This window comes from Pagrus major, chromosome 9 (genome assembly GCF_040436345.1).
Source record: "Pagrus major chromosome 9, Pma_NU_1.0".
Classification (NCBI taxonomy): Eukaryota; Metazoa; Chordata; class Actinopteri; order Spariformes; family Sparidae; genus Pagrus; species Pagrus major.
In genome coordinates, this window is record NC_133223.1 from 14,274,901 (window position 1) to 14,383,677 (window position 108,777).

Genomic DNA, 108,777 nt, shown 5'->3' on the forward strand with positions numbered 1-108,777 from the left:
AACCACCAACAGAATTAAATAACATTGATCATCTCGTTACAATGCAATGTTCTGCTGGGAAACTTTGTGTCTTGGCATTCATGTGAATGCCACTTGACACACGCCATCCATCCGAGTCATACACCACAGGACACCCTCATAGGTTTTGTGTCCATGTATGTATAGCAGGTGGATTTCTCCGGTGCCTCAGTTGGCCACATGTGGGGATAACATGAGGTGACATTGCTTCAGGGAAAGACAGAAAGATGGGGTCTGTAGTGCTAGGTATCAGACTTCGATACTTGTATGGCACCGACTGAACTGCCTCAACAGAGTATCAAAAAACGTCTCGTCATTCAATACCAAATTGGAGAAAACCTTATCATTCTTCCTCTTCAGTTACATTTCTGGCAGACTAGACGCAGAGAACGTCATATTCTGATATATGCTGTATGATAAATGCTTGGGGGCATGTAATCTAATCAGAGTGATTTAAATTGGATTGATGTAATATTGTTCATGTAACCACAGCTAATGAGAAGCAAACCAACTGCACCCTTGATAATATCACAACCTCTTCGTATGAAGGATGACAATAGCAAAGGAAAATCATATCATACCGACAATTATCCTCTTAGAATAACACAGAACTCTGACACAAATGAGAATAATCATCCATTTGTTCTCTCTGTGTTGCCATTATGTTTCTATTTGCACTGCAGAAAAAAATCCTCATAATTCAAATCCAGTTCTGAATGCCCGTCTCCTGTAGCTTTCCTCCTTTTCTCCTCCTCCTTCAGTTTCCAACACACCCCACGATAAATCAGCTTGTTTGCTTCTTAATGCGATTAATTACAAGAGAAGAGCTCCTGTGTGGCAGTTGGCGGAGATGTCAATGACAAGCGGCGACCCTTGATCCCTCTGACCTCTGTATAATCAGCTCTTCCCATGTCTGCAGTGTGAAAACAGGCTAATTTGTTCAGCCAAAACTGGAAAACAGCAGATTTCAAGCCACAGTCTGCCGTCTATTCCACAGATCTGGCACTGTTTAGGCTCACGATAGAAACTGTGAGATGGTTCAAGTGCGGGCGGTCTGGTTGTTGGATAAACACGCACATATTCAGTGCAGAAAACTGAAATCTCTCGCTGTAGGGAATCAAATTAATAGAACACACTCCCCCTGAAGAAAAGACAAAGACGCAGGACGCAGAAATTTACGGAGATAATCAACAGATAAAACATAAGATGATACAAGACAGATTATGTGTGTCGTTGATCTTTCACGACATGCACCTTTCAGGAAAACTTCCCACAGCAGAGCCCTTTGGTTTCAGATGTGTTGGAGATTTCCGTGCAGTTATGAGCATTAAAGAAGAAGACATGAGAGGTTTTCAGATCGAGGCTGGATCTCATTAACCCAGTTTCGGTCTTGGCCCCTGCTGCCGCTGCTTCTTCTTCTTCACAGAGAGACATTCGGGTTATAAACAGCTCGCTCTCCTTTCGCTAACATGGCTGAATATTTCATAGCACATAGCATTCCTGTTTAACTGCTGCTAGCTGCCACATGTTACTGCACTTTGTCTTCTTCACTGGCGGATAATGGAGAGGAGGGAATCATCTGGAATTGCTTGTGTGTGTTTGGAGCGGTGTTACCATTAATCAGAGTGTAACAACTGAACATCATGTGCAACTTGAAGCTGAGTGGATGCTGATGTATTCTGATCATTTTCGAAGATTGGCTTCGTGTAATTTCTGTTTGATTACACCGTGTGCTGGTACATCAGCCTCACGGGAACACGGATGAGACAGACAGCACAATGAAATTCAGTGTTTGGAGGACAGAGAGGTGTCTGGGCTCAGACTGGCAGAGCCACAAGGACAGATCGATTCAGAAATATCTCACAGCAAAGAAAAGAACAACTGCTGTTTTAGACAGGTGAACTCCTGGAATACTGTTTGAAAGGTGTCTGTCTACAGTATCAGGTGAAAAAAGCATGTGGAGGCATCCACGTGTCAAGCTTTTACCACACTGATTAGGAGCCAGGCTTTTGATCTCGAGGGAGTTTTATTGGCTGAGTTTCAGGGTGATGAGGGGATTTTAGGTGGTTATGATAATCATTCAAATACAGAGAAGTAAAACTCTAAAAAACAAAATGTTCAATTGTACGGGCGGCCACTCAGCATCCCACACTTTGGCTTTTAGCCAAAACAACTGAATCGGTAAAATAAACAGCACACAGCCACCAGTATTTGGAGGACACAACATTTTGACAGAAAGGGCATCCTGATCTGTGTTTCAGCACAGCCAGACACAATTAATGAATCCTCACGTAGGGCAAAGTGTCTGTTTAAAGTTCACAGACGCTCCAGAAACTTGGACTCTGCAATTAGCTGCTTCCTCTGTACCACTCTCTAATAAGGCACCGTTTATAAAGCTGTAACAAGGCTGATGGAAATTTTGAATACATTTTGATTTGCTGATTGCAATTCACCAACGCTACAGTAATAAATCCAAAGGAGAACACTCACTCAAAACCATAAATGTCAACCTCCATATAGCGCTAGAGGTGAAGCTAAGAGATCAACACAATCGGGCCGATTTATCATCTGGCTCTCAAACATGAATGTCTGTAGCTACAAAACATGATGGCAATCCATCAAGTAGTTGTAGATGTTTTAGTCTGGACTAATCAACATACTAACATCTGGAGCGTCAGGCCACGAGCTTGGCTAAATCATTTTTGGTAAAACATTAATAAATACTTTTAGTTTCCTGCTTTCTAAAAAGGCATCCTGTTAGCTGGTAAAGAAGATAGTCAGTCAGTAAGTAATGGTAACATGTTGTGGCTGTGTTGTGATACACAATACTGTATATATCTTTATATTTTTAAATCTTCTTAAAAGCACTTCATAAATGCCAGGGCTGGGTGACAAAACTAAATATCATGTTCATAAAATACATTAATGTCAATATTGCAGCAATATTGTATGACTATTGGTACTTTCACAAAGTATTAACACAATAAAATGTTTGATCAACAATCATCAGTAATGTGGGTAAAGGCCACTATTAGAACAAGTAGACACACTACAGACACACTACAACAATGTGTCCAACAATCATTTGAGGGGTTTTTCCTGGTGAACCGGAGAGCTAACAGACAAAGCAAGTGTGATACTAGAGAATCATCAAAGGTATTTTTCACAACCTAGCAACCCAAATGTTGTTCGTATTAACAAGACACACAGAACAAGTCAAAGACTAAAGGAACATAAAACTGACATTTCAATATGGACTTTACACGTTACAACAAATATGGGTGAGGTCGACAGAAGGTCCAACTGAAACTAATGACTAATGCTCGAGATTATGTGAACTACATTTCTTCTACTGTGTATTTATAAGAGCGATCGCTTTGACCTGATTGAGAAAACATTGTCTAATCAAACAGAAGATTAACTTGGAGGTCAGGAGCAGGCATCATGCACTTAAAGTAAGAGTTTGACATTTTATGGTAAATCCAGTCGAATACCTCGATCGAAGTTTTGACTTTGCATCGATAGTTCTACACCATCAGTCATTAAATCTATGTATCGATCCAGAGCAATCCATTTTTACACCCCTAACGACCACCACTTGTTCTCTTTGCATTGGTTTTTGAACAGATTAAAGAAAATGAGTAAAATAATCAGTTTGTCTAATAATCAATACAAAAATATGTAAAAGCATTTTCACTGTCAATTTTCATTCTGTTTTTTTCTTTATACATATCATTTTAATACTATATTACTACAAATATCCGTGTCTTTTTGCAAGTATTTTAATAAACAATAAACTAAATATTTTAGGCCCACTTACTACAGTAGCTTTTTCCATACCTTTCGACTGCATGTCATGGATGACAGCTCTGGAACGAGACAGTAACCATGAGTTTAGATTATTTCTTCAAGCTACTATTCCCAATATTGAGAATAAACTTTGACAATGAAATCCAATTAATTTCCATAATAATCTTAAATTCAAGTCGAATGTTTAAAATACATTATGATTATTATCACCGATCAACCCAATCAGTGCTATCAATGCAAAAACATTTAACTGAAAACTGAATCATTTTCTCTTCCAGGCTCTTTGTGTTGTATGTTTATGATTGCATAACACCGAGGCTGTGACTCCCGTTTAAACTGGTTCCTTAAACTCAGTGATGTCATTACAGCTGGCCTTAATCTGCTCAAATATATTTATTGATTAAACACATTGATGTGCACGACCTGCTGACAATGAATCTAACGAATGAGTGTGTTTGATGTACACTCGGCTGTGTTGACTTTTCCACGCAGCACACCCTGGTCAAGACGCTTGTACTGGAAAATAATATCCACACCTTTGCCTGACTTGCAGGTTCAAGTGTCCCATCATCCCATCACTGCCCACAGTCCCCCTCACAAGTTCATGTCATCAACACAGCGCCCACAGAGGCATGTGTCCATACGCATTACATGGTTTAGGGAGGCTGACACAGAGGCATCACTCCCTGACCAGCAATCTATTACCCAACTGAGTCATTCCTCTCAGTGCTGCCTCCAAATTACATTTCTGCTTTTTTTTCCTCTCCTCCTACATCTGCAGTGTTGGTGCCTGAACGGGTTTCCACTGATTGCCTCGCCGCGCCCCTGATTGAACGGGGACGGTGTATCTCTGAGGCCGCAGGGGGCTATACGCTGCATACCAAGCGTGCACGCAGCACGCTCCAGAGAGACATGGATAGGAGAGGCATCAGTGAGCGGGAGGGAGGGAAATCCCGCACAACACGGCACTACAGAGATCAGACGTTATCCGATGCAGCAGCACAGGCGAGCTCGTTACAGCAGCTCAGGTCGCCAGCAGTTAATCTGGTTATAGTCATGCAGATGGTCTTGGTAGTAATAGAAGGGTTGAAGTTAATATTTAATGTGGCTTACATTTTAAAGGTGGACTGTAAGTGCATCTTCATAACACAAGAGACAGAGGATGTGCCAATTACTGCCAGAAATCTGCACAACAGATATAAATGCTGTAATGATGTCATTCTATGTCTTTTTTGGCAAATTATTTTGCCATAGAGGTTATGTAATACTTGAAAAAGTAAAAAATTGCAGTACGTATCAACGAAATGTGTTCCTTTAGCTTTATACAGAGACAAAGTCCTGCCCCTTTCTTTGTGCCTCATGGGACCTTATTTCAGAAAAAGATTTTGAGCAGTAGTGAACGGAGAGAGACGAAATGTGTGTGAATTACACATATGATGCCGATCTTTCAACTTGAGAAAGTCGCAATTTGTCTTACGACTGTTGAAGCACAAGACTTGTGGCTACAGTGGCGTAAGAGATCAAAAAAATCATGTGTCTTGCTACTAACAACCGTACATATTATTTTCTAAAATAAGGTCCTTTGAGGGAAACCGAAATGGGAGGGACTTTCCTTTCCATTGTTTACTTTAGTAACCTACATTTGTTTGTATTAAATGTAGGCTAACTCTGTTTTGCTATATGTGTCCATACCATTTATAATGAAATCAATGTAATAGATTAATCTCCTATTTAGCACATTTAAAGATCTTATTTAGGTAGCTAACCACATCAAATTGCAAGAATTTGCCAGAGTCAAAATTTCAGATGGCAGTAACTGCTACTTTGCTAAGCTCGCTAACGTTAGCAGGAGTTTAACTCCCTCATGGTGGGACTTACCCACTCATTCTGAGCACCAAAGCACAACCTGGCACGAACATTGAAACGACAGTCCGAGCTAAATGTAGCAGCTGTGGGTCATTTGCCCAAAATACAAAATTCAACACACATGCTTAGATACAGACCGCAGAAGTTATTTGTTTTTGAAGTTAGCTTAGAGATATTGGTCGGTTAACTTTACATTGGACAAGCAGACATGCTGTATTTGGTTGTGCTGTAGGTTAATGTTACAGATAAGACGGTAAAACTTTTTGGTAAACATATAATGCTACTGGTGAATATTGTAACGCTACAAATGACCCGTTTATTAATTCAAGATAAAGAAAGAGCATGCTTTTCTTTTAAAAGCCATGTTTTTATTTTAGTTTAGAGCGTCACATTAGATTTACAAACATTACCCAGATGTTGGTTTATTAAAAAGCACGTTTTACAATTAGCCTTCAGGTAATGGCTAGAGGAAAATGACAAAGCGAGTTTCGTTTTAGCTTTAGCTAACGCTAGCCATGACAAATAAATCCAGTTAGCTTCCACTTAATATAGCATTGTAGCAAGGTTTTAGCTGTCTAGTTAGCTGTGACAAAGTGCGGTTAGCCCTAGTTTTTAGCTTTCTTGTAGTTACTGCATGCTGTTTCATGAAAATGACAGATTTCTATGGTATACTCATTTTTGTGAGGTAAAACAGGTGTCAAAAACTCAATTAACTTAACTCTTTTAATTAAGTTTCGATCAAATATCTACAGTGCTTGGTTTTGTAGGGCAGAGTCCATCAGTCTGGCACCATGAGCTGCAGCCTGTCACAGAAATGCCTGCCATAATACTGCAGAGATGTGTGAATGTATGTGTCTGCAATGCACACACACACACACACACACACACACACACACACACACACACACACACACACACACACACACTTCTCTTCTGTCATCCCAGATCTTGCAGACACAGACCTCTAATGCTGTGTGACTGCACTCCCCTGGGCTTCTTTCTGCTCCGCTGGATGAGCTCCTGCGTGTGGAGAAATCAGGGAATCCCTCCATTCCTTGGCTTCTCTCCTCCCTTATTCACCCATTTATTCCTCCTCCAGCCTTGAGTATGAGAGCGGCATAAAACCTTGGTTAGCATTAGGGAGGCATTCTCCCTGTGACAATGATAAAACAGCCTCAGCATACTGCATCTACTGCTTATAGGAGCCAAATGAACCAATTTAGGGAAGCGTCACTGTGACAAATTATAGTAAGGCAGGGTATCTTACACAGCAAAAGGCTTATTGTTCATGGAAAAAACGAGCAACGAAAAATTTATCAGGGGTGTTAAAATCTTTCTCTTTTTGACTCTCGTTGACATCAGAAAGAAATCTCATACCGTACCCAAACCTTCAGGAGACTTCTTATTGTAATATAACATCCCCTTACAGGGCTTCATTATAAAACTAATGATGATATATGAACTCATGGGTGTTGTATTTACTCATTAGTGCTGCTGCTTTGTTTTCATTCACAGCTGTTCCAGTCTCACACACACAGACCTAATGTTTGCCAGCCAGGCTCAGGACTGATGTCTGATGAAAAACACTGGGTGGATAATGTCGCTTTGGCCAGCAGCCACCCTGTCTGACAGCCCTGATAGCCACTTTGGTATGTTAAAGTAGACTTCTGTATTCTCAGATACACAGGCTGTTAAACTGGATAAGGAAAATGTAACACTTGATACCAAATAACTACAGTAGAAAAACACTAAACCATGAATCAGTGCCTGTATTCTGACCTACGGGGTAAATCCTTTTCATGTTATCAATCTGAGATTCAAAACACCAGAACACCGAACTGTCAGCGACAAAGCAAGTACGCGTGTTTCCCAAAATGAAATATTTTAACTTTAAGGAGACCTATTGTGCTTTTCCTTGTTTCCCTTTCCTTCAGTGTGTTATATGGGTTCTTGTGCATGTAAAAGATCTTGAAAGTTTAAAATGTCTGCACCAACAGAAGCTCCTCCCTCCCACAGAAAACACTGCTCCTGAAACGCCTCGTCAGCAGCCCCGCCTTTACTTCCGTGACTTCTTGACATCACACTGCGTCACCATGACACAAATTTGCATAATTTATGCCCATATTTATGGCAGAGGTGAAGCTAACTGGAGACTGAAAACACATCCATTTTAAGTCTTAAATTCCACATTTTTTTTTAGATTAATGGTTGAAAGGATTAGTAGATTAATCAAATTTGCCAATCACTGCTAAATTATTCAGCAACTATATTGAGAATCCATGAATCCTTAAGTTGTTTGTCAAACATGTCCTTGGTCCTCTGATAATTAGCTTCTCAATCAAGGATTTACTGCTTACGTCCGTCTTATTTGATAGTAAACTGAGTATTTTTCAGTTTCAGTCTGTCAGTCAGACAAAATGGCATCTTGACATAGTTTTTTAGGCTTTAGGCTCACTGTTTACTGACATTTTATAGACCAAATGATTACTCAATGTCTAAACAAATCACTAGAGGCATTGATAATAAGTCATAATCACTAGTTACAGCTTTAAATTGGTGCAACCAAACACACTAATGAACCCCACAACTGTCTCAAATATTCCAGGCTCCAAGAATCAAACCTTCCTATCAGGACTTCTGGTTCCTGAATTAAAATGCTTCAAACCTTGCTGCTGACAACCATCATCCAGAGCACGCTTCCTTTTTATTTTATCTATATCTGCATCTCACATCAGTATTGTCCCCATACTGAGCGAGCAGCAGCATCATCACAAGCCTAACGCCGACTACTCTGAGGCACAAATCCACCTCTGAATTGTTCTGAGCTCAGCATGTTGTTTCATCAGAGCAGCAGAGCAGCACTTCACACCTCTCCGGTCCTGGTACCGAACACTGAGCCGGATAATCAAGCTATCACTGGGTGTCTGTCACCTCTTCAGTATAACAGCAGGCTGCCCTGAGGTGTCCTGGTCACGCCACAGGAAACCATCACACACAAGGTCACAGGCACAGACAGGTTACAGGTCTGTCAGAGTGATTTCTCTTCAGTCATTGCTTTGAAAGGTGAAGTCACATCAAACACAGGTGATCAGCTGATCTGAACCAGTCTACCTTGACTAATCTATACCATTACATAGGTTGCTGGCTCTTACATCAATGAATGCAACATCCTGTCAACAGATTATTAAATTCACCTGAGTTGACTGCAGGTGAATCAACCGTCGATGCCAGCGGAAGCAACTAAAACAAGAAAAGGAGCTGTTTGCTGCATTGCACCTGCCCAAACGCGCCTAACTTTCTCCTGGAAGTGGAGCTGTCTGGTCACCCTGCTGTGTGACTAATCCACCTCAGGTCGTGGTCGTGATGGTGCACACACAGCCGACCCACACACACCCACCCCCCCTCCAACTAAAAGCAAAAAGAAAACACACAAATGAGACGTTAATGAGCGGGAGACGAGCGGCAGACTGTGCCATATGCCGGGGGGACACGGTGGTTTGGTGTCCCGGGCTGCTGCCGTCTGACCCGCACAGCGGCGGTGTCTTACCTGCAGGCTGCACCGCGGTGAGGAGCCGGCGGGGAGCGCGACGGGCTGGGAGTCCGTCCGGAGACCAGGGACCGGAGGTGAGCGCGTCGGTGCGTCTAGGCACCGTCTGAAGGCACACATCCAAAGCCAGGGTGTTCCCGACAGGAGGGGGCGTGGTGTGTGCGTGTGTGTGTGCGTGTGTGTGTGTGTGTGTGTGTGTGTGTGTGTGTGTGTGTGTGTGTGAGAGAGAGAGGCATGCATGCCAATCCTCACAAATAGGTTTATTTTTCACAATGCGACACTTGTTTCCGCACAGTCCCAGCCCCCTGTTGTTTTTGGTGAAACACACACATTAAATTGGGTCATTAAGTGTGTTTCGCTGCAGTGCCCAGGCTCTAAACAGGTTCAGGGAAACTCCTCATTGTCGCTGCTGGTACATTATGCATTATGGATTTCCCTGCTCGGATCCTCTGGGAGTCTGTGATCTGAGGTTATGGCCGGAGGAGCAGCCAGCTCTCCTGCAGGGTGACACATTATTTAATAGGAGAGCGTGTAGTAAAATGAATGAATGGGCTGGTCATCCTCTGTGAGAGGAGCTGGTGATGTGAGAGGGACATAATATGACAATGGGAGGATGTTGTTCCAGATCAATACAGCTTGTTCAGACAATAACCTGCTCATCTGTGGTGCTGTCAGTCTCTGTCTTGCTTTCACCATTCATGCTTTTTATTTTATGTCTGTTGCTGCCAGATTTGTATGCATCCGTGTTGCATGTTAAAGGAACAGTTCACACAAAAAATGGAAATGCAGTCATCATCTCCTCCAGTGGAAAGTCAGGTGAAGTTTCTTTGTCTGCAAAACATTTCTGGAGCTTCACAGTAAAACGGCGTTGCAGCGTTCTCCTAAACAACTGAAGTAGATGGGGACTTGTTTTAAAATGTAGAAACATCCAAAGGTAACCACACAATGGCTCCATACAGCTCGTCCGGCATGATCCAAATCTCCAGAAGCCCTGAGATCTCAAGTTGAGTGTGGTTGAGCTTTCAGACGAGATGTATGCTAACAGTTTTAGCTTAGCAACAGTGAAGATTTCGGCTTAAAATAAAGGGCGTAAATAATGTCTTTTAAAATCAACTTGGGATCTCGGGGCTTCTGGACACTTGGATTGCGGTGGACAAGGTGTATGGAGCCATTTTATGTTTTTCTTCAGTTGTTTTTTTACATTTTCAAACAAAGTCCCCAGCTACTTCTGTTGTTTGGGAGAACGCTGCAACACTGTTTTGCTGTGAAACTCCAGAAATGTTTTGTGGATTTCCAAAATTCACCTGACTTTCCATCTGCATGAGTGTGAGTGGATAATGACTGAATTTTCATTTTTGGATGAACTGTTCCTTTAACTATGTGGTAATGTGGTATAATGATGTCCTGCATGACACATCTAATCTTTGCAAACAGTTTTTCTTATTCTGCTTGCCTATTTTATTCTATATTCTCATGGGGTGACTATGAAATGTCTGTCCAGAGATACAGCCAACTCTAGTGCAGTTACAGCTGTTATTAAAGTGTGCTGTCCTTGTTTAAAAAAATCTAAATAATAATAATAAAACAAAACAATGAAATAAATACACTTGGTTATGGCACATTTCATTATGTCATAACAGGAACTCAACCTTTACACAGAAGCACATGTGACATAGGTTTTTTTTTTTTTTTCAGACATTTAATATCGTACATGAATTCACAGGCCTATAGACACATGAGGTTGAGTTTACAGGTCCATTTATCAAGAATGAATTAAAACTGTAAAACACACGTGTTTATTACCTATAAACTGCACATGTAAAATACAATTTTCAACATGAATTTAACATGTGCTTTTTTGTGTGGGTATAAAAGAATATAAGGACTGAATGAATGACTTGCTCTGCATTGACAATATTACCAATTTAATCATCTTTAAAAAAGAAGAAGAAGAAGAAGAAGAAGAAGAAGAAGATGAATACAGCATTGAAAATAGTCCGTTTATATGTGCTATTGTCAGTCTCTTTCTTGCTTTAATGATTCATTTAATGATAAAACATTTTATATTTGCAAACATTATTCCCCTTTATCTTATTGTGCATGCCTATTTTATTCTCTTTTCTCTGTTAGGGGGTTTTCTAGGCAGAAACTAAAACAGCTGTTATTGAAGTGCACTGTCCAGGTTAAATAATTCAAGAATACCAATGAAACAAAAGAATTAAAATCAATAAATTATGTCCATCACCGGACATTACATCATAACAGGAAGTCAGCCTTTCCACACGCATGAAGTATATTTCACATTTGAAATAAAATCATGTGAAAACAGCAATTTGACATATAATGTAAAAGTTATAACACATGTCATGACATATAACATAAATTAACCTGAGCACACGAGGTTTAACTCACAGGCAAAAGAAATGAAACAGTATTTCACTCAAATAAATATATTAATGTGTGTCTTTTTATAGCCCATTAAACTTGACACACAATTTTTCAACATGAATTTATCATGTGCTTTTTTATATATGGCTATCCGTCCCAAGTAAATGTAAGGACTGAATCACTGAATTGCTTTGTGTTGACAATATTAATAATTTTACACTATTAGGAACATAATTTTTAATCATATGATTATAGAAGAAGTTTGAGCCCAGTCCATAACTGAAGAGTTGAATTGTTTGCTTCTTAACCTCAAATAAAGACAGACACTGACAGTATTTTTGAGACGCCCTCAGTCACATGAGTGAGACGCCCTCTAACGTTGGTCCTGCTCGGCTCCTGTAGTGTCTGCGCTGCACCACGGTGAGGCAGTGTGACGTCACAGGGAGCGGGCTGCGGCTCGGTTCCGTCCTGTCTGCGCTCGTTGACTGTGAGCAGCCGGAAGTGAACAGCAGACCGACACCGGCGATAACAAAGACAACACACAGCTGTATCATTCGGGGACGATGGAGGAATATAACTCTGGAGATGAGGTAAAGTTAATTTGAATGACATTTAACTCAGCTATCAGAGAGCCCCGCTGTTAGCTCCTCAGAAAGCTAGCTAATGTTAGCTTCATCAGCTAGCTTAGCTCAGTCAGCTAGCTGAGGCTAACGGTGTTTCCATCGGGGTGTGGTCACAATCATCACAATCATCACAATTACATGGATTAATTCAATATCAGACACAGCAAGTGACACTGACAATTATATATATATATAAATCTCACATGTTTGTCTTTTATTAGACTAAGTGAAATGTCTTTTAAATAAAGGCTTTATGTGTTTTGCAGTGGTGGAGCAATTATCTAAATCCCTCACTTAAAAGTAAGAGTGCAGAAGAAATCTGTCTCCACTGACAGTGACTGTGTTTTTATTATTAACTAATGCATTCATTGAAAAGCAGCATTTTGCTGTTGTAGCCTATCTGGTTGAGGTGAAGCTAATTCGTAATCTGTCTTTGTCTATTTGATTTAATCATGATGGATTAATCTGCTGATTGTTCTCTCCATTAATTGATTGATTGTTTGGTTTGTTAGAAATTATTAATATAATGAGAAATTACGCCTGAAGTACCCCAAAGTAAAAGTGACACCATCATATTGCTTATTTCATCCAAGACATAGTTCAAACCTGTAAATCATTTAAAATACGTTTAAAATGTTAAAATAATTAAAGGGATAAGCAGCTAATTTTCACAGTTGTGAAGCTGGAACCGATTATCATAAATAAAAATATGTTTTGTGTACTCAGATATAGATTTCTAAAGTCACATCCTTATAATGGAAATAAACAATTAAACATATATTTCCTATTCCCTACTTAATGTTGTGCCCTAGCATTGTTGTAATTTGTGCTTTCGTTCCTCCTACAACCATGATGCCAAAAAAGTTGCGATGCTGTGTAAAACATAAATAAAACAATTCTTATTGACATCTACTCAATAGAAAACAAAGGCAATATAATCTTAAACTCACCAACTTCATAGATTTTTGTTGATATTTCCTTATTCTGAAATTGATGGTCAAGATGCTCTTTGAACACCTCTTGGCATTTAGCTCAGTCTTTTCAAACACATCACACTACATTCTGCAGATGCGTCTGTCCAAAGTGACTTAAAATAAGTGCATAAATCTCCATATTGCCTCAACAAAATGTCCAGTGTGCATGTTAATGTTTTAAAGCAACCATTGTTATACATGTGTACTTGTGTACATTTACTCTGTCTATTATATATTTTTGAAAATGTAAATAAAACCACACAGATGCCACAAACTAACCGTGTTTTCCTGTTTCTGTTTTCCTGCAGGTGGCCTTCAGTGCTGATGAGGCCAGTATCTCAGTTAAAGAGGTACCTTTTCATTGTTGAAAAACATCAATGAACTGTATTTTATTATAAATCCACTCTTGATGTGATGACAGTGTACATGACTCTCTCTCTCTGTGGTTTTGTCTCAGTGTATTGAAGGTGTCATTGGTGGAACAGATTATAACCAGAGTAAAGTGAACCAGTGGACGGCCAGTATCGTGGAGCATGCTCTGACTCACCTGGTGAAACAGGGACGGCCGTTCAAATACATAGGTGAACTAACTGTACATCATATACTATAACATGAGACCTCAGGACATAATGTTGACATGTGGAGCATTTATGTGACACTGCTGTCGGATGTTTCACAGTGAACTGCACCATCATGCAGAAGAGCGGCGCAGGTCTCCACACAGCTAACTCCTGCTACTGGGACACTGCCACTGATGGTGAGAGATTTATTATTACAGTTTCGGTACCAATCCCAAAACAATACCTTTTACAATTAAACAATCATATTTATGATTTGAAAAATGTTTTATCATTTAATAAGAGAAGACCAAACAGAGACATTTCTGTTTTTACCAAAAAAGTGTTGAAATCTGATAATTAGTTCTTCTTTTATCTGGTGCAGACTGATAAATAGTCCAGGCCAGTTTTTGCCTTTTAATCAAAGATATTGTTTGGCTCTGAACCAAGAGGGTAGGCTGAAGTGTGTTTGACCTACTTGGCTTGGCTGATGTGTCTGTAAAGAGAGAACAAAGCTTGCCAAAGTTTCAAACCGCCAAACACGCTTTCATCTGTAAATCCACTTGGCTTTCAAACCCCAAAGAGAGTTCAGCATTAACAGTTATTTGATAGAGGAGTCCAACGTGTGGATCAAGAACACACATTTTAACTACTGACTAAATCTCACAAAAGATAAAACCATAGCTTTTGAAGGTGAGAAACGGACAGTCTTGCTTAACACACTACTCTGGTCAAGTGGAAAATAACTGGACTGTATTCAGTTTGGCTAACATGAATCTTAATAATAGTTGTGGTGGACGGCAGGAATAGGAGTCTATGCTTATTCTGGTGAAAATGTCAATACTAAAAAGGACAGAAAGAAGGTTTATAAATGCTAGTATTTTAAATTTGTATTCTTAAAAAATGTATATATTGTGTGTGCAATATATAAACTACATCTAAACACAAGTTTATGACATTATCCAAAACCAGTGATTATTTTAAGTTTTGTTTCTTCTGTGAATTTGGTTTTTTCAGTTACCCAGAGCCTAAAGCCATGAAAAGTGACAATTTAAATGCTAATTTTTGTATTTGGTCTTGGTAAATAACATAAACAGTTATTGTTAATATAGTATATAGAGGCAATATATAATATTTGTTGATCGTTTTGTCGATCAATGATTTCAGCTTCACTAGCTGGGTTTGAGTAGCTTTGTTGCGTTCAAATTATTCAAAAAACTGTATAGAAATATGTGTTACATATAATTAACATCACTAGAGCTTTTCACCAGAAACAGATAAAAGTTTGATGTAGATGTCCGACGGTAATTTCATGTGCTTGTTTGTGTGTTTCAGGAAGCTGCACGGTGAGGTGGGAGAATCGCACCATGTACTGTGTGGTCAGTGTGTTTGCTGTTGCTGTGGCTCTGTGACATCAGCACACAGCTGCGCCCTGCTCGCTCTCCGAACAACCTCTGATGATCCTCTGATGATCCCCTCTGGTAGAAGTTAATGTACAAGTAGCTCGTTTCTCCCCACAGGCTTGAACTACATGACTTCAGAATAAGAGTTTGTGACCTGACTGGCCTGCGTTGGTGTGTATACGTGACTGAGAAAATGTTGCTTTGTGGGGACTAAGGTCAGGGTCAGAATGCAACAAACACACATGAGAAAAGGGATGCTTCCATTTTAAAAATTGGGACCAATACTGATGTTTTGTTGTTATTCATTCCTCCTTCTGTGCCAGGGAAACAAAGGAATCTTCATTTAAAAAATAAGTGCTTTAAAGTCATTCAGCCCTTCATAACACTTTCTTTAAAAGAACACAAATTCAATCATACAAATTCATGAAACAACCTTTAATATAACCCTCTTTCACAAAAAGACAAGTAACTGCTTTAAAAGCCTTTCTAGCCGCTATACAACTACCTACTCAATGATAAGAATTTTTAAAGGGATGTCACAAGCCAGTACCTCATGAGTGTGCCACTGTGAAAATCGATGTGACACAGCAGATAGATATCGTCCTCTGCCATCGGTGCATGTCCTTATTTGCTCATAGGCCGAAGGCAGTCAACAAGGTGAATATCCACAGATACCGATATTTGTCTGATAAATCAGTACATCCCTAGTGAGAAATGAAAACTGAATATTTTCTCTCCATATGTCACAAATGTTGAAATCTGTGCATTATGTAGCCACACTGCTGGCTCTGGGTTACTTCAGTGTCGGCCTGTTAGTCGGTCAGTCCACCACTGAAATATCTCAACAACTTTTGAGTGGATTGCCCTGAAGTTTGCAACACACATTCAGGCCCCCACTTCCAGATAAAGTGAGGTGATCCTTTGACCTTTCATGTCACACAACCATCAGGTCAAGATTCCCAATGTGTCCAATACTTTGTATTATCATCAAATACCTGCAGAATTAACGACGTTCCCATCAGCCTCAGCTGTACTTTGTGTTTAACTTTAACTATAAAATGTTAGCATGCTAACACTTAGCTGGTGAACATTATACTTGCTTAAACATCAGCATGTTAGCATTTGGCACTAGCACGGCTGTAAACTCTCTCGTCTCCTTCAGAACATTCCCAAATAAAACTGACTGAACCGTTGCTGCTGTAAAAAGTTTGAAGTTTAATGAAACCTAAGTGTTGTGTGTAGTAAGTACCTGACTACTTGCATAAAACGTCTCTCCTTGTCTGCATTAATACTTTGACGGTTTACATTGGTCTGTATCTGTGCACATGAGTGTTTTTCCAGGATGGAGATGTTTAATGGTGAGTCCCGATGACAAATGCACTTTTTCTAGACCCGTTATGTAGAAATCCTGGGATTCTTCTGTAAAAATGTGTGTTGAGTTCCTTTTGTTTGAAACTTGTCCAGTGTTGTCATTAAATGTATTTAACAAAAGTTTTTTAAGTCTGAGTGAGTTTTGATTTGTACAAACCAGAAAGTGAGAAATTTTGTGAAGGAGAAAGAAATATCAGTGCTTTGCAGTCTGGTTGATTGTCCACTAGAGGGCAGCACAGGACACTCAGCTAAAAATAAAAACATCCCGACAGTTTTCACATATAAATATAAATTTATTAAGATTTTTTAGTAGGTTTTTATCTCTAAATGCCTTTTATCTTGCTTCTGTATGAGAATGTTTGATGTGTACAATAGACTTCATGTTTTTTTGGCTTCAAAAGGATATTTGTACAAACGTTAGGAGCATACCAGGGTTGTCATCCCTCTGCAGATACGTTGCAAAAAGGAGTTAGTGCAAACACAAACAACACTAACATTCCCTCTCACACACATTAATACACGTAAAGGTTTAAAATAAGCAAAATGACTTGATACTACTCCAAACATTTTTAGATATTCATCAATTTTTGTGCGCACTTGTGTGTAAATATTCTACCTAATGAGACATACAGACGCAGAGCTGACAGACGTAACAAGCGTGAATTAGAAAAATACATCCACACAAAGCGTTTCACATCACTACAGCTGCTGCTGCTGAACCAAAGCCACTTAAATCCATTTTGTAAACGTGCAAATACATGACGCCTGGAGATGCTCGTGCTTTATAGTAACGTGTTTGGTGACCGAACAGGCTCTTGGACCATGTGTGGAGATTCACATCTCATCGTCAAGCACAAATATACCACAGAAGCAGCGCGTATTAATGATAAAGCTCTTATCAAGGAGTAAAAAAGCTGATTGCTTGCAGCCATAAAACTAGGGGGGTTCAGAAGTAACCCTGTACAAAACACTCGCCGCTCCCCCCCCCCAGATAGTAACACCTGGTCTGAGGCTCCACACATGCACACCTCCATGCCAAAAAAGACACTAAATACAATCAATTCAAATGCATGGCTCCGTGTGATCAGTAATGCAGCATATAAGTGGACACAGTCTCCCAAACTAAAGATGTGATGGGGCTGTCCATGAGTTTGTGTTAAAGGCTGCAGATTGTCCAGGATGTCGGCTCATGAGACAGGTGGGCACCACCTCTGCACACCGTTAGAACAGGTGAACACGATGCAGCCAGAATACATCTCCAGTTAAGGACACATTTGCTTCATGTAGGAGGAGACAGTGGTAGAAAACAGAGTCGAGACGGATATATGAATACTGAGATTCAAAACGGGATTTAAAAGGGACAGGTCACCCCCCAAATGGAAAATGCAGATTTTTCCTCTTACCTGTAGAACCATTTAACCATCTAGATTGTTTTGACGTGAGCTGCTGAGTTTTGGAGATATCGGTCAAAGTGCAAAAAAATACATTTGAAAAATTCCACAGCAATGTCTCTTTACAGAAATTCAGTATAATCTACAGACCTTGCTGTGGCCAGTTTTCATGGAGGAACCATGTTCCTTCTTGAAACTGCTCACAACAAGGTCTGTGGAGTACCTGGGTCTTGATTTCTTGAAAGAGACATTGCTGTTGAGTTTTTCAAATGTATTTTTTTTTGTGTGCTTTAAGCGCCACAAGTCGAGTGCCATCTAGTTTCATTATATTCAAGAGAAGACAGACATCTCAAAATCTCCAAAACTCGGCGACTCACACCAAAACAATCTAGATGGATAAATAGCACTGCAGCTAAGAGGTGAAATATGTGGTTTTGATTTAGGGGTGACATGTCCCCTTAAAGTGTAAAGTCATCTCACAGGGGGATTCATGTGGCACTTAAAAGGTTACAGAGGGTATGATAGAGTCAGAGTCGATCCTCTGAATGGCACGTCAAACAATGTTTAAGCATTGCAGGATATACTGTGGTTAATGTCTCCATTGATTCCACCGCATATATTATTGCCCACTTCATTAGAAGTGTCATAGATTGTATCATTGAGCATGTCATATGTGGTGTCGTTAGGCATGTCCTCTGCGCTGTCACTAGCTGAGTCGTGGGCTCTGTCAGTGGGCGGCTCTTTGTCTGTGGTGGGGCTCGCTGGCTCCAGGACAGACTTTCCCATCGGCCTGTTCTGTGGAGTATCAGGGCTGCACATGAGACAGAGCAGGGAGGAGCAGTCCCACAGGCCCTGGCTCATGCTGGAGGAGAAGAGCCTCCGACATGGATGACAGAACTGGTAGAAGACCAGCATGAAGAAGATGGCGATGGCGTAGGCCACCAGCAGCTGCAGCACCAGCAGCGGCGCGCAGATGAACTTGTAGAAGTCTGTTTTATAGATGTACCACAGCAGGAGCAGTGAGGCGTTCTCCATGAAGCGCACCATGTAGTACACGGCCATGCGATACCAGTTCTGGGACTTATTGATGAGGTCCGGGTCATTCAGTTTCACCTGCACTGCCGACCAGCAGAACATGTTGATGCCGGCGTAGAGGAAGGTGAGCAGGCAGAGCACGATGGTGGTTCCCACCCTGGTCAGAGTCTTCTCGATGTTTTCAGGGAATGGCGAGTGGCTCTGCCAAAACAGGATCCAGGGGTAGAGGAAGAAAACCAGGAAGTTGAGAAGAACCACCGGCAGGACCCAGAGCTGCAGCACAGAGCTGAACAGAACCAGAACCACCACACGAGTGGCGATCTCGAAGCTTCTCCACAGGAAAATGCACAGGTAAGCCATGGGCCGGACGTCAACCTCATAGTCGTCATATTTGATCTTAATGGCCAGGATGTTGCAGCGCAGCGCTCCGTACACGATAGACAGGAGGGAGATCACCATCAGTGTGCCTGAGAGAGAAAGACATCATTAAGTATGTTTTCTATCCTGGAGTTTAGGCTGATTTTAGTTCATTTTGGCTGACATATCCAGATCATAGAAGGTACAATCTTTTTAAAGAAAAGTCAAATGTGTGACAAACAGCATTATGATTAAGTACTACAGTGCTGCACTGGCCTACAAATCTTGTTCTTCAGATGTAAGAGAACATGTTTGTTTGGTACAGACAACAACACATGAAGCATCTCCATTATTTCAATCGTTTTTTCAGCCAAAATGAAAATTGCTAATTAAAAATCTAATCATTTTGTGCAGCCCTATTAACTTGTATAAACACAACATTAGTCATCATTCCTACTGTTCACACCGGCTATTAAAAATGGTCCCAAATGCCAAATTGAGCCCCACTACCGGTCGCATGTTAGACCAAAACAAACCGGCGTGTCAGCCACACTTCGCCTCCCCCTTTGCCCCCACGTGCCCTGCCCTCTCTACCTCCACGCTCTCAACAGCACAGAGGAAGGAATAAAGTTTCCCTTTTGTGGACCATGTCAAGCGACATGATGTACATACTGGGTGTTATTTGCTTCAGTAAGCGAGCCAACGGTTCAGAGGGGAGGGGACTTGCATGCACCAACATGCACACCCTGCCAGACCGGCTCCAAAACAAAAAACGGAAAGGCTCAATCGCAATAGTAACAATGTGTGATGTCACTCTGCTCAGGTCGTCTTTACTCCACTATATCTTTACATTGCAAATAGTTGTTTTCTGACATCTAGTGAAGCTTAATGTTGCAGAATGGACCTTTAAAGGATTTATTCCTAATATGCTTCCACTCCAAGTGATGGAGGACAAATTCCACCTTTGTGCCAAAAAATATTCACAAGATTTTCTGATGTTAATGAACTCCAGTTGGAGTTAATCAAATCAATCCATCTCAGTACAAAATTCACTTTTTATGTTCCCCTGGACAGAGAGGGAGTTTTAGGGTAAAAAGACTTTCGAGGATAACTACTTGATTTGATTAACTCAGACTGATGAAGCTTTATTACTTTTTTGTTGAGAAGTCACTTAAAGTGGAAACACACAATGAAGGGATCTTTTCATTGCCAGTACAAACAAAAGGAATGTTTACAGCAAGCAACTACAATTCCCACCTCACGGTCCGTACACCAGTGAAGTGATAGTTTACATCTTTGTCTGTCCAGACTCATACTGTATAGTATATGTAGTGAAAACTTTGAAGGAAATTTAATAAAACATACATGATTCCAGTGAATAATATCCAATGAGAGACATGCTGTCTTCACCGAGAGACTATTTACACGGCGGAGAACAGAGGACTGATGGAGAGCTTCATCACATGGTCTAACGACAAACACATGAAGCCCATTATCAGTAAAACTACTGAGCTTGTGGATGACTCCCGCTGTATGTCTGTTAGTGTTTAAGTGAGAGAAACAAAAAATAGTCACTTTTTTTTTATGTTTTCACATGCTCGCTCCGCCAATAAAGCTGATTCACAGAAAACGCAAAGTTTTATGTTTGCTGCTGCAAAAAGGCTTCAAATTCTAAACCTGTAAGCTTCATGTTCAACCCCTCGACACAGAAGATCTCTACAATCACCTGGGTGGATTGAGATTAGTGTCACTGATTCAGTGTCTGATCCCTTCTGTTCCCGAGTAATGTTGGAAACTGTGTTTGTTCAGAAGATTATGATGTCACACTGAAGTTGACCTTTGACCTTCTGAACATAAAATGTCCTCCCTTCATTATCTCCTATGCGACATTTGTGTGAAATAATGTCATCATTAGCGTACAAATTCTGAAGTCATGGACTTTAACGTGTTTTGTGAGGTCACGGTGACCTTTGACCTTTGAACAACAAACTCCAATAAGTTCATCCTTGAGTCCAAGTGGACGTTTGTCTGACGGAGACTGCTCATGTGACTGCTCTCTCAACGTCACTACTTTGGTGCATTAAATAATTTGGATATTGGAGCCCTGCAGTGTGTGAGCCGCCTTTTTTCAAGTTTTGCTTACATTCGACTCAGCACCTGTTCTTTCTGGCTTGGACGAGTGGGCACACTCCTATTTTTGCACAGGTTGACGTGTGTGCCAAACATGAATAAATTCCCTCAGACATTCCTGAGATATCACAATCACGAGAATGGGAAGGACAAAGGGACGTACTGTATGTACTGGTGGATGGACAGACAATCCAAAAACACAACGTCGCCAGCGCAGAGTCATAAAAATGTGAACAGTTCCTTTAAAGCTTTGAAGCTTCTGTTCATCACACTCCGGCTGTTAAATCGGCGAGCGTGAAATAGAAGTGTCAGACAGCCGGAAGCTGAGGAAACAAGATTTATGTATTTATAACATCTTTTATTGAGTCCTTATTCGACGACCAGATGTCCTCGTTTGACTTTGTGTGAACATTTATGAAATCTCGCTCAGGAACAGAAAAACTGTCTCCCACACACACACACACACACACACACACACACACACACACACACACACACACACACACACACACACACACACACACACACACACACACACACACACACACACAACACACACACAAAGCGTTGGACAGCCTGACCCCAGATCTGCACCAACTGGCAGAGAGAATACATCCTTGATATGAGCGAGGCGGTTATATAACACCACTTTGACTCATGAAAACACCATCCTCTTATTTCAAATATGGCACTTAGCTGATCAGCCCACATCACAGTGGGGCTGTTGACTGGTGATGGAGGCGTGGACAGATTGCTCTTTCAGTGGAGTGGGATGGTTGAATCAAAACAGTCCACGCACACTTAAAAGTCCTCCTCACCTCGCCCGATGGACACCCCCTGCTGCAGGACGCAGATGTAGAGCTGCAGGGTGAGCTGGGGGGCCGATCCCAGGAAGGCCTGAATGACAGAGGTGCGGGCGAAGGCTGCTCGGTGTGTAAACAGTTTGCCCTCCGCCTGCCCCACCTGCCGCTCCACCTCCTCAGACTGACCCCCGCGTGGCATCTGCTTCTTCCTGGTGATGCTGACATAAGGCTCCTCCACGCGGCCCACGCTGCCATAGATACAGAACGCCTCCAGACACCTGCAGCACACCAACACACACTGTTAGAATGAAAGCTGGCAATTACTCTCTATTATCAATTCATTTCCACATGCTGTTTTCATTCTGATTTAATTTATTCAGCTCTCCATTAGCATAATCAAAAGAGAGGCTGTTCTTCCTGGAGCCCACACACACACCACATTAACAGATCGCCCAAAATCACTTTACAGCAATTTCTTTCATTGATAGCCGGCTGCAATTTACAATCAATTATTGGTTAACCATTAAACATTTATGAAATGTGTGCAATGTTTTTACATTAGAAAACAGTTTTAACCACTGACTCGATCTATGTTCAATGTAAAGATGCCGTCAGGGACCAGAATCGGTCGGTTTTCAGCATCTCCGGCACCAGCCAGGCAGTGTTAGATATATCCTATTGTGTGTCGGACACATTTAGATATAAAGATATCTGTGTATGCTGTTATTTATAGTTATTAGAAAGAAAGCAAATCAGACTCAGCCGTGTCAGACTCCGAATCGGCCGATAAAAATTACAATCGGTGCATCTCTAGGAGGACAACACAACTTTGTTTTACTTTGTTTATATGTGGCGGACCAGAACAGCTTGTTTATTCAGTTATTGAAAAAATGTATATTTCAGAGTTTGTATTATTACCTCATTAATATTGTACATTTTCTTCTCCAAAACTAAACACTGCCCCTTTAAATAACACAAAGTAATGACTTAATTTTAAATGTGGAGCTCCTGTTTGTTGCTATTCAACAACTGTTTCAATAAAATCCAACCCGGGTTGAGACACTAAATGTCTAAAATGTAATAATATCAGTTTGTATAGAATGTCTGTTTGTATTTGTAACGAGATACTTTATGATGTATTTCAGTGTTTCCTCTGTGATTGTCTAGCAGCAGTGGTGGCAGCGGTTAACTCTCCCTGTTGGTCTTAGTTTTGGTTTGAGTGCTATAAGTGGTTTGCAGCACAAACACTGATCATGATTAAAGGGCTAATTCAAAGGCCTTGTGCTTGAGGGTGTTTTTTTTGTTTATGTTTTGTTATCTAGATTATGATGTTCAATTTCCCATTTCATGTAGTTGTGGTGGTGATTGTGGAAGTCCACCACTCCTGAATGAATGGGATCTAATTGTCCATTAATGCCTTTTAATTTGGTAAAATGTTTAACTGACAATCCTAATCACATTCCAACACAGTAACAGCAACTCACAGCAAACAAAATCAGACAAACTGAAAGAAACAAGACTTCACAGCATGTTTCCCATCATGTCAGCACAGTGCGATACTTCTGATACTGCTGACGGAACTCTTAATACACAGATTAGATGTTTTGCATCATTTCCTGCATGTCAGAGACACCGACCACACTGAGCCTTTCTCAAAGACAGATTACTGCTTACAGCGGTGAAGAAATGCTGTTACTTAAGGTTCTGACAACATCTGAAAGTACCGTTATTGCAGCTTTGTCATGAACCTTCCGCTTTAAAAGGGATTCATTTGATGCTTTTAATACAATTTGAACTTTGGACATCTGTGGCATTGTGTCGAGTAATAAAACTGCACTAAGTGGCCTTTTATTGGGACCAGTCCAAAGCACACCTGTACGCTAATCATGTTGTTTAATCAGATCAGATAAGATGGATTATCTTGTCAAAGGAGAGGTGCTCACACAGATTTATGCTCACAGATTTATGTGTACAGAAAAAGTTTGAGATTTTTGACTATATTTTTGTGAAAATGGGAGCAAAACAACATTTTGGGTTTATATTTTTGTTGGGTATAATTCTCACTCTATCAGACAGCACTTTAAGAAATTGGCAGGTTTACTGGGCAGGGTGTGTGCGGGGTGTGTGTGTGCTTTCATGTTTGTGTGTTTATTTTCGGTGCTTGCATTAAACTATATCAGTTATGAGTTCTTGTGAGTTTTACTGTGAATACTGCTTTTACTTTTCAGAAAATTTAAAGGAGATCTATTATGCTTTTAAATTTTTTTTCCCTTTCTTCAGTGTGTTACAGTATATAGGGTTTTGTGCATGTAAAAGATCTTGAAAGTTAAAAAAGGTCACAGTCTGTGGCAACAGAAGCTCTTCTTTCCCACAGAAAACACTACTCCTGAAGCGCCTCGTCAGTAGCCCCCACTTTATTCTGTGACTCTGTGACATCACTATGTCAAACTTTCACATATTTTATGCCCCGCAGCTAGTTTGGCACATAAGAATTGATTTAGCACAGCTGCTCTGTTGTTGTTAGCGGTGCTGGCTCGGGCATGTGTGAGCTGACCAATCAGAGCAGACTGGGTATTCAGGAGGAGGGGTCTTAAAGAGACAGGAGCTAAAACAGAGCGTCTCAGACAGGGGGTGAATACAGTGCTGCAGCACTGGACAGTATGAGAAAACTGATGTGTTTTTGAGCATTAAAACATGTAAACCTATTCTAGTTTACAATAACAAATAAAGTAGCAAATAGTAAAAGTTGAGAAGCCTGAGAACACGCTTGATAAATTATTTAAAATATTACCTGATAAGAAAAACCGCTGCTGATTAATTTTCTCTCCATCAAATTTCAGTTCTCAGCACTATCCAGCTGAACTAACTGAACTTTGAACACTGACAGAGCTTCAATAAAAAGGTCCACATTAGGACCGCTGGACTGTTTCAGCACCAACTCAGTGTGATCAAAAATGAAATGCACTAATTGTGAGCAGCTGTAGAAGAGGTGATTTTTAAACATTTAATACTCATCATCAATATCGATTAGCACATGTCCACCAGCATTTAGCTCTCCGTCATTATGAATGTCTGTAACAGTCACTGTCAGTCATCTGCCAGTGAGATACTAAACCCGCTGAAGTGCTGAGTGTGGCCAAAAGACCAGAGGTTGGGGCGGTGCTGCGCTGATAAAGCAGCACTGGTACACATTGCCAATAAAACAGCAAGGCAAGGGGATTTAAGCCACAGGGGTGCCGAGGGACAGACTGTTTATCAGCCTAAACGACACAGTCACGCACAGTGAACGCCTCACTGACCTGATTAAAAAAATATAAATAAATAAAAGTGTAAAGGTTGAGTCTGTGAGCAGCTTGTCAGATGCTCATTGAAGGATGACGTGATAAAGATCACTCCCACACAGTACGTGGAGTCTGCAGAAAAATGATCTTAAATTAAAGCAGCTATAATCAATATCTTTAAATTAACGAATGGATCAGATGACATCAGCATGTGAAATGTGTCGCATGTAATGATGAACCCACAGAAAATTATCACCAACTCTGAAGTTCCCTCAGCCTCTACACAGCTTTATATCCTCTTTCAGCTGTTTGGTTTCTGGCCTGAAACTTCACTGTTTTCTTGGTTCAGTCTAATCGCTCTCAGAGTGTTGTTTCTCAGCAGCAGCAGGCATTTGATCTCAGTGAAAGAGCTGTAAAAACTCCACTGTGCACTACCTGCTCACAGCCAGAGAGCAGATGGACACAGCTAGCGACTAGCTGGTGAACATATTGGAGCATTTAGCAGCTAGAGAGCCAGATGTTTCTCACAGGAGTTGATGTAGGCCAAAAATAGAGCTAAAGAGAGTGAACATTGAACAATATTGTGTTCCCAGCTTGTTTGTGATGCCCCCAAGTAGCCAATTTTATTTATTTTTTTTAAATCAGCTAGTCCAGGTTTAAAGATGTTTTAAGACAAAAATACTAAAAGCCTCAGTATTAAAACAATCTGTGAATTACATCCACTCCCTCTCAATTATTGACAAATCCATAATCAATGAACACTCAGCCCGGCTGATTATCGGGATCAACATTTAGCATTTTTCAGATTGTCTGTATTGATGTTTCTTTTGTCCAATAATTTGTTAATTCTCTGTAGTCACACTCAATGCCCCGCCCACAACTCTGACCGGCTACATGTCACAACTAATAGCCTATCAACACTCAGGGCTCCGGGGTGCGACTTGATGTTTTCATTGGTTGCACCGTTGCGCCTGAAATTGAGTTATTCATTTAGTTTGTTTTTTAAACAATTGAGGTTACCACAATTTCTTGTTGCTGAGCGTGGGCTCACTAGCTAACAGCAGCTACAGTTAGCAGCAGTTAGCGGCTGTGTTTGGATTTGTTTTGAGTATGAATTTGACAGGTGGTCAATTCTTACGTATTGCACCTTTACTCCTCGTCTCCTTGACTACTATTAATCGGTATCTGCTCCGAAAGAGCCACATCTGTCAGTCCCTAAAGGATACATACACCTTGAGGTCAGATTATTTTGTCAAACGTCTGCTCCCCAGGCCCACACTGTACTTTAACAGCCGGATTAATTAAACCTCAGTAGTGAAGGACGAGATGATCACACATGCCTGTGTACACTCAGGAGGAATTAGAATGATGTTGTTATTAGATAAGAAGCTGGAGTGAAGAAATAAAGTGCTGGATGAGATTAGTGTCGTTGCTGCGATGACACAGGATGATGATCACTCTGTTTTAGATATGAGAAGTGTTGTTGTTTTGGGCTGATGAGACAGCTCTGAGAAGAGGAAGTGCCGCCTCGCTGTCGGCGGTGGAGACGGATATTCTCCTCCTCCTGTGTTTTCAGAGATAAGGAGGCAGCAGTGACATGTGCTATTCTTAGATCTGCTCTTCACGGAGGACAGATGTAGAGGCCTGAACAGTAATCATCTGAACGCAACACTGCAGGGGAAATAGGCAGGGTCAGACCCACAGAGGCCACCACGCAGGGGAAACAACAAGCTGTGAGCGGCGTCTGTTCGGTTGAGACCAAAGTAAAAGTAAAACATGGAAGTGAAACATGAGCATCTCTATCAGCTGCCAAATTTACTGTTTATATTCAGACGGTTTACTGTAACGAGCCGGAAGTTTGGTTATAAGTGCACCTAACAGCTATGTTAGTGAAAAATGATGAAAAGTTTGTAGCACGCACATTTAAAAACAGTTAAATACTATATAAATGCTCCTGTGAACGTTTATTACCCCCACATGTGACGTTTTCGGGCCCAGGCCCTTCTTCAGAGATAAAACAAGGCGCAGAGAAACAGCATACAAATACCCGTATGGAGGGGTCACCTCACAGGTCATGTGAAAAATGCAAATCCAGAGCCCAGAGTGACGTCTGTATATTGCTTTTTTTTGTCCAAACAACAGTCCAAGGTCCACAGATATTGAATTTATGATGACGTAAACCGAGAAAAGCAGCATACTTTACACATTTGAGGCGCTGGATGAGGTGAATATTTGACATTTTACTTTAGTTGACTGTTGAATCTCATTCCCGGGTCGTTAATACTGGTGCTTTGGGTCGGTATTTGGGCTGAAACTGAACCTAAAGCTAGCCCATCTGACACAAAACAATGACCTTCCCTACCTTTAACTGACCTAAATGATCAATCAGCTATCAGAACTGCTGGTTCATTTTCTGCTGATCAGCTAATCAATGGTTCTTCTACTCAAATTGTGTGACGTAGAGAAAAATCAACTTATCTAATTGTTAATAAAACATCTAAAATAGTACAATTTGCTACAGCCTAAACTATATTTAAACTGCACGTGTGTCCAGATAGTCAGCAAATATTCACATTTAAAAAGCTTCAACCTACGAATAACTGAACTTGCTATAAAAGTCACTTTAAAACAGATAAAAGACAGGTTTTGACAGGTCCATGCTCAGTAGATTTAAAGATAAACTGGAAAACAGGATTTCCTGTTGAGACCTTTCTTTGGGCAGACTTTGTCAAAAAAAAAAAATGCCTGTTTAGATTTTAATAATAGCTCAGAAACTTTAGTAAATATTGCCTGTTTTCTTAACTTATAAAGGAAAGTGTCCACACTGAGTTAAGATACATTTTGTACATATTTTGTGGGATGTCTGTGACGGTTTTGAGGGTTTTTCCCAGGCACTGATGATTCACTTTGTCCTGACGACAATTTTGCTTTTCTTTTCGTTTCATTTTGATGTTGATCGGTGCTCTCACCTTTGTCTTTATCTACTCTGTGTTCTCATTGTTTCTCCTGCAACAGTGAAATTACAAACTGCCATGTAAGCGACTTTACTTTAAAATCAATAAAACCTTAAAAGGCCAATGATTGTTTTAGATTGATCTTCTGTCAAGCTGCTGTTCAATGACTGACTCATCCTTTCAGCTCTTATGATGGCTTTCCATTCAGGCTGCAACTAACAATTACTTAGTTTCATTATTAATTAATCAGCCTTTTAATTTTCTCCATCGATCATTCATGTCCATCACCTGTTCGTGTTGTCTGAGATGATCATTTCATATTCTCACATTTGAGCAGCTAAAGTTTATTCAGATGTTTGTTATTCTTTTCTTGAAAAATGACTAATCGATTACCACAATAGTTGCAGATCAGTCTGGAGCTGCAACTATTAAATAAATTGGCAACTATTTTGATTTTCTTTTAAGAAAAAAGTCAAGATTCTCAGATTCAGGCTTCTTAAATGTTATTATTTCCTGGTTTCCTTTCTCCTCTATGGCAGTAAACTGAATATCTTTGAGTTGTGGACGAAACAAGAAATTTGAGGACGTCTTTTGGGCTTTGAGCGACATTTTTTTTCTTGTTTTTTTACATTTAATAGAACAAAACAACAACTCACAAACAAAAATAATCATTTCTTGCAGCCCTAGGTTAATTTCCTGTTGATCCACCAATCTATAAACCAACCAATCACCTCAGCTGTAGCTCAGTTTCCCATGACTGCAGCTGAGTGTGTTTTCATGTTTACCACAATCAGATCTCCTGCTGTTTGTACAGATAACATTATCACGCTGCCTGCCAGTCTGTGTGTACAGTACTGAGGTCCTCTACATGCAGGATTAGGCTCAGATTCCTTCAGCGGTGGCAGATGGTCCAGACAGGTCAGGTCGAGGCTTACACAGGGAAAGAGCAGGCCTATTATGATTTAAGGCACATGTGCACAGATGTTTTCAAGGTTCATCCTCCTGCATCAAAGTGTGTCAGCGCCCTCACATAGGTTGATTTAACGTCCTCTCAGATGGAGGGGTCATGAATAAATCAGACAGAAGATGAAGGAGGTGATGAAACTGTGAGAGGGAGGAGGTCATGTGGAAAGTGTACACAGCAGCTGTGTGTGTGTGTGTGTGTGTGTGTATGGCACATATATATCGATAAGCATATTGATCAGCCCTTTTATGTCCACACTGAGGGGCACAGGCATACATACATTGACTGCAGCGGCATGTGAGCAGGCAGCCTCCAGACAAAAGGCCGGAGAAAATGAAAACAACAGCATGTGCGCAATGCATTCATCAAAACCATCCGGTAAGCAGCTTATGTGTCGACAGGCCGGGACGTGCTTTAACGAGAGAAATCAGTGGTGGACACGACACCTGTGGGTAATAACAGACGCTTCGTGGCGTGAGGAGCACAATGGTATCCAGGGCCACACAGCGATAAACAAGCCAGCACTGACCTGACGATGGGTCCGAGCTGCAGGATGTGCAGCAGCAGAACCAGCGGTCTGTCCCTGCTCAGGTCCCGGTGGATGAAGGTGAGGGTGAGCTGCACCAGCACGGACGGTACGAGCGTGAAGAGGAGCGTGAGCCCCTGCCAGATCTGGTCTCCGGCGGAGCGGTACGTGGAGCTGAGGTACAGCGCTGCCGTGGTCTCGGCCGTGAACAGAGACACCGACACAAAGATGGAACTGGGGAGTCGCATCCTCGCTCAGCAGACTCCGCCATCAGGGGGACTGCGGGGCGCTGCTTCGCTGGGGGTCCGCACGTCCATAACGTTTCCACCGAGCGGTCAGACAGTCAGTCAGTCAGGCAGACAGACAGATAGAGAGACAGACAGACAGACAGACGACCCGCCAGAGAGGAGAGAGGAGAGGGGGGACGGACGGCGCTCTGTCAGACTCCCGCCGCCGCCGCAGCTCGTCTGAGATCAGGAGGCAGGCGGGATGTTTTTACAGCCAGGTGTGGTTCCTGACACAGACTGCAGGGGGCGCAGGAGGAGCTGCCAGGGAGAAGAAACGCCCTGCAGGCGCAACACATCAACTTCACTTAGGAGTCACATTATTATTCACATATTTCTGTTGAGCTTTCGGGACATAAATCAGACTTGTTAACACCAGCCTGCATCTGCACCACACAGAAGAACCAGGGGACATGACATACTGGACTAAAAGGCATAAAGATAATATTAATATCCAGGAAAATCAAGTTATTGTAAGTGTATTGATTTTTGTGGTAGGTAAACTTTATATTAAAGGATTAGTTCATCCAAAAATAAAAATTCAGTCATTATCCACTCACCCTCGTGCTGATGGAGTTTCACAGTAAAACAGCATTGCAGTGATCTCCTGAACAACTGAGGTAGATCAGGACTTGTTTTAAAACACAATACCTCCATAGAGAGCCAAAGACACGCCCCTTCCGGTTTCCCCTCAGAGGAAATACTTTGTATGTTAGTGAACGGATTGTGTCATGAATCACATGTGATGTTTGTCAATTAAAAAGAGAATTTTTCAACTTGAGAAAGTCTCAGTTTGTCATAAAACAAATGAAATATGACGTTGTCTCGTTGAACACTAGAGCTGCTCCTGTATATTAGCTGCTCACAGAACTGACAAACTCTCCTTTCACATAGCTGCAATTGTCAATATAACCAAATTTATTGTGATTTTCACCTTTTGTTAGTAGTTTTTTGTGTTGAGGCGGCAGCCATGTTGGTGTTGGTGACATATGTTGAGAGAGACGATGTAGTTCACTGAGCGGTTTCACACAAAACTAGATGGTATTTTACTTTATTTACAACAAACTGCGACTTTCTTTGCCGTTACTAAAAACTGTATTTTCATTTTTGGGTGAACTGTTCCTTTTGAGATACAGTTTGAACCATAAAGGCCTAATAACAAGAGAGATCTAAGTAAGATAATAATGCACTTTGACATTTTTTTTTTTTTTTACCTTTTATTACATTTGTATGTTTGAATCTAGTATTTAATGTGTATTATTCAACAAGTTTTTTTTGTTGGTATTGCTGTTGTACTTTATTTAAAAGGCTGCCTACACTGTTTTATTACAACATTTACTCCACGTGTTTCATGGTCTTGTGCTGCTTCCATGTTTTTGTCAATTTTCCACTCTGGAGGAAAAAATGGTTTTATTCTATTTCGTTCTATTGTAAAGTATTTACTTTCATTCTTCATCATTATAATAAAGCAACAGATATCTTGGTTATGTTACCCTTTCTACATAATACATGTTTCATTAATGCTCATTTTCACTTTCTCCTTTCTTTTCTTCTCTTAGACCCATGGTTTCTGAGGGATGTGCCTACTGTGCACATTTTTTCTTTACCCAAAATAACTGTTTCACATGTTCTGTATGTTTTGGATCATTGATTGCATTTATAAGATGATGTTTTCTTTTTCTTCTGTTATGTCAAATTGCCAGTAAAACCATACTAGAAATACAAGAAAACATTTAAATCACAATAATACGGTGATGTAGTGAAAGGCGATCAGTAATTCTGCAGCCTCCAAAAGGTGATCATCATCATCATCATCATCATCATCATCAATTATCTGGAAGTATTGTCACTGATCTATATTTTAAATGTAGTCTAATGTTTTCATATCAATCACATGTGATTCGTCTGTCGTGTCAGGCTGTGAAGGCAGTCAAACATGATTATATTACAGAAGAACAACACTTGATTTTTATTTTCATCTGGACACTTTATTAATAACAACAACCCTGTAGACTTTTTTGTGGACAGCTTGGATCGCAAAATGCACACACATACACAAGTTATAAATATTCCACAACAGGCACAGTTAGCATTGGGAACCTTCTTTGGTTTGCTATTTTTCACCTTTTTACCAACTTCAGCCCCATGTCCAAAACGCTGCCCAAAGCATTTTCACCTTCCAATATTTTTGCTTGTTTCTACTTTGGATCATATCCAAATGCAACAACTTTGTTTTTAAGGCCTCATTATCACGTTTATTGAAAGAAATCTGTAATTGACATAACCGAGTCTCATCTTGAACAGAGTGCAGACTTGGAAAGAAAATCAAATTCTCACACTGACGATACTTTTTAAACTTTTGTTCTCGGTCTCCATCACAAACCCTAACATACTCATTTTTTTTCTTTACAGGGTAAAAGTCACAACAGATCACAACACAACATTTCACATATCCCCACAATTTAAACATCAAAATACACAAACAGCGGTCACTCTGCTACACACGGTAAAACCTCGTTTCACACAGGTGAGTCAGCAATATTGCACAGTGCAAACAAAGTGAGACTATTAAGAGGACAATAATCTACAGTTACTTCTCTTAGCATCTGTCTCCACTCAATTTTGATTATTTTGCAAGTTCTGTATCAAAATCCATCAATCATATTAATCAACAAAGGTCGTAATAGCAATAATTTGAGAAATTACGAACCCTAAAGACATGAACTCAAAGCTCTGCGATTACGTGACGCTCAGCTGGTGGAGTGATAGAAAACTTTTAAAGGCATTATGTGACACTTGTTTTTTTCTTTTGGTGACTTGGGTGTGATAGCTGTTTCTTTAAGCTGTCAATGGTATCGTGCAATTGTGTCATTCTGACCTGAGAGCAGCATCTTTGAACAAAATGCCGCAATTTCAATCAACATACTCAGTAACAAAGCTCTGCTTTAGTGATGGGCTATGTTACAGTAAGAGGAATGAATCTGGTAAAGCCTAGAAGCTGAACATCCACCTCAGTACAGACACAAAATCTAGACCATTTTTCTACTGCAACTGGACTCAAATATGATTTTCTAATTCCCAAACAAATACCATCCATCCCTCCACGTTCTCAATGACTGTGCTTTCAAAAATCCAGGTCTCGAAGGGTTTCAGAGGGAAGGATTGATGTTTGTTCAGGTCAGTGAACAACAGTTACCCGGATCCATTCACACAAAGACACTAAACAGAGGGAACTCTGACTGGTCCGGCTGCAGGATGTCGACCAGGAAACAAATCGTCCCCGACAGGCCTTCAAACAGACTGCAGACGCTGGTCACTGAGTGGGAGCCAGTCTTAAACTCCTCGGTGAAGAGGAACTCTGCAAACCTTGTGGGGGCGAAAGAAGAGCAGAGAGACATGAATGGAAAGTGACATTTTAAATGAATAGATTACAGCTGATGGGGCAGCAGGGCTGTGGCTGCTGCACCACTGAGCGCGCTGAGGTCATGTCCTCAGGGGTTTGAGGAGAATTTTACATGATGGGGTGTTTGAGTTTTATATTCTTTTTCATTGCTTCAGCATTTATTTGATGATAAACTAAAGTATTGGACAAATTTTAAATTATGACCTGATGGCACCAAAAGATGCATTTCCACCGCTGGAACTTTCCCCAGGAACCTTTGGAGGAACTCAGTGCCTTTCTCCCTCGGGAAATTCACCCTCCTCAAAGTCACTGCTCAGGGGACTTGCAGTGCTGAAGATTTCTGATTGGTTGAGCACTTGCAAGCATTCTATTTCAGCCACTATAAAAATATGCCGCCGCAAACCAGTTTGTTTTTTGTCCATTGTGCTTTGACAGATGAACGTAAGAAAGCATGGCAGATGGGAGGGCAGTGGAAATGTAGACAACAATGGGCAGAAGGAACCACTTGAAAAGCAGCTCCTAGGACTTTGGGTCAAGACATTCAGTCAAAACTGAAAATGTGAAACTCATGGCTGTGATAGAGGAAAGTCAGGAGATCAACAAAGTCAGTTCATGCATGAATATTTGACCAAAATGTATTGACAATCCATCAGACAGTAGTGGAGATATTTCAGCCTGGACTAAAATGATGGATCGAGAGCCTAAAAGTTCCCTCTCTACAAACATGCAGCTAGTGTGGCTAAATATTAATGTGTTGGCCAGTCATGCATTTCAACTTGGGGGAGGTTTCAATGGAAAAGTTTGAACCTCAATCTCAACCCAATCACCAGAATAAATTGGATTTAATGTTGGCCATGTGCATTTCTGCAAACCTGAAACTGTTCTGTTAAATGTATACGTTTAATAGCTTTCATATCAACATTTCTACAATATGTATCACACAGACGTGTTGAAAGTTTTTTATGTTTCTTTTTGTTTCAATTTAAATTTTGCTCCGGTAAAGGTCTGGTTGGGTTTGGGTACAAAAACTACTTTGTTAGGTTTAAGAAAAGATCTTGTTTTGACTTGAGTGACACAAAGACGGTTTGAAAATGTTGCACAAACACTGTCTCAAACAGTGGTCTCTCGCTTGGCAGCCCTCTTGCCCAGCGGTCACGTCACCACCGTCAGTCCATCCTCCAAACATAAAAAGTCAGCTCACATACAGTACATGTAATTTACAATTGTAGAAATGTTGATATGAGACATGTGAAACGTACAAGTTTAACATATCCATGGCTTGCAGAAACATACAATGCCAAATGTTATTTTGGTGACTGGGCTGTTAAAACTACAGCTCTGTAGGAAAAAGCAGAAAGGATTTCTTGCCTCTGAGCGCGGTAGATGTATTTTGAGTTGCCTGTGAGCCGATACAGCAGTAGGAAGACGTAAGCGCTGCCTGCAACTCCATGACAAATCCCAGGTCCCTTCTTCAGCAGACCTTTCTGCCACACGAGCTCCCCGCTGCGGATACACGTGTCCAGATACTGGGGCTTCTTATTGATCAGGTAGGCTTTAGCGAACAGATATGCCACACCTGAGTGAGAGGATATAGAATTTAGTAGTAGAAACAACAACTAAGATGATGTACAGACACCTGTGTACCTTCATGGTGATACTGAGTGTACCTGGGGCTCCGTGGCACCAGTGCACCAGTTCGTTCTCTCTCTCTATAATGGCACCCAGCTCTGCAGGCCAGTTGCAGTTCTGCTCCTGGTTCATGAGGAAATCAACGCTCTGCCACACCAGGTCCTTCTCTACCCCGCTGAGCACGTCCTGGTAGCTCAGCAGCATCTGCAGCACTGACGAGAGGCCGTGGGCTGCACCTGACGGGAGGAGGGGGTGCCAGGGGATCACACATGCACCCACCAGAGCAGGCATGCAAGGAAGCACCATGCCAGGCACACAAACGGACACAACCCGAATCATACAAGCACAAACATTCACAAAGTAAAACTGGAAGGACTAGTCTTTTCGTTTCTTTTTGGTTCTTCTAAACTGGAGCCCACTATACATACTTTACAGTTTTGACAGTAAATGTTTTGTCTTCCAGCAATGAGGAAGTAAATACATGTAAAAGGTGAGCAGACTATAATTAAGGATTCCCAGAACAGTTGAGATCCTGTCAGGTACATTAGCAGCTGCACAATCGCTGTCCCACCGAGGAACCCAAGACCATGTGGTGCACCAAATGTAAGAACTTGGTTACAATTTTCTTACTGATATATTTAGCTCATTTTCCTCACATTTGAGACATAGTAAATTAATTTAAAACGACTTACATGTAATTGTTAAAAATATGTCTATATGTATAAAAATAATAATAATAAAAATAAGTTAAATGTTCAATCTAAATATTAAATCTAAATTTTATTTTTTTAGGTTAAGTTTTTACTTCTAAATAAATGAATTAACATTTAGATTTTACACGTTAACTTATATTATTGTTTACATATAAACATATTTTTAACAAATATTTTTCTTTAAATGAGATGTAGAGGGTTAAAGCTTCAATGTAATAATAGTCCAAATGGCTTTAGTGCAGTAAGCCTGAGGATTCAGACAACAAAATATACCTGCAGAGTAAAGCTGAGAAAAAAAGACTAGCTCTTTGTATTCTTACAATCTGAGCCCCAGAAAAGAAAGTCAACATTAAACAATTCTGCAAAATGACGGATTACGTTCAAAGTGGACATTTCTTACGTCCAATGCCAGCGTTTATAAAAATTCTCGCTTTCTACGATATCTGTGAATTGCAACTACTGAAAGGTAATGATCAGGGAACGATCATGTTTATAGCAAGTAAATTACTGTTCAGTTAAAGCAGCTACAAGTAACTTTTATTTTTGTTGATTCTGGTGGCCCCTGTGGACAAAAGCAGTATGACAGCCACCTCCTCTTGTGGTGTAGATCTTGATCTGGCTAGCCTAGCGTATTTGTTTTGAGAGAGAAAATACTAACATTAAAAAAATTAATGTTTTCTTCTTTAGACACAGCTGTCTGGCTGAGTCATAGCAATGTGGTCTCTGTTTTATGGCTATCAATCTATCCTGAGCTGGCACTGAACGCTGGGATTGGATGTAAATCGTGAGGTGCAGAATCCTCAAATATGGACACAATTCATTGAGACACTGAGTCTTCCTACATAATGCTGGATACATGCTGGGAAAACACGGCTGTTTGAGGCAGGACAGCCAGTGTCTGTGAAATCCCTTTTTATTTATACTTTGTTGATGTCGAGTAAATCAAACGAGTAACCTCTCCGTAAGCACATTTTTCAGGACAAGCAACGCATGCAGCACCTTTAACCAGGTGTGTTTACAGATATTTCTCGTCTACAAAGTGTACTTATTTCACCTCCTCATCATTCTTCAAAGTTCTTATTGTTTCCATGCAGAAGTAGCCAGCGAGGCTATGCTTACTATGAACTCTGTGTGGGTGTGAAAGTTACTGAGGATCTCCGACCCTCACGGTTCTCTTCATCCGATGCAATCAAGGAAAGGAAAGTTAGCTTTACACATGTTAACACACCAGCCCTACATCTAGAATCATCTCTAAAGTCCTCTTGTGTCAGCATATGGACACTGTGTGATAACAGAAACCCTCCTATAGTCAGAGGACAGTGGCCCTGTGAGGGAGATCTAGACTACAATCTTAATTTCTACCTGGTAATGAAAACTTGATCTGACAAAGTCTACCAGACATTAAAGACTTAAAGGAGGCTCCAGTTCTTACCAAGATACTCTGTCCCATAGTACGAGTACATGAGGGGGAAAGGCTTCCTCTTCCTCCGGGCGTACTGTCGTCCTGACTCAATGATGGCCTGACAAATAGATTTGATTTGGTCCTTGCTCAGAATCTGCAGAGTAAATACAAGAGTTTAAGATATAGACATGAAGTAAATGGCCACCCACAAAGTAATTTTCATCATGATTATCATAAGTATACACACACACACACACACACACATATATATATATAGAAAAAGGGACTTTACTCGGGAGGTGACTTGCCTCTTAATGGACTGATTTTTTATTTTTTTTGTTTTCATCACTGAATAAACAAACTGACCTTAAAGGACAACACAAATACATTTACATTTTCCTCTGAGAACAGCTTGTTTATCAGTTATAGAAAAAGACAAAAAAGATAAATTCATTAATATTATAAATATTAAAATTCTGAGTTTGAATTTCTTCTCCAACATTACACAGTGTCCCTTGAACCTCAGACAACAGACTGTGTTGTGCTCACCTCTATGCCCAGCTTCTGCCTGAGGACCAGGGCAGCACACAGATATCCGGCCCGCCCCACAAACAGCTCATCCGAGCCGCACTCCAGGAAGCTGATGGGCGCACACACCTCCCACAGGTTACGAAATTTGGTCAGCGGCTTAACGAAGTCAGCCAAGCCCAGGGATTTGTATATCATAGCGGCCACAGCGTAGACGCCCGCCCCGCCGAGCAGGAAGGCGGCTCTCATGTTCTTGTCCGGCTCCGCGTCCACGTATCTGACCGACACGTCGATGATCTGCTTGGCCGTCTTCAGGTACGCGTCCCGCTGCTCGGAGAACAGCGGACACTCGCTGACGTGATACAGCATGTAAGCCACCCCGGCCGGGCCATCGTACAGCCCTCCGTCGCAGTCTCTAATGTCGACGGGAAGCTTTTTCAGGACTTGATCGACGGTGGCGACGACGGCGGGCACGATGTGCGGGACGCCGTGACCCGGGAGCAGAGCACCTTTATAGTCGGAGAAGCGGTTTGCAAAGCAGCGGGTGTTTTCCATCACAGAGAGGAGGCCTCAGAGATAACTCAGCTGTGTCTGATGCTTCAAGGTACCCGAGGATGAGAGAGAGGAAACACTTTGATTGCTCATCCAGTTCCCATCAGCTCTCAGCTGATTGGATGTCAACAGGGATGGTTCAGCCTCGTGTTGGCTGATAGGACCTGCCTACAGACACCTGCACACATTAACCTCTGCTGTCTGCTCATGAGGAGAGACGGAAGATCATCCTCATCCATCATCCTACCATCAATATTAATGCATTCACATGTCATCTACCTGGATAAACATCTGGGAAATTTCAGCATCCACACCCAGTGTTGTAAAAAGTTCCCAAAAATCATACTTGAGTAAAAGTAAAGATATAATGTTAAAATATTAGGCTACTTTGATAAAAGGTTAGTAGCCTATCTGAGTAGAAGTCTTCAAGTATCTGATATTTTAAGTTTGAAAAGTAACTTTCAGTCAAAACAAGTATCGAAAGTACAAGTGAAAATAAGTTAGGCCTACATATATTTAGTCTCCATGTACTATATATTACGGGTTGGCTGATCATCGACCTGGCTGGTTATTGGATGTTTTTCTGATTATGGGAATGTGTTTGTTTTCTTTAAATATTGTGAAGTAGCCAAAGGTACAATATTTGTCTCCAAAAGGTAGTGTAGTCAAAGTATAAAATGGAAATACTCAAGTAGAGTACAAATACCTTATCTACTATTTAACTATGTCACTTTTTCAGCCCATCCTCAACAGAAAAATGGTCAGCAATAAAAGGAGCTTATAATGACCCATATTGACATTTGTTGTGTGTTGAACTGTTTTTAGTACAATGTTGGTATATAGTCCTATATTCTTGCACTACAGGACTTCTATAGGCGATGCATTTGTTCTTCTCATCCCATCATAACTCAAAATATATTGTTAACCAATACAAATGTAAACATATGACTTTAAAGTACATCTAAAGCACATGTTAGCGCTTGTAAAGAGCTATGTCACGGATTAAGAGACTGGTCTCTTTCTGTTTATGGGCCTGGAAAAAAGTTGCATAGTGTACCTTTAAAACGTTACAGTTTGAGAAAATGTACCTCGTTCCATCACTGTCTGCCCCCTGAACCCAAGCAGCTCCAGAAAACCCCAAGTTCACTGACTGGGCTCAGCAGGTTTGTGGTTATTTCATTATTTGTGTTTGGGAATATGCACCGTAGAGTGCTTTATTTATAACCATATTAACTCGGCTCTTTTTTTTATAGAGCATTTGAGATGTAGCCTACATAAAAGATCCCTGTCAGTGTTTGCTTTGACGCAGATGGAGGTCAGACTGAACTGGGACAGCAGTGGTTGCTACTAGCAACAGATAGTTCAACCGAAACCAACTTCTGGTGGCAGGACTGTAAAATTCCTACAAACACGAGCGTCTCCATCAACTACTGTTTATTTCACCATCAGTGCTGTTTTTGTGCTGTTTGCCTGTTGACCTCGTGCTGAAAATTTATCGTGCCACCACAACAACTATTAGTTTCTCGAGGAAATCAATTGCCATCATGGATAAAAGACAGATCATTTAATTTTGTCCAGCTTCAGTACAGCATCTTCATCACCAGGTGGCGATAGACGCTCACAGGCTCAGCCGGCTGCTGTCCATGGTGCTGAAGGCTGCTGCTGTTCGCTGTAGATGTATTCACTATGGGGAATATATACTTAAGAATGAAGTTAAGGTAGTTGTATTTAACTTAAGTAGATCCCTTTCCAGCCCATTTATACTTGTGTTCCACTAGATTTCACAGGGAAATGTTGGACTTGTAACGCCACTTCATTTGTCTGACAGCTGTAGTTACTAAAGTTGCTAAAATGATGCACCTGTGTTAACAAGCTTACAATATCATATATAATAATATACAGTCTAATACTTCCGTTACTGTCCACTTGGCCTTTCATTGGTGACATTGTTTTTTAATTTTCTGGCTCCAAAACTATAAAACAGACTCCCTCAGAGGGTCAGATCAGCAAACTGTGTTGGGTGTTTTTAAAATGTATCTCAAAACTTTGTTATTCTTGTTTTTTTAATGCTTCCTTGCCTGATTGGTTCTTATGACTGTGAATCAATGAGTTATTTTTGTTTTGAAAAGTGATGTATAGGCTAAATAAAGCTGTCCTCACTTACTATTGGCAGTGAAGGCTAAAAGACAGTGAGAGATACTGTATTAAACAATAATTTTAATCAAATCTACCCCAGAAAACAATCTTAACTAGCCTAGACTTGAGATATTTTACTGGATTTTCTTTAAGACTTTCTACTTTTAGGCCGCTGCATTCACCTGACCTGACATCTGATATTTGAGCTTTTACAACCAAAACACACAATAATCTCATAGAATAAAACAGGCCTGAACCATTAATTGAGATATTATTGAAATCTCCAAATGATCCAAATTGCAGGACCATGCCTACAAATAATACTCTCTAAATATATGGGAACATATTTGTTTGCAAAAAACGTACCAGTCCTAGTAAAACTGTGACTTGTATCACAACCGCATTATCTGTCAAAATAATTGAATACGATTTCTTTGTCATTTAGCCCTGAAGAGTAAATCCTGATCCATCAGTCTATATTTAACCACCAAACACATGAAATATCCAGACTTGTCACAGGAAACAGGTGTCACCCATGTCAAGTGTATCTTTTAGATTCATTCTTTTACGTGTTTACATCAATTGTGTAAGTTTATTTCTGTTTGCACACTCACTTGCCTTGAATTTCTCCTCGAGGAACAAAAGTATTTTTGACTTGAATTGAACTGAATAACAGTTTTATGTGACTGTCTGCCAGTTCCAAGATGAATCAAGTGGTTATCTGAGACAAGATGGTGCGAAAGAAGCTTTGAATCACATTTTAATTTCATTTTTTTTGCCTCGTGTATAAAGAGATAGATAAAAGAAGATGAATGCCACGGAGATAATGTTGAAGCAAAGGTCACCCCAGAGCACAGAACTAATTAAAATTTTCTTCAAAAAATGAAGCAAGGAAAAAACGAAAATTGAACAAAGACTTTTCTGTGTATTTATTCTGAAATGAAAGACACAAAGGGCTAAGGATAATGGAGAGCAGCAGGGAGATGGCGGGGAGGTCGAGGAGACATTAAGGGAGAACAGAAGTGGATGAAGTCACTCTCGGAGCTCTGAAAAACATGATTTGTTTCCCTGTGGTCCATCTAGTTATTATTTGAAGAGGCAGGCAGAGGAGTCAGGATCAGCTTTTGTTGTGAGTTCCTGTTTGCGAGCTCAGATAAAAGCCTGGTCCAAGTCCAAGCTGCCCTTTTACTTTGAAGGCCCTTTTTTCCCCCTGTCAGCCTCATACAAATTTCAAATTATACACATTTGGGGGTGAAAATGCTTTGGAGAAACTCTGCATCTGTTTTTCTGCTTTGAAAACATATTAAACAATTCTGACAGTTCTCAAATGTGGACAACAGAAGAGAGTGGAAAATTAAATGGTTCAAGTCATGCTCGATGAAGCCTGTGCCTTATCTACTCACTTGATTCGAGAAAAAATCATTTGCATTTAAATTAGAAGATGATTTGCCCAGTTGCCTCCATCTGATGAACCAGCACATGATAGCCAGCAATATGTCTGCATGTGAGATGTGGACTGAAGGCAGTTTGAACATAACGGTGAGAAAGGTTTGACCTCGACTTCCACACTTCATTTTCTTTCATATAAAGTGACAGAAGCTCTTGTCCTTCAACTGTTGGCAGTCTATATGTTACTGTAGGCTCTGCTGTAAAGTCATGTTGATTGACACTGTTGTGACAGAGTGCAGTTCACTGTTGTTATGAAAGAAGTAGAAGACCTTTGTTCTGATGAGGCTTCTGCAGTAATTACAGCTGAACTGGAAACCAGGAGTGTCAAAGCCAGAAAGGCTCTAAAAGCCGATTGATTATATGTCTTGTCACAGTCTAACAGTCAGGAACAGTACATGAACACTAGACGTTGCACACAAAACTTTACTGAGATTTTAAACATCAAAACTCAAATATGCCAGCACAAGTGTGGCAGACAAAACTGTGTAGTGATAGCAAGGCGCACACACTGATTGTTTCCCTTTTGCTGCTGAGCCACATTGAATTTCTCCCCCGGAAGATCGATGAAGGTACATCTTATCTTATCTTAATAGGGAACCTGTGTTTCTTGCACACGCTTCGTACACTGGGGAGACAAAACAACCTCTCCATAAATGAATGGCACAACACAGGAGGGCCAACTCCTCAGGTCAAGACTCTGCAGTCCACTTACATCTGAAGGAGAAAAATCATTCCTTTGAGGAAAACAATTTTCACATCTTGGCCAGAGAAGACAGATGGTTTGAAAGAAAAGTAAAAGAATCGATCTATCGTCTTTGAACAGAGGAGGTGGCCTAAGACACAACTTATCACCCACCTACAATGTACTGAGTTCTCTCCCCAGGCAGCTTAACAACCATTCACACCTTGGCTCACCTAGCCTTAGCGACCCACATGAAGGCCGGTTAAGTCAAAGACCCACAAGTGGCCCTGAAGACTCTGAAACTCAGAGTTCACGCATGTCCTTAACGACTCTGTAAGGACACTCCAACACAGTTTTTTAAAGCCTGCAACTCCCCTCCAGTAAGTTAGAACTGAAGAAGCCTCTTGGATGAGAGGTGAGACGTCTTCAATAAACTGAAACACGTCCAGCTGACTACGATACAGCACTTAGTATTACCATGACCTGGATGACTGAGAACCTTCATCAACAATATGACAATTAGTTGAAATAGGCGACATTTCGTACAATTAACCGTTCAAACTGAGGTTACAGGTTCTGTCATATACATTCTATGTTTCCATATTTTGACACTTGTGCAGAGAAAGCATTTGAAATCATCTTTCTGCAGGTTCTGCACCACAATATAAAACACTGGGAAAGTGTGTCCTCTCAAAGATTAACTACAATTGTTAAGTATTTGTACTTTACTTTATCCCCGCCACAGTCTGTTCACCCTGCAGCCATCTGGCAGAACACACAGAAGTATCCACCGCTGTGCCACCAGACTACAGATCAGACTGTGAGGCTCATTTCATCTCATCTTTTTTCTTCTGTAGCATGAAGGGAGTAAAACTCTGTCTGGTATTGTAAAATGACTAATAAATTAACCTTTACGTTTTCATTGAGTAAATATTGTACTTTTTACTCCACAATATTTATTTGACAACTTTAGTTATATAATCAACAAATAAATGATGATGTAATGTAACAAGCTGTCTGAGGGTCAGGGATGAAATGAAGAAGAAAGAGAAAGTGGTGACTCATTTATGGTGAAACATTTTTTTCCTTAGCAATCTGCCACCACAGAGGGCAGTTTAAACATGTTTTATCTATCGTCGGGCCATCCAAGAGGGCACTTCTGCAGCTTTCTTGTCAAATTACTCTTCCCAACGTCATATTTCTTTAGTGAGTACTGTATCACAAATACTGACACTGTAAATCGGGCATGATCTAAAGTGATGTTTCTTTTGCATTAGCTGCTGATGAACACTGAAGAAGAGGTGATAACTCCATTTTGAATCAGATCCAGTTAAGGTGCATTCACTTTGTGTATTCTTGGACATCTGCATTCTACATTCTTAATAGCCTGAGGAGAGTTTAAAGGGGCACTGTGTCATTTTGGAGAAGAAATTAGGAAAGAAGGAAAATAAGGTTCCCAGAACACAGTTTGAAGCTAGAAAGGTGGCAGGGTCCGCCACATATAAACAAAGTAGAACAGTATGAAGTTGTGTTGTCCTTTAAGGTCAGTTTGTTTATCCAGTTTATTCATCATGAAAACAAAAAGAGTTTGTTTATTTAGTTTGTTTAGGCATAAAAAAACTCTTCTGATTAAAATGTCTTCCCCAAACTACATACTGCACCTTTAATCCCAATAAGATTGAGGTTTTAACAATCTTGTTTTTTGGTTGTTGTTTTTTTATTATAATAATTTTTTCGCCTTTGCTCTTTATCTTAAGAGTGAGCAGCTGGAGAGCGACAGGAAATGTAAGAGAGAGAGGTCTTGGCAGCATGTGGTCTTCAGTGCGTAAAATGACGCACGCACAATGATAGGGCACTGAGTGAGGCACAAGGAGACACAGACCCCTCTGTTGCACACCTCTTCCTTTAGGCTGCTATGTCTCTGGAGGACCCAGTCATTATAGACCCAGAGGACAGCAGTGGGAATCTGGTTCTGAACGTCTCCAGCGGAGAGCAGCACCACTACAACATCTGGCTCCCTGGTGTCGGGATCGCTGCGGTGTACGGAGTCATCATCATCGTGGGTCTGGTGGGAAATGTGACTCTGATGAAGACGTGTCTGTCGGTGAAGTCCATGCGGACGGTGCCCAACTTGTTCCTGTCCAGTCTGGCCCTGGGGGACGTGCTGCTGCTGCTTACCTGCGCCCCGGTGGACGCCAGCCGCTACCTGGTGGACGAGTGGCTGTTCGGCCGCGTCGGCTGCAAACTGATCCCGTTCATCCAGCTCACCTCTGTGGGAGTGTCCGTGTTCACGCTCACTGCTCTGTCTGCTGACCGGTAACTCTCACACATGCTTTTAAAAATGTTAATTACACCTTAATGATTCCCGAAATACTTTTAGACTAAATAAAACTGCACACAGTGTGAAACTGTTGTTCCAGTCCTCCACTGATGAGACATGATGCTGTGAGGACTCATGTTTTGTTTTTTGTTTTTTTTATGCACTGCTGCAGCTAATAACCATATTTTTAGAAGTTTGGCCTTATTTCCCCCCAAATCCCCAGAACAGGCACCAAAAAGAAAGTCAGAGTAACTTGATTTAAATTAAATAACTGTGGAAATCAATAACTGTTTGTGAAAAATAACAATCTAAATGTGTAAATAAATTCTTGATTTCAGAAGATTCAGACTAAAAACAGGTCAAACCATCTGCCAGTGGAGTGGCAAAAAATCTTAAAATAAGTTGGTTCAGTCCAGAAATAAGTCGGTTCTGATAAATGTTCAAAGGTCTGACATAAGTAGAAAATGCTGGCTTTTAGATCTAACTTGATACAGCACATTAAAGGGGCTCTGTGTAGTTTTAAAGAAGAAATTCAAACTCAGAATTTTAATATTTACAATATTAATGAGGTGATGATACAAACTCAGAGATATTTATTTTTTCCATAACTGAATAAACAAGCTGTTCTCAGAGGAAAATAAGGACCCAGAACACTGTTTGAAGCTAGAAAGGTGGCAGGGTCCGCCACGTATCAACAAAGTAAAACAGTATGAAATTGTGTTGTCCTTTAAGGTCAGTTTGTTTATTCAGTTAATTCAGTTATGAAAACAAAGAGAGTTTGTTTATTTAGTTTGTTTAGGCATACAAAATTTTAAAAAATCAGTCAATAAAGATCTTTCTCATCTGATTAAAATTTCTTCTACAAAACTATGTAGTGCACCTTTAATATGTAAAATACACTGAATATTATCAAATAATTCTGAACTGAAGTACTAAAAAAACTTGTTAAAACAGACTCAGCGTGAGTCCAATTATCTGGGATTTGAACCCCAAACCTTTGAGGAGAAGAAGAAATTAATTGACTGTTGTTTGAACTGAACTGTTTTTGTCCTGAAATTCTGGTGCTGTTGCATTGAAGCGTTTGTTCAGCATGTCCTTTATATTAAAAATAACTCAGAAGTGACAGAAGTGCTTCTCAGAGACAAGGTGAGTGACATTTACTTGGATTAAATCAGAGGATCTTCCTTTGAAAGCAGTAGATAATCCATTTATACTTAGAAGAACAAGAGCAACTAGATATCTATGAGATTATTACACTTGGTTAGAGCTTCAGTTTTTGCAGAGTCACTGTCTCAGAATTATGTCTGCTTCCCTTCAATTAGAAGCTACCAGACTGGAGTTATGTTACAGAAACTTATTAGGGATTATTAAGAAGTTACAGACCTGTAAAATTAAGCTTCAACGAAAGGTCTAATGCTTTTTCAAAGGATGCACCATGCTGTCAGGACTAAAAAGAAAAAGTATGAATATATTTTGTCATTTTATAAAGTAAAGTAGATGGTTGTCCTCAGCTTCTTCAGTTGTTTAGAAGAATGCCGCAACACTTTACCTGACTTTCCATCAGCATGACTGAATTTTTCATTTTTGGGTGAACTGTTTCTTCAAGTTAGGCTGATCTAACACAATGTTTCACAACCTGAAGGTTCACAAGATGATTAACAAAATAGAAAAGCAGAAATTGCCAAATCAAATTATGAGACTTTCCTCTAATCTGTTCTTCTTTTCTGGAGGATTAGAGGATGGCTTTACCTGTGAAAACATTCATATAATACAAGGAAACAAATCTCTCTGTGGTTATACTTGACAGATGCAACCGGTGATGAGGGATTGCAACTATAATCCATCAAAAGGTTGGACATAACACCAAGAGATGATTTGACTGAAGTGCAGAACTCCAGTGATTAAACACGTTCTGGGGCTGATCCGGTACAGGATAATATCTGGCCTATGACAGATAAAGACGAATGCAGACTCAACTTTTACTGGAGAAAAGATGTCCAAGAAAATGTGTCTGACCTTTGTAAATGTCTTAACTTTCAGGAACAAAAGAACATTTAATACCAGCTCTGATAAATGCACCGTCTCTGTTAATCTGCAGGCTAAGTTATCTCATTCAGCAGGAGCTAATATTATCTTCTGTGGCTGTTTAGCCTCATCTAATTCAAAGGCTAATTAAATTCTCTCTGCTGTGTAATCTACACTGAGATACACTCTCGAAGCTCATTTTCTCCCTCAGTCAGAGGTGGTGAAGTGAAGCTATAAGATGAAATAACACGTTTCTGCAGTTGTGATTGATTAGAAGAAGAAGCTGAAATGAGGTAGTTCATCTGGCTCTGCCTCTCCACATACAACTGAAGCGATGCTCCACAAATGTCTCTTATCTGTTCAGGTACAGAGCTATCGTCAGACCTCTGGACAGGTCCAATGCCAAAGTCAGTGTGTGTGTCCGAGCGGGGACCATCTGGCTTCTCTCTGTGACTCTGGCCGTTCCTGAAGCCGTCTTCTCTGACCTGCACACCTTCACCACCAGCTTCACCAACGAGACCTTTGTCACCTGCGCCCCTTACCCTCACGCCGGGGAGCTGCACCCCAAAATTCACTCCACCGCCTTCTTCCTCATCTTCTACATCATCCCGCTCTTCATCATATCCGTCTACTACTGCTTCATCGCTCGCAGCCTGGTCAGGAGCTCTGTGGACATCCCCGCTGAAGGACACCTGCACCTCCAGAGACAGGTCTCTGCTCTCTTATCTTATTTACCAACTGATGTCGATATGAATGCTTTTTCTGTAAAAGAAAACATTTAACAAAACCATCAAGTTTGACATATTGGGGAAAAAGTCGCTTCCTTGTGGCGAGTTGATTTAGAAAAGATCAATATCTGCACTGTGATTACGAAATTAGAGTCAGCAGCTCGCTTTTAAGACAACACAATAATTTAACTAAAACCAGATTATACTGATAATCAATAATCTTTAGTTGCAACCTCATAAACAGAAGTCTCACCTCAAGGTATATTAAGTAGCTGCTTTGGAGCTTTTGATCGTAACACATTTTTTTCACCTGAGATCTTTGTATTGGCTTAAAAGTTGAGGTGACAACTGGGCCATCTCTATCCGCTGATTGAGATTATGTGATATAATCAAAAGCTCCAGAACAGCTACTGAATGGACCTCGAGGTGAGACTGCTGATTATAAGGCTGCAATTTAAGATTATTTTCAGCATTAATCTGGTGTTAGTGGTTGGATTTTGTTATATTTGGACCTGGCTGCTGACTATAGCTTCGTATATACAGTACCAACATTGATCCTCTCGACCAACTCGGCACAGAAAACAAACAAACAATAGTGCTTCATGAAATGATGCTGATTTCTTTCACGACTTCCTTGATAATTGCCGACTACTGGACTGTATCTCTAAAAATGATTCAAATTAAACATGAAAAACAATGTCTTGGGTTGAACTGGCACTTCATTTGAACAATACTTTATTTTTAAGTGGATAGGCAGCTTCTCTTATACTGTTGCCCAGTTCTACACGTTTGCTGAAGAAAACCGAGACCCAGTCCCACCCCTTCCTTCTGTCACACTTGATCATCATCTGATTAATCACATTAATCTGACATCAATTCATAATTCAAAAGACAAATTTACAGCAGAGCCTAAATGAACAAACTGTTTCAGTATATCTTGCCGATGATGCAGCACTTTTAAATATTTTATCATCTTAGTTTAGCGTGTTAGAATGCTAACTTGCCAATCAGCACTAAAAGCACAAAGCACAGCTGAGGCTGCTGGGAATGTTATTTGTTTTGGTCGTAAACCAAAGTACTGGACAAATTGAATTTTTGGCCTGTTGAGGGAGCGAGGGGAAAGAAAATCACAGAAAGTAATTTGGATTTATTTGCAGGGGGAATGTTTGTGCTAAATCTAATAGCAATTCATCTGATAGTTGATGAGAAAAAAAAAATTGAGAAAAGTCTTTAGGATTCATCCTCTGGGAATGACAAATGTTTGTAAAATTTTGCAGCAATTCATCCTATAGTTGTTCACACATTTTGTTCGAGTTTGTTTGTAGAAACTGATGTCTCTTCTCTCGACTCTCCTGTCAGATCAAGTCCAGAAAGCGTCTGGCCAAAACGGTGCTGGTGTTTGTGGGCCTGTTTGCCGTCTGCTGGCTGCCCAGTCATGTCATCTACCTGTACCGCTCCTACCACTATGACCAGGTGGACACCTCGCTGGGCCACTTCATCGCCAGTGTGTGTGCTCGCATTCTGGCCTTCGCCAACTCCTGTGTGAACCCTTTCGCCCTCTACCTGATGAGCAAAAGCTTCAGCAAACACTTCAGGAAGCAGCTCCTGTGCTGCACTTCTCCAAGACGACTGGACAGTCAGAGCAGTGGGAGCACAAATATAACCACCGTCTGAAGACATGTGTGTTTTCAGACACTTATCATATCAATTTACTTATTTTAACACAAACATTTATTTATTCTATTCTTCTAGTGACTATTCTCTTTTCTCCTCCTTCATGACATGGTCAAAGACAGCCACTTGATTTTGTTGCACATTGTGTTATGACAATAAAGGCATTCATTCATTCGGAGTAACAGGGTATAGGCTATGAAAATACTATTACACGTGCAATTTGCAGAAGTTGAGTGTAAATGTGTTGTTTTGTATCATCTTCACCATGTATAGCCTCTATGTTGACAATATTTTGATGTTTATGTACAGTTAAACTCTATTTAAAATGTGTGACGCCCTCTGGTCGTCATTTTTATGAGGAAGTTTTGCGATTGTGAACTTTGAGGTGTTAAAAGTCAACGTGAATAAAAATATGAAACTTTGAGCTGAATTGATTTGTGTCACAGAGGAGAACAGAGTGAAAGACTCTGCTGCACATCTGACCTTTTCCTGTAGACTGCGTAGAGCAACACGACTGAATGGAGGCATAAATGTAATTATATTCTTGGAATTATTAATTTTATCGTGGGGATCTTCTTTTTGTGTGTAACCTGGACCCTCGGTGTGAACCCACTGAGAACCCTTTGTGTACAACACCTTCAAAAGTAGGGGGACCACAGTGGCCATTTTGTTCTAAATGGAATAATTTGGCATAGGTACAGCAGGCACCCTCTGTATCTGGGCATGAGCAGCATGAAATCCATCAACATGCATGCATGCACGCATGCACGCGTGAACGCACGCACACACACACCCTCTTTCAGAGCCTCTGCTGAAGGCTGCTGCTTTTCTCTGCTGTTTGGAAAAAGAAACGTCAAGTTACATCAGTTCAAACAAGACTTTCCGGGTCTCTGAGGTGACCTTTGTGGGTGGCATTTTAATGTGGGTATCTAATTCCCCTTGAGCTACAACTTACAACCCGCTGGTCCTCCGATTCTTTTATCTTACTGCGGTTTTATCCCATGTATTTTGTGTGTGTGTGTGTTTTATTTGCCTTGTCCATTAATCCTTGACTATATCCTGTGTGCCTTGATAACGTGACAGAAGCTGGGCACCTTCCTTTTTTTAATGTTTATTTATGGACCTTTTATGGCTTTATTCCACAAGACTGCCAAGAGATGACAGGAACTGGGATGAAAGAGAGAGGGGAGATGACATGCAGCAAAGCGCTACAGGGCAGGAGTGAGCGCTCTACCAACTGACCTACTGGGATGCCCCAAAGCTGGCCATATTCCTTGTTTGTCTCTAAAAGTACATTAAATTACAAAACCCGCCCCGACATGTGGCTATCTTGCCGACTCCCAACGTTGGGTTCCTAAGGAAATGTAACTGGTTTGGCTTTATCACAGATATGGATGATTGAAGGCAGGAAAGAGGAACCAGTGGATTTTATTGTACAAATTGCAGTGGACAGACATTTATGTTAAAAGTGTGTAGTTTTGGGAAAGAATTTTAATCAGAAGAGAAAGATATTCACTTACTGATTTTTTATGCCAAAACACATTAAATAAACAAACTCTCTTTGTTTTCATGACTGAATAAAAAAGCTGACCTTAAATACAACACAATTTCATACTGTTTTAGTTTGTTTTTATGTGGACCCCTGTCAACTTTCTAGCTTCAAACAGTGTTCTGGGACCTTATTGTCCTCTGAGAACAGCTTGTTTATTCAGTTATGGAAAATATAATATTTCTGAATTTGTATAATTACCTCATTAATATTGTTTTAATTTCTTCTCCAAAACTACAAAGTGTATTTTGCTTATCAGACTTCTTATTATTGCTTATTAGACTTCAGCAAATGACTGCAAATTAGTCTACATTGAAGTTCACAAATCACAATACAAATATCAAAGGCTTACAACTGTAGTATTAAAAGAAGACAAAGCAACCAGGTGGTGACCTCTACAACACTTAGAGAACTAGGAATAAATTAAGGCTGAATAGTAAAACAATGCTCCTCTGCTCTGTATGCAGTCAGTGCAGAAGCTGACAGTCATGTTGACACTACTCAGTAACAAGGCAATGCAGTTTGTTGTATGTATAAATCACCAAAAACACTTAGAATGCAAAGAAATGGTATCATTATTGTGAAATACTTTTTACAAAATGCGGATACAGATATTTACATTTCCATAAACATTTTTGTGAGCTCCTGCAGAACAACAGTGTCATCTTAAACGAGTACAACACAGTGTTTTAATAAAAAGTATGAAAATTGATGCAGCCGAACCAGATATAGCATCACTTTAATTCTACACATTGTACTTCCTTGTCAGAAACTGGCACCTACATTACCCACAATGCAACTTTACTACCAACAGATCTGTCGGAGATTCAGGTGTATTATGCTAGTAGCGGCTAATGTGGCCTTGAGCTGCTAGACTTAATCAGACACGAGGAGTCGGTGACAGAAGTCTGGTAAACTTCTTCCTTCCAACACACACGCAGACTCTTTTTTCTTTTCCAGACTTAAAGTCTTCAGATCAGAGATGTACGCAACTTTGCACGTGTGCAGCCAAAGAATCTAAGTTGAGTAATGTGTAAATAGAAAAGTATTATAATCAGACCAACTGGCTGACAAAAAGTAGTCCCATTCTCTGAATGTGGATGTTTTTTTCACTTGTCAAGGCACAAATGTGAAGGACAGTCATTATACGTGGGCCACAGAAGCAGGGCGTCTCATTGGTAGAGGAGGAAGTCCGTGATACTGTGAGGAAGGAAAAGGCTGGAGGCTCTGTGGAGACGACTCCTTCCCAGACTTCGACGGATACACAAGCGACAGAGCTGAGACAGAGAGCAGGGACCTGGGCAGGCAGGGGTGGAGATAATGGATGAAGTTGTAATGCTTTCTTTTGTTTTTGTAACATGCACATGTGAATCAGAGTGTCTGTAACATACCTCTTTTCTGCAGTGCAGTTCTCACTGCGCTGTTTGGTGGCGACAGATCCAGAGGAGTCTGTCCCTCTGCGTTCCTACAACACCCATCAGCTCCGAAGTCCAGCAGCAGATCCACCACGTTGGCTCCTCCACCTCGAACACCAGCATGTAAAGGACTGTCCTGCCCGCACCCTCTCTGAACATCTGCTCCTACATGTGCAAGAAACAAAAATACAGAAAAGGTTGAACACCACAAGATTAGAGACCGCTTGTATGCGGTGAAGAAATAGATGTCTGAAAACTTCCTGCTTCTAAATTCGGATAAAACTGAGATGTTGGTCATTGGCCCGCTTGATCAGGTGACGGTAACTCTTGACAACCGTGTTATTTCTCAACTTAGTTCAACTGTCAAGAATCTTGGTGTCACATTTTGATGTGCTGACATTTCGATCAGCACATCAAAGAAATTACCAAGATCACTTTTAACATCTGTTCCACCAGCATAGCTAAAATTATCAGCCAGGCTCCCTCCTGATGGACCACAGGCCCCTGGGAACATCTCTCTCTCCTGGCTCACATATTGACGGATCTGGATCGTCAAACCCCTGGCTCCGCTGGATCATTGCTGTCCTCGGTTTTACCATCTGTATTTCTGTAAAATTCGGTGCCTCTTCATTCTGATGTTTTCTTTTTTTACTGCTCATTATCTTGTGTGACCTGCCCTCTTCCAGGTCACCACGGTGGAGAGGAGGTCATGTGGCTTGGGTGGGCACTACTTGACGATGCCTCGGCTGGCCCAGTCTTCCTCCTGGATCCTCACACTTTTCATATATTATATGATTTGTATCAGATATTCTCAATGCCAATTGAAACCTCTATTTTGTTGGTCTGTTCTGTAAATGCGACATCTATTGCACATCTGTCAGTTCTGAAAGCGGGATCCTGCTCTGTGGCTCTTCCTGAGGTTTCTTCCATCTCCCCCTTGTTAAAAGGTTTTTTTTCCCTTAATATATAAGTTTTTCCTCACTCGAATCGAGGCTCTAAGGACAGAGGGTGTCGTCACTGTACAGATGTTAAAGCTCACTGAGGCAATGTGATTGGGCTATATAAATAACAGTGATTTGATTTGAACACCAAAACCATCCTGGTGTCCTCACAGACTGTTCTTTCCAGCACTCTGTGCAAATTGGTGATTAATCAGAGAGTAAAAAAAGGCACTTAGAGCAGAGCTATGAATCATTTTAAATTATGTTCAGCTGTGTGAAAGACTGTTTTCCTGTTTCCATGGAAAATGAAAGTGATGGCAAGACAGGTGGTGGACTGAAAACAGCTGAAAATTACTATCGGAGCAACAGAAAACAAAGGCAGTAATCAGCTATATATGATTATTATATACTGTGGCTAGTGATTACTTTCTTATTATTAATAATTAAAAAAGACTTTTCAATCAGCCTAGGGTGACTTTTAAAATTATAATTTTTGTGCAAGCAACAGTCCAAAACCCAGAGACATTCAATAATATTACTGTCATTCATGACGGATAAAAGCATAGAATCCTCACATTTGAGTAGCCGGAACCAGTAAATGTCCTAAAATGGTAAAAATCATCAATCGCTTATCAAAATAGTTGCCATTGAAAAAAGGCTCTGTGGATCTTCTGTGTTGTGCTGGAAGCCGGTCTTCAGTTTATGTTAGTGGACCCCATTTCTGAACTAACGTAAGCTACTGTTGCTCTCTGTTAGCAGAGCGGAGAGAGGGAAGCTGAGACGAGACACTCGAGGACATTCATCAAGCCACATCCTTTGTAAAATCTGAAATCTGAGTCCTTCGCAAAGAAATTCACAGTCCAGCGGCATTAAACAACTTAAACAAATTGCCGCAGGCTTGTATAGGCAACTGAGAGAGATGGGGAAGGTCTCCATGTCACAGTACAATCCACTCACATATGGCCAATAAATATGTATGTATTGATATGATTTGGTTGATTTTGTTTGTTTGTTCAATACGTGGAATATGCAATGGAACAGGAATTAGAAGTAATTGAAAACTAATACAGTAGTATGAGGAGAGGATAATGTATTTCCTTTAAGATGATGAGAAGGGTTCTTGTTGCTGATGGGGTGTCCACTTTTTTAATGTTTGGCTTCATGCCCTGCACTGACTTTGGTGTGTCTTAAGTTCTCCAGAATACTTTCTTCAACTTGTGTAAAAACTTAAAAGGCGATCCAGAAATACAATGTGTCATTATTGTCAGAAATCAGGAGTGAAACAAACCAAAAGCAACTCTTAAAAGAAGTTGAGGGTCTTAGATGTTCAACTTTTTCACTCTGCACTTCTTCCTGTTGGGGGGTTTGCAGATGACTCTACCTGAGTGTAGCAGCAGCCCTACACAGGCTGCAGCCCGGGCCATGCAGGCAGAATACAGCGGCGTCCCCACCACTGGCAGCTCCATGTCGATATGAGCTCCGTACGACAGCAGCAGCTCCAGACACTCTCTGTGACCTGATGGGGAAAAACAGCACAGCATGTGAATCTGTGCACCGGCTGATAACGCAGTTACACTCCTCCGTACATGTTTGCGTGCACACACCTTTCTTAGAAGCTTCGTGGATGGGTGATGCCAGCTGGTAGGGGGTGTGGAGGGAGGCGCTGTGCTGCAGAATGAGCCTGACACACACAGCGCTCCCGCTGCTGCAGGAGTTGAAAAGAGGTGTGGCGCCATCTGTTGATACTGCCTCCACCTATGGGGGGGATACGGCAGGAATTATAATGGTGTTAAGGACAAAAGAGCTGCATGTTAAAGGAAAATGTAAATAACGTAATCCGGGGGGGGAATGGACACTATGGAGCAATTTTATGGTTTGTTTTTTATTTTCTTTACATTTCAGAAGAAGTCCCGAGCTATTTCAGTTGTTTAGGAGAATTCTACAACACTGCGAAGCTCCAGAAATGTTTTGTGGACTACAAAACTTCTCCTGACTTTCCATCAGCATGAGGGTGCATGGATAATGACTGAATTTTCATTTTTGGGTGAATTGTTCCTTTAATAGAAAGACCAAGTGCCCGTAGATTAGTTAAGAAGTGATACTTCACAAGTGCTGGTATCAAAACACAGGTGCTTCAATTGGATCCAAGTCTAACCTCTGTCTCCACTTTTGGTCTTAGATCTGCACATTTCTTAAGTTAGGCTACTTTATTCATTTATTTATTTATTATCAGGGACAGCTCACAAACACATCAAGCAAATACGACTTCACACCAAGAGATTATTTTTTTCGACCTTGAAGTTTGTGCAGCTCCCTCTGGAGCCACGAAGGACAACTTCTTACACATGTGCACTGGTACTCTCTAAAACAGACTTCAATGTGTAAAATGTATAATCAGTGAAGTTCCTCCATAAATCTCTCAAATAAAATGGATGTATGTTCCAGCATAATGTGATGCTCAGACATAAAATGGCCTTCAGGGCAATTCCAACAGTTTTACACATTAAAGTGTGTTTACAGGTCTTGGGGAGTACTACTGCATATCTGAAAAAAGTAGAATAAAGCCTTTCGTGCTCCAGAGGAAGCAGCAAATAATCTGATAAATTGTCTCCAGTGATGTCACTCAATGGACAAGCTGCATTGTGGGTAAAGTAAGTGCCAGGATTTGAGAAGGAAGAAGAATGTGTGGACTAAAAAAGATGAAATCTGGTTTTGCTGTATGCTACGGAAGCCCTAAAGGGCCATGCATTCATACATTTTATTTCCTCCGTTTTCCCGTGATAACGAGTTAATTTCATTTGTTTTCTCGAGATCTCGAGTTATTATCTCGAAATAACAACTGCCGTTTTCCCGAGATAACGGGATAATTATCTCGACATCTCGAGTTATTATCTCGAGATAACAACTGCCGTTTTCCCGAGATAACGGGATAATTTTCTTGAGATCTCGAGATAACGAAACTTTGTTTTCCCGAGATAACGATATAATTAATTCGAGATCTCGAGATAATGACTGTGATATGATAGGCCTGAGATTATGGAGACGCCCGGGACCTCGTAGCTGGTCAGCTATGTAGTTAACGACGACATCAGGCTCACTTAGATTGCGCCGCCGATATAGCTGAAGCATTGCTAACCGTCTTTTTAGATTACGCACACTAATGTGTATATTATCTGTAATAGCAAGGCATAATGCTGTTTCAGCCTGTGTCAGGCCTTGATTGAAAAGATATGTGATGTGGTGATCGATATGCTCCTGCTCCTCTGACATTGCTACGCTGAATGATGTTTCCTGCAATGATTTAATATACTACACTATCGTTTTGTTTTCTCAAGATCTCGAATTAATTATATTGTTATCTCTGGAAAACAAAGTTTCGTTATCTCGAGATCTCGAGAAAATTATCCAGTTATCTTGGGAAAATGGCAGTTGTTATTTCGAGATAATAACTCGAGATCTCGAGAAAACAAATGAAATTAACTCGTTATCACGGGAAAACGGAGGAAATAAAATGTATGGATGCATGGTCCTTTAGGGCTTCCGTAGTATCCATCTAGATCCTTTGTTTTAAAACTGTTCATAACGAGTCCAGCAGTGTTATTGCAGTGTAATGCAGACCAGTGGACTCATCACTAGATGCAATTTATCAGATTACATGCAGCTTCCTCTGGAGCCACAAAAGGCTTTATACTATTTTTTTCACATATGCAGTAGTACTCTCCAAGACCTGTAAACACACTTTAATGTGTCAAATGGGTGGAGTTACCCTTTAACTTTTCCGTACTGGTGTGTTGCAGTCACATTGACGAACATATGCCTGCTTGTAGTTTTCTTCTCAAATTCAGTCAAAGCAGACTGAATAACATCATTAAGTATTTGAAAAAATAATATGTTATCTGCATATTTTACCAAACTGTCCCATCTTTAAAGTTCATAGCTTAATAAAAGCTTACAGTTATGGAAATGAAATCTAGTGATCTAGTAAATCTAGTAATCTTTGTCTACTTCATGAGTCAAAATGTTTCTGTTTTACATGAAAAACACTGGCCAAGTTAAATTTTGCTCTACTGACCACTTTCTGTACTTTTTTTTCTTGTTAAGCTGTGAATTTCTATAACCATGATCACAAATCCCACAGCACCCTAAAGTAACCTGCTGTATTTAAAACTGAATGTTCTTACATTTGCACCGGCGTCCAGCAGGAACTTGGCACAAGCATAATGGCCTCCAAGGCAAGCTTCATGTAGAGGAGAGATTCTGTCCAAGGTGAGTGTGTCTACATGGAAGCCCTGCAGGGAAGATCAGCGAGGAGAACACTGTCAGATACAACAATGTACGTGATGTGCATTGTGTGTACTTGACGTGTACATGAAGACGGGCTGTGTTAGCTTTACCTGAGTGATGAGGCCTCTCAGGTGCAGCAGTCTGCCCTGGTAGGCGGCTTCATGGAGAGGAGTTCTGTCTGACCAGGAGTCTGGGGCACAGAGAGTAAGATCAGGACTCCACTTTTGGAAAACACACAGATACGCTCAGGGCCAACTGATCCTGCTCTCTGTCTATTGTAATGTTAAGATGACCTCATTTGAATACATCTTTATCTGGTTTTTCAGGGTCATCCCAACCCTAAACACCAAACTTCCTGATACTCCGGCTCTTGTTGGCTACAGCAGTAAACAATCTTTATATGCAAAGTTTAAATCAAAAACTATCAGTGGATTTGTTGCTTCATGCAAAGACTTACTGAAAAGTTTGTACATTTGCTCAAGAAATAAATTGTTTGACTTGATCCTTCCCTCATAAAACAATAAAATGAGCTGAATGTGTCAAAGAGACAAAGAAAATAACTTACCAGCCATCAGTGAGTTGCATGCCAACCCCCCGTAGATGTACAAGGGCCTCTGCCAAGGTTGTGAGCACAGGGAAACCTCTGTTTCAACAGCAGTCATGATGAAAGTGAAACAACAGCAGACTCCTCCGCGACTGTCCAGGACTCGAGCTCACCCGGTCGGATACACAAACTTGAAGTCGGCCCCCCTCTTATCTGGGTCCTTGGCCACTTCCCCCATGCCGCCACCTCCCGCCCACCCTTGTCCCAGTCCATGGATGGAGTCTACAGTATGTATGTGATTGTAAGGATGGGCCTGTGCTGATGATACACCTTGAACAAAGTGCTTGTGCATGCAAACACAACACAGGCTTTAGACAAGTTTCACACTGAAGATATTTGGGTGATAAAGTATTGCATTTCATCTTGCCAAATCTTTTAAGTGTGAACTATCTTTTCTTACAGCAGCATATTTTCAGCTAAAGGGACAGAAGAAGTTGCAATCAAATGTCATTCATTCTGCAGGATCCAGATGTAGTGTTACTTATAATAAAATACACTAAAACACACCTACTTCGTCCAAATGTACCCGATAGAGATGCTCTTTGTATCTCCTATATTTGCACTATTAGCTCTCTCTACATGAACTCCTTCAGTAGAACAAGATTTTTTGTTGCAGGCATGATATAATGTTCAACCTCCAACCACAACTCTATGCAAATCCCCATTGTTTGCCCTGAAAAGCCATGCCGTCCCATCCCTATCACCTCCTGTTTCACAGCTACTCTCTGTTTTGTCTGGCGCTCCACATTCCTCAGAGCTGTTTTGCTAATTTAACTGTAAGAAAGTCGTCGTCTGAAGTCCTTCTAAGCGTGCTGCCTCATATAAGGGACACAAGAAGATAAAACTGTGACAATGCTGTTGACAGCCTAAATTAAATGACATGAAAACACATGAAATATTAAAAAGGAGGCTTTATTTTTCAGGGAGTCATGTGAGCATCTGAAAAAACTCCCTGGTTTAATATAAATATGGCAAATCTAAAATTATTTAACAAAATAGTGGCAACAAAAGGAAAAACTTGCACTGATATACAGCTTTGAATTTTACCAAGAAAACCATTGTTCTATATGAGGTATGTAATTCATCAAACTGAAAACAGGTTACTGCCATTGATTCTCCCAGTAAGCGTGAAGATAACCAGCCCTTATCCTCCCTCTGTTCAGTGTACACAACAAATCAAAAAGTAGCTTTTAAAGCTGCACTAAGTGCCATAAATTTCCATTTTAATCATTAAATATAAAACCTCTGCTTCCAAGTCTTGGTTAAAATGCTTCACACGAGGTCCCTTAAGACAGGCAATGTAAACAATGTTTGGGGTTTCTATGAACACATTCAGCATAGCGAGGTAAATCGTCACGTCTCATAATGCCGTGTGAGCAGCTAGAAGTGATGCAGAGGTGTCGTTGTTACGATGAAATATCCTGTTCTGCTGCTTGCTTCGTGCCACTGACTTTACTGCTTGGCCCCGGCCTCCACAGTCCATGAGGGCCGGTGGCGTCCACAGCGACGTCCATGACCCGGTCTGGCACTAACCACTGCAGAAGAAGCAGCAGGAGGAAGTCTAAAACAGCAAATAGGGCAAAGATGGAGCCGGCGACCGGGCCGCAGTAAGCCCTCAGCCTCCGTAACCGTCTGTCCAGGGGAAGCACCTCCTCTCCAGACACTCGGTCGTACACCTGAGTGGGAAAACACGAGGACCAGAGACGACAAACAGTTAACCTTCTGTTATTCAGGTTGAATAATGCCTCAGAACGATCAGTCGGTTTACTGGCACAAAAGAAAACAGAAAACATGTTTACTTGTAGTAACCTGGTTACTGTATCTATATACATTCATCAGACCAGTAATCAGATTGCTCCACTTCCCCACTTATCCTATTTGTTGTTGTAACTGTGTTAGTGAAACCAGATGCTGCTGCCGGATTTATTTAACTTGTGTGTGTGCTGGAGGGCGGATGATCTGTAGTGAGAACAGTTTAATATAGCATAACACTCAACTGTTCATCTGTGGAAGCTGACTTTATCCATTTATTGTCATATAATGTACACAAACATGCATGTTTAACATGTACACATTGCAGCTTGGCTGGTAAATTGGTCGATCTATAGGCCCATGTTAGCTTATTATTGCTGCCAAGGAGGTTACTTTTCAGCTGTGTTGGTTGGTTTGTCAGCAGGATTACATAAAAAATATTTAGGTAGCTGGTATCTACGTGTGAGTACAAAAGGGGCCTGTTGGGTCTTGGCAGAGGTATGTGGTCGACTAAGTGACATTCTAGTTGTGGATATATTGGTATCTGTATGTATGTCGGCCGTTAAGTAAAAAGAAACTGCAGCAGAGAGATGCCAAACTATGTTTGACATAATTCAAAAAGTGTCACTGTTGCATAGTTTGTCCACCAGAGAGTGCTGATACTTTGATTTTACTCTCATGTCCTGCTCAGTTTGTGTTTATCACAGGGATACATATCAAGATTCTGTTTGTAATGTCTTTTATTGAATAGTGATGAGAGCAGTTAATACTACTGCTACCCACTTGAGTGAATGCTCCTCAGTAATGAGTAGGAGCAGGTTATGGTAACTATATTCTACTGTTCATGTGTGACTGGTGAATGTAGGGTGGTGGAGACATAAATCTGGGATACATTTGAAGTGGATATCCCCATTTAAATGTTTTCTGTCAGCTCTCCATGCTAACTAGTTAATCTCTGACTTCTAACTACATGCCGCTCGCTCTCTCCACCTACACCAGACCGTGCTTAATTATACATGAGGCTGATATACTGTATTGTTATCCCCCCCCCCAAATACTGACATCAGTATCAGCCTCAGAAATCCAGCATTGGTCGGTCCATAGTAAACATGGCCATGGTGAAATATGGTTTCTCTTACAAGACATGTAAGAAATAAGACTTAAGATGAATGTAAAATGGTTACTTTGTGCGTGTAAATATACATAGCATAAGCTTTGAGTGCTAAAAGAATACAAGTGAATAAAATATTTTGTTTTTTTGGTGGTGAACCTACCTTTTCAGTCCTCTCTGCCACGTTTCTCCAGGTGTATAGGGTCTGCACACGAGCATGGACAGAGGCGGGGGAGGGGACAGACCCTGAGCGGTGCTGGGCAATGACCGTCTCCAGACCAGCACACAATGACCGCACAGTGGGCTCACACAGGGTGATCAAGTCGTTAGGTAACACCTCAGGAATGCCGCCCACACGAGTGCTTACCACCTTAGAAACCAACGGAAACACGTACATAAGTCAGCCACACAATGTGAGGGTTACACAACATCTGTTTGAGCATCAATTTCCAGAAACAAACTGCTTTCCCCACCACATTAAAAGCAAATGGCTGTGCTTTAGCATGACTAAAGAGTAGATTAGCAGCTGAAAAGCCCTGATATCTTATGGCTAATAGTTTCAAGTCTGTTTCACCTCTGACCAGTGATGTCAGGGTGTACTGACCACACCCAGAGTACACTGTAGGTCAACAAATACAAAATGTAAATGTTGTTGCTGGTAACTCCCTAATGAGACATCAGCCTCTATGTTTCTAATATTCCAACCAGAACCTTATTTTTTGTTTGTTAATTTTTCAATGCTTTAAACTAAAATTCTTACATTTTGCACCTTTATTGATCAATTTCGTCTTCTCTCTCTCTTTGACCTATATGACACATGATCTCTCCCGTCCTTGAACTACTGTATGAATGGCAACAAACCTGCAGTCCACAGCTGGCTCCTTCCACAATGGCCATGCAGAAGGCTTCAGTCAGAGATGTGTTGAGGAAGATGTGACCCTGCACCAGAACTCCACGAACATCTTTATGCTCCAAAGCCCCCAGCAGACGCACCCTGCAGTCACCCAGTTCAGAGAGGTAAGACACATGTTAAAACCCTGTGTTTGACTCCTGGACATTCACCACACAGGTAATGCAGCAACTCACTGTATTTTAACAAGCATCCCTGCTTAGACACAATCATTTCTAGACAGTGTATAAATATAATGTATCCAACAACAGTGCTGTCAACTTCCTTTTCATGGAATGTTGAACGTGAGGAAATATGAGCATCCAGCAGTACCTGTCGTGTAGCTGGTATTTTTCTCTCACTTCCTCCAACACAATTCTCTTCGGCCCCTCTCCACCAATCAGGAAATGCAGATCTGGATGTTTGAGGCAGAGCTCTGGGATTATTCCACCAAGAAGATCAATTCCTTTAACAGAGGAAGAGATTGTGAACAGTTGTCATTTCGATTGTTGTTATTGTGGTTATATAAATGTAATTTATTGACTTTACAACACTCTGTTGAGTTGACTGGAGCTACTGGAAAGGTTTGGAACAAATGAGTCAGAGACAAACCCTCAAACCCACCACTGGAATCTAATTCTACAATTCGTACAATATTAATAAAATGAGTTTTGCCAATTTTTTATCTGCAACTGAGCAGAAATAACAGGTTGAATATGATTTTTTTTTGTCTCCAACTGACCTTTCCTTTACAGAAATATATTATAATATTAACCTAGGCTTTTCCTGTGAAAAAAAAGGTAATCCTATATTTCATAGACTGACCAGAGAGTAAAGTTCAGACAGATATTAAAAATGTTACTAAATCATAACAGAGGACATGGAAGCAAAAGTGTCTTTTTTCAGAGAAATATATTAGTCATTGAACATGAACAACAAAAGTAGCTTGGCCACAACCATTATCTGTTGGCCATGAGGAAAAAACTATGTGGGTTTCTTTGATGAATCAATGCTGCTGAATGTGATGGCGTAATCAAATTCACTATGGTGTCCCTGAATGCCCAAACAAGACAAGCAAAACCCACTGAAAAACTGAGAAACTAGAGCATGTAAAAAGGATTAGTGGTTCAAAAATGATTAAACATTTCAAAACATTATTTATTTTTTTGCCATCAAATATATACAGTATGTACATACAGACACATCAGCTGACATTTACGCCAATATAGATGTATCTGCAAAAAGCTGAAACAAGCTAATATATCAAATTTCATCATAACAATGACCCATTGTAAAACTATTTAGGACTCTTGCTTACATGAAGGCGTGAAATCTGGTCCCTCAGAAAAGGGCAGCTTCCTGAACATTAAACAAGTCTGCTGCCTGTAATTACTGCCTTCATTGACCACCACAAATAGGAACAAATAAGCAAAAAAGTAAACATAACAGCTTCTTTGTACCTTTGCGGTAGACAAGACGACTGATGACAACAATAGTGATCCTGTCATCTTGGCGCTGGGAGGGGTCGGGGGTGAAATCTGTAGGGTCGACAGCGTTGGGGATAACAGACACTATCTCTGGGTCGAGTGCTGCCCGGAGCACTGTGTTCTCCTTACTGGTGTATGACACGCACACAATGTGGTTTGTGTCACACAGTGACACGGTCAGAAGCTTGTTGGTAAGCACAGAGCTCACATCAGCAAAGCCGAAGAGCGAGTGGTCGGTGAACACCTGTAAGTGATAATACACAGTGGATTATGTGAAGCATACTGATATAAACAAACTGTATGATGTAGAGAGCTGGCTCATAATAAGTTATATACCGTCTTGAGGCCCATGGTCTTAGCATGGAACAATGCATCATGGGCCATGGCAGAGAAGGAGCTGTGTGCGTGCACCACAGTGATGCATTCCCTTACGAACACGCAGCGCAGCAGTGGGAGACTGTGGAAGCAGGTGGTAGCTGTGGACTGGTTGTACATCACCTGCAGGGGGAGGTAGTACACCTTCAGTCCATTGGTCAGGTACCTGACACCCTTCCTCTTGCCATAGGCGTGGGTGACAATCACCACCTTGTGTCCCTTTTCAATCAAGCACTGGGATAGCTGGTAAATGTGACTTTCCACTCCTCCCATATTCGGATAGAAGAAGTCAGACACCATGCAGATGATGTGTTTCCTGCTGGAGACCGTGGCAACATCTGCAGGAGCTCCAGAGACTCCCCGAGATGAGGGGTTAGTCACAGCTCTCCTTCGTTGGCCCATTGTAGATTCCTTGTGTGGCTGTGGACCTCACTAGTGCTGAAAAAATTATTAAATTCATCAATTAGGTGAGCAACAGAAAATGAATTGATGACAAATGCATTTTAATAATGAACACCAAGGGCTCCAGGTTGTGTGACACTTTTTCACTTTCTCAACCGCAATTTACTATCAAAAAATGCAAAACATTTCCCATTTACAAATTCTTTAATGTGGTAATTTACTTTTATACAATTTAATGTGACTTTAAATTGATTATAATTTTGTTTTGTTATTGATTGTTCAGTCCACATGCCAGAAAATAATTAAGTTTTCTCAGAGCCCAAGGTGACATCTTCAGTTTCCTCATGTTATTCAAACCAACTGGACAAATTAAAACACATTTAGATTATAGTTAAATAAATCAATGTGAGAAATGTTAAACACTGACCAGCTAAATGTTTTGCCTTTTTTGCCTGATAAGTGATTAACTTTCAGTCCATCAATACAATCAATCATCTCAACACTAATTACATCTAAATGAATATTACTTGAATTAGTCCAAAAATGCATTTTCTGAATACAATGTCACAATAGCATACTTGCCAGACAATAAATGGTCTCACATCATACAAAAACTTCCCTCAGCACTAACTATAAAGCCAATTGTGATGATGTAGGGTTTTGAGTTGCCTTTAACTTTCCCCATAAACCTTATAAAACAACATTTGGTACTGCCATAGTGTAACACCTATCTTCTTTCACTACTGAATGTAGGCCAGCAGCTTCTCTCTTAGCTTTGGCAGTGTTTGAGGGTGAATTGTCCCTTTAACTTGCATTTGCTCCCCGTTTAACCGTAGTGGGATAGTCAAGACTGAAGTATATACAAACACCTCGGAGACTATCTGGTATAAGGTGACTATGAGCTAACTCTTCTAAGCTACATTAACATGGTTTATGCCTTATCTATCTCAGTACACATTAGCATCAAGCTAACAAACTTTGTTCATATTTAACCACTTGACTGACATTGAAGCAGGTATTTCTCCCAGTCCGAATCGCCTTACCATGGACAAAATGTCAGTCTTGTTCCAGTCTGTGAAAATACACAGAACTACTTTCCAGATGTAGATTCATTTTTACTCGCTAGCCTTGAGCTAGCAATGTAGCCGCCCGTATCACTTCCTGGTGTTTCCCGACGTCACACGCAATGAATGACGTACCGTACCGTGCTGTTGCTGCCCTCTGCTGACTGTAATGAGGCTAAAATCTAGATTTGAATTTAACATTAACTTGTTCGTCTTTTATTGTAAATGTCATACTGTTACAGCCTTCTGTGGCTCCAGAGGAAGCTGATTCCACTCAGTGGTTAAATTACATTCTTGGTAAATGTAGTCACAAGGTTTTGAAAAGCACTGTGCTCCTACAACATTGTTGGATTCATTATGGACAGTTTATTTGACTTTTTCCAGAAACCAGAAATATCACATTTACTATTCCATGCATTCGTCTTCCTTATCAAAAGCTCGTACCTACATTACCCACAATACAATTTAATGACTGGGTGACATCACTGGAAGCTATTTGTCCGATTACATGCAGCTTCCTCTGGAGCTACTGTTGGCTTTATACTACTTTTTTTACATATGCAGCAATATAGTGCAGTAGCAGACATATGTCTGTATTGTTTGTTGATATGGTTCATTAAAGAGAAATTAGGGAAATGAAACATTTTTAAAGGGAAATGAGAGCACAGCTGGCTGCCCTTGTTCTTCTTAATGAAACTTTATCACTGCTGAATTCTGTGTCATGAGCTAATATTGAAAATTTGACAAACATGCAAATACACTGTGAATTGTCTGTGAATTGTCTGAGCTGATTTTAGGTGGATAATGCAGAGGACCACAATAAACAAATGTCTTTGATATGTATTTATTTTGATAGCTCCTGTCATCTCTAGCTCACACACATACACAGTGCTGAATGTTGGCAGTTTTCCCTCCAGCAAGACAAAGAAGAAGTCTGAATTTGTACCCTGCCTCAGCGCCAGGTCTCAACAAGTTGGAAACCTATTCATTACCAGTGGTGCCCTGTGGCCAAGAATGTGGTATGCCACCTTCACTTTCACTGTTTAATGCAAATTAGCACATGTCAAAACAGTCTCCAGAAAGAATGTAAGAGTGACAATGATGAAAGGATACAAAATGACACCATGAATTTGCAACACAAAAACAAAAGACAATGGTACAAATTAATTCATTGGGTATGTTGGTTAAAGGATTGTTCAGTTTTGTTCCCATTGTGAATGCAGTTTCAGGTTTGAACCCTTTGTTGACCTTGAAAAAGTACACTTATTCATGCTGTCACATATTACTGCGACTCTCTCTCTCTGAGCGTGCCTCAGATCTGGTGTGCTCTGCTGTCTCAGCTACAGAATCTAGGCTGCTGACCAAACATATGAATATGGGTGTGGTGTACTGGCTATCTGGACTAGCAGCATGTTTCTCCCAGTTCAACAACATCTTTTCATCCAAGAAAAATAAAGTCTCTGACTGTCTAGTTTTCCAAGTAGGGATCATTCACAGGTGTTACCTTTTGGTGTCATATGTTTTGAATGTTACAAAGCGGTCACAGGGTTCCCTCCAAACCTTGATGTGTTATATATTCCATACAATGACCTAAATATGTTTATTTACAAAAGTGAAACAAAGCAACAACATTCAGTGTAACCAGTATACCACAAAGACAGTTACAGAAGAACAGGTTACATATTAACACACCCTTATGTAAAAAAGATGAAGATTGTCCAAGGCCTTTATAGGACCCACAGTAAATTGTCAGTCTGAGGTGCGTACACATGTTACACCTTCCATTACTATCTGCATTACATGGATTACATTTAAATGGATAAAACAGTGCATAGTACTGGTATTGTGCTATATACATTTCACATTTCTGGTAATAAAGGGACAATGATTACAGCTCATACATTGATTGCATATCCACGCCAAGTTAATATTTTTCACAATTGTTGCAAAGTGTTGCGATATCAGTTAAAGGTACAGTTTCCTAAAATGGCTGTGGTAAATATCTCATATCTTTCTCACATTTAAATCACGGCCCTTACAGTATTACCATCAAGGTACATTCAATCATAAAATGGCTCAGTTTATGGTGTGTTTGTGTAATGAAAGACATTTTGAACTTTGAACTTGTTGTGCTTTCAGTAAATTGTCTTAATTGACTGGATTTTTACAGTTTATGAAATAGAACACACATCCAGCAATCTAGTTCTGTTGCGTCATATCTATATTTTTGTTTTATGTATCACTTCATCTTCTTATTGTTGCGGAGCAGTCTCTGGGGCAATCTGTTACAGTCCTTGAATTTGAATGAAAGAATATAAACACTTGCCTGCGATCATCCATAAAAGATCACAAAATGGAAAAAACAACACATTCCATCTGTGGACTGAAAACAGGATGCAACCTGCCCATAAACAGTTTCAGCATGATGCCGCATCCATGACTAACCACCTTTTGTTGAGGAAGTACTTTCACAGTTTCTACATTGCCACATTGTCACGTTCGTCTTGTGTGTTTGGCATAAAAAGTTGTCTGTCGCCACTTCTCTTATCTTTGGTATCCTGTATCAAAAACAAAAGATATGGAAGACAAATTCCACTGAGAAACAAGGAACAGTGACAAATGTCAACTCAGAAGAGCAAAACTGGCAGCGGCTTAATTCTTTTCAACTGTAATAGTGTTGTGCAACTCCAGTTAAACCAGCTTCAGCGTGGCATTCAACACTCATTTAATACAGACAATCTGGCATCATGTTCAACGGTTGTGTAACTTACTGCGAGAATTCCCACGGCGCCACAAGACCAGGGAAAACCCAATCACCAACATAATGGGAATGATTTTTAGGTACCGGTATCTCATGGGATCTTCTGGTCGTTGGTCTTCTATGATGGGTTCTGGGGAAAATAAAGAAAATTGCAAACATGCAACGCTTAATGATGTTATTCCTGATGATTTGATGTCACATCCTGAACAAGACTTTACTTAATAAGCAGTTTTATGATATTTTGTATTGTGACTGTATTATTGCTGTGTTTGCAGGTAACTTTTAATGTGCAGCAGTAATGTGAAATAACTAAAAACAGTCACCTGGCGCTTTCATGCAATGGCTTATGACAGTTGATAATCCTTTGGCCTTGACATCACATGTAGGTTTTGAAGTCCCGCTGAGTTTAGTGATGAGTCGGCTGGTGAATTGGTAGAGGCCAGTCTGAGTATCCAGGGTGTTGTTGTGCGTGATGTGAGTTGTGAATGAATTTGTAAGAACCTGCCCATCCAACTTCCACTGAATCTCAGCCTCCCCATAGCGTCCATTTGCCTTGCAGTGGAAAATCTTTCCACTTATATCACCATGTGGGTTGTGTGTCGAGTCACTCTGACAGACGTTGTAGTTCGCTGGTAAGAGACGACTCGAGTTACAACTGTGCAATCATGCAGTAAATTCATGGGAGAATGAATAACTGATTGAATTCTGTTTGCATAATGAATGAAAGACTCACCAGAGATGTTTAGATTTACAAAGGATTTCATGTATGTCCCTTTATTGTAAAATTTGCATCTGTATTTCCCCAGGTCATCCACTGTGATGTTGGTCAGGAGAATAGAGCAGTTATTGCTGTTCTCATGCAGAAATAGTTTGGCTCTGTCCTTGTATCTGGCATTGAAGTTTGAAGTGTCCTTGTCGTGTTTAAGCAACAGAAACTTTCTCGGTTCTTCCATCTGCCACAGAAACTCCTTGTCCACATTTCTCTCTGGGCAGGTGCATGGCAGGAGGACACTGTCCTCTAAGGCGCCTGTGATTGTCATCTCCTCATCACCTACAGTAGCAAATGTAAACAGGGATTAATCAAGTTACTCAGATGCTCTTTAATATTTTTGTTTTTAGTCGACACACACACTGGAATACTTTTGATTTTAAAACTTCTTTTCTGTGCTGCATGGAAAGAAAAGGTGAGTTAAAACTGAACTGAACTTGAACTGAAAATTAAACATGAGGCAGTTGAGAGGAATAAAAACCACTGAGGAGTAAGACTGCAGCATACAAAGTACAACGCACTTACATAAAAATGATCTATAAGAGATCAATCTCACAAACACAGACTAAAAGACTAGAAAATGAAGACACACAAGGCAAGCATGTGTGACTATGTATAGGAGGTCTGGTTGCTAATTAACCAGGTTTTAAGATAATATGCAACGGAATGCACGGTGGATCCAGGAGTGGGGCCACAGCGTTATTGACAACTGATGTGGCCCTGTTGGACTCACTTTTGTTGCTGAATAGTGAAAGTGGGCAAACATCATAGTTCACTTAATTATACCCTGAAAATCCACTTGAAACACTGGCTACCTTGAAACCACTGCATCCTTACCTTTTAAACATAAGGTTAATTACTAGTGAGCCAGCTAACATTAGCTCACTAGAGCTGGCTCAAACCCCCTGCATAATATGAACACTGGTAAATGGGGGAAGTGCTCTTTCATCAATCATTTTGAACAATAAACACCTTTTTAGTCAAATATACAAATGTTACAATTAGACTTAAATTTCATTTTCGGTTTAAAGAAGAGCATATTTTGAATTTATCATAAAGGCTTTACTGCTGACTTTGGACCTGTTGAAGCAACTTTATAACAAAGTCAGTAAAAGATTTCACATGAAGCTGCACTCAGTCACTTTTTTAGATTAGGGTTAACCCTAATCTTAAATAAACAACCCAAGTACTGTCGGGTACAATTTTAAGGGACTTGCACTTTATGTTAGTATTTCAATTTTGCTACTTTATACTTCTATTCCACTATAGTAAATGTAGTTAAGTATTGTACTTTTTACTACATTTGTTTAACAGCAGTAGTCACACATTATTTTAGATTTCAACCTTTTTACCTTGTGACCTCTTATTAAAAACCAGCACTGAGTTGGGGCCCCTTGTCATCTTTCAGATTTCTCTGAGTTATCAGTTCCACCAAGGAGACATTTCCCTTCTAAACCTCTCACATACTTTCATTTAAATTATAGTCTGAGGACCAAATAGGTGAAATTATCCAATATTTCACAAAAAAAGCAAATATTAGAGAAAAGTCCAAACAAAGAAAACATTAGAAGTTTGTTTTCTTTGTTTCTCTCCCATTAATCATCTTATGACCCCTCAGATTAGTCACGTTACCCTTCGAAGGGGGCCCAACCTCTGGTTTTGGACAAAGCTGACTGACTTTGTATACTGTAATAACTTAGTTAAAAATAGCTCCACTTCAAGCAAGTACAAGTAGCTGATGACACTTCTATACTTTTACTTATTTTAAAACCAGGACATTCACATGAGTTTTTACACATTGTGGATCTGGTTTTACTTAAATGGTTGATCTTGTTTCTAAATCTGATGAGTTGAGTGAGCTCTCAGTTGTTTATTCATTCAACTCATCATTTCAAGTCAAAAGCCATCAAGTCTGAGGTCATAGTTCTGTAGTGCTCTGATAATGAAAACCAGACATTTAAATCGAACTGAACTATGAACTATGAACTAAACTTGGTTAATGATAAAAGATGAATTGATTCCTTTTACAGTGTACTATTGGGTCTCTCACTGTAAAGCCCATGACACACCATTTAAACATTCTCAAACAAGAGGGAATAATCTAATGTTGGCACTTGTAAAACTGAAATGGATACTGTAATTTAGGATATTCATGGTACTGTTAAAAGTGGCCAGATGTCTTCAAACACACAAGAAATGTTGGAAATATCTTGGAAAATCTGGAACACGGAGTGGTTATCAAAAAGACAACACAAAGGAGTTTTTCATTTTAGTTGTGAGCTTGAAAATAAAGGCAGATCTGTTTTTGTACTCTTCTCTCAGAGCAGTACTACAGGCTGTTGTAAAAGGTTACACCACTTACAGAATAAGGTGTCTAAATACTAATCACAGGGACGGTGAGAACCAATTAGGCTAGCTTAATCAGGTTTTTACAATTACATTGATACATATTAGAATAGTGATATGATTCACGATTAGTGGGAAGGATCATTTCTGCATCATAATTTTCATTTTTCAATGAAAGAATGGTTGAAAATCATGATGATGAGACATTTGTTGGGGTCTGTAGCAAACAAATGTTTATTTATATCTGGAGAACAAGTTTTGTAGGCCAGGCCATCTCTGCAGCACTACAGTACTTCATTACAATGCTGTTTGTCACACAATTTACCATTATCAAAAAATAAATAAATAAATTCAGCTTCTGTGACTTTAATACTGCACTTGGCCATGTTGCGATTTAGATAATATATCAATTAATTCGGCAGCCCTTGTCAGGTCGCAGTTAAAATACAAAACACATCGGCACGTAGGAAATGGGAATGAGTTTAAATACTGGGCATGTGTGAGCTGTGTTGCTATGGATAATCATAATATGCCTGTTGTGTGTTTAATCAGCCGTTTGAAAGCAAAGGGAAACTTACCAAACTTGATCAAACATGGGTTGAAACTTGTCTTATCTGCTTAAACCTCAACAAACATCTCCAAACAAGGACATAAAGGGATTAAGAATGAGCGGAAAAAAAAAAAAGAAAAAAAAGAATGAGTGGTGCCCTCATGAGTGTCCGTTTCTGAACTCTGAGCTGTGACAGAAAAGTCTTGACTTGTTCTTAAGTTTTATCCACTCATGATAATGTCACATAAGTCACATAATGTGAGTCATCCTCACATTTTTAGTGATATCATTCATCAAGTGAAGTAATGTTTTTGCATGTTCATTCTCTGTCCTGCCCTGATTCTTTGACTGGAATCATATCTATATCTGCTGCCTCAAAAAACATCAAAAGCCCACAGGAGATGTTGGAGGATGGGGCGGTTGGTAGGTTGGTGTGTTAGCGGGTTGGTTGGTTGGTTGGTTGGAGAGATGGTTGGAGGGTGGGGTGGTGTGTTGGTTGGTTGGTTGGTTGGTTGTTTGGTTGGTTGATTGGTTGGTAGGTAAGTGTGTTGGTAGGTTGGTTGGTAGGTTGGTGTGTTGGTTGGTTGGTTGGTTGTTTGGTTGGTTGATTGGTTGGTTGGTAGGTAAGTGTGTTGGTTGGTTAGTTAGTTGGAGGGTGGGGTGGGGTGTTGGTTGGTTGGTAGATTGGTGTGTTGGTTGGTGTGTTGGTTGGTAGGCTGATTGGTTGGTTGGTTGGTTGGTTGGAGAGTTGGTTGGTTGGAGGGTGGGGTGGTTTGTTTGTTGGTGGGTTAGTTGGAGGGTGGGTTGGTGTGTTGGTTGCTTGGTTGGTTTGTCAGCAGAATTACACAAAATCTACTGAACGGATTGCCACAAAACTTGGATGGAGGATGGGTCTCAGGCCCAGAATAGACCCCATTCACTTTTGGAGCAGATCTGGAAAGACGGATGGATCCATGAATTTTTTCTCACTTTCCTTGACATTGAGAAATAGGGCGTTTAATGACGTTTTTGTTAATCTCTCAAGGAGTAGAGTGAGTACAATTTGATGTGGATCCAAAAAAAAATCCAGATCTAGTGGATTTAAATGTTTTTATTTGATGTTAGATTGGCTTGGTTGAGTTAAAGGGGACTGTTGGGCCTTGGCAGAGGAATGCATTCTACTGAGGGCCATTCTAGTTTATTTATCAAGTTACTTTCACTCATTTTATAACCTCACGTGGCCTCGGCTGTTAATATGTCTCGTTCACCTTTATGCATTTGTTGTAACTGCCAATGCGGCCAATGTTTACGTAATCAAATCATATGAAGCCACATTATAAACTAATAAACCAATCCGTCCATTCTGATTATTATTATACAGATAGTTATTGACCAGGCCCAATTTGATAACTGTGGCTGGTTTTCTTGGGCTTTGTTGGTCAACCACAGCTGCACAGCCACTCCTAGTCGCCAAAGACTTTCACTGTGTTTACATTCTCATCAAGTGCATGATGAAAGAAACCCTTGGCCTACATATTGCTCAAGTCCCACTCCAACAAAAAAAATGTTTGGTTTAAACTAAATAATGGCAAACGTGACATCTTTCTCTTTAGGCCTTATCCAGTCCAATAGTGTTGTAGAAAACTCTGACATTTATAGGGTGTAGCAGATTTAGTTAAAAGTAGATTTAAAACAAATAAAATAATTATGTAATTATGATGTAATAATAAAACTTCAATAATGATTGAGCTTATATATATAACATTGTTTTTTTACATCACAAATAATCCATTTCACCTGTGGAACATCTGTACAGTAAAATCCTATCTCCTTAATCTTTGCACGAGGTTTAACCCTTGCATAACATAGATGCAAGATGCAGATTTTTTTTGGAAAACATGCTGTTAAATTGAGTTTTTCAAACATGGTCAAAGAAGTCAAAGGATCACTATGTATTTTTTGGGGAAGACATTCTAATCAGAAGAGAAAGAGTTTCATTAATTTCCTTTTTTAAAAACGTCTAAACAAACTCAATAAACAAACTCTCTTTGTTTTCACGACTGAATAAACTGAATTCACAAACTGACCTTAAAGGAAAACACAATTTCATGCTGCTTTACTTTGTTTATAGTTGGCGGACCCTGCCACCTATCTAGCTTCAAACAATGTTCTGGTACCATATTTTCCTCTGAGAACAGCTTGTCCATAACTAAATAATTATGGAAAAAAATCAATACAGGTAAACCCTACCTGACCTCTATTTTTTGAAGGGTGATTTGCAGGATTGATGCTTAAAGGAAACAAAATGTCTACAGAAAAAATATTAAGTGTTGAATAACTAGTGTGACGTTAATGTTTAACTATGATTAATACCTCTGAACTTCTGTAGCCACAAAGCACTTTTAAGCCCAACCAGGCATTCACAAACGCTGTCCACTCCCTCAGTGTTCACAGTATGAAATCTATTTAGTCTTTACTTTATCATTGAATATCTCGCAGTGAATATCCTTTGAGATCTGTAACTGAGACAGGAAACATTTTTGTGCCGTGTGTCTTCATTTGGAGGGACCTCGATTGCGCAACTAAGACAATAAGTCTGTATTAAACTTCCCTACAAGTCTCAGCATAGAAACAAATGATCAATTGGACAGGAATGCAGTGAAACAGAAATGCAACAAGTCGATCAAGTAATGTTAACGCTCAAATGCTCCACTCAGTGCTAAGTGTATGCGATCACTCAGCAGTATACAAGTATAGACAGACAGACTCAATTTGTGGTTTCGATATGACGGATTACCTGTGACAATTAGCACCATAAACAATCCCAGGAAAATCCTCATGTTGCGCTCTGCTGGTGGAAAAAGATTGATGATCTGAGGTGTCTCGGGCAATATACTTCTCAGTTGCTCAAATAACTTCTAGAAAGTTTTTAAAAAAATCTAATCTGAACCGACTCGTGTTGTTTAAATGTAGGCTACTGATCCGTCACATATGGGGTAAAATCTCAGCCTGTGAGCACGTCCGTCGTCAGTGAGCCTTCTGAGGGGAAGTGAAGACAAGCAAAAGTCCAACAGCAGCAGATGTTGGTTTCCGGAATTAAGTCATAAATTTGTATCAGGAAATTATAGAGACAGCCTCCCGCTGTGGATGATCATGACAATATGAAGCCCATTAAGCAAAGTAAACTATCTGAGCCCCATACACAAGGACGAAACTGATTTGTTAACAGCCCTCTACAGTCAGTTCGTGACTGGGCTGTTACTCGATATTATTTCATCAATCTCTCGTCACCACAGGCATTTTATCATGATTTTCTGTGTGGGTGTGGGAGCAGAGCTTGTGAGTCAAACGTGTTTTCCTTGGCATCAGTGCGCGCACACATGCAGTCATCCCCCGCCCCCATCTGTCCACATCCCTCCACACCGTCACCGTCGGGAGCTAAACAGGGAGGGATCACCGGAGTCGGGATCGGAACGACGACTTCAGCCGCCGCCGCCGCTGTCGACACAATATCGCCGCCCGCTTTAACATTTCTTCTGACGGGACAATCGTGAACATAACGGGGGTGCTGGATACCGGGAGGACGGCATGGGAGAGCTCACGGCGTTTCTGCTGTTACTGGTGGCGACCTTGACGCTTTCATCTGAGGTGAGCACGGCGGAGAAAATCTCAGGCTGAGGTGGGAGAGTGTCGGCGAGCGGAGACAACCGGAGATAACATTGTCACCGGGCTGCGCTGAGGCCCGCTCCTCGTTTTATCCAGCTAAATGGCTTTCCCTGACAGTTTCTGACATATTGTTATCTGAGTCCATCGACATATTCCACATGTACACAGATTTTCTGCGTACAATTAGCAAACCAGCAATGCTACCGAGGCCTACCGTTAGATGTCAGTGATTGACAGCTTGGCCCTGCCGTGTTTTGGTTCGTCTTGGGGTGTTTTTTCTCTGTACCTCTGTATAACAGACTGTTATAATGATAATAATAATTAGTCGCTGTTATATTTTTATTGCTAGTTAGATGGCGTAGTCAAGTCACCTGACTAATAGGGTCCAGAAAGCTAACGCTAGCTAGCTTTTTCCAGAATATGGCACGGATTGGCATGGCAACCGCTACAGGCTAACATACCGTCGTATGCGTGTCCTGCCACTTTATCTTGTTAAAGACTTAACGGAATCAAACAAACGCAACATGAGTTCAGCTGTGATGTGAACACGCCGTCCTGTTTCGACAAATGTGTTTTACAAATGCTACTGTAAAGTTACAGCGTTATTCGGTGCTGCTGCGTCGACCCGGTCCACTCGGTCCGGTCCAGCCCAGCAGCGTCGCAGCTGCAGGGTGGTGGTGAAACTGCTGAGGAGAGATGGAAAAAGGATGCAGCCTTTTTTTTTCTTTCTTTTTTTAGTTTGACACAAGCAAGATGGCGCCTGCAGCTTGGCTGCTGTTGCTGCTGCTGCTTTGCAGGACCAGAGAGAAATACACAGCTTGGTTCAACAGCTGGAAAAAGGATGAGCAGAGCCTGTATTGCAATAAGTGAATCGTTAGATGTGTACTGCTGTTTTCTCATCACTGTGCTGCATTGAGGGAGTCGTTGTATAGTGTTTCCACAGGGCAGGCTCAATACAATAACACACCTACTGTAGCTCTCCCACCCAAACCAAACCCCTGTGTGCTGCAGTGGAAAGTGTCTACAGAAGGATCATGCAGGAGACACTGTTTGATGTAGCGTTCAAGAACTGTCCTTGACAAAAATAACCATATGCATTACCTGTGATCATCCTGAGATACTGGTTGGGAATCTTATGTTCGCCATACTGTTCCTGTATTATCTCTGTTGTATATAACCATCACTATATCTCATGACATATGGTTTGGACACATACTTAGATTGCCATATTTCAGGGTTCATATGCTTAGTCTCGTGTAAAATGTTTTATAACCGACCCATTTTATCAAGTTTACCCATTGTATTGCAATATATTCCATTTATTTGCTGCATGTTTTTTTAGGCTGCAGGCTGAGTCATGATAGAAAGTCACACAGGCCCCTCAGCAGCAATACCTAGATGTGATAAAGGTTATCACATGCACTATCATGGTCTGCCGCCACACTGTCCCACAGTCACACAGCAGCTTTTTCTTTGATGTCAGACCAGGTCAGACTGGTTATCGCAGTGTAATTCTACACTGATGTAAATATGCCCTGTGCCTTAAATGTTTTATACAAGGAATGTGACTTGAAGGACATGAACCAGTGATTTGTGTGGTGAATAACTGGACATGGACTGATATACATATAAGTTGGCAGGTGTTTGAACGACCAGCCTGAGTTGACATCTCATTCCCCTTATCACATATTCTATGTATAAACAGCTTTTGTTTTGTAGTCTGTAGTCTTTAGCTCACGTGCCTAGGACTAGGTGTGTTACGAGTTTTCAAATCCACCATTGGTTTTGACTTTGAATTTTAAGGTCATGGTTCGATTTGATTTAAACAATTTTTTTCAACTATGCTATTGTTAGAGTATCGCATCTGGATTTGTAAAGATCAACAGATAATTGGTTTTATCCTCTGATAACTGTCATTTACATTTCAAATTCAAACAACAGCTTGACTTCAACCAGGTGGCTTTTTGCAGGTTAGAGTTGGACAAATTCAAATAATATTCAGAGTTAAAATTAAAAAAATATATAATAAACAACAAAAGATAAACAACAAAAGTGACATAGAAACATGTTTGTTCTTAAATCTGCCCCTAGTAAACTCTCTTCCCACACAAATAAATAAAGGATCTATGGCACTGTTATCAGTTCAGTTCATAGTGAAGAAAGTAAGAAATATTCCTGATGCATCTCTGATGCTGTCCGAGTTAACTTCAGTACCAGTCTTTTGATCATCTCCTTGCTCAGTGCAGCTGCAGGTTACTGAAAGCTAGTTGTGTCATTTTTGAAGCGTTTTTTCCCCTTTAGATCCTCTCTGGATGTACGCATGTAGGTGCGCGCGTGTGTGTGTATAGAGTACTGCTGAATCTGCCTTTGAATTTCAATTAACTTTTGATCCAGAATTGAAATCGTGACAGCCTTACCTATGACACTCCCTGTGTTCCACTGGCCGGTGGTTCGTACATCTACTGCTTACAGCTGCTGTTTGTATTTGTCTATTTTACTGTTTTGGTTCAAACAGAATGAGCAAGATGGATGTGCTGTATGATGCAAGGCGCTCAAATAAAAAGGGACTTTCATATCCAAATAAATCATTGATAACATCAGGCAATGTGTTGATGTGGTGAGAAGAGAGTACATTCTACAGAGAGGAACAACACGCTAACCCATCCTGACTCACAGGAAGCTAATATGAAGCAGATAATTACAGAAAAACACAGCGTCAAGTCAGACTTAGTCATTAAAAGATGGGCGGCAGATGGCTTGGTTGCCAGTGTATTGTCAGCTTGCAGCATCGGTCCTTTCTGGTCTGCCAGAAAAAATAGAGGGCCCAGAAGGCGAAACACTTTGAGACTTCCTCCAATTCTTTCCCTGAACACAAAGGAAGGAAAAAGAAAAGTGCAGAATGTCCTTGTACTGGAGAAGGCCAAGGCTGATTCATTTGAAAGAAGCGCTTGTTTTCACCTCATGTTCACTCACAACTTGGTTTGTGGTAGCCTGTGGTTCAATACGTTTTTTCACTCTTTGCTCTAACAGGCTATATGTTCTTCCCTACACTCTCATTGCACTTTCTGTAAGAGGAAAGGAATAAAACCTCTTAAGGCCGGCTAACAAAGGGCACATGTGCTGCTGGCCTGTGGCTGGAGCTTAGCTCTCTGGCTTATGGGCTCAATAGGGATGAAACTGAGTGTCTTGCCTGGCTTAGGCTTAAACCAGTAGTAATATCATCATAATGTATTTATTTATATAATAACTTAAATGCACATTGATTCAAAGAGGCCTTTATCCTGATTCCCTTATTGTACTGCATGAAGTGACAGATGTTTGTGCAGGAGTGTATTTTGAAAGGATGTCGAATAAACTGAAAGGGACGAAACAAACAAGCTGCATCAGGATTTCTGGTTAAGCTTTACTTTATCCAGTGTGATACAATCAGTCTTCATCAATGTGTCCTCTTTCCTCTTTCGTCTGTCCAGGTGCCGGCTGATGACTCTGTGGGTTTGCTAACTGAGCCCCAGGTGGCCATGTTCTGCGGGAAGCTCAACATGCACATCAATGTGCAGAGTGGCAAGTGGGAGTCTGACCCGTCTGGCACCAAGAGCTGCATTGGCACCAAGGAGGGCATCCTGCAGTACTGCCAAGAGGTATTTAAACAAAAGGACAAAGTGATGCAGAGACAGAGTAGGAGACTGAGACAGCAAGTTGACATAAATATCCATTCCATTTCTCCAGGTGTACCCAGAGTTGCAGATCACAAATGTCGTGGAGGCCAACCAGCCCATCAGCATCCAGAACTGGTGCAAGAAAGGCCGCAAGCAATGCCGCAGTCACACACACATTGTGGTGCCATACCGCTGCCTGGGTAAGCAGTTTAAATTATACGTGTGGATGTTACTGAGTGTGTTGGTTCGTATGTGTGTATGCATATAATACGTACTTGTAATGAGTAACTTTTATGTTGCAGTTGGGGAGTTTGTGAGCGACGCCTTGCTTGTTCCTGACAAGTGTAAGTTCCTGCACCAGGAGCGTATGGACCAGTGTGAGAGCCACCTGCATTGGCACACTGTAGCCAAAGAGGTGAGGACAGACGGCATTAAATGTCACTGTATGAACTTCATATCTGTCATCATAGCTGCCAGTTTTCTGTCTATTTCCTCCTTTTCTGTCTGGTCTTCAGTAGTTCTCCGGCGGAGTGACTAAGCACTCTTTAATTTCATCCTCTCAACACTCTGCTGTCCACCCTCTCTGCCACTTTGTTCTACTTTGTTTACCCTCATGCCTTCCTGATTGTTCATTAATGTGCAGCCACCCATGAAGACACTTGTCTGCCAAAAATTGATTTTTTTTACCTCTGTTATAATAAATACTCTATTATGAGAGTGGTGTTCCTTATCTCCAGTCACTAAGGTTGACCACAATGAGCCCTCACATCCTTATGAAATGTCTCAATTCTGTGTGGTTTCATTCAGGTTGTTAAAGGTGTTAGAAGCCACTCAAGCTCTGTAGGAAGTTTTGATTAATGTCTGTCATTAAACTTAGTCCTGCGGAGACCGCTCCATGAATCTCCATGACTATGGGATGCTGTTGCCATGTGGTATCGACCGCTTCCGAGGGGTGGAGTTCGTCTGCTGTCCAGCGGAGGCGGAGCGAGAGTCAGACAGCACCGAGCTAGAAGGGGAGGAGTCAGACGTCTGGTGGGGCGGAGCTGAGACTGAATACTCTGATAACAGGTATCCTCACTAGTGCACATTCGTCACCGTTCATCCAGACCGACACACAGGTTTACATGTTGACTGAACCGACTGCCCATCCCTGCAGCATGACGCGTGCAGCAGACACAGAGCCTGCCACCATGGAGGACGACGAAGACGAAGACGAAGAGGCTGACACTTTCGAAAGGGATGAGAACGGAGATGGCGATGAAGACGACGAAGAGGACGAGGAGGATGACATGACCGACGAACGGGACAGCGATGAGCGCAGTGCTAACGTTGCCATGACAACAACCACCACCACCACCACTGAATCAGTTGAGGAGGTCGTTCGAGGTAAGAAGAGGATTCACACCCTTTGTTTACATGTTTTCATTCATTGGTTGTTTTTCAAGATACGATGTTGTGTCACTCTTATGTTTTCCATTACATCATGTTTTGCATACATTTATATTTGATATTTAATTTGCGTTTGTGTGCACATGTCTCAGCCGTGTGTTGGGCTCGGGCTGTGTCCGGCCCGTGTCATGCCATGCTGGAGCGTTGGTACTTCGTGCCTGAGAAGCGCCGCTGTGCTCCCTTCTTGTTTGGGGGCTGCGGGGGCAACAGGAATAACTTTGATTCGGAGGAGTACTGCATGGCCGTCTGCAGCAGCTCGTGTAAGTCCCAGGACCGGAGCTGTAGAAACCCTTGGAGCGTCCACACACCACGAGGCCTGACTCCTGTCCTCTAGCTGCTGCAGATTGTCTCTGCTTCTGTCTCTCTCCCTGTCCTGAGTGTCTTATGGCTCTTAACAACTTGGAGCACTGACAAGTGGATTCGGTTGCTTCTCAACTAGTTTTGTATTTAGTCTTGTAGGATTATTTTCTCCGTAATATAATATTGTATCTATGATTGGCAAGGAAAATTAAACAGGAGAAAAAGACGGAGGTCATGAAATCGCCTTATACATGTGTATCCTTCACAGAACGCAAAGAAAATGTCTTCAAATATGTGGTAAAGTAGAAGCAAACTGGGATCCCTTGGCTCAGATGATAAGGCTGAGGATTTTCTTTATTTGTCTTATTGCCAACAAATGTAATGAAAAGACTAAAACCAACAATACATTTGTCTGCTTCGGAATACGTTTGAACTCTGGCCTGTCTGTGGCTCCATTTCTTCCTATAGAAGTGGGGGTAAAATGGGTCACAAATATGTAGTTTATTGTTTGAAAAAGGCGCAGTCATTACTTTAAAACATCTGGGCACTTTAGTGTTTAGCTAAACATGTTAAACAAGAGTCAATAAAGCATCTGGCGGGAACTATTTTCTGTCTGGGATGAACACGCATTTGGTTTTCCAGTTACGCTTTCGCCACACAGAATCCTGCCTGCCCTATCTATTTAGATGGAGTTTGCCTTTGAAAATTATCATTTTGTGCCCAGGTATTCTCTTCATGTCTGTGACATATTCTACATATACAGACATTAAAACTGTAGTGAAACGCTGGTATGTTGTTGATGTGACTGTCTTCAGGTCGTTTTCAGGTCAATTTTTGCCAAGAACCGCGTCTGTTGTGGTAAAGATAGGCAAGACTCTGAATCTCTAAATGAAGCACCGCTGTGACCTGGCTTGACATGCGTGTGAGAAGTGTGAGTCATGTGAGAAATGCGACTCATGCTAGCAGTGTTTCTGCTCCAACCTGTTGAAGATGTTACACCATGCAGCCAGTGTCAACTACACACACAATACTTGTTTGGATCAATTCATTGATGGTTTTGGTCTTTTTATGGGATTTGTTGACGAGAAGATAAATGACCAGCTGTATCCTTTATGAAGCTCTTAGGCCAGTCATTTAACATCAGTAGAGTTGGTAGTTTAACTGATGATGTTTGAACATTGTACCGAAAGAACAATGAAAAGAAAAAATGTAAAGGCAAGCGGCTCAAGGGAGTGTCCCTGTTGGAAAGCAGCCATGATGCTTGAGTAGTCATTCACTTTAATATCATTTAATTACTAATTTCACTATATTCTAACCACTAACTGATCCTTCTTACAGCATGTGGACGAGGCAGCATAAATACTGAACCTTGAACGTTGCTGTGTGTCTGCATGAAGTCATGTACACACTTGTGTTTGCATGCCTTGCAGCTGCAGGGTCTTATGTCTGCTGTTGTAGCTCCGTAGCACTCTGACCTGGCAGTTTAAGGTCTCTAACGATTTCATGTTGCACTTTGTTTATAGCCATAGTGTGTGTGTGTGTAGTTTGTGTGTGTATGGGGGGAGGGTTTTGTTAAAGGTTAACGGGTTGATTTGATGTTTCCAGTCAGTGAAGCATCACACTCCTCTGTGGTGCAACGTCTGCCCTCATCCTGACTCTGCGCTTTTCCTCTTATCTCCAGGCTCCCACAATAAATAAAGGCATACACACAGCACTTGTACTGGGAAACTAATCATCCTTTGTCCCATGATAACCCACCGGGTTTCTGTTGTACCAGTATTTGTGTTTTTATTAAAACAATTTCCTGTTTGTGCCTAACCTACTTCATGTTTTTCCACACACTTGTTTAAACTTGCCTTGTCTTCTGTATTACTTGCGTGTTTCAGATGCACTGGAATCATTGCATTTAACTTCTGTGCATCCTTTTTACTAGTATTCTTAGTCACTCTGCCTCACATTGTGCTGTTTTCCCCCTGCGTTATATATCATCCCTCCCTCTCTGTTCTTCTCCAGTGCCCACCATGGCCCCCAGCCCTCCAGACGCCGTGGATCGGTACCTCGAATCTCCCGGCGAAGACAATGAACACTCCGACTTCCAGAAGGCCAAGGAAAGCCTGGAGGCCAAACATCGTGAAAGCATGTCCCAGGTATGTCAGGGTTAACACCCTCAACATTTTGCCCTGTCAAGGTGTCTAAATGTCTGACATGACCTGATTTTTTTTTTCTGTACTGTATGTAATGGCTGCTTTTGTTTGTTTATGTCCAGGTGATGAGGGAGTGGGAAGAGGCTGAGAGGCAGGCCAAGAATCTTCCACGTGCTGATAAAAAAGCTGTCATCCAGGTAGGAAATGAACCACGACTTCTCTGTATTTCTGTATATATTGTAGCATTATCTGTAATTGTGAAAGGTTATGAAAATATTTGAGTTCCATTATCTCGGCCAAAATTTACAGTGAAAAGAAGGTAAGAATGCCTTCGTGACAGGGATTTAAATCTTATCCTTCCGATGTCATCTGTGTAAAAGGAGGTGTGACTTAGTGAATATGAGCAATACGGAGTGGAGAAATGCAGCAGTGGAGTGGAGTCCTTGACATCTGCTGTCAGATCAGGAGGCAGAGCATGAAGAACTTGGCAACTGATTTTGTCTCAAACTTTGTTTCACAACTGATAATAGACAGCAAGCGGCATGCCAAGCATCACAGATGTCTTGCCAACTGATCTGCTGACTGATACAATGCAAAAGCTTTGAACCTGAACAGTCAAGTGTGATTTTATCAGCATTTTTTTTAAGTTGCACAATGTAGTTTTGGGGAAGATTTTTTTATAAAAAGAGAAAAATATATATTGATTGATTTTCATGACTGAATAAACATACTTTCCTTAAAGGACAACACAAATCATTCAGTTTTACCCTTCTAAGTAGCCATTTTTTTTATCTTGAAACATGGTTCTGGTGACAGCTTGTTTATTCTGTTATAAATATATTCATCCAAAATATTTCTGAGCTTGCATTATTACCTCAATAATATGTAAATATTACCCTACTAAGGTTAATGGATGACTGAGAACCTTCATCAACATCCTACCAAGGTTGAATTTCTTTTTCAAATCTGTATAGTGCACTTTTAAATAACTTCATGTAAAAAAAATAATGTTTACAGGATGAGGTTTTATTTATCACATTTTTAAAATCACTTGTGAATTGATAAACATGGTTATAAAGATAAGTCATCAAAAATATGTCAAAGATTACAGGAGGAGAAAAGAGGGATTTTGAAATAGATACACTCAGAAATTATTTTCTTTGCCATATAGTTGACATGCACTAGAAATGATTCAACTATGGACACAGGATAAGAACTCAGAAATTGGATTTTTTATTTCACAGTCTTTTAAATACCAGTTATTAACTTGATAATTACTAAAATGAGATTAAAACTAAAAGAGACCAACATCATAATGAATAATAACGTTTTTGAAGTATCTTTTATGTGCAACTAATGAAAGGAATGTTTAACTTACAGTATTTAAAAGCAAAACATTAAAACACATTTGTATAAAAGTTTCAAAAATAATTTTAACACCATGGTAGCTTTCTTCACCATTCCTAATGCTCAATGTGCATTTCACTCCATATTGCTATGTGTAGCCCACAATGTGTGGCTAGAAACCGTTAAAGAAAACTGTAACTATACCATAACTGTTGGTATTCATAACCAGATTAAGTAAAAATTGTTTATCGTCCCATCTGTTACATGTAAAATGTTCCGTATTTGCAGCACTTCCAGGAGAAGGTGGAGGCTCTGGAGCTGGAGGCAGCAGGAGAGAGGCAGCAGCTGGTGGAGACCCACATGGCCCGGGTGGAAGCTCTGCTCAACAGCCGCAGACGCCTGGCTCTGGAAAATTACCTCAGTGCCCTACAGGCTAACCCTCCACGGGTACACACACTCACACACAAACTCGTCACCTGTGCACTTTTCAGTAAAAGCAGAGCTGTTGCATAAAGTCATGGGTGTGTTAGTGGGGGAGTTTAGAGACAAGTAACAGTAGCTTTCTCAGTACATTTCTCAAGTGTAACTGGAAACAAGTGTAACTGATGTGTATGTTAACTCAAAACAGAAAGTCATACTGTATGTTTATACTGTATAAGGCATCTGTAAGTGTATTAATCACCACGCTTCCCCCTCCAGGCTCGTCAGGTGCTGAGCCTGCTGAAGAAGTATGTCCGTGCAGAGCAGAAGGACAGGCAGCACACGCTGAAACACTACGAGCATGTACGCACAGTCGATCCCAAGAAGGCTGCACAGATCAGACCTCAGGTACACACACACACACACACACACACACACACACACACACACACACACACACACACACACACACACACACACACAAACACAAACACACACACACACACAGAATGATGATTTCTGAATTGGACTCGAACTTCTTCACTTTCTACTGACCTAGGTTTTGACCCACCTACGTGTGATCGATGAGAGGATGAATCAGTCAATTGGACTGCTCTACAAAGTGCCCAGCGTGGCCAATGAGATCCAAAACCAAGTCGGTAAGTCCCTGCTTCATATTTCTTTCTAACTGTATAAATGACTACTCTTTATACTTCTGCATAGTCAGTCAGGGTATGAGGACTCACTATTTCGTGTCTAAATGCTAAAAAACAAAAATCAAAAAATAAAATCATGTCCCCTCTTAAGGGAGCAGTCTCCTATAAACAAAGGGCACTGAAAGGTTGTATTATTGTGAAATAGTAAGTGTAAATCTTCAGAATAAAACACATATTTTTTCAATTATTTTAATTGACTTTATGATATATTGTTCTTGTACGCAAATAATTACATCTCATTCAGTGATGATACAGAAAACAATATAACTGTTACACAGAGAAAAGTAAAGGACTATACTTATTATTTTATAACTCTTTTACAGTAAAAGCTGTTTGGTTTTCCCCTAAATCCTAGTTAGTTGTAAGTTCATGTCATTATTAAAGCTGAAACATTGAGTTGATTACTTGATTAGTCGATCATCAGAAAAATAGTCTGCAACAATGCAGGGTTAAATCGTTCAAAGGAACAACTGCCAAAAATTCATGAGTTTCAGCTTCTCAACAGTGAATATTTTCTGATTTTCTTTGCTATGATGGTAAACTAGAAAATAACCAGCAGATTAGGTGATACTGAAAATAATTAAGAAAATTAACTTGCAGAGACACTAAACATGCCTCATGTATCCTGCTGCAGTATAAAAAAAGTGAAGGTGTGTCAAATCAGTGTGTGAACTGATCATTTTAAAGCGAGCTCACATTAGATTAATTAAACCAGCCCACATATGACCGCCTTTTACGAGCAGTGGGACTACACAGATTTAATGAAGTGACCCCGAAACCTCTTGTAGTGCTGAGTGAGGCTGAAAACAAGTTTAACAGCATGTCTGGAGTCCAGTGAGGCATGTTGTGCTGATAACTCAGCATCTCTGCTGTTAGTTTGTCTTCAGTAATTGGGACACTGTGCGGAGTTCAACTGACATCCAATTTTTTTTTTTACATCTAGTTCACTCCTACCACTTTGCCCTCCCATCTGTCATCATGCTGTGTGTGTGTGTGTGTGTGTGTGTGTGTGTGTGTGTGTGTCTCTCACACACTCTCTTTTATTTTTTCTAGCTGTCATAGTGCAAAGAGTTCAGGCGGAGCTGTCTCAGCAAGTCTCTTCCCTGCAGAGCGATGGGCGGGTGAGTCGAGTTGTACCCACTCACATATGCATGGAGTGTGTCCTGTATAAACTGCAGGCTCTCGCGTATATAAATAGAATCACCTCTGTACAGCGATACAAGACAAAGTCGCACAGAAAGAAAAACTTAGATGCTGTCTTGGTATTGGGGAGGTGGGTTTGATTGCAGAAAACGTGCTGTAAGAAATGCCAAAAAGCCAGAAATCCATTTTAAATGGCTCAGCTGACGACACATCGTGTTGGTTGTAATCGATTTCAGTGAATGAGATGTAGAGAAATCATCTGAGAAAATAAGATCTCCTGGGAGGATGCTGCATCTGAAGGCGAGAAAAAATATGAGTGAGATCACAGTTGTAGAGCTGATGGAGCTTTAGTGAGGTGTTGTTGGCACATAATTACATCAGTGAGTTGAAGTCCTGTGGATGATGTCAGGCTTTCCACCCTTTTAGCAGATAATCATCAGGATTGGATTATATTTGCAAAGAAAGCCTCACTGTTTGTCCCACACTGACACGTCCAGATTAATTGCTCTCTGTGTGTGTGCAGGTGGATGGCAGGGTGAGTTACGGTAACGACGCTCTGATGCCTGATCAGGCCTACAGCTCTGCTCCGATGGACCCTGGCCTGGACGGACTGGGCTTCATCCACCCTGAGAGCTTCAACCAACCCAACACGGAGAACCACGGTAACGCATACACACACCATACATTTGTGTACATGTACCAGGGGAAGTGCCTCAAGTAGATATGTTTCCATTATTGTGGTGGCGTCCCCCTACGATTTATACAATTTAAAAAAAGTAAACTATTTTCTACTTTCACCTTTATTTTCTATAATCCCTAGAAAATCCCATTTATTATACAGTTTGTGCAGCAATATTTGACTATTTATTACTTAAAGCTCCACTAAATTAAATTTTTTCACCACACACAATCACATGGATTCATTTATATTAGCTAACTGTAGCAGTTTGTGCCTCTCACAGTAGACAAGCTAGCCCAGCTAACAGCACAGGTACCAACACAGTAGCTCTGTCAAAGGGCCATTAATGTGCAATTCCTCTGTCACATGTAAATATATGGTGATGTATTGTGAAGAATTGATGAGCTAACACATGTCATGTTTGACATTTATCCTTTTTAAAATGTTCTCTATGAATTTTTCTGCAGTTGAGCCTGTCGATGCTCGTCCAAACCCAGATAGAGGACTCCCCACACGACCTGGTGAGTCCATATATATATATATATTTGAAAATATACAGTAACATTGTAATTAGGATGAAAGAAAATGCTGTTACTACTAAATGTTATTTCTTATTTGGTTATTTGTCTGTTTGCTGCTTTCATTCCAGTATCAGCCCTGAAGCCAGAAGAGATGCCACAAGTGCGGATGGAGACTGAGGAGGGGCAGGGTGCTGGTTATGCAGTTTACCATCAGAAACTGGTATGAAAAGCACTCGAGTCAGACATGCCACACGTCATCATGTATGTTAGTCTGCTCCACCTGCAGTCTGTGCTCCGTGCATGTACTGAATTGTTTTGTTTTTTAATGGCAGGTGTTTTTCGCTGACGATGTGGGGTCCAATAAAGGTGCCATTATCGGACTCATGGTAGGAGGGGTTGTCATAGCAACTGTCATCGTCATTACCTTGGTGATGCTGAGGAAGAAGCAATACACCTCTATTCATCACGGTGTGATCGAGGTAAAGAATGGCTGCTACGAATCGATAGTTTTGTGTGAGGTGCAGAACAGAAATCAGTGTTCTGTGCTCATTTGCTTCACTAACCGCCTTTTATCTGTGCTGCCAGGTGGATGCAGCCGTGACTCCAGAGGAGCGCCATCTGGCCAGGATGCAGCAGAACGGCTATGAAAACCCCACCTACAAATTCTTTGAGCAGATGCAGAACTAAAGAACTGCTTGTCAACATTTCCTTCAGGCGTACCCCAACCCCACACTCCTCCCTCAGCCCCTACACCTTCAGTTTCCCACCCCGCTGAGGGGGAAGAAAATTTGTGAACACACTACACTTAACTTGCAATTGGTCAGACAAGGGTACCCTGTTTCACCTGCACATTTCAGTCACAAGAAAAACTTCATAGTGTTTGTTGTACCGACAAACCGACACCCTGTTGACGATTTATATGAAGTCACCGCGCTCGCAGCTGAGACCAGAAACATGCAGTTTAATTCCCAGTCAGTCACTCCCTCATCGCTCCAACTGTTTGTTCCATTTTCCTCAAACCGCCCCACACATCCACGCTCCCCTGCTCTCCGATGACAGCTGTGCTGCGTTTGATGACATGGCGGCTCTTAGAGCTGCCAGTGGGAGGAGGGGCTCTCAGAGCGCCTCTCCGCACGATTAGAGCCCAAGTGTTTCAGGTTTGTTTTTCAAAAAAGAAGAAGAAAAAACGCAGAAAAATTCTACAACTATCAAAATATGTAAAAGTTTAAAAAATATTGAATGTTTTGTTTTCTGATTTTTTTATGTGTAATATATTAAGACAGAGATTAGCTGTAAGTATATGTAGTGCATGGCAATATTGATGACAGATACAGTAAACTGTATGTTGAGGTCCTTGGGAGCGGTCCTCCTTCTAGATATTTTAGCAGGATTGTACATTTCTAGTGTCTTCTTTGTGATCTTGTGATATGAAGAAGAAAAAAAGTATTCAGAATCCGGTCTGCTTTGTTGTCACACAGACTTGCTTTAACTGAATCTTGACTCGCTATGCTCATCTCCACGCTTCACTGTTGTGTTAGCTGCATGGGCAAAATGCTCTATATGTAATATATGAAGTGTTATAGTATCCGAAAGGAAGATAATTTTGTTACTGTTTGCGTTCTATGCACTCTGTCATTTTGGAAGTCTGATTATTATCACAGAATATTATTGCCGTCGTTTCCCCGATGCCGATTCACACCATCGCTGCACACGCTGGGGTTTTATTAGTGAGGTCAAACTTCAGAAAGTGTATCATTCCAGATTTACCATTCCAGTCTCTCTCGCTTGTAAATATTTGGAAGATGGAGATCCAGCTCTTAGTGGCCCAATTTCATTATCAAACACCACCACTCTGTATTTCCCCTCTGTTCATGTCCTGTTCAGTCTTTCTTTACAACCCCACTTGTCCCGTTTATCCTCTCTTTCTGGCTGTGTCAGCAATATTGTACAGTGCAGCACTCGGGAGTATTTGATAAACAGTCGGGACTTTGGGTCTACAGAGATTTCTTCATCTCCTCCCCCCACACATTCCTTCACCAAATCTCACAAACACATTCTATTTTTCTACATTTCCTGTGTATACATGTACAGTGCTTCTGTTAGTCCTGTGGTGGAGATTTCTTCATCTGCATATCTGTCGTCCAGACTCGTATTAGTCCTCATGATGAGGTAAAGATTAACCATAAACATGGGGAGGACGACCACAAATCACATCAGCATAGACACGTCTCTCTCTCCCTTAATTAAGTTATTAACGCCACCTCCAGTAAACATGAATGTGACATGCATATTGTGCATTTATACCATAGAGATACAACACATATCACCTCTCTACACATTATCTCCACGTGTACATGAACACTAAATGAAGCTCTTTATCAGGTGAATGTTTTAAATTTGTATTGAGGCTCACTGTGGGTGTCTTCAGAGGCTCGTGTTTCAAAAAAAAAAAAAAGATGCTTTTTTTCTTTCATTGATTCAGTGACCTTCCTCTGTGTGTAGTTAAATGAACCATTTGCATAGAGTAAGAAACAGCTTTCTACACTCACTCTACCATGAATAAAATTTTGAATGTACATATGAGGTTCTGGTTGTTTGTCATCTACTGTAAATACGCTGAAATGATGAATCACAAACATTAAGAAAAAGGCTTGCCACTTTATTCCCCCTAGTGGACAAAAAAGGTCCAACAATTTAGGGGACAAACGCTAAATAAAATACAAAACATGGCCTCTATAAATGGGAAATATGAAAATACACTTGTCCTTGTGTCTATCAAAAACATGAAGTACCGGTATATACAGTGGAAAACGTCCTAAACTACAGACAAGGAACAAATTACACATAGTTCAAAGCCAGGTTCTCAGTCACACATTCAAGCATCCAGTCACATGCACACAACAGACATCCGTCCACTCATCATGAACAAGCTTCTCTTGGTTGGCGTTGAAGAAAAGCTAAGAAAAGTTTTCACCTGCCTCCATCAAACTGCACTGTTCGGGGATCAGCCTTGCATTCCTGTGTCTATTGAACACAGCTGTGTCAAAAACTTAAGAAAGTTGATTTTGATTTCCAATCATCGGAGGAGAGCGCTGTAATGAAAAGTCCTTTAACTGTCTTTGTCTAGTGTCGTGGTGGCCAGGGTCACTGTAGTGATGGGCTGACCGATGCCGTGCATCTGCATGCGGGTCAGTTTCTTCTGTTCACACTCGGTCACCAGGTTGTTGAGCTCAGCAGCACTGTAGCCAATCAGAGTTCTCAGGTCGCACACAAACTTGTAGACGAAGCGTTTGCCCTGCACCTTGCTGATCATGTCCCCGTCGTAATAATACCTACAAGATAAGGTGAAAGTCAAGAGTATGGCTACACAAAGACCAAATAAAAATCATTCAATTCAAGATTATGTTGTAAAATAAAATAAAAACATGTTATTTCCAATAGCACCATCGTAATACTTTTTTTCTAAAAGACACATTGACACCCACACAGATTAAAGGGGGTGCTCCACTGATGTTACATATCTGTTTACTTGTTATGTTCAGTACCAACCAGCCTGTGAAAACAGTTGTATAATGTCTTCTGTACCCCTGGAGGAGCTTTGTTATCATCGTCATCATCATCCTCCTCTCAGTATGAGCTTGAGACTTAAAATTTCTAACAGAAAGCCTTTGTTAGAAAATGGAGTTTGAAAGATGCTATTGTGGTAAATGTAGGATCCTGTTTCTGGAGCTTAACCCCTACTAGGGACTAAAAGTGAGGCTATGTTGACCTTTAGTGCCATGATACTGATCATTTTTTAATCGGTCTTTCCAACTAAATGTAAGTACCACAGTAACCAGCTGGAGTACCCCTTTAACAAAAGAAGCAGAAGAAACATACCTGAGGGCTCTGCTGAGTTTCTCGTAGTTCATAGTGGGCTTGTTCTTGCGCTGGCCCCATTTCTGTGCCACGAGCTCTGGCTGGTTGAGTTTGAACTCGCCCTCCTCACCCACCCAGGAGATACAGTCTCTTGCATCCTTGTCTGTCAGCAGCTCCAGCAGGAACTGCCACAACTGGATCTGACCATTGTTGCCTGATGACAGACGATCAACAGCACCCAGTGTAAAATGTTAGAAACAGTCATAAAGCACATTCATATAATATAACAGATGCATTTGCATTCAGAAATACAGCAGTCAAGCTGCAACAAACAAAATCTGTTATTACTGATTTATCTGCCAAATGTTTTCTTAATTAATAAATAGTTTGATTTATAAAATGTCAGAAAGTTGTGAAAAATGTCAGCAACAGTATTCTAAAGGTCAAGACGACAGCTTATTTTAACTGTTTTAAGTCCCCAATTTATGGATTAGTTTTTTTTTTAATCATTTGACACAAAGAACAGCAAAATCTCACAGTTGATGTGCTATTGGCAGACAAGACAACTCTATAACTTAACCAAACAGTAGATTCACCAGTAGATGAATTGTTACAGCTGGGATGTTTTTCTGTGCATTCAGGCTGTTCAAACATGTAAACTATGTACATAAAAACAAAATACAGTCCTTGTATGTGCGGAGTACTACCTGTGCGGTTGCCAGGTGAGCTGCGCTCCTCTCCTCCTGAAATACGAGGAGCTCTGGGGCCTCGGCTCTGCTTCAATACTTTTATGGCAGTGGGTGTGCTCACTTGAGCCGGGATTATCTGCACAGCTGGAGACATGGATGGAAAAGTTGGCGATGAACGGAGCATCAATCAACAAATGGACTGCTAGCATTTTGGACTTGACATAAGTTTATTATCTCTAGAGCGCTATTACATCTGCTGGATAAGGACAATTTCTATCTTTAAATTATTTGTTCTATTCTTAACTAATTTGACTGGACAAAGACGGTCCATACCAGAGTCTGTCTATAAGGGCATTTTCAGGTTTTATGTGTAAACATGTCAAAACCTTTAATTTCCGTTTTGGAAGATTTAAAATAAAATGCTTACGTTGATCAATGGTGACCGTAGCGTCCCCTCCTGACTGGTCCTGGCTTGCCAACACATCTGGAATAAATAAATAAAGCGATTAGGGTTTTCATTTTGACCTGTTGTCTCCTTAAAACACACCGTCAGTATGTACAAAATGGTTGTATACGCTCCTAAAACAACTCTATCTGCTTACACTTGCGTAGGAGCTCCAGGTGACTCCAGAGGATCTCTCCATTGGGCACTTTCTGAAGGAACTCTTCCTGGCTGAACCCGCAGAGATCTCGGCCTGGGATGTGAATGCTGCCTATTTCCATCTCATCGATGTTGAACTCCTTCATCACCCACACTGCCCAGTGGATCACCTGGTCAGCGCTCCAGAGCACAGGGTCTGTGTAGAGAGAGAGAAGCCTGATACGTTATCACACGTTTAGTATCCACCACCTTAAGGGGATCGTTTTTCTCATAGTTATGTATTTTATTAAAGTATTCCTCACCATATGGTATGCCAAGGCGGACCTGCTCCTTGCGGTAGCCTTCAAGTGCTGCGGCCCAGCGTGTGACCTGCTCTGATGTCTCATCAGACAGGCCAGATCGGTCCACGGCAATGAGCTGACCCTCCTCCACCAGCGCTCCCTCCTCTCCTGCTGCATCTGGATCGATCACCACCTCTACTGTTTCTACCGGCTTCACTATTTCCAAAATGTTCAACTTCTCTTCACCTGGACAAGGGGCAAAAACACAAATGAATGAGTCAAATCTGAATTTTGACTTGAGCACCAAAATATGCTTGTGTAATTTATGCTCTTTGAAGCATTTTATCAGTACCTGGTTTGGTTATAATCTGCAGGCTGAGCTGCACTGTGCCATCTGTCTTTACTCCCTGATCGAAGAGGCTGTGATCAGGGTGAAGCTACAAAGAACACAACAGACGAGCTGAATCACACATGAAGACAGAGACAACTCAACATACTTTGCAGTTGAAGGGATGGCTAGTACAACCTTGAACTATGTTTTTTTCTTCTTGCAACAGCAAAAAATGATTTGAATCATAAAGAGATCTTGATAAGCTCTGTTAATGTCCATTGTTACCTGAATGTCCTGCAAGCAGATGTCATATGCATCCAATGAGATTTGGATACGGGGCTCCAAAAGCTTCTTCAAATTGCCAATGGGCTCATTAATGTCGATATCTTGTTGAATCAAATCTGATGCTGTGATGGTGTGCTCCTCAACACTGAAATTAAAAAAGAGATGGAAAATAAATATAACTGGAGTTGCAGCACGTGCAAGAGTATGCAATTCAAATAACCACCACCTTACTTACCCTTCCTCCAGGCATGCCTGTTTCTCCCGTTCATCGATCTCGATCTCTATCATCTCTTCTGGTTCACTCTTGGCCATTCCGTTTTATGTTGAAGGGAGCCAAGCTGTGGGAAAGTAATGAATAAGATGTTCAACTGTAATTAATGCATATTACAGTATACCAACAAGACCAAAATCATATGAGAAAGGGACAATAACACTGTCAATGTCACTGATTAAACAAGATAGTCTGACACCGCTGTTAACAAAAGCTTTAAAAATTAGGATCAAGACAATTCCACAAAATATTCAAAGAGACAGAATAATTTAAATCATTAAAATGAATCAACTAAAAAATGTGTTAATCAACTGATCATTTAAAGGTGGAGAAGGCAATTTTGTAGAAAAGGTAGTTGATTGTTGAGTCTCATTCCCAGATCATAAAATATTGACACTTAGGGTTTAAATTAGGACTGAATACCAACCCAAAGTGTTGGTATTTGACGACCTGGGAATGAAACTCAACAATCAGCTATCTATCAACAGAATCGCATTCCCAACCATTAAGTTATTTATCAAGCAAAAATGCCTCGCAAATGCAAGAAATTTCTTTCTTTTTCATATTAATGTAGACTTAAAAAACTTTCTGGTTTCACACTATTTGAAACTGTATCATATACTTTTCAAAGATCCAAGGTGATGACATCAAATTAGAGCCCAACCAATACATTATCAGTCGATATTGGCCCATCACAAATATATAGATATCGGCGTATATGCTCTCCGATGTGCGCTAATATGAAAACTTTGTTTTTAGAGATTTTAAAGTACAAAAAGATGCTTGGGGTGATTTATACTTTCTTATAACTAATGTTTTACTATACTATACTTATAATTCCCACTTACGTTTACTGTTTCAGTGCACTGATGTCATTTTGGACAACAGAGTTTATTGCTCTACATAAAGTATCCTGCCACTGTTACATGTCTTTGTCACAACTGTTAACTGACTGATAAACACATTTTAGGGATCAGTGCAACAAAATGTGTGGATATTGGCCGACATATCAATAAGGGAATATTCGTATCAGCATTGGCCCCCAAAAGTGAGTATCGGTGAGGCTCTACATCAAATGTTGTTTGATATTTTGGCCAACATTCCAAAACCACAAAATATTCAGTTTATAATTATACAAAACCAAGAAATGCAACAAAAAAAATGATCACAATCGATATGGTACCACATGGCATTTTAGAAAACATATAATTACATTAATAGCACAGTTATACTATAGCTCACTTTGAGGGGGAAAAACTAGTGATTTTTTCGTTTATTAGTCTTTAATTGGGAGGTTTAGTAGCACAAACAACTAGAAGACATTAAGAAGTGTGAGTACTTGATGTCTCACTGATAACAGTAGCTCGGGCTCCGCATGTTAAATGTGTGTCAGTGGGCTGAGGGTGTATGATGCAGATATGAAGCAGCAGTTTGGGGGATTTCTCTCATAAAGGCCTTTCAGCCTCGACTCCTCATTGGCCGTCTGGGACAGTTCATGACTGCTCCAACTGCTAACGTTAGCCAACTCGAGGGCGAGGCTTTGGCGTCTAAAGGCCAACAGATAGGCCATAAGTTATCAAAAATAGTCACCAACCATAACAACACATCATAAACACACGTTTGGAAGACACGGAAAACTAATATGTATACACTAGGCTACACGTGTCGACACCCTGAAGCTGGTCTACATTGAAGCAAGTTAGCTACAAGCTGGTCCGCGAATGCACCGCGGGGCGAGGCAGCCCATTACACAAGCGACGCTCCCCGCCTGCTAAACAGCGGCTAAAATATCCTACAAACGCATTGCGCATCATAACTCAAACAAATCTTTGTTATATCACACTTTAACTCTGCACGAAGAAAACTTTTAAAACGGAAATAGAATAAACGGAAACAAAACAGCATAGGGCAAATGGAAAGGAGCCGGAAATCCTGGCTAAGGTTTACAGCGCTGCAAGACTTCCGAGAGCAGCCGTGATAAATAACGATACAAGCTTCAGAGGAAAGCTACCGCCACACAGGGAGTGCGGGGTCTCTAATACACTGAAATGGTCCTCGGTTAGACAGAAACCTCAACTACAAGGAGAAATATGGATCATAAAAGCAGTTTTGTCGTCTGTGGATATATACGCACTTTGTGTTTGTAGCTGGACGATCCGCGCCGCGGCAGCCTCCCTGCTTCACTGCGTCTGCTCAGCTTTACTGTTAGCAACCCAGCTAACACTGAACTCTCTCTGGTATAAATGAGTTTATCTTCGTTATTTCTATTGTCAAGGTGCTGAGAAAGAAACAGCAGCCGCGGTCGGATCCGTGGTAGTCAGCGTTAGCCTAGCTTGAGTGGAAGTTGGCTAATGCTGCCTGTGTGTTTGTTGCTTGAGGGTAGGCGGCCTCTGCCCACTCAAATAAATAGGGTTCGACAACAGCTAGCCTAGCTAGCCTAGCTAGTGGGCTACAAAATAGCGGGAAGAGAGTCCAAGCACGACAAATAGGCCCCTCACACGACCGTAATTTAGCACACTTTCTTCAGAACAAACATCTATCTCCGAAAAAACCATACCTCTTCAAATTCAGGCCTTGAACGATGTTGGCGTATGTTCAACTCAACTGTGGTAGATAAGCAGCCAAATTTCACACAGTCGAGTCGTATCATGCAAGTTTTGGTCAACTACACACACGGAGGGGAGGGGCGGAGACTAACTGGAAAGACACAGCTAACATTACCCTAAAACTGATCAGGAAAACACAAGAGGCTTACATTTCTGTCTTCATGTAGCGTGGACTGGTTCTTTCTCATCGACATTTTGGGTCGTGTTCTCATTTACAAATGTGTGTCCAGCAGATTGATTTGTGTTTTGATAAAGTGGGCCTACATGGTTTGCCATCAGCCTAAAGTCATGGTAGTCATCCATTTAACTCGATCACCCAGATTCAAATGACTTCACGAAAATATTGCCATGAATTCCCCCCAATGGTGCCATGCATCCTCCATTCACACTTGTTTTTGTTTATTTTGAAGTTCCTGGTGTTTCCTATAAGCTGTACAAAAGCCTACTGAATGAGGAGACGGTAAAAATGAGTAGGAGCTGTAAAACAAGGCCAGTAGTTCAGCTGTATACTGCTAAAATAAACAATTTTAGATATCCACAACATGGGGGGTTAGTTCACTTGGGGCCCCTGATGTTAAAAAAAAAAAAAAGCTGTGTGCCTCTATTCAGCTCCACCAAGACATGTTGCAGAGTCCTAGATTTCCTTTGTTTAAGAATTTGCAAGAAATAAGCAAAACATCATAAAAGTATTAAACCTTCCTTCTGACACAGCCCCCTCTATAAAACCTCACTAGTAGAAATGCAGGGGCCATCTTCGAACCCCTACCATTTCTGTAACTATCACACAGATAAATACAACCTGGCGGGGGGCCTACATTATTATTGCTGGTCACTTGGTTCTTGCAGACCAAGCTCTTAAATTCCCTTGATATACAATATCCTGACTCCTGAATGATCTGAAATAAACTAGGTGGTTTTGTACTGTTGCATTTCTGTTAATCTGCTATTAAATATTACAGTGGTATGAAAAAGTTTAGGCACCCCTCTGAGGGTGCATAATAATTTACTCTGTCTTCACAGAAAATGATCACAGTGGCATGTTATTCATCTTCTAATAAAAGCTGAGTACTGGGGTATTTTCCAGACAAAGCCTTGAACTTCATAGACCGGTGCATCTAATCATGAGAAAAGGTATTTAAGGTGGCCAATTGCAAGTTGTTCTTCTCTTTGACTCTCCTCTGAAGAGTGGCAACATGGGGGCCTCAAAACAACTCTCGAATGACCTGAAAACAAAGATGGTTTAACATTATGGTTTAGGGGAAGGCTACAAAAAGCTATCTCAGAGATTTCAGCTGTCAGTTTCCACTGTGAGGAACATAGTGAGGAAATGGAAGACCACAGGCACGGTTCTTGTTAAGGCCAGAAGTGGCAGGCCAAGAAAAATATCAGAGAGGCAAAGGCGAAGGATGGTGAGAACGGTCAAAGACAACCCACAGACCACCTCCAAAGACCTACAGCATCATCTTGCTGCAGATGGTGTCACTGTGCATCGTTCAACAATTCAGCGCACTTTGCACAAGGAGAAGCTGTACGGGAGAGTGATGCAGAAGAAGCCTTTTCTGCACACACGCCACAAACAGAGTCGCTTGAGGTATGCAAAAGCACATTTCGACAAGCCAGCTTCATTTTGGAATAAGGTGCTGTGGACTGATGAAACAAAGATCGAGTTATTTGGTCATAACAAGGGGCATTATGCATGGCGGCGAAAGAACACAGCATTCCAAGAAAAACACTTGCTACCCACAGTAAAATGTGGTGGAGGATCCATCATGCTGTGGGGTTGTGGGGCTGTGTGGCCAGTGCCGGTACTGGGAATCTTGTTAAAGTTGAGGGTCGCATGGATTACACTCAATATCAGCAGATTCTTGAGAATAATGTTCAAGAATCAGTCACAAAGTTGAAGTTATGCCGGGGCTGGATATTTCAACAAGACAACGACCCAAAACACTGCTCAAAATCTACAATGTACAATGTTCTGGAAAGGCCATCCCAGTCCCCAGACCTGAATATCATTGAAAATCTGTGGGATGATTTGAAGCGGGCTGTCCATGCTCGGCAACCATCAAACCTAACTGAACTGGAGATGTTTTGTAAGGAGGAATGGTCCAAAATACCTTCATCCAGAATCCAGACACTCATTAGAGGCTATAGGAAGCGTCTGGAGGCTGTTGTTTTTGCAAAAGGAGGCTCTACTAAATATTGATGTGATTTTTCTGTTGGGGTGCCCAAATTTATGCACCTGTCTAATTTTGTTTTGATGCATATTGTAAATTTTCTGTTCATCCAATAAACCTCATTTCACTACTGAAATATTACTGTCCCCATCAGTTATTTGATAGATCAAAATGAAACTGTTGATCCAAACACCCAATGATTTATAAATGAAAATAATGGAAATTGTCAGGGGTGCCCAAACTTTTTCATGCGACTGTATCTAAAGAGCAAACCAATGTCTGTGATGTCATTCTGTAAATGGTTTGCAGTCATGTTTTAATTTTCTCAAGGTAAATCCACAAAATAAACTTACCTTGATGTTTGTTGGCTTTGATAATTTCACACAGGATAAGACATTGGTGTGTTTCTCATTTTCTTGTCTGTTAAAATGTTGTGCCCAGTGGATCGGTAGGATTTCTTTTTTTTTTAAATTAAACATCAAAATATCAAATAGTGTAAGTAGCTTTAGATGGTTGGTTATAGCCTAGTTTATGCTGTAATGAGAAAATGCACATTCACTTATAATACAGTTAGCTTGATATTATTTCATTAACATTTAAGAAAATGTAGAACAGTCAAATATATTTTTATGGCTGTCCGTACATCCTCAACAAACAGGCCTCTGTTCAAATATAACTGATGTGCTATGTGATCGTACATAGTGTATGTATGAGCGTATTGTGTGAAGACCTCTCTTGTTTCGAAAGTCTTGGTCATGGCGGAAATGACCGAAACAGCCAAACATTTCCGGTTTAAGTGTCTTTCCTTCAAAATAAAGACGCGGCATCTTTAAGTTTTCTTTTAAGGTATGGTAAAAGCAAAGATAAATAGGATATTTGAAAAATCATTTATCACTTTAACCCCAAAGTCTACAGATAATAGACTGACGATGAGGCAATTGGTGTGTGTGTTTTTTTTATTAAACCTCTTTTATTAAATGATAGCTTGAGGATAAATGACACAGACTAGTTCAGATGAATTGTACTGTGGTTATTGTGAGTTATTACTATTGCACAGTGGATCAACTCTTGTCCTATTGTTTTTGTTCCTTAAATAATTCCAATTTAAATGACAACATGTTGGTAAAACAGGCTAGAAGTAAGTAGATGTGTGCATTGACTAAATAACACATGTACGGTGGGCCTTCATTTTCAATACAGTTTGATAATATAAGGATATAAGCGAACGGGAATACTTTAATATACACACCACAAACCAATACAACAGCAAAATATGGACCCTCAAACCACCACAGTTGAATCCACAACTTCTGGACACTGTCAACAAAAACTACACATTGTTTATAATGCTGTACTGAATGTTATGTTAACTTAAAGACAAAGGTAAGTTATTGCAGGGATATTGTTTTTGATTACATTAGCTTGCCTAGGTTTTCTTTGTTAAATCGTAAATGTCAATATAATTTGTGCAGGTTTTGTGCCAGTATTCAGACTCAGCAGACATGTTAATGGAGATTAGACATTTATTATGAAGGCGGTGGGACGGAAGTCTCGTCATTGTTGCTGCTGGTGGAGCACAGGCGAGCCAAGATGGCGGAGTACCTGGCATCCATTTTTGGGACAGAGAAAGATAAGTAAGTAGTTCACGTTCTTTTAATTAGTTATTAAACAATTATTCGTAAATTCTTCCTCCAAAGTCCGCTTTGACTAGTAACACACTGTATGGTGGTGTTTACGGTGTGTAGCTGCGGCCGATACAATGGCTTTAGCAACTATCGGCTAATGCTAGCATGCTAACGGTAGCTAACGCGCCGCAACTGCCTGCTCCTGCAGCGTCGGTGTGGAGAACAGAGCAAGCGTGCATGGTTAGAAAAGAAAAGCGGTCACATCGGGTCACCTCGTATGAATACAAACAAAATCACTTAATGAATTAAGCTCGAAGTAAAACGATACACAGACTACCATTTAGCCGCGAGTTAGCTAATGCTAATTACTTTCTGAGACCTATAGAAGTCTTTTGTTACAGCGGGAAATGCACGGATACAAACCAGCTAAGCCACCTCCGCACTGTGCTGTGCTGTAAAGTACATTTACAACCCAAACCTTCAGTTTCATAGTGCTATTTATTGTATGGGGAGAGGAATTTAAAGCGGCGGTAATGAATGAAGGTATGTGTAGTCATTGGTCAGTGCGCAGCATTACGTTTAAAACCAAATTTTATTCCCACATCAGTTTCCATTAGCATGCTTCTTTCTTCTTTTGCTATCGGCAGCTGTTGCTATGAAACAGTTGATGCCACGCCCCGATCATAATTAAAATGTGAAAACCCTGACGCTAAGCTTTTAAAACTACCAACTTAAGCTAAATGTTGGTCAATAAATCCCGATTAAATGTCGATGGTTTAGCATATTTTACCTTTGGTTCACTCTCTGTTTCTGTAAAGCTCTCTGTGACACCCAAAATACATTTTGGAATAAAATGTGACAGATATATAAAGACCTCAAACAGCTATTGGTCAATTAAGAGGAAACGCATCTGCAATTATTTGTAGTCATTTCTCATTACAGCCATTTTCCAAATGAAAATGTCTTACATTTGCTGGTTCCAGTGGCTAAAATGTGAGAATTTAGGCTGACATAAAGAGGTCACCTTGGGCTCTAGTAAATTTTGATCCAACATTTTTCATGATCTTCAACATTTATCGATTAACTATCGTCTAATTGGTTCATCAAGGAAATACTCGGCCAATCTTAGGTTGCAGCCCTTGACAGATATTAGTGGGCAGTATGGCTGAGAATTGCCAATAAGATATCTAATTTTCAGTGCGATATAGAAGCAAAGAATTAATTAATACCCAGCCCTAGGTATAAGAAGATTTAGTGAGAAATGGAGTAAATTATAATTGGAGGAAAAATTGGACTACCCCCTGCAAGATTATATCTGCAGCATGTCTTTCTATGATGGACATATAGATGGGGCTCTAAATTGATTGGGAAAATCCTTTATTAATCTCAAGAGGAAATTCAGGTGTTTATTAATACATAACATTTTTGTTTAGTTTCAGGTGGCATATTTATGTCACCAAAACATGAGACGTTGTCAGAAGGGATGTTTGTACGCCTGCCAGAGTTCATACTCTGGGGGCCAAGAGCTCCCATGACTCAATGTATTTTGCACTGTTTTCAATCATAACTTTTGTTGAGCAAAAACGTTTTTGTGGCGTCAAGAGATAATTGAGACTGTCCGGAGAAAGAATTGGCATCAGATGTAGGTTTTCAATTCCCATTAGAAGTTTTGTTTGCCCGGATGGATAGTCGGTCAATTCTTCTTTCAAACATAATGACAACATCCTAGAGAACTTTCTGTTTTGATGTTTCATCTTCATTGTCTTCTCTTTTTCCTCAGGGTCAACTGCTCTTTTTATTTTAAAATTGGTGCCTGCCGACATGGCGACCGCTGCTCCAGATTACACAATAAGCCAACATTCAGCCAGGTAAGATCATTCCCCCTCAACAACAACCATGTGCCCCTTTTTTTTCAAATATCTTCCATGTATACTTTACAGGGTAAGTGTAGACCAATCTGGCATAATGTATAGAAAAAACATTTATATCAATACAATGTTTTTTTAATGGCAGGTGTGACAAAATGCACCAAGATGCATATTGTGTATGTTGGTTGTTTGCCTTACTTTTGAATCAATGAGATTTAGATTATTAATATTGTTATTATCGGTCCAATGGATAGTATACAATGACAATTACAGTAACAAGATCATAGTGATGAAAACACAGTTGGGTGGGAGGCTTATTCTTTGCCAGAACTTAATTATCAATAGTTAAAAATTGTGACACTAGGCCTTTGATCAGTCAGCACAGGATAGCAAAGGATATTTTCAGTACCTGTGTGATGGTATCCTGTCATTACCAAATAAAATGGTGAGGTTTGATACCCTAATAAAACAAATCATCCCTATAATGAACGTTTTTATGTTTCAGACAATTGCCCTCCTGAACATTTACCGGAACCCACAGAACAGTGCCCAGTCTGCTGATGGGCTCACCTGTAAGTGTTTGATCCCATGACAGAGATCAGAATCAGAAATGTTATTTTCTCTGATCATAAACCCACGTTTCCTCCATCTCTCATCACCCCCAATTATGTTATGCCTGTCCTAAACAGGCGTAGTGTGTGACAAGAATGAATTGCAAAAAGCCTGAATGTCATTCCTGTTTAGTTTTTTTTAATTGTCCTGCTATGATTCTCTCTTATATCCACAAGGTGCCATCAGTGACATGGAGATGCAGGAGCACTATGACGAGTTTTTTGAGGTAAACCACATCACTTTGCTGCTAGTACACTCTTTCACCTTTAAGCCTTTGTCATAATCAGCTAAAAATCCAGCACCTCTAAAGCTCACTAATCAACACATTATGTCTATTTCCTTTTAATGTGTACAAACACCAAAGACACACTTCATTTTTCTATCTCATTGTTGCAGGAGGTCTTCACAGAGATGGAAGAAAAGTACGGAGAAGTGGAGGAAATGAACGTATGTGACAACCTCGGGGACCACCTAGTAGGAAATGTGTATGTCAAGGTAAGTGTTGTGCCTAAAAGCCGCAGTTGTCATGGTTTTAAGCGTGAATCCAGAGGAGAGCCTGTGACTTTTGTCTGCAGTTACACTCAATCCGTGTCTTGATTGTTGTTGTAGTTCCGTTATGAAGAGGACGCAGAGAAGGCCGTGATGGACCTGAATAACCGTTGGTTTAATGGACAGCCCATCCATGCTGAGCTCTCTCCTGTCACAGACTTCAGAGAAGCCTGCTGTCGCCAGTATGAAATGGGGTGAGTGCTCCTTGATAGGATTGAGCTTATTAAGTTTACCTCACTTTGATTAAATATCTCTCACAGCATCATGGAGAACATAAATCATAGAGGTTTCAAAACATATATCACAGACTTAAAATGAACGATCAAGTACTTTTGTGAACCGTATCCACATCAGCATACCGTCATACGCCTCAGATGTGATTCCTCTGCCATGCTGTCTTATTTTTCTCTGCTCTAACTGCTCCATATTTCCCTCTCTCCACAGAGAATGCACTCGTGGTGGCTTCTGTAACTTCATGCATCTGAAGCCCATCTCACGTGAACTGAGGAGAGAGCTCTATGGGCGTCGGAGGAAGAGGTACGAACACATCTATTACCTTTTATATCAGGCACCTAATCTGTCTGCTTGTGTAATCCTTTTCCAGCAGTTAATGACCACTCCTCCCTTACTTCCACAGCCGTCACAGGTCTCGGTCTCGATCGAGAGAGAGGCGATCTCGCTCTCGGGACAGAGGTCGAGGAGGAGGAGGTGGACGTGACCACGAGAGACGTCGTTCTAGAGACAGAGAACGTTCCGGGCGATTCTGAACCACAAAGCCATGACTAGTTGTCCTTCCCTCCCCGTGTCCATCCCCAGTGTTTTGTTCCTTTTTTTTTTTTAAAGTTTGTACCCTTCCAGGTCCACTCTAGGCCTTCTTGAAAGGTACCTGATTTTGAAGCTGTGACAGCATTGAAGAACTTGTTTTTTCATGATTTCTGAAAATGACTTTCACCTCCATTAAAATTTAACATTTTTACTTAATGTGACTGACTCATGAATCTTTTCTTGTTATTACAAGTTATGTTGTAGCACTTTCCTGAATGAATACACTGATAATTATTAAAACTAAGTCTAGTTTGTTATTCAGTCACATAGATCAGTTTTCAAATAAACAGCCTGATAACTACATTGGACACAGATAACATAGCAGCAGTAAGTATTCCTGGACTCGGACATTACAGTCACTTAAAACCAGGGGTGGCCAAACTTTTTCTCTTGTAGGGCCAAAACTAAAACAAAATGTTGGCCCACGGGACAAAAGAAAACGCATCACTGCGCAAAAAGGTTCAGAACCCAGAAATATTATAAAAGGACATCTTCGAGATTCTCTGGAGAATACGGACCATTTGTGATGCATAGTCAGGGTTCTGTTGACGTGAGCCATATCCCGTCAAATATGGACTCAATCAAATATCAGACGCATCTTATTTTTGTCATGTATGTAGTTCAAAGATGACCTCATGTTTCGTCTGGAAATGTCTAAGCGCAATATATTTTCAGAATAGGGACTGTATCTATGGCATACCTGTAAGTGTCATTGCACAAACACCCTGTGAAGTCCATATTCAGTTCATATCATTACTCTAGATTATCTACAGACCGTTTCCTCTGCATATTCATAGTGTTGTTGGAATATACTCTATCTGGTCAAATATGGATGAAAGATAACATTTTCAGGATCTATTCTGGATACAATTTAGATCTTTGTGAAGACCCCAAGAGCACAGAAACCTTTTTTCTTGATTCTCTGTTGACCTCTTGTTAATAATGTCCCAACAAGTAGGCTGATTAGTTTTGCAAACAGACATATAGCCTTGTTGAGGACTTTGCATGTCTTAAAATGACAACAGTATACAGGGATGTATTACTCCTTATTTGACCTTTTTGTATAAAGTACAGTAGTCCGGATGATATGCGACAAATTTCAGGTGAATCATTCACTTTCCCATAAAAGCACGAAACGTGGTACAGTTTGGGGCCGTGAACAATTTCAGATATGGAGTCATCGCCAAAATGACACGTGGGGGCCATTTTACTTTCCGCCGTAACTGTATTATGTATTTTGCATCACATCTCCTGAACCAAACATGATAACACAGAAAAGGGGATGCCCACCCCTATGTTATGATGGCCAAGGATTACAATGATGCCATACACTACACCATGAATTGTTCAGATTAACAGTTAATGGTGAATTCAGGTATGAAACTAGTAACTAAACTTGACTCAATCAAAAGAGAAGAGTGAAAAGAAGACCGCTTTTCAAGTGGAGGGCATTGGATATGCCGTTATCCCCACAGTGTTGGACAGATCTGTGAGTGTGCTTGTGCATGAGTACATTTGAACATGCTAGTTCTGGTTTGCTCTGTGCGCAGAGCTTCTTGTACTGTTGCAATAATCATGTGTTTTGTGATAAATCTATGCAGCTTGTTGACATGCTGTATAAATCAGTTGATATGGAGACGTTCACCATGGCCCGCAAGCTGATCAGAGAGGAGGGGCTTCTGTGCAGTGAGTTCACCGCTCAAGTGATAACATTTAGGTTTTCTTGGTATTGTAAATGATATTGCACTTATCATGTGGAGGGTTTAGCACTCTCTTTGTTACCTTCTTATTATTATGCTTAGAATAATTAGCCTGTATCCTGCAGGCGGCAGCTCTGGCTCAGCCATGGCAGCAGCAGTAAAGATGGCTCAGCAGCTTGAGGAGGGACAGCGCTGCGTGGTCATCCTGGCCAAGTCCGTCTACAACTACGTCATTATCTACGTGCAACCTCACCCATGATCATAGGAATATTATAGGAATACTACAACTTTGATCATGAAGGTGACAATACCCTCTTGCCCGCAGGACATCCCATGTACAAAATCTTTAAACGTCTCCTCTTCTCGTCTGTTCTGCCTCCAGGTCAAAGTTCCTGAGTGATAAGTGGATGTGTGAGAAGGGCCTCCTCAGCCTCTTAGATTTCAAACCCTGGTGAGAAAGTCATCCATGAGGGTTTAATGGGGCAACTAATCAAAACCAGAGATTTGTGTTAAATAACTCATCTGTTTCTGTAAGGAGTCTACAGCTGTCTGCCCCTCTCACTGTGTTACTGTCTGTGTCCTGCCAGAAAATACATCTTCAGTATTGAACTGATCCAGACTGTTGTCTGTACAACATGAACAGCAGCCAAGGCAGCTGGATTTTCAACGATGCAGAACTTAAATTAATATACGTGCATTTGTTAAATTTAATCTGTTTTCACCAAACTTGCCACACAGGATGAAGCTGAAGAGATGTTTGACAGGTTCAAGTTTTACTTGATGATGAGATTGATGATGATACAGCTCTTTAACAGGAAACAGGAAACAGGAACTGAAGTTAGGGACCGTCTGAAACGTGCATGCTAGATTGCCCAGAGAGCTTTTTAGAGTTTAGTTAATAGCTTCCTCAATTTTTTTCATAGACACTTCACACTTACAGCTGGACCTTCAGAGACAGATAATATGGCCAAATGAAAGTCTGACTTTCCATTTCCACAGTGTGATCCTGGTGACTCTGGGAGCCATTCTGTCCTCTTTGTCAGCTGGGAAGGTCGCGCACAGGTGCCAGGAAATGAGGGTAGAGGGAATGGGAGACATGCAACAAACATGCGATAAAACTGCAGCTGTTTTCAAGAGTTAACAAATAACTTACAGTTCTTTTTATTATGAATTTATATGCAGGTTGGTTTCTCAACCAATAGATCTGTCTGACAGAGAGTTAGATGAGAAGATGGAAACCACTGTCATGTCTCTAATAAAGCTGCAGCCTGCAGACAATTAGCTTAGCTTAGCACAAAGACTGGAAACAAGTAGCCTGGCTGTCTACCAGCACATTAAACGCTCTCTAATTAAAATGTTTATTTGAAAGAGCAAACATTTTAATCAGAGTATGTAAAAAAAGTATAATGTTATGTAATGTAATGTAAAAAGTATGTAATATTTGCCATTTTAGTAATGATTATGTGCTGTTTCTCAGATGGGACAAGTCACTTCCTGGAGTCTCTGCTGGTTGCCGAGCAAGTTAATTCAATTTAACCCCTTCATATAACGGTGTATTGTTGTTTTCACACTTTTTGTACAGATTACACAAACAAGATGTAATGTGTTCATTAATGGGCAGATTTTGTTGGCATGTTGGACAGAGACAGACCTGCTGTTTCCCTGTTTGCAGTCTTCATGCTAAAATATGCTAAGCTAAGCTAAGTTAAGCTAACTGGCTACAGGGGGTTATATTTTTAACAGACAAACATATGGTATTGCACTTTTTTTAATCTCAATTTCTCCCAAATAGTTTGTCTTTTCAAGTGTTTCTATAACAAATGACTAACCAAAGCCATCTTTGAAATGTACTGTAGTTAATGTTTATCCTCTGACTCCAGATAAGGCTGATGGGTCATTTTGCCAGAGACAGATGGTGTTGGGCGTTGTGACAGCGATCAACCTCCTTAACTATATCACCTCACACAAGGGGCAAGATCCCCCGTCACCTGGATGCTCTCTGTCGGACACAATGTCCCTGTCACAAATTTCTGTTTGAGACGTGGAATATGCGGCCTGCTTACCAAGAGGCAGCACACAAGTACCTCTGGTTCTCTTCAGTGTTTTTGTAGCAACATCTGTGGATTTATTGAGTTTGGATCCACATAAGCAACACACCCAAATAGAAACTCATGAGCCCAGTAGGTTTTTATGCTATTAATCCTTTAACATCTTTCTAAAGTTAAGTGTTTTGGCTGATTCTTATCAGATGGTGTCCAGTGGAAGATGACCTCCTTCATCCTTCTTCACTGACTTGTGGTCAATGTTTTTTGATACCTTTCCAGTCAGTGCTGTAATTGGTTTTGCTCAGATGTTTACATGTGAGCATTAAAACTTTTTTCTGTAGCAGCACAGGGCAGGTGGATGAAGCCTGCCATCTAGTGGCAGAAAATATCAGACCAGACAAACTTGTAATTGTGTTTCAAATCTCTGGGATGTATTGATATGGAAATAGGTAGGAGACATCTTTTATACAAGTAGTTAAAAATATCAAATTAAAAAATACTTGTCAAACTGTTATTCAAAGCAGAGTGTTTTTATGTCTTAAAAAAAAAAATCTGGAGGCGATTTTTAAGTAAATGCTAAAATAGCAAAATGTTCAAAAATGCTCTGTCTTGATT

At 40.7% G+C, this 108,777-nt stretch overlaps 11 protein-coding genes across 13 annotated transcripts; 5 read left to right on the forward strand and 6 right to left on the reverse strand.

Moving 5' to 3' along the window:
• The first annotated feature begins 12,118 nt into the window (after positions 1–12,118).
• On the forward strand, positions 12,119–16,671 carry LOC141002234 (dynein light chain Tctex-type 3-like). The gene is made up of 5 exons (XM_073473476.1): positions 12,119–12,219; positions 13,535–13,576; positions 13,684–13,807; positions 13,906–13,983; positions 15,119–16,671. Exons 1-5 carry the CDS (start codon positions 12,193–12,195, stop codon positions 15,193–15,195), a joined length of 348 nt encoding a protein of 115 aa, XP_073329577.1. The 5' UTR covers positions 12,119–12,192; the 3' UTR covers positions 15,196–16,671.
• A 158-nt stretch (positions 16,672–16,829) lies between these two features.
• Positions 16,830–31,068, reverse strand: xk (X-linked Kx blood group (McLeod syndrome)). Its single transcript, XM_073473475.1, has 4 exons — positions 30,843–31,068; positions 30,002–30,564; positions 22,289–22,551; positions 16,830–19,450 (listed from the first exon to the last, which is right to left on the reverse strand). Exons 2-4 carry the CDS (start codon positions 30,244–30,246, stop codon positions 18,513–18,515), a joined length of 1,446 nt encoding a protein of 481 aa, XP_073329576.1. The 5' UTR covers positions 30,247–30,564; positions 30,843–31,068; the 3' UTR covers positions 16,830–18,512.
• A 2,420-nt stretch (positions 31,069–33,488) lies between these two features.
• LOC141001871 (lanC-like protein 3) lies at positions 33,489–38,512 on the reverse strand. The gene is made up of 5 exons (XM_073473014.1): positions 37,979–38,512; positions 37,460–37,583; positions 35,353–35,550; positions 35,054–35,261; positions 33,489–33,648 (listed from the first exon to the last, which is right to left on the reverse strand). Exons 1-5 carry the CDS (start codon positions 38,510–38,512, stop codon positions 33,489–33,491), a joined length of 1,224 nt encoding a protein of 407 aa, XP_073329115.1.
• A 6,179-nt stretch (positions 38,513–44,691) lies between these two features.
• LOC141001963 (gastrin-releasing peptide receptor-like) lies at positions 44,692–49,523 on the forward strand. The gene is made up of 3 exons (XM_073473128.1): positions 44,692–45,092; positions 47,486–47,831; positions 49,209–49,523. The coding sequence occupies exons 1-3, from the start codon at positions 44,692–44,694 to the stop codon at positions 49,521–49,523; spliced, it is 1,062 nt and encodes a 353-aa protein (XP_073329229.1).
• A 2,721-nt stretch (positions 49,524–52,244) lies between these two features.
• asb11 (ankyrin repeat and SOCS box containing 11) lies at positions 52,245–58,374 on the reverse strand. The gene is made up of 7 exons (XM_073474115.1): positions 58,278–58,374; positions 57,823–57,902; positions 57,610–57,717; positions 55,033–55,183; positions 54,810–54,944; positions 52,464–52,652; positions 52,245–52,369 (listed from the first exon to the last, which is right to left on the reverse strand). The coding sequence occupies exons 1-7, from the start codon at positions 58,372–58,374 to the stop codon at positions 52,245–52,247; spliced, it is 885 nt and encodes a 294-aa protein (XP_073330216.1).
• Positions 58,375–59,212: 838 nt separating this feature from the next.
• Positions 59,213–65,520, reverse strand: piga (phosphatidylinositol glycan anchor biosynthesis, class A). Its single transcript, XM_073473647.1, has 7 exons — positions 65,376–65,520; positions 63,892–64,368; positions 63,529–63,799; positions 62,402–62,534; positions 62,041–62,173; positions 61,343–61,549; positions 59,213–59,992 (listed from the first exon to the last, which is right to left on the reverse strand). The coding sequence occupies exons 2-7, from the start codon at positions 64,330–64,332 to the stop codon at positions 59,723–59,725; spliced, it is 1,455 nt and encodes a 484-aa protein (XP_073329748.1). The 5' UTR covers positions 64,333–64,368; positions 65,376–65,520; the 3' UTR covers positions 59,213–59,722.
• A 704-nt stretch (positions 65,521–66,224) lies between these two features.
• On the reverse strand, positions 66,225–75,076 carry LOC141002852 (uncharacterized). Its single transcript, XM_073474260.1, has 5 exons — positions 74,599–75,076; positions 68,891–69,208; positions 68,481–68,786; positions 68,168–68,287; positions 66,225–67,954 (listed from the first exon to the last, which is right to left on the reverse strand). The coding sequence occupies exons 1-5, from the start codon at positions 74,639–74,641 to the stop codon at positions 67,941–67,943; spliced, it is 801 nt and encodes a 266-aa protein (XP_073330361.1). The 5' UTR covers positions 74,642–75,076; the 3' UTR covers positions 66,225–67,940.
• Positions 75,077–75,241: 165 nt separating this feature from the next.
• On the forward strand, positions 75,242–90,418 carry LOC141002771 (amyloid-beta A4 protein-like). Of its 2 annotated transcripts, XM_073474162.1 has the most exons (18): positions 75,242–75,449; positions 78,938–79,105; positions 79,194–79,323; positions 79,426–79,538; positions 80,001–80,191; positions 80,280–80,509; positions 80,665–80,832; positions 82,886–83,019; positions 83,139–83,213; positions 84,652–84,810; positions 85,063–85,191; positions 85,343–85,442; positions 86,553–86,620; positions 87,166–87,304; positions 87,789–87,842; positions 87,971–88,062; positions 88,175–88,321; positions 88,428–90,418. In XM_073474162.1, exons 1-18 carry the CDS (start codon positions 75,390–75,392, stop codon positions 88,527–88,529), a joined length of 2,259 nt encoding a protein of 752 aa, XP_073330263.1. In that variant the 5' UTR covers positions 75,242–75,389; the 3' UTR covers positions 88,530–90,418. The 2 variants fall into 2 exon arrangements, with proteins under 2 accessions (XP_073330263.1, XP_073330264.1); XM_073474163.1 differs by lacking the exon at positions 80,665–80,832 and having other exon boundaries at positions 75,246–75,449; positions 88,428–89,839.
• A 62-nt stretch (positions 90,419–90,480) lies between these two features.
• On the reverse strand, positions 90,481–96,804 carry gabpa (GA binding protein transcription factor subunit alpha). 2 transcript variants are annotated; one of them, XM_073474164.1, is made up of 10 exons: positions 96,716–96,804; positions 94,123–94,225; positions 93,888–94,032; positions 93,624–93,708; positions 93,293–93,517; positions 92,992–93,186; positions 92,817–92,873; positions 92,408–92,533; positions 91,722–91,914; positions 90,481–91,174 (listed from the first exon to the last, which is right to left on the reverse strand). In XM_073474164.1, the coding sequence occupies exons 2-10, from the start codon at positions 94,197–94,199 to the stop codon at positions 90,952–90,954; spliced, it is 1,326 nt and encodes a 441-aa protein (XP_073330265.1). In that variant the 5' UTR covers positions 94,200–94,225; positions 96,716–96,804; the 3' UTR covers positions 90,481–90,951. The 2 variants fall into 2 exon arrangements, with proteins under 2 accessions (XP_073330265.1, XP_073330266.1); XM_073474165.1 differs by lacking the exon at positions 96,716–96,804 and adding an exon at positions 96,293–96,382.
• Positions 96,805–100,499: 3,695 nt separating this feature from the next.
• On the forward strand, positions 100,500–104,573 carry u2af1 (U2 small nuclear RNA auxiliary factor 1). The gene is made up of 8 exons (XM_073473558.1): positions 100,500–100,572; positions 102,344–102,431; positions 102,937–103,003; positions 103,220–103,269; positions 103,440–103,538; positions 103,653–103,786; positions 104,037–104,129; positions 104,230–104,573. Exons 1-8 carry the CDS (start codon positions 100,529–100,531, stop codon positions 104,357–104,359), a joined length of 705 nt encoding a protein of 234 aa, XP_073329659.1. The 5' UTR covers positions 100,500–100,528; the 3' UTR covers positions 104,360–104,573.
• Positions 104,574–105,605: 1,032 nt separating this feature from the next.
• cbsb (cystathionine beta-synthase b) lies at positions 105,606–106,725 on the forward strand. Its single transcript, XM_073473129.1, has 6 exons — positions 105,606–105,612; positions 105,830–105,906; positions 106,019–106,103; positions 106,243–106,360; positions 106,500–106,571; positions 106,626–106,725. Exons 1-6 carry the CDS (start codon positions 105,606–105,608, stop codon positions 106,723–106,725), a joined length of 459 nt encoding a protein of 152 aa, XP_073329230.1.
• Positions 106,726–108,777: the final 2,052 nt, after the last annotated feature.

What these genes read in the sequence shown, in the direction of transcription:
- LOC141002234 (XM_073473476.1), top strand. Translation starts at nt 12,193, where the DNA reads ATGGAGGAATATAACTCTGGAGATGAG. An exon ending in CCAGTATCTCAGTTAAAGAG is followed by an intron (nt 13,577 to 13,683) that starts GTACCTTTTCAT and finishes GTTTTGTCTCAG; the next exon opens with TGTATTGAAGGTGTCATTGG. An exon ending in CTGGGACACTGCCACTGATG is followed by an intron (nt 13,984 to 15,118) that starts GTGAGAGATTTA and finishes TGTGTGTTTCAG; the next exon opens with GAAGCTGCACGGTGAGGTGG.
- xk (XM_073473475.1), bottom strand. Translation starts at nt 30,246, where the DNA reads ATGCGACTCCCCAGTTCCATCTTTGTGTCGGTGTCTCTGTTCACGGCC. An exon ending in CAGCTCGGACCCATCGTCAG is followed by an intron (nt 22,552 to 30,001) that starts GTCAGTGCTGGC and finishes GGTGTGCTGCAG; the next exon opens with GTGTCTGGAGGCGTTCTGTA. An exon ending in GGGGGTGTCCATCGGGCGAG is followed by an intron (nt 19,451 to 22,288) that starts GTGAGGAGGACT and finishes TTTCTCTCTCAG; the next exon opens with GCACACTGATGGTGATCTCC.
- LOC141001871 (XM_073473014.1), bottom strand. Translation starts at nt 38,512, where the DNA reads ATGGAAAACACCCGCTGCTTTGCAAACCGCTTCTCCGACTATAAAGGT. An exon ending in GGCAGAAGCTGGGCATAGAG is followed by an intron (nt 37,584 to 37,978) that starts GTGAGCACAACA and finishes TTTACTCTGCAG; the next exon opens with ATTCTGAGCAAGGACCAAAT. An exon ending in CTATGGGACAGAGTATCTTG is followed by an intron (nt 35,551 to 37,459) that starts GTAAGAACTGGA and finishes TCCTCCCGTCAG; the next exon opens with GTGCAGCCCACGGCCTCTCG.
- LOC141001963 (XM_073473128.1), top strand. Translation starts at nt 44,692, where the DNA reads ATGTCTCTGGAGGACCCAGTCATTATAGACCCAGAGGACAGCAGTGGG. An exon ending in ACTGCTCTGTCTGCTGACCG is followed by an intron (nt 45,093 to 47,485) that starts GTAACTCTCACA and finishes TTATCTGTTCAG; the next exon opens with GTACAGAGCTATCGTCAGAC. An exon ending in ACCTGCACCTCCAGAGACAG is followed by an intron (nt 47,832 to 49,208) that starts GTCTCTGCTCTC and finishes CTCTCCTGTCAG; the next exon opens with ATCAAGTCCAGAAAGCGTCT.
- asb11 (XM_073474115.1), bottom strand. Translation starts at nt 58,374, where the DNA reads ATGACTGCTGTTGAAACAGAGGTTTCCCTGTGCTCACAACCTTGGCAG. An exon ending in TGCTGGACGCCGGTGCAAAT is followed by an intron (nt 55,184 to 57,609) that starts GTAAGAACATTC and finishes TCCCCCCCATAG; the next exon opens with GTGGAGGCAGTATCAACAGA. An exon ending in AGGGCTGCTGCTACACTCAG is followed by an intron (nt 52,653 to 54,809) that starts GTAGAGTCATCT and finishes TTGCACATGTAG; the next exon opens with GAGCAGATGTTCAGAGAGGG.
- piga (XM_073473647.1), bottom strand. Translation starts at nt 64,332, where the DNA reads ATGGGCCAACGAAGGAGAGCTGTGACTAACCCCTCATCTCGGGGAGTC. An exon ending in AGACCATGGGCCTCAAGACG is followed by an intron (nt 63,800 to 63,891) that starts GTATATAACTTA and finishes TATCACTTACAG; the next exon opens with GTGTTCACCGACCACTCGCT. An exon ending in TCGTCTTGTCTACCGCAAAG is followed by an intron (nt 62,535 to 63,528) that starts GTACAAAGAAGC and finishes CCTCTGTTAAAG; the next exon opens with GAATTGATCTTCTTGGTGGA.
- LOC141002852 (XM_073474260.1), bottom strand. Translation starts at nt 74,641, where the DNA reads ATGAGGATTTTCCTGGGATTGTTTATGGTGCTAATTGTCACAG. An exon ending in TATGGTGCTAATTGTCACAG is followed by an intron (nt 69,209 to 74,598) that starts GTAATCCGTCAT and finishes TTGCTACTGTAG; the next exon opens with GTGATGAGGAGATGACAATC. An exon ending in TGTAAATCTAAACATCTCTG is followed by an intron (nt 68,787 to 68,890) that starts GTGAGTCTTTCA and finishes GTCTCTTACCAG; the next exon opens with CGAACTACAACGTCTGTCAG.
- LOC141002771 (XM_073474162.1), top strand. Translation starts at nt 75,390, where the DNA reads ATGGGAGAGCTCACGGCGTTTCTGCTGTTACTGGTGGCGACCTTGACG. An exon ending in GGTGCCATACCGCTGCCTGG is followed by an intron (nt 79,324 to 79,425) that starts GTAAGCAGTTTA and finishes TTTATGTTGCAG; the next exon opens with TTGGGGAGTTTGTGAGCGAC. An exon ending in ACCCAACACGGAGAACCACG is followed by an intron (nt 87,305 to 87,788) that starts GTAACGCATACA and finishes ATTTTTCTGCAG; the next exon opens with TTGAGCCTGTCGATGCTCGT.
- gabpa (XM_073474164.1), bottom strand. Translation starts at nt 94,199, where the DNA reads ATGGCCAAGAGTGAACCAGAAGAGATGATAGAGATCGAGATCGATGAA. An exon ending in CAGGCATGCCTGGAGGAAGG is followed by an intron (nt 94,033 to 94,122) that starts GTAAGTAAGGTG and finishes TTTTAATTTCAG; the next exon opens with TGTTGAGGAGCACACCATCA. An exon ending in TCTGCTTGCAGGACATTCAG is followed by an intron (nt 93,709 to 93,887) that starts GTAACAATGGAC and finishes TGTTCTTTGTAG; the next exon opens with CTTCACCCTGATCACAGCCT.
- u2af1 (XM_073473558.1), top strand. Translation starts at nt 100,529, where the DNA reads ATGGCGGAGTACCTGGCATCCATTTTTGGGACAGAGAAAGATAA. An exon ending in ACTATGACGAGTTTTTTGAG is followed by an intron (nt 103,270 to 103,439) that starts GTAAACCACATC and finishes TCATTGTTGCAG; the next exon opens with GAGGTCTTCACAGAGATGGA. An exon ending in TATGGGCGTCGGAGGAAGAG is followed by an intron (nt 104,130 to 104,229) that starts GTACGAACACAT and finishes TTACTTCCACAG; the next exon opens with CCGTCACAGGTCTCGGTCTC.
- cbsb (XM_073473129.1), top strand. An exon ending in CCACAGTGTTGGACAGATCT is followed by an intron (nt 105,907 to 106,018) that starts GTGAGTGTGCTT and finishes AAATCTATGCAG; the next exon opens with CTTGTTGACATGCTGTATAA. An exon ending in TTAGATTTCAAACCCTGGTG is followed by an intron (nt 106,572 to 106,625) that starts AGAAAGTCATCC and finishes CCAGAGATTTGT; the next exon opens with GTTAAATAACTCATCTGTTT.